Consider the following 144,179-nt stretch of genomic DNA (forward strand, 5'->3'; position numbering starts at 1 on the left):
CCTTTTGCTAACCCTCAATGTGGCCTGTACAGCAACTGTCAGGTAAGATTTATTTATTTTATATATTTTATTTTATAGATGTTGTTGAACACAACAACAAAACAAATCTTAAAAATGCCTTGCTATTGCTTTTGTGTAAGAAAATGGTATTAGGGAATGGTATTAGGCCAGAGAGTAAAATGGATAAAATAGAAATCAATTAGTTATAGGAACAATAGTGATAAAAATGGCGTTGACGAGCAATATATTTGGTAATGTCAGGTTTTAATATATATATAACATAAATATCCTTCATAATGATTATTTTTTATTGTTTAGTTTTATTACTCTAGTGGATCTCAAGATTTTAAGCTGATTTGACTGTAAGACTGAACATTGCTGTTTCATTAAATCAAAGCCAGAATCATTATAATTAACAAAAAGAAATTAACTGAACTTTCGTACTTTATGCGTAGTAGATACCAGTAAAATACATGAAACAAATAGCATCTCATCAGATTATAATTTCATGAGACGCACCTTAAAAACTACTCTAACTCAAATGTTATACTGTAACATAAAAAAAAACAAACCAAAAAAAAACAACTTTCTGTTCATCTGTTCAATGCGGTGCGATTCCCAGAGAAAAAATAAAACCAAACTAAAGCCACATCCCTGGTGTCATTGTGACAGAGCTTCAGAACTACAGCATTACTCTACGTATATTTAATTCCCAAGAAATTTCCAAAGCAAAATTTAAAAAGAATTAATCTACCACTTTGGTAAGTACTCCAGGCAAGTTATCTCATGCACACAGGATAAGAAAAAAAGCTTGTGTGATTTCTGCTTTGACATTAATCTTCTTCATCTACGGCACGCTGTCGTTATGGGCAAGAAACGGCAAGGGCTGAGCCTACACCTGGAAGAAAGCTACAAGTGCCCTGATTAGGATGTCAAACCAGGGTAACGTTTCTCTCTGCGTATAGCTCTAGTCTCTCGTGGCTTTCGGGACCCAAGCCGAGTAAACTGTGTTGGTTAATCTGTAAGGCACTACGAGGGAACGACGATCAACATCTAAAGACTGAGGAGGATCCTGTGGAGATAAACTACACACACACACATGGCTGACAGTAGCAGACACAGACAATCACTTTGTACATGCCTATGTTATTATAACCACTTTGTGCAATCACATTGAAGAGAAAAAAAAGAGAGAAAAACTCTATTGGTATCAAGGGAGTAAAAAAGGAAATAAAAACAGGTGCATACTGCTACATTCTATACACGGGGCCCAGCTAAGACACCTAGATCCAACTGAAGCATCATAAAGGTGGAAAAACCAAAGAAAAAATATCTATAAATACACTAAAAGATTTGTTGTCTTCTGTTGGATAGATTTCCAGGTCCCTCCTCTGCTGGAGAAGGTGGAGTGGGTGGAGTTTCCTCTCTTCGTTTTCTCCCCACACCACAACTGATTTGGAAATACTAAGACAGTTCAAGGCCATCAGTATTGTTTTTTTTTTTCTTTGAAGAGCAGCAGGTTTCCGTATTTCACCTTGTCCCAAATCTTTTGGGTTTTTCAAACTTCCAGTCAATATAACCCCTGTTCATCAGTCACTTCCCACTTATATTAGGCAGGGGGGGGTTTGGGAAACAACAAAAATAAAACAGAAAACCCTTTCCTCGAAAAACACCTGCCGAACGCTTCCCCATTAAACTTACGAGATGTCTCTTTTTCCAAGAAGTAAAGCAAAGAGAAGAAAAGGCAAACAAAAGCTAAAAACTGGCCCTTTTCTGGGGGGAAAAACGTCAAAAGAAGAAAAATTGTAGCCATCTTTCCCTCTAATGACGATATTAGTCATGTTTCTTCCTGTTTCAGTCATTCTTTCTTCAAGTTACCCATGACAGCTTCATAAGGATTGCATGTTCCTCTGTCTCTGTTCATGTCTGAGGTTAAGGAGAGGATGTTGGTGGGATGGAGGAAGCAGCATTGCTGGGTCGGGCCCTCCAGGGTTAGGCCCTTCAGTGTTGGTCCGGCTCGTCTCTAGAGGTAAGGATACTGGTTGACCTTTGTGGGGCTCAGCGGGTATCCAGTGTAGACAGTGGAGGCGGGAGAGGCGCTGATGTAGGCCTGGTGGGCGAACTGGGCCTGGTACTGACTATGGTGCAGGGTGGGTGAGGGAAGTACGCGGTGGCTCACGGTAACAGGGACCTGGTGGACAATGCTGGGAGGGTAGCTCCCGTGCTGCACTGCGTGTCGCGCCGAGCTTTGTGACGCCATCAGGTGGGCCACAGTGCTTGTGGAGCCCAGAGCGGTGGGGGCTGTGTAGGTGTAGAGGTGTGGCTGGCTGGGGAGGTGGGTGGCAGCCAGGTGTGGGTGAACATTGCCAGTGTGGGAGGGGCTGTTGTGATGGAAGGAATATGAGGCTTGGGGCGCGATGTTTGGGGTGATGTAAGCCTGCTGCCGGCGGTGTCCGGCGTTCCGTTCAGCCACCATGTGCTGCTGAGCCTGGAATAAAGTGGGAACCCAGAGATTTCAGATCGAGTCTCAGGGGTTAAAATAATTCTTTAATGCTCATTTTGTATGCATCTAAATCCCTCCTTACCTGGCTAAGATTAAGGGGCTGCTGCTGAAGTGGGTTAGGCCCTGAGCGCTGCTGTCGGTAGGCCACGCCTCCAGCTGCGGCCCCTGGTAGGTTATTATTGCCCAATGTCACTCCATTGGAGGATTTAAACTTGTAGGCAGTATTCTGATGATTCATTAGTTCTGAAATAAATAGTGATAAATGAGTTTACCTGCAAAGAAGACACTTTGATTCTGTTTCCGACTTAGTGTTGCAGGAAGCATCCTTACCTGGCATCAGCCGCTCACAATCATTCGACACCTCACTGTTCTGTGTTTTTAGAGGGGGGATGATGATTGTGCGAGGGTTCCCATTGTTGCAGTTATCCAGGATGGTGTTTTTTGTATCGTAGCTGTTGTTGTTAATGTTGTTGTTGTGGGGTCTTGACTCTAGGTTGTAGGGGCTGTTGTGGCTGGAGCAGTCAGATTCTGGAGAATCATGGACTGTCACACAGCTAATAACATTTTTTCTATGTTTAGAAGATGAGCTGCAGAAAAGAAAGAGAAGACAGCCACTAAGAATACAGCGTATCTGGTTATATGGACATTACTTAGGTCAACAACCTACATCTAGTTCAGATTGGTTAAGCTGCTGTTCACAAATACTCTAAACACTAAAAAACACAATATTGAAGAACTAATCTAATATGAGCCAAAAAATAAAATGATTAATGTCATATGGATCATTTTCAACCAGGCAGTTTGTTCAGACAGAGAACCTACAGAACATGCACAGAAACAGCAGGGGTAACCATATCTATACTGAATTAGTTTTAAAAATATATTTCACAATAAATGGTCATTGTAAACCTTAGAGTAGTAGATTATAGCGCTGAAATTAATAATGAATTTATTCAATCATTTTGTTTAACTAGCATATGTCTACTGGTACAAATAGGAACATTGATTTAAAAAAATAAAACAGCTTCCCCTTTTACTATTTTCCAAAAAGCATTTTAAAAAGAAGGAAAAACAACATCTGATAAGAAAAAAAGGTCATATAAAGGGAAAAAAAATTTAAGTTAATTTAAAAACCCAATGAATTCCTCGATGATTTACAATTGTTTCTTGTTAAATATGCACAAAGAAGCATTTTCGCAGATCCTTCCTTCCAGCAGCTGTTAAACTTTATACCCATCACTGCTCTCAAAGAGCTTAATTAAAGTTTTCACATACATGTTTCTATTGTAGTTTTTTTTAACAAACATCTCTGCTATAATTTGCACAACTCACCTCTGCTGCTGTGGATTTAACTGTCACTTATTTTTAAATAGCCCTTTTATAGATTTTGTAATAGCTGCTCAGTATTTATATGAACAACTTTGGCTGTTACTGTACAGCATTTTTACTCTTTATTCTGTTTTTTATACACTTTTGAGGTTCCATTTTATTGTCAATTATTTAATCTAAAATGCCTTTCACTTTGATGCTGTTGCACAAACATGTCCCCATTGCAGAACAAAAACACATTTCCTTGACTTGTTTTGTATTTTATTCTATTCTATTTTTCCTATTCTATTCATTTTTTCTTAATGTATTCTATTCTCTTATTTTACTATTCTATTCTCTTATTTTACTATTCTATTCAATTTTTTTTAGATTCAACATTTTCTATTGCAATTTAATGCGGAAGCAAAAATCAGAACCGACCCGTTGTTCTGTTTTTGGTCATCCTCCTCGTCTGAGTCGCTGCTGATGGTAATGATGCTGATGGCAGGGCTGGGCGTGTCGGGGATGATGATGGTCTGTCTGGGGCCATGGTGCTGATGGTCACGAGTGGTGCTGGAAGCCTGCTGTGCTTCGTGAGCCCCCCATCCTCCTCCAGCACATCCCTGCGAAGGCAGGTAGTTGGTCCCCGACCCGTTCTGCAGTACGGCGCAGCGAGGGGGCGTGTTCTCTTTCACCCGCTTCGATCGTTGCGGTGACAGTACCACCTGCGAGGATGATACCTCGTAGGTCGACGTGTTCCTGGGAAAAACAGAGCTGGAGGTGAGAGATAAGGACACTAATGCTGAGGATTCAACAGAAATGACTTCATGATGGGGGAGTTTTAAAATCCTTTCTTTTAGAATGAGTACCTGGTCGGCATCTGGTGCTGTTTGGCCTTTTTGGAGGAGGAGTTGTTGTTGGACGATGGCTGCCTCAAGACATGTGCCACGCCTACATTGAGGGTCTGGTTCGATGGGAGTGTGACATGACCAGTCAGCAGGGCTGGCTGCTGCATGATGGGATTATAATGGCTTCCATGGGGATGCGAATTCCTGTAAAATAACAAATTTTAAAAGTTGCCCTCAATTAATTAGAATGTCAATAAAACTCTTCTTTAAAGCTACAGTGTGTAATTTTCAGCGACATCTAACGTCCAGACTGCAGACTGCAGCAACATGAACATCTCCCCCCCACCGCTTCTCCCCCCCAACAGTACGGCGAGCGTTACGGGACAAAATGTCTTCCACGACGTCTGCATCACCTACCTTCTCAAGTGATGAGGTTTGTTTACATAGATAATTTTAATACTGCCATCTATTGTTCAGTACCGTCTCAGTTCATCTCTCTCAACTTGCCGTAGTTACTTTCGAGCGTAATGGGAGATCTCGCAATCGCTAGTTTGTTGGCTCTGCACTGCCGTAGCGCAAAGATGTCTGCCTCCATGGCTGCGAGACCCGCTCCTATGTAATTATAAATAACGAATTCTAAGGCAACGCAAATATTAAGGTTAAGAGGCTGAGCTCGTAGATAATGATAAATAACATAGTTATGTATAATATATTACATTTCTGACTGTATATCCCTGTAATTATTACACACTGTAGCTTTAACAATAGCAAATGATACGTATATTCCAAGTGTTGATTTTTTGTACATTTTATCAGTGTGGTTGGTAGCTAACGAAAACCTAAAATTCTGTTTCCATTCTTAGAAAGTTAACTCATACCAGCATTAAAGGGGTTTTAATCAGTAAATGAACAGCTTACCCATGCATGGCATTGTATTGTACTTGGTCTGGGCTCATTCTACATGAACTAGTGCCTTTTATCGGTGTGACAAGGAGGATATAAGCCTGTGCTTCTGCTGGAGTGTTAAAAAAGCTCCTTTTCAGCTCGTCTGCAGGGTTGGTTCTGGGGTCTCTCCCCTTCCTCAGTACAACATATCATGGTTGCTGACATGGCGGATCAAATTACTAACTGTGGATTCTCCAGTCTAGGCCTTAAGAAAATCGGATTTTGGGACCTTTATTTTTAATATAACAAACAAAAATATACTTTACTCTGAAAAGAGGACTTTGGATCACTATAATATTTTGCTTCTTGTCTCCTTAACTTTGCTTAGATGCCACTGGCCTTGTGTTTGGTTTCCAGTTGGTTCAACACAAGGACTTGTTCAGCTGCAGCCCAGGAACTGGATATATATTTGTTTCTAGACTGGAATTATTTCCCCCTGTTGCTTAAGTACAGTTTTCTGCCATACTTTTCCTTCCACTAAACTTTCTTTAATAAGACTGTTTATAGCATTAGCTATAAGGAGGATATCAATGACTATCTGTTGGAAGGCCTTTCCTATATTCCTGTTAGCTGCTGTATGGATATAATTTGGATGTAATTTTTATTCTGTTTAATAAATTATTTTGTACAGAGTACATGTCAGACTTAATAATACTACTTTAGCGATAGTCAATTTTCTTAAGCTGTACACAATAATAATCAGAATTACCTTAATAAATCCATATTAGTTTGGCATATTTTTAGCAGAATTGCTTTAATTAATAAACTGACAAAATGTGAAATAAGCAAGAAATGGCAGAAGAAGCAGCAGAATCAACATAAAACATTGACAGTGTATAAAGTATTTCACAGTAAACACCAGTAGGTGGTAGCAGTTAGCTTTTCTAAAGAGGCCAAAATGAGAGAAGAGAGTGAGGAGGGAGCAAAAGGGAGGGCAGAGTAGCAGACACCAGCAGCTGCGGAGCGATAGCTCTGCAGAGGAAGTGCGACACTTTCTTGATCTTCTCTCAGAGGACCAAAAAAATGCCACTGGACAGGATGGGAGGGAAACACATGGAGGGGGCTGATGGACAGCCCGGAATTAATCTAAGCATTCATCGCCCCAGCGGCCTTCCATAAATACAGCTATACACCCCCCATGTCCCTGCAGATATCCTGCTTCAATCTATCCTCCTATTCATCAACCTTGCTATGACAGCCTGCAGTCTACATGATGTCTGCATGTGCATACGGTGTACCCTCCATCTCTGAGGTCAGTTTGCTGTTGTTCCAGCACAGGGTCCCATTTGAAGAAATGAATTTGTTGGAGAGGTAAAGTAAGCTGATGCACAATTTTCCACAACCTTTTTCTAAGGTTTTCAATTTCAAAATATTGTGTTGTGTAGAGAAAATACTTTAAAACATGCAAGAAAAAAAGTTTGTACCTCCAGTTAGCGAGAGTCTGCGTGCTGCTCATGGAGTCTGGGATGACGGTGGCATGCTGGACTGAGGTGTGAGTAAGCTGCTGCCACGCTGGAGGCAGCAGGATCTGCTGGGTGCCGCTGGGCCAGGCCTGCTGCAGAGAGAGCACACAGTCGGGCCAAATATATAAAGGTCAGAAAAAGGAGACAGAAACAGAAAAGCTGGCCAAGTAATGTACAGTGTCAGGCAAAAAGTACATGAAATCCATGCAACCCAAAATAGAAATGTATGTTTTTGGGATCTTATGCGATAGACTAAAATAAAACACAAATATTTGGCCTTTATGGAAGAGTGGAACCATCGCAGAAAGAAATTCTTTGAAGTTCTCCTTGCTGTTGGTGCTTTGGTCAGGGAATTAAATCGTTAAAACTTTTTAACCTGCATGTAAAACATATGCGAGATGTAAGACAATCCAATCCACTTTATTTATATAGCACATTTAAACAACTAAATGTTTCCAAAGTGCTGCATACGCAAGCAGGTAAGTATAAAACAATAAATATAAATAAAATTGTTTAAAACAATAAATAGAGTAAAGTTAATAGAAGGCCACAGGGGACCACACAACTTTACACAATGCTAAAAGACAGAGAATAAAAGTGAGTCTTAAGACGAGGTTTAAAACACTCCACGGAGGGATCCGTATACTGAGGGGCAGAGCTTAAGGCCGAAAACTGAGAACGTTCTGTCCCTTCTGGTATTCCGATTTGTCCTAGGAGTCACAAGCTGGAGCTGGCCCTCAGACATCAAAGCGATCAGGGGACGGTAAATTTGGATGAGGTCTGCAATGTACTGAGGTGCCAGTCCATTCAAGGCTTAAAAAAAAAATAAAAAATTTAAATCAATTTTAAACTTAAGAGAGAGCCAGAGCAAAGACGCAAAGATTGGGGTGATGTATTCAGCTATTTTGGCGCCTGTTAAAAGTCGTGCCACAGCGTTCTGGACTAATTGCAAGTCATCAGACAACTTGAAATAAAGCATGCACGACTTGCTCAAAAATATTAAAAGATAAACACGACTTTACTTTGAAAAACACCATTGATCTGTTTATCAAATTTAAAATTGCTGTCTATGATGACGCCAAAGCTGCTGACTTTGGGACACAAATAATTCTGGAGTGATTCCAATATATAACATACACGCCCCCCTAAAATCCCCTCCCCATGTCAAAACACGGTGTGGCAGAATCATGCTATGGGTATCATTCAGCAGAGACAAAATAAAGCTCATCATATTTCAGAAGATAATTGGAGGGAGGTAAAACATTTTAGGAAAAACACTTGCTGGAGGCTCTAGAACCTTAGATATACAGCTACTGTAGAGCTACAGTTTTGCTCAAAGTGAATTGCCCATTCAAAGTCCACATATTTATGCAATAAGAAATATTTGACCGGAGTTTGAAAGTTTCACAGATGCTCCCTTCCAATCTAACTCTAACCTAATTTAAAAAAAGAAGAATGGGTCAATCGAAGGGAGCTGTCCCATTTGAACAGCAACAGGCAAATAACTTCACCATTTTTTTGTTTTTTTGGCATGATATAAATTATCGTTTCTTTTTGAACAGCATTAAACTCAAACCATTGCAGCTGCTTGGCAAATATCCAAAGACGTTTACCAATTTGGAAGAGACATCCATCAACAGAACAGAGTAAGCAAGAGCCTAATAAAGATACCTCAGCTCCTTCCTTCGTATGCTGGTGTACGACCTAGTGAGTGAGAACATGGCAGCTGAGTGTGTGTGATGCCTGCCTGATTATGTGTCTGATTCGTGTCAAATCAACCAGCGCTCTGATTTAATTCCTATTTCTCTTCAGGCCGCTTTGAAAGAGGCTATTATGAATTTTTGATGCTGAACTAGCTGATGAAACCTGCCTCGAGAAGAGCCATGTGTGCCTGAACACGTCTGTGTGCTGCTCTGTGTGTAGCCCTAACAGTTTAATGCAGCTCTATTGATTAGCACTTTAATGTCAGTGCTAATGAATTGTTCCTTTAATACCGTTTATGCATCTATTTACAACACCATCAGTATGAGCTGCAGCACACCAATATTTAAATAGAGAAAACTGCAAAGGAGCACTTCCAATTCTTTACTATGTAGGGATTTCATTGTAATTTATATGCTTCACATCAACATGTTTTTACTGCCAATGATCGCAGTTAACATAAAATGGTTTTATTTATGAAACAAAAACATTGATGTAGAACAACCTGGTTCTGTGTGATACAATTGTTGATTTAGTCAAATCAAGAATAACCTGTTACACTCTAACATTTTTTTTTATCCAAACCCAGAGAATATCACAAAAGAGCCTTTCAGACACCATGAAGTAGGCACCTGTAATTGCACCACAAAATTACTTTGAAAAGCAAAGAACTGCAAGCCTGATGGCAGTGTGATGGTCAGGCGATTAATGAGGATTGATTTTTGAAGGACCCATGTATTTTTCCCTCTGCAGTGTTCAGCTACCAGTTTGTGACCTTAAGCTCACTTGAAGCAGCAGGTCAACGATCTGAAGCAAACCCCATCTGAACAGCTCTGAACAGCCAAAATGAAGTCTCATCAAAACCAGGAGTTCAATCTGATCCAAATGATGAGTTTAAACTGTTTTGTGGGAAAGAGCAGGCAAATATACCTGCACAGCCATGTAAACGACTAATTGTCACTTATCACTGTTCTTAGTGGCAGATGTTGCGGCCAAAGGTGGAACGATCAGATATGAGGTATTTACTCTTTTAAATGGGGCTTTGATACAAATTTTGAGATGGTTTGCAGCCATACATTAATTTATTTACTCACATCATCTGTCTGATGATATAAAACAACAAGGTTGGGCAAAAACCAAACGCAGAAAGACCTGTAGGGTTTTATAGCCTAGAAAGCATTAATGCATCGTTTTTATCTCCACCTTGATCTTTTCTTTTCTTTCTGCATGTGATTGATTGTTTTCAATGTTTTACTTGCACACATTATAACTGTAACAGTATGTGTGCTAACCGGTGGATATGTGTTTGTCTTTGAGGCGGGCTGCAAAGGGCTTAGGGTCATCTGTGCTTTTATATGACTGCTTTGTCTCAGCTATAATGACTGACATCTCTAATGGAACATTCTGGAGCTAGAGACAGTTTTTATATCTCAGACCACATCCAGGTCCTTTTATCAACATGCCATTAAGAGACTCTTATACGTCCAGCATGTCTCCTGCTCGCTCTATCTCCATTTCTGCCTCTTTGCATGCTTTTCTCCCAATGGGTCTGCGTTGTGTAACCAGCCTGTCTGCCCTGAAATGGTAACCCAGTTGAGAGGTTGTTTTCTTTCTTCTTAGTGCCTACCATCACTATCAGCAGCACTCCACCTCCCACCCCGACCCATACTGCCTGGGTGAAAACCCTTTGTCACCTCAGGGGCTTTCAAAGCCCAAGCTCTCACTCCCCAATTGTTTCCACATTTTCTGCATTCCTGCTCCAGATAAAGGTCCCACTGGTTTTCCTGCCTCCCGGCTCGGAGCCTGTCCCCCCCCAGCCAACCTTCGCTGCACCCATTGCTGCACAGCGAGACGCTGGAAACTAACCTTGGCTTGGTCCAAGGTTCAAGGGGAAGAGCAAACAGTATGTGGATGGAGTCACAGGTGGTGAGAACAGAACCAAGCGGCACGTACAGCGTGGCCATGCCTGCAAGACCTCCAACAGTAGAGGAATAAACACACTCACCACACACCCAGTTATTAGGTGTTCTGTTCGCTGGCCTGTAAAAACCATCTGCTTCAGTTAACTACTGCCTGTCTTTGTTTAACATGTATGCACACAGAAGAGACAAGCAACATCCGCAAGGCACAGAGAAAGAGCAAGACTGTCACAAAGTTATTGCAACTTGATATTATTAATTTCTTTGAAAATAGAAAATATTTGGTTTTAATCGGTTGTACACCCAGATCTGAAGATGTTACGATTTTTGTGGTCCGGGAATGCTTAGATGAAGCATTCCCTGACCTCTGGAGATCCTCCCGGGCTTGTAATTTGGAGCGCCTGACTTGGAAGCAGCCATGGAACTAATCATCGTTTGGTATCTGACAGATTAACCCGCCATAGAAACATATGCATGTGCACACACATGCACATGGAGCTTTGCTCCTTGCATGCTTGCCTACTGGATGATTAACTGGAGATAAGGGAACCATTCAAACTCCCAGGATTCTCACAGATATTTAAAGCCTGCATGGAAATTTCCATAGGGAGAGAGATCCAGAGTGGCAATGGAAGTTTTCTACACTTGTGTGTGCAAGAGGGTGTGATGCACAGTCACTTTCAGCAACGTGCAGCCAGAGTATATCAGCAGCTAAAACTCTGGCCCCCGATGAGCTTTCAAGACCTTTCTAGTGTGAGGAGCTGCTGCATCTGAAAGCATCAGAGCGTGGCAGCCTGCATTCAGGATAGCTAGGGCCATGGGGGGTTGTGATGCACAGGGAAGTTGGCCTAAATGCACTCAAGAATAAAACAGCAACCGGCAGGGGCAGTGTCCTCAGCATGGAGTGATTTCCATTCCTCATGCACAGATTCTGCTCTTGTGGAAAAAATAAGGAAACTAGAACTGAATGTGACTGGATGTCATGAAGTTCAAAGTCTGGAGGTATACCTGACCCGCAAAAGTTGTTAACGCTTAAATCTGAATCTGAGTTTTTTCCTACCTGTGTGAGGAGGCCAGGTTGAATCTGCAGAGGCTGGGCACCGGGGGCTTGCGTCACTATAGGAACAGCATTCTCCATCCTCACAGAGTAACTGGTGTGCTTGGAAGGGGATGCCTGCAAACCTGTGCATATGTCAAAGACATTTGAAAAATTATCATTTTGCATAACAGGGAATCAAAGAATACCTTCCTAACATAAATATACAGTATCCCAAAATTCATGATTACAACTCATAGAGTTCATAAAATTAATCAATAAAATAAAAATAAATAGAAGTGTAATTAAAAAATATGTTAATTTACAAGCAGTGTTTAGAGCGCTAATTCTGATCTTGACACAGTTACCTTTGGGAACTATGACTCAGAGCCAATAAAATTCATTCTCATCAAATATTTACTCTGCGTGAACCTCAAAACTCTTGAAGGTGCGTAGCTTTGCAGTCCTCTGCAGGCTGCGGTCATCTGTGTTTCTTCTGAAACCTTTTTCTAACACAATTTTTTCCTCTGCTGAACTTTCCATTAATCTGCTTGGGTTCTGCACTCGGAACTGCCAGTTCATTAATTATGACATTATTCTTCTATTGGATGGTGTCAGTGACTGGTTGATGGATGACTCTCAAATCAGCAGTCTTGCACATGTGTGTGTAGAGATACTGAAAATGTATTGAACTAAATGTTTGAAACACGATGTTGGGAAATGATTTACTTCCTTATATACTTTATTTAATTTTACTCATTTCTTTTTTTTTTACACCTCAATGTTTTAATTAGTATAAAATGCAGTTTTCAAATGATGACTTAATTTTTTGAGGGAAAAATCTGCCTAGTCTAACGTGGGCCCCAAACAAAATAAAAATTTTTTTTTTTATTTTGAGGGATTTTCAGTGATAACTATCACAACTTATAACAACATCTTAATCAGATTTAGGTAAGGCATATGCCTATGCCACTCCAAAATCTGTCCCCAAAAACACCAGATGTCATTTAGACGTTTTTTTTTTAGGCTTAATCTTGTCTGTGTTTGGTTGGTCTGATTGTCCCAGTTTAGTCCAATAAAAGACATTGAAAAGACGTTGCAAATCAACTATCTGAAACTTTTTTCACTTTTCAACCAAATATAAACGTCGTCTAGACGTAAATCATCACTTTTCAACCTATTTTTGCTTGGTGGGATTATAAATATATATATTTTAAATTTATATGTATAAGAGCAGTTTTCCTTAACATCATCGTCCAGCTGCATAATTCAGTAATGCCAGAGTTAACAGACTTATTTGTAATCTATTTTTAATATCTTTAGGTCCAGACAAGAATGATGATGATGAACTAATTTTTCTATTTAAAGGTTTTCTTGATTCTACATGGACTTTAGTTCCCAGTTGTTTATACTGTTTGTAGAGTTCAGTAATTTGTTTTCAAATGATTCAGGCATGGTTTTAATCAGTGTTATATGTTAAACAATCAAATGATATTCCTGGAATTTATGTATTTACTTAGGTTCAAAAAATGTAAGCTTAACAAAAATATATATGTTTACGTTTTTGAAGATCTGAATTAAATATCTTTTAACAGCTTTTCAAACTCTCCTAATCCATCTGTTAGTACTGATAAATATCATTTTTTAGGGCCTTCTTACCTTGGAATCCTGGTGGGCACACTATGAGAGCCTGCTGGAAGGGGTCAGGCCGAGCGGCGCAGAGCTGCGGCGCACCGGGCTGCAGGGGCATGCTCCTTTGGGTCACAGCCGCCATGGACGCAGCAGAAGGCTGGTAGAGTGCAGATTGGTAGTTTAGTATGGAGACATCGGGACTTGCAAAGGAAAGGGTGGCATTGTTGGTGGAGGAGGGAGCCAGGTTGGTGGCCTAAAGGAATGGTGGGACCAAAATAAAAGTCATGAAGGTGGAGGTACTGATGGAGATGACAGGGAGGTGGTTTGGGAGATAATAAAAAAGAAATCCAAAGGAAGAATGTTGGCAGTGGGAGATGAATCTGAATAGTTTCAAAATATGCAAAGTGCTGATTTGGCTAATAAGATGAGGAAAGAAAAAAGAATGGAAATGTAATCAATGTCACAGTTGGATGAATAATAACTCATCGACAATGGGTTATATTACAGTGCATGCAAACATGCTGCTTTTGTTTAAAGATGTAAGTCAAATGATTGTAAAAAGCAAGAACGTGTTGCACATATTGAAATTCTTCTCTTATGGAATTGGAAGAAAACAGAATAGAAAATATTTCATACATCCCCAAAGGGGCGAGCAAAAATATCAACATCAAATTAATCAAATAATGAAAACAAGAACCAAATTATTCACTCAGGATCAAAAACATGCATACTCATCTTTCATGTTGCAGGGAAACTAAGGGCATTTGAGATATCTACAAAATTCTTGGTTACTTCTGTCTCAATGTCTGAACACTGCTTCTATCAGAAGTGGTAGATTTTCTTTGAATAAGTTAAATATGCTTTATTTTTAAGTTTGAGGATTAAGTTAAGATGTTTTTCGTTTGTTATCCATTTAATATAGAAGCACGCTTTTCTAGACTGGATGTACAGCATGCCGGGCGTTATAAACCTCTTAGAGTATCCATTTGTGTCTACATTTCAATCATCCTACTCAAACCATCTTCAAATCAATTAACACATTCAAGAGAAACCAAGAAAAGAGCATGTCTGAAGCTGACACTGTAAGATACAGGAAAGGGAAGCCAATTTAACACCAGAATAAACTAAAGGTTAACATCCCTGAACCCTGACATGGTCAGCTGATTTGCCTCAGTCAAGGTGGGGGCAAAACATGCTACCAGGGATACTTTTGCCCCCAAACTAGGTGACAAAAAACATTTGGATATTCAAGGGAATAAGGGGTGGTGGCCTAGTGGTTAGGGCATAGAGCTTGGAATCCTGAGGTTCAATTGTCCTAAAAGTAGATCTATTTGGGTTTTATAATAGATAAAGCTGGTTTATAATAAACATCTGAAATAGCTTCTCCTCAACCCAATTTGAAATGTGTGTTCATGTCAGAAAACTACTGGATTTAAATAAACTTGACTAATTTTGACAGCAAAAAAGTGTCAAATATGAAGCCAGAATCATTCCAGATGGTTTCTGATTTGGAAGTTTGAAATTTTTTTTACAGCAAATAATTGGGTATAAACATCACTGAAGTTCCATATTGTTTTCTCAATCCACCTGGAAAAAAACATCTGTTGAAACAGGTCATCAGATGAATGCCAAAGTGGAAAAAATATGCTAATAATATGTTTGTGTAAAAGTTTAATCCCTGTTTTATTCACAAACCTCAGGGAAGCAGAATTCCAACTTAAATGTGACCAGGATCTAAAAATGTAGCTTAAGGCTAAGCTATATTTATTCTGCATTTTAAACTATTACACAAGCAGTGTTAAATGGAATTGCACATTTCGTAAATCACATGCAGCATGTTCTCTACGCAGTTCCTAAATCATCCACGTCTGACAGGAAGTCTTTTTTATCCAAGTGATATTGCATAATTATCTAATTTTAGATAACTTCTTCACACCTTATGCATTAGATGTGTGGAGGAATAAGGTTAGGGTAAAAAAGAAAACATGCGTGTTTATTTATTTTTAAGCTAAGATGTGCTACCAAGGGACATATGTTTGCATTAGGTGTGCATAAGAGCAGAATCATAATACATAGACTGTGCTTTCGCTTTACTCTCTTTAGTGAGAGGGATGAAAATTAGGAAGAGGAGTCATAATGGATATCTCTATGTGACATTAAAAACAGGCAGAAGCAGGAAAAAGAGAGAAATGATTTGAGATTAATAAATCGGTAACCATTCTAGTTAACTGCCCAGAGAGCCAGACGCAGAAAAGACAAGCAGGAGGAAATTCATTTAAATCAAAAGCAGGATGACTCCTTTTTTTTTTTTCTTTTTTGGTTGCATGTAATTCCATGCAAGCTCATTCAAGCTGGCGGGGCCGAATCCTGTTTTCTGGTGCGGTGATAGATGGGAGTGAGTAGGATTTGTAACTATGCACAGTGTGGTAAACAGTGTAACAAGACACTCTCTGATTCCTGCACAAGCCAAAAGTCAGCAGTTTGGATTCACAGACTATGTGGAAACAAAGTGGTAAAGCACCACAGGCTCAAGCCAGAGAAACGGGAGGGAAGAAGAGGAGACAGCGGCGAGAGGAAGCCTGGTGAAGGGGCTCTTAAGGCCCTGAAAGCCCAAGGATGCTGGGCAAGCAGGAAGTGGGGCTTGTCATGTGTGTGATCAGCACTTTATCACAATCCCACAGGCCCTGAGCCACAGACACAAATTCTGGGGACAAAGATATCCATGCACCAAAACAGAAAGAGAGGCTATACTAGAAAAATGGCAAACAGGGGGAATAGATTAATAAAAACATAATGAGAGCAGAAACAGCTCATTTCTGGCAGTAAAGTTAACAAACTTCTGACTAAACCAGCTTGTTGCCTTTGATCTGATTTTGTTTTAAATAATTTTGAGTCGCATACAACCACAAACTGCAATGCATTTTATGTGACAGATCAACAAAGAACATGTTTTTACATTCATAACCCTAAGTCCAACTGTGGGCAACTGACTCTCAGTGTAGGGGCTGAATAAATACAGCTGGGCTGGAATGTTTACACACCCTTCCATTAAAGACAGAAAAAATCAGCTGGCAGTAAAAAAAAAATAAATTAACAAAAGAAATAATAATAATAAAAAAAAATGGAAATCATGATATAGATTTGGAATATACAGTATATATGTACACATTAATAAATAAATTACATTAGTAGTGTGAATTTATTATTTCCTTTAATGGTAGGGTCTGTAAACTTTCAAGCACAACCGTATGTACGACAAACTATTCCAATATCTTTCTTGGAAAAATTTTTTAAAAACTTGTTTTGCTTTCCTTTTGCTTCACAAATGTGAAATAACTCTAAGGTGGTAAAATATGGAGAGTAATATCGGGGAAAGATAAGATCTCTCACTTTTGTTTTTCCAAATCCTTTAAAATATGTTTTTTTTTCTCTGCGGATTCATTAAAAATAAATTTCAACTGACAGCCTTTTGCAGGGCGCTGTGCTAATAATGTAAGTAAAACCTTAAAGAGAGAAAAGACAACAAAAGGCAACCATTGAGCACATTTCTACCCATCGATCCGACTCCACAGAGACATAACTTTTCACTCTCACCTGACTGTGCACAGTGTTCAGCTGGTTGTTGAAGGTCATGGTGAGGTTGGTGGAGGTGCTGGGGGCCACATGGGTGATAAAGGGCGTTTTGCTCTGGTTGACTGTATCATACATGTTGACACGACGTTTGCAGATCTCCATGTTTTGGAAGCATGACTTTACACTGCAAAGACGGGAGATGGGAAAACAGTAGTAAACCAATGTGACTTAAACAGCAGAAGTGGTATCAAGAGACATACAAAGGTCTTTGGAGCACATACTGTGTGCTGTGAGGGAAATCAAGGAGATGTGACATGGTAACGAAGGGGTGGTTAAGTGTTTCGATGGGGGTGATCCTCTTGTCAACGTCAATGGTTAGCATCTTGGTCAACAGGTCGATGAACTCCCTCCGGTCAGCCTTTTCTGCCAGCATGTCGCTCCCCTCAAGATCCGATGTCATGTTTACCTGAAAACAGAAAGCAAACACACACTTTATTACCGAGGTTTATTTTATTTAGTCCTTTCAAACCAGGAAGTACAGGCTTTCAAGTTATAATGTACAAGCTTAACATTTACCGTTAGCATTCAAATAAACAAATAAAGCTTTAACATTCACATTAAAATACAAAAATAGAATAGTTGCAACAGACATATTTAGAAAAGGTTCAAACTCACCCAGTGAGACAAAAGAGGAGCACAAATCAGATAAAGTCTTTTTATGTTGTTAAGAACCCACTCAAATGAGAATAATGTTTACCAAGCATAGTTAAAATCCAATGTAAACCAATGCTGTTTCCCCATTAAGCCTAATAATGACCAAGAGACCCAAGTATAAACTACACAGTGATGCATTCAATACAAAAAAAATACAATTAGTTAATAATACCTATAATATAGACAGAAAAGTGCTGAGGCATACAGATAAAAAAGCAAAATCGAGAATGAATAAAAGAGGTAAGAAAGGAAGCCACTGCTAAATATCATCCACCTAAACACCTAAGTATTTGTAGGATTATATGATTGCACTATTTCTGATATGGAAGCAATCTTAAAAAAACAATACTAGCCCACCTCAGAGAAAAATCTGCTTTGTGAACTAAGGCATCATCTGCATAAAGGTGTAGATGATGCCTTTTGATTATATCATTATACCATGTGGATGCTAAGGGGTCATGTCACAGAAACCGCCTTTGGTCTGAACGTTTTTGCTGAGGAATGGAAACTTAATCAGCTTTACTAAGTATGGTTAAGATCTTTAAATTGAACTCAGATTAATCAGAAAATACATCAGAAGCTTCTAGAAAGCAAATGTCAGTTGTTCATTTAGGCTTTAAAGAAGTGTGCATTGACATAACAGGAAGCTTAATGTAGTAAGCAATGGCTACTCTGATTGTTCCTTTTAAAGGGTTACATTTTCTCCTGTCATGGAGCATTTATCAATTGGGAAACATTAATAATCTTTGTAAGACAACATTAAATACTCATAGGTACTAGGCTTAGCTAAAATAACTGCATTGACTATTTAATCATATAATATAAGCTGCTAAAGACACTTAAGAAGCCAACTTTGTATAATTATGTTTCAGTTTAATAACCAAATAAATGTTTAACTGTAGATGTTTGTAACCCCAACTGTGGCCGAAATGCAAATAACGATGACAACAGAGTTACTTTCAGCTAAATTTAGTTAAAGCTGAAGTCTGTAAGTTTTTAAAAATCACTTTTTTGTCATATTGGCTAAAACTGTCCCTATGCCCAGACAGCAGTACATGTGATATGTAACCTGTGAAAAAAACTGCTTCAATTGGTCCCGCCTACTGCCTGTATTGCAATCTGGAAAGAATATTTCGGGACGAGACAAAACAACCAATCACAGCCAGAGGAGCGTCTGATGGAGTGTCAATCACAGCTCACACACGCTGAATCCCGCCCCCTACCTCTCACCGCTGAACCTGCCGCTGCCGCCCGGCTGCTGCAGTCAGGAGGACGCGCGTGGAAGTCATGGCGGAGCGACAGCCACCAGCGAAAGAGAAACTGCCCTTACTGCCCCTGCCGACAACTGCTTACACAGCAAAGACTTCAAAAAAGAAGATGTCAACGGAAGAGCTGCCTCGTAAGCTGCTTGGACGCTTCTGGTCGCATGCGGTAGCCGCGCAGATGCTGTGAGAGGGGTGGAGCTTGGAGGTGGGGCATGAGTGAAGCAGAGAGGGTGGGGGAGTGGCGTGAAACCTGTTTTTCTTCAAATTTTCAGTCGAAGTCTGCTCTCTTCTCAATGTTACAGACTGCAGCTTTAAATAACAGCTTTTTTTAATGTAAAGGTGTAATTAGATGTTGTTCTGTAGAATTTTTTGACTTAGTTGTTGTATAGCTGTGGGTGATAGCATCTTCTATAGAGGTCTGCCTTACTGTACACTGGATCTGGAGGCTTTGTCAGAAGACATTCAGTTGGTGTTTCACAGTCATCTGAAAAGGATGCTCACTGTTGTCCTTCATTTTATGGAGAATTCTTCTTGGTAAAATTAGCTCCAGGCTTTCTAGAGGAGTTTCCAGAAAAGAGCCAGCTCTCTTTATTCGTTAGTTAAACTTCTCAAAGCCATTTGCTCTGATTCTGCTATCCCAACAGATGATGGCTGAAGAGGTGGCACTCCCCACAGATGTACAGAAGCTATTATGCATCTTGCTGAAAACGCAGAAGGACCTTAACTCAGCTCAAAAATTTTATTCTGCTCTACCTTCTCATAAATGCCTTCATATTTATGTCTCTCATGGAGTCTGTTGAACATGTAAAGACTGAGGTATTTATCCTCCTCCACTACCTCAGCTTCTTCTTCCATGATGGTAATAGCATTTTGACATTTTCCTGTTTGTTCTAAAATCTACTATCCTCTCCCTTGTTTTTTTAACATTTAGGATCAGATGACTGTCACCATGTCACAAAACACTTCACCAACTCCCTGTACAACAACTTCAGAGTCATCTGAGTATTTTGCTGATCACAGGATTCTACCTCGTACAGAAAGTTGGAGGTGTGCAGACTACAAAGGAATATTGAGAATACGGTCCCCTGTAGCATGCCTGATTACCTAAAGCTAAGTTAAGGGAATTTTCCTTTTACCTAAAAGGGTTTGAAGCAGATTTTACTCATTTCAAATATATAAAAAAGGCTGAATATCTTGTGATCTTCGACATTACATTTTTAACCGAGCAAAAAAGAACTTGAATCTGTTTTACTAAGGTGTAATGGAGATATCCTTTCAGTTTATTAATGAAGATGGTTTAATATTTAAATACTGTAGGCTAAAACATTTATTTATTTATTTTTACCATCAATAACTCTTGATGTCAGTTCTAAAATGTCAGTATCTGGAGGTCAGCATTTTATAAAATCTGTAAACATAAATTGGCCTCAAAATATCTATTATCTCTAGATTCATACATTTCCTAAATGCATGATTCATGATATCAGAAAGATCTCGACCACATAATTTCCCCAAGAAGGAGTCTAATAATAAACAGAAGGTCTCATAAATTAAGGGTCTCAGAGCTGAGCGATAACCTTGTACTTCAGTGGGATTATAAACATTTGCACTGATATTCATAGCAGCAGATGAAAAAAAATGTCCTGAAACCTCCAATGAGAATATTCTCTCCTCCAAAGATGTAAAAACAAACAAAAAGGAGGAACTCGATAAACACAGCCACTGGCTGTCAGTAAAAAGGCTTTCCACACAGGACATCAGTTTGTGAGCAGCTCTGAAAAAGCTGACACAGCATCTTAATGTAAATTTGTTCTAAGGAAATTCTGGGAAGCTGTCTTGAAACATCAAGCTGCTTCCGCTGTAATAAACACTGTGGCCCAGGCAGCGGGTAAATACTTGGCAAGGCAACCCATTTCTGCTTTAACCAAGACACATAAGCAAAGATTGATTTGGTATTTAAGGCACTAATTCTGATTCTGAAGGCTTTTTTTTAGTGTTGTCGTGTCTGGTGTGGTATGAAGAAAAGGGGACCAAGGTCACGATGCAGCAACTCAGGCGGCCAGGGAGCGAGCAGGCTGTCAGGCAGAGCGAGGACCAGGACTGTGGCAACAGACAGGCAGCCTTGTTTATTGTGACTGCTCTGCCGGTGGAAGCAGCCTTGTTTTTCATAAAGACGCAGCGCTTATCTGTGAGCCTGCTCCAGGGTCTATCAGATGTGCTGCCAGTCAACACGGCAAATCTGATTCAAGCTCCTATCTTCATGCAAGCTATTCAGCTTTAGCACCCATACTTCTTTGTTTGCCTTCTTCCCTAGCTTTGATAGAGAAATAGTCTGTGGAATGAGGTAAGAAATAATCATAATGTATTCTGCAGGAAAATGACTTCGGGGAAATGTGCAAATATACGTCTAAGAAAAATAATAAATGAATAGAGATTAGGAAAGAAAAAATCTTATATGCTGATTTTTTTTTTAAACAGAAAAGCTAGACATTTTACATCTTTAAAAAACTTTCAAAGCACTCAAAACAAGATAAAGTATACTTCAGATAAATCCATCATCTGAACACAGAGAGAGAAAGAAGCAAATGCAAACCAATCAAAACATGGATGTCCACCAGATGCAAACACAAGTGCAACGGGAGAGGAAAATCTGAAATAAGGTTCTTAAGTCAGGCTGAAACTCAACATTTAGGCTATGAATCCTACTATCAATCCACGATGGATGAAATAAAATATGGTGGTGGCAGCATCATGGTGTGGTGACAGTTTTCTCTGGCTAACCCATGACAGCTTTTCAAACACCCCACTACAGCTCTAAGAATCTGTTGACAGAACAACCGTGTCTCCACCAATCTGGTCTTTATTGACGGAAAAAAGCTTTAGTGTGGAGAAATGACACAGATTTGGAAGAAATCTTGAATCCTTTATCCCCATGGTGAAACATAGATAGTATTATTATGTGACAAACGTTGCTCCAGTAGGAAATAAAACCTGTTCAAGTTTGTAAGAGACCTCTAAAGATACATCCAGAGATATAAAAGAATGGCTCAGTCAAAGTCCAGACCTAAATCCAATTGAAGATCTATGGCAAGACTTAAAAATAGATTTTCTCCTTTAGTGAAGTAGATTTGCAGCCAGGCAAAGCTGACGCAGACATAATCATAACGACCCACTGAAGCATAAACCATGGATCAGTTTCCTTCCGCTAGACAAACAGCACCTCATTTGTGTTGATCTATCAAATAAGATCCCAATAAAATAAATTAAAGTTGAATACTTGTGTAAGGTGGAGACCATGAGGCTCCTCCTGTCATGCCTTCAGTCTTATCACTAAAATTATTGATGGAATGCATATCACAGTGGATGTTTACGAGCATTTCCAGCTTTCCTTCACTCTTCACCAGACACCTCGAGCAATCCTGCATTTACTGTAAGCTGGTGTCTTATTTCCCTTCAATTAGATCTACTCGTGACTGAAGCCTCCACACATTTACCACAACTAAAAGGAGGTTCATTATCTCTTCCTGGCACCTCGCCCCTCAGCCTTGGAGGGCCTTCAGCTATATCATCCATTATACACAGAGGCACAGATGTCCACAATGCTGACTTGTTTATGTGGTCAGGGTAGGGAGACGGGGTAAAACAGGCACTGTTCATCTATGTTTTTTTTTGTAGAAACCCGAGCCGTATTGCAAAAAAGAAAGACAAGATGCAGAACTAGAAGCACAAACGACATAGATGACCCTGGGGATATCATGCCTGCACAGGTTGGCTTCATTAAACCGTTTGCCTGGTGTGTGTATGAGCACATTAAATTCAACAATTCCAGGAAGTGATACCATCTTGTCCCAGTTGACCACATGTTACTCCAGACTGGTCTGACAGTGGCCCTGGGCACTGTCGAGCCATCGTAATTGTCTCCATCATTTAAGCAGCAACATGTGTTGGGTATTCGTATGGCTGGTTTTCCAGGGGCCGTTGTTTGGCTGTAATCAAGATGAACATCCACCAGTAGAGGAAATTCACTTGGCCAAACCTTTTCTTGGCATGCGGTTATCAGCAGCTCAATCACAGAGCGTGGTGATGACATTTTAGGAGAGCTGGGATAAAAAGGTACACTATATTGCCAAAAGTATTTGCTCACCCATCCAAATTATTGGAATCAGGTGTTCCAATCACTTCCATGGCCACAGGTGTATAAATTCAAGCACCTAGGCATGCAGACTGTTTTTACAAACATTTGTGAAAGAATGGGTCGCTCTCAGGAGCTCAGTGAATTCCAGCGTGGAACTGTGATAGGATGCCACCTGTGCAACAAATCCAGTCGTGAAATTTCCTCGCTCCTAAATATTCCACAGTCAACTGTCAGCTGTATTATAAGAAAATGGAAGTGTTTGGGAACGACAGCAACTCAGCCACGAAGTGGTAGGCCACGTAAACTGACGGAGCGGGGTCAGCGGATGCTGACGCGCATAGTGCGAAGAGGTCGCCAACTTTCTGCAGAGTCAATCACTACAGACCTCCAAACTTCATGTGGCCTTCAGATTAGCTCAAGAACAGTGCGCAGAGAGCTTCATGGAATGGGTTTCCATGGTCGAGCAGCTGCATCCAAGCCATACATCACCAAGTGCAATGCAAAGCGTCGGATGCGGTGGTGTAAAGCACGCCGCCACTGGACTCTAGAGCAGTGGAGACGCGTTCTCTGTAGTGACGAATCGCGCTTCTCCATCTGGCAATCTGATGGACGGGTCTGGGTTTGGCGGTTGCCAGGAGAACGGTACTTGTCTGACTGCATTGTGCCAAGTGTAAAGTTTGTTGGAGGGGGGATTATGGTGTGGGGTTGTTTTTCAGGAGCTGGGCTTGGCCCCTTAGTTCCAGTGAAAGGAACTCTGAATGCTTCAGCATCCCAAGACATTTTGGACAATTCCATGCTCCCAACTTTGTGGGAACAGTTTGGAGCTGGCCCCTTCCTCTTCCAACATGACTGTGCACCAGTGCACAAAGCAAGGTCCATAAAGACATGGATGACAGAGTCTGGTGTGGATGAACTTGACTGGCCTGCACAGAGTCCTGACCTCAACCCGATAGAACACCTTTGGGATGAATTAGAGCGGAGACTGAGAGCCAGGCCTTCTCGTCCAACATCAGTGTGCAACCTCACAAATGCGCTTCTGGAAGAATGGTCAAAAATTCCCATAAACACACTCCTAAACCTTGTGGACAGCCTTCCCAGAAGAGTTGAAGCTGTTCTAGCTGCAAAGGGTGGACCGACGTCATATTGAACCCTATGGATTAGGAACGGGATGCCACTTAAGCTCATATGTGAGTCAAGGCAGGTGAGCAAATACTTTTGGCAATATAGTGTATTTCAGTCACCACTGAAACCAAAATCTCCTAGTAAAATCAGGCAAAGGGTGATTTATATACAATGTTGAACCAGACTCAGGTCCTGAGCCAGCATGGTAACATGATGGTAAAATCCCCCTAATCCTACAAATCTGCTCACTGACACATCTATTCGAGATCTTTATACATCAAAAATTCAAAACACTCCAGTTTTTTTCCTTCTCCACACCATCTAAAGGCACATCAGAGCTTTTACTGACCTTTACAGCGCAGCTTTTAAAAAAAAAGCATGAAACGGCAATAAAAAGATGTGCATAACGAATTATATTCAGTAAAAAAAAACATCTAAAAAGACCTGACTAAATAACTAGGAAGCACTTGAGAGATCATCATCTTGGACTCTATGCTACAGTATATCGTTCCCTCTCCATTAATTCCTATGGAACTAGTACGATGAGGCAATAAATGCTTGTCTCCTCGAACCAAGCAACCAGTGAAATGTCGAGCTTATGCACATTAATATGCAAACACGGGCTTTTGACGCAACACAATTCCTGTCACCGTCACGTAACACTACAGCCAATCAGTGATGGTTTCATTAACTGAACTGTTAGAGCTAGCTAAAAGCTGCAGTCTGTACCTGCCTCCATGTTGGGGGATGAACCCGTTTTTCTTGTGTCCAACTTTCCTATACTGTATGATTTCAGTCAGTTCAAACAAGAATCATCTGACTCTTCATCCTTGATACTGTGTCCATCACTGAACACTTAAAAAATGTTAAGGTCTCCCCAGTTTAATAGCAAACCATATTTCGAGCTTGGAGACGAGCAACCCAGAGCGCAATTCATCCGGTATGCTGGGTTTCATGGTGGTGGCAATGACATCAGTTTGTTAGTGTTATTTGTCGCTGCCCAAGCGTCAAACCAATTGCAGCTGTAATCTTGGCTATTTTATGGTATGTTATGGGCCATGGGTCATAATTGGCCATTCAGAGGCCATTGGTTGGTCTGCATTAGAATATGAATATTAGCACATTGTTAAATTTAGGTGAATGTGCTGATGTTACTCTGATCTTCATTTTCTATTTTCAAATACATCTTTTGCTAAAACTGTTAGCATTCCTACCTGCTTAGATGTTCATACACTTTTTAAACTCAATACAGCATTGTTCTTCTGCAAGCCTATCTTTGTGTTCTCCATTCCCTAAAGGTAAAACCTTTTAAAGATCTTTAATTGCATGTTTTCTTTAGAGAAGACAGCACATTTAAAATTTTTTACCAAACTCACAGCAACTCCATACCTATGGACTTTGCTTTGTGCATTGGACCAAATGTTTTATAAGTTGGAATTGAACACAGCCTTGCCCAAACTGTTTCAACACAACTTGGACCAAATTATTGTCCAAAATGTCTTGGTTTGCTGCAGCATCAAGACTGTCTTCTACTGAAACTAAGGGACTGAGCTCAACTCTGCAAAATTAAAAGTCCAACAGCATAATACTCCCTCCACCAAACTACATACTTGCTCAATGCAGTGAGGCAAGTGTCTTTCTCCTGGGAACCAAGGGGCCTGATTTATCACCCCAGAAAACACTACTCCACTGTGCTTTTGTCCAGAGACCGCCTTGGATCTGAAAGTGTTCTCTTGCACCTGTGGTCGGTAGCACTAGTAGTATCCCATGATGGTATCATGCATGAATTAATGAGCTCTAAAAACGACCCATAATTTTATGAATGTTGGTGAATCAGTCACATGTGGACAAGACAGCGACTACAGCTACTGAACTCAATGGTTTGGATGGCTGACCCTGTACTTCTGGAAAGAAATGACATATTTTAAAATACTTCTGTGCATCACACTGTCTGTACTTCACAGTAATATATAAACCCATCAGCCAGATGGTGTAAAGTCCTGCAAAAACACAGGCACTGCTCTTAAAAACTAACAGAAAATGTACAGGCTTGCCCCTCATGTGCAAAATGTCTCTGAAAAACCTTAGATTTAGGACATCTACAGCATTTAGTAGCCTCTCCCATTACATGCTTACATGAAATACAGCTGGGAAGGGACCCAGCCACAGCCCTGCACCCAGCTGCATGAATAAGGAAACATGCTGTACGAATCAGGCCTGGTAACCAGTCGCAGTACATTTAGTTTCAATGTCTGTTACTTATTAGGCAGTCGTAGAGCAAAACGAAGAGCTGAGCGGAACTTCCAACAAACAGCTGCCTTCATATAGCTCTGTAAAAATCCAAGCCTAAGCTTAAGTCTGCTGCAACTAGTGATCAGACCTCAGCCGCTTAGTTGAAGTGATTTCACATAATGGGTGTAAAATTCTCAGGACAAAATGGATCAAACTAACTTTGGACCAAAACCTCCTTCTTCAATAAGCATCAACATCAGCGGCAGAGCAAGAGAAAACCAATACTTCTCTGGTTCGACTTGTTGAGTAGAGAAGATTCCTGCTCTGATATGCAGACAGCATACCTGTGCCATGTCATCCAAGCAGTTGAAGATATACTTGCGAGCCTCCTTGGACTTGATCCCCGTCTCAACCTCATGGTCTTCCGGAGTCTGCAAGAGACAAGCAGTAGATGTTTGGTGAAACTATTGTCAAACCTCTCCCTCTGGAAATCTTCCATTTATATTTGGTTCATTACAGTATTTTGTTGTTGATGTGCATAAGACCTCATCCTGCCCTCCCAGTAACCCTGGGGTAGCACACAAATACTCATCAAACAGCAAAGCCAGAGGGTTTGGACTGCTTACTATGCCACACTGTATATCATGCAAATGCTACAACAATATGCAGTCTACACAGCAGATTTACATCAGTGCACCTGGATAGACACAAACCAGACAGGTATAAACATTCAATCAATACAACGGATGCAGATTTACACTCTGCGTCTTTGTGCTGACCAGACTGCAGAAACCTCCTGACTTAACACAAAGTATCTTATTATCTAATTAGTCAGCAATGTAAAACAGCTGGTGTTTGGTGGAAAAACATGGCTAGGGTGAGTTAAAGCTGCGCCGTCACTCATCAAAGACTGAAAAAAGTTTCAAGGACACCCTGATTTCACACAAACCAGATGTAAGACAGCCTTGATGAGTTACAGCGCTACGGTGTCAGGAGGAAGTTACACAAATCCATCTCTGTTCGGCTACATTCCAAACAATGAAGACGATTACTTTAAATAGGAGGCATTCTTCCTGATGTTCACCATAAAGCATTGCTTGTTTCGAAATGTTGCAAATATGGCAAAGAAAGGAGAAAGAAACAAGTAAAAAGTGCAACAAAAAGGCACCAAACATCCATCTGAGTTAAAAGCATTATGTCTCACACCGACTTTTTTGCAGGTCTTAATTGAGCCATTTCAACTATTTTTAATAAAAAAAGTATCCCTCCTGCATGATCCTGCCACCACTAGAGATCAACCAATACAGGTATTTTAATGCTGAGGTTGATACCGATTATTTCATCATAAGTCTAACCCAGGTATCCCTAAAGTCGGTCCTTGAGGGCCGCTGTCCTGCAGGTTTTAGAGGTTTCCCTGCTCCAGCACAGCTGATATACATTGATAGTTGATTAACAGGCTTTTGATGAACTGCAATCATCAGAATCAGCGGTGCTAAAGCAGAGAAACCTCTAAAACCTGCAGGACAGCGGCCCTTGAGGACCGACTTTGGGGATGTCTGGTCTAACCCTATGTCAAACTTATGTCCCATATGGCCACTATCCTGCAACCTTCAGATATCTCCCTGGTCCAGCACATCAGAGTCAAATGGCTTAAGTACCCGGGTCGACCACGTTGAGGACTAAGGCCTCCCCACATTGGTTGTGCGAACTTATAACTGCGCCACCGAAGCACGCCCGTTCTGATGATTTTTTTTAACCAAAATTGCTTTCTTTTCCTCGATTTAAATGGTTAAAAAAAGAAGGGTTTTTCTCTGATTAAATATTTAATCAAGCTCAGGATACATATATTTTTTGCTTTAATCTTCACTATTTCCTCCCATAAGCTCTTTGCACCACACAGGAGGCGGAGCTTACTCTGAGCTGGAGCTAGAGCCAGAGCTTAAAATGGACGCTTTCAATAAACCGGTTCAGTTTTAGATACAAGGAGCCTCATCACTGTGTCGATATGTGCATCAGAAATTTATTCAAACGCAGACTGAAGTCCACCGGAAATAAAAGCAGAAGAAGGCAACCATGAGGCACACAAAGCAACCAAGATGGACGAAGATCTAGCAGAACAGATGCTACAGCTTGATGTATAAGCACTTACGATTGTACAGAAACAAAAATTGTCCCTGTTGCAATTATTCAGCATCTGGCAATGTTGGTGCACACACTTGCAGAGGGGAGCTTCTCATGTGGAGGCTGTAAACTCCATCCCTTCCACCTGACTCACTCGGCGCTAGGCAAGCTGTCGTTTGGCCAAACAAAAAGGGGCTTGAGCTTTCAGCGATGGAAAGTGGAAAATCCAGAGCCTGGATAGCTCCAGTGCCCAGATAGCTCCAGCTCCCTCCTACATTTTGGCGGTATCTTTTGGTCTTAATGATGCGGTTTGTTTCCAGTGTTCTCTGAAGTAAGAACAGCTTCATTTGTACTCAGATTAAATTGCACACATCTGCACTATATTTAGACACTGGCTGTCTTGAAGAGCAGGCTGGTTAGGCTGGATTTTATTTAGGAGTAATAAAAAGGAAGGATTTTTTTTCAGATCCAAAACTAAAGTTTATTCCAAAAATAAAAATCCTCTCACCCAGATATACTCTAGTGTGGTTTGCTCCATTAAAAAAAATCACAATAAAGTATAATCAGGTTTGTAGCTGTAAGGCGACACAATGTGAACACATTAAAGGGGAACATATACATTTGAAAGGCACTGCATGCTTTTCTCACTAAAAGACCATATACTCTGCATTATTCGTATTGTCAGCAGTGGTATGTTTCCAGGATCCATAGAAGCACATGCTCCAAACAGCACATTATAAAAAGCTCATTATGTGCTGCAGTGAAGGATCAGTATCTATTGCTCTTTTTAGTCACAAACTCAATGTGCAAATTTTATCTGCATGGAGGACAAGTTCAGATGAAGCAAACCATTTTATTGAGTGGCCTAAATGGAGCTTATAGTAGAGTGGAGGTTAGAGCACCCTCTTAGCTCCCACATAGATCTGTTTTACCCTTATTACACTCTCAAAATACAACTAAAGAATAAGCTAAATGCCTTACACGTATGGCAGAAACAGCAAAAATATATAAACAAATTCATAAATACATCAAAGCTTTTTTGATAGTAATATTACAGATGTTGTTTGGAACAAATTTCAAAAATGTCTGGTCATTTTCTACCTATCATCCACTTTTACTGCTATATATTAGTCTGATCTTGATTTTTTATGCAATATTTGTATGCATTTTATTTTTATTTTCAAGTATATCCATCAATATAATCAACAGCAATATAAGTCATAGGTAAATTCAAAGTCACACCCCCACCATGTCACATGTTGTTTGTGTACCTTCAGTCTCCAAAGAGGGTAGGTGGTGTCTGGATCTCTGTTGAAGAAGCGGGTGGTCTTTGTCCCTGCACTTAAAAGATATTCTGCAGGAAGACCCTGCGTCTGCGAGATGTACCGGATCTGCAAAACAGAAATGCAAACATTTTTAATTTAACTACCGGTATTTAAATTTAACTTTGAACAGCAAAAACAAACAAAAAAAAGTTTTTTGGTGGTTGAAAGTGTAATTTCTGTCATGGATGATGGTAAAGACTCTTGAAGAGGTATAAAATGTAATGATATAGGCGACATTATCTGACAATCCCACAAGCCATTAAGAGATGGGGGCAGGAGAGAGCAACATGCATCACAGGATTTGTGCTAATTAGACAGTAGGCTCTGCTGCATCTGTTCCTTTAGACAGAAAAACTCAACGACAATCATCGCAGGTTATATGATGAATGTCATAAAGAACCAGGAAAAGCGTATAAACAAGGTTTTATTGCAAAGTGAATGAATAACATCATCATAATCTTCATTATACGGCGTTACCTGATCGTACTCTGAGGCTCCAGGGTACAGGGGCCATCCCAGAAACAGCTCAGCTATTACACAACCCAGCGACCACATGTCGATGGCCTCACAAAACGGAAGGCCGAGGATGATCTCTGGAGCCCTGCGGACACAAGAACACAGACATGGATTAGAGACCTTATGGCTTTATTTTAAACTCTGTGAATTATTCTCATTTGATTTAACTGACTTCCATCCAAACAAACATTTTTGACACTAAGGCACCTTTACATTATAACATTGTCAATAACCCACAGTCAATACTGTTTAATGCAGAGGGAAGCTGTAGTGATGTGGTAAAGTAATGTTTCCAAAGCAATCTTGTGCTGATTAGAAAATCCACATATCTGGAGATGGAGAAGAGTTTGAAACATAAAAATTAGTCAAACTGCAGCGTCAGAAGTTTGTTTGGATTTTCCTAATGCTTATTTTTTACTAAAACCTTGAAAGCTCAACAGAGTTGTTAGCAGGATGTGCCTTGCTAGACACAGATCATTTATAATCTAATAGCTTAAATAAATCCTTTTTATTTGTTTTGGACAAACACTGCTCCTTAGATGTGCTCAGATACAGCAGTACAAAGGCATACGATACCGAGCTCAAAAATACTTCCCTTCATTCTAATTATATATCCTAAAACTTTTATGTAAGACAGAAGAAAAGGTTGCTTTGCACTGCCTGTCAACTGGCTGAAAGAAGGCTGCTGGACCTTTCTGACACATGGCACCAAGATAACAATAACCCAACAACCTAAAATGAGCATGTGAAAACTAAAGGAGTGCAACCAATCCGTTTTATTCAAAACTGTTTTAAAACTACGGTTATCAAGCAGAGAGAGAATGACTGATGTTAAAGCCCGATAGAGTTCTTTAAAAAGTCATAAAACTCAAAATATTCATCATACAACTGCCTTTAAATGTCCTAGGGTTGGCTGTGTGCAGTATTTTAATCTGAGTATTGTTTACACCCAAGAGGTTTAAATAAAATAAATTAACAAATTGAATCATAAAGACCAGAAAAAAAAGGCTTGAGGCAGCATGACATTTTCTTCTTGGAAAGGAATGGGATACAGAGTCTAAGTCTGTACTAGGGCTGAAACAATTAATTGTGATTAATCGATTATTTAAATAATCATCAACTAATGTATTTATCTTTAATCGTTAACTGGAGTATAGAGACTGTAAATCATGCCTTTAACTGATAGAGCTACCCACTTAAAGCAGTAATTATATCAAAATAAAAAGAAAATATAAACATTCTGCCTTTAAGATTAAAACAATTTTTTTCATCTGTCAATATGCTCTATTCAGAACTCCTCAAGTGGAAAAGTTTTAGTTTCACCTGGTTCAATTTCATAAAAAGAACCTCAAGCAACCTTATCTGATTACTCTGAACCTATGCAAAAAATGCAAAATGCTGGAGGCTGAAAACAACAACTTGTTAGAGAAACAACAGAGTGGTTTAAATCAAGAACAGATCTATGGGTTAGAATGGCTTAAACAAAGTCAATATCGACAGCAAATACAAAATAGTTTCCATCCCAATAGACTAAACTTTGTTTTTTTTTATGGTTCTAGAAACAACAGACTCAAGAGGGCTGGATACAAATGTACACCACACTTTTAAGATTAAAAAAAAAAGAATAAGAAAACAAAACAATTAAGAGCTAATTTGTGTCACTCTAGAAAGAACAAAGTATTGTTTTGTGTCATTTGTAGGGTATTTTTTTCATTATTTATTAGGCATCAGAATTAGCACAAGAAAAAATAGATAGATGAAATAATCAGAAATTGTCATTGCTCTTTTGTTTGGAACTAAGATTATTCAGATTGTTTGTCTTCACCAAAGATTTATTGTCTCATATATCTTAGCAGTTCTTTATTTTGGTCTCCACACTATCTGTCTTGTCAGAAGGATGAATACGCTTACATCTTCAATGATGCCTAAAATAACCAGGAGCAACGTGATTCCTCACACAAAAGTACTTTTAAGAGATTCTCAGCCTGTCATCGCCATAGGAGGGACACTCTTAGTCTCACACTTTCTTCCTCTAGGTAAGATGTAGTCTCTTGGCTCCAAAGAAATCTAATCTAGGCTGAATCAACTAAAATCCCTGTTCATTCATTTGTAATATATATTAACAGCAGGACACACGGTTCAAAGGAGCTCAAGACGGATCTTGGAAAGTTTCAAGTTCACAATCCTGATTGCCGTGACCATGGTAACCGGCCCCCCAACTTCTTAGGACACTGCTGGGTTTTGGTCATGGAAAAGAGCATGGCGGGGGCATTCGCCATGGGTCTTTACAGAGATGCGAAAGGGTTGGAGGTAATTGAATAAAAAAACACTGTAAAGACTTAAAAGAACATTTCCAACAGCAGCCCTTTCTGCCCCCTTTTCAGTGCCCAGCAGTGATGGAGAAATAACGACTGGACACATTTTATGGCACCTTGTATGTGGCTGAAACATTGAGGCAGAAGACATTACAAGGACAGGTGATTATGAACTGTAAAAAAAACAGGAAGGGCCAGGATATTATGGTCCAAAGAGGCAGAGGGAAAAAGAAATGCCTTACAAACTAAAGAGCTCCTGACACAGAAGGTGGTTATTGGGGTCTAAAGGGCAGCAATGGAACAAACACCAAAGACGATACTCTGGCAACAGTTTCTCAGGGCACCATTACACACCAATACAGAGTAAACATCATACACAATGAGCTGGAACATCAGTCAAAAGGTTCCCAAAGAAACAGAAGGTGGACTGCCTGGCGGTGATGAGACAAGGAAGAGCAAGATCTGCCAAAGGTAGGGAGGGAAAAAGATGGAGTGAAGGAGACGGGCTGGAGTTTCACTTCATTTATACATGCAAAAGCTGCGTATACGAGAAAATCTAGAATATAAATCTGCTCCAGTCTGCATTTTTTTTTATATCAGAAAAAAATCCATTGTAAACCCGTCCACGAATCCATGTGCAGTTTTGTGGGTGATTTCATTCATAGATATGTTCATCATTGAGCTGTACATGGCAGCGTGATGTCATTAAAACACCATTGATAAATAAAGCAATATTTTCATTATGATCAACACTTTTCAGCATAAACCTTGTCCATCACTAGAGGTATTGACTGTTTTCTGTCTTAAAATAATATCTAAACAAATATTGCCCCCAACCAATCTGATAGTAAAGTATTAACAAAACTAATTACAACTATGCATCATGCCATACACCTGAAAAACACAGACAGCATTAATGAAAGCAAAGTAGGGATATTTTACCAATGTAGGACTCTATGTTTGACCAAAGATGGCTTTTGATCATTTTTATCTGTCACTAAATGCACAGAGAACTGACACGAGAGATCTGCCTGCAGCAGCTAATGCTAAGCAAGTAAACATTTAACCATTCTGTTTTGACTGGTTAAAGTTTGTTGGAGTTCTTGTACTATCACCATTAGTTGTTTGGTCTCGTCAGCAGGGCAGCTGAAATTATTATATCTAGCTTAAGCCAGAAGCAATTTAATGGAGGTTCTGGTCATTTAGTACCTTACTAATTTTGGATGGCTCTTAGCGGATTTCTTTTAGGCATAAAATAAAGCCACTTTCAATAAGGGCTTTTGTATGAACTATTTATGTTTTTAGATGGTCCAAGGCATCATTTATTAAAGGGAGATTTTCTCTTTTACTTAAAAGCACCATATCCCTTCCCAACGCTGCAGCAATACAAGCAATCTTCTTTGGACAAAATCATTTGCATATCTTAAACGAATTTGGACAAAACTAAGATTTCTTTCATTACAATAATGGATATGAGTATGATAATAGTAATGATCTTCATGCGTATGTTGGTATAAACCTACAAACATTACAATGAAAAATAAGACATAAGGTTCTTTTCACTGTCTGCTCTTTCAGTGCTATTTGTTATCAATCCTAAGGCTTTTAAGGGAGAATAAGATCAAAAGGAGACCAACAACTCAATATGCAATATGCTGAGAGTATAAAGATGTTCTTGCATGCTGTACCTGACGAGGATAACCAGTCTTTTGAGCCAAAAAATACAAAATTCATGCCAAGTCCCTGATTTGCAGGGGTAGGAAGTTCCTAAAACCTATCCGATTTTTATTACTCATGCTTAAAAAAACTGATCTGATCAAATTATGCCAACATAAATGCTTCAGTGAAAAAGAGAAATCCCCTTTTATGAATGAATCAGATTATTTTGATAAAAAACTGAAGTCCAGACGAACCTCAATGTAAGTCTTTTCTTACGAATTTTATAAACGCATTTTTAGGTGATGCTGTTTGAACGATCAAATGAGACAGCTGATCTTCAAAACAATAAAGGTGATATTTCAATTTCTCACAGATCTTTAAACTGAATCTCTTGCTGCTGCCTGTGGTGACTTTTTTTGTTGTTAATGCTTGGATCAATAGCAGCCTGCAGCATCTTTGATTTTACACCGGTTTTGTGGTTAAAGGTGGTTTTAATGCCCCTCTTTCTACAGAAACCTTCTCTAAACTAGCAAAACAAAAACAGAGAGGAAGCAAGGTAGAGGGAGTAACCTTGTTGTGCATGATATGAAACCACAAATGCAAACTTAACCCTACCAATGCACCTCTGCCATTGCCTGCAGAGCGTATTGAAGCTGCAGCTAATGCAGGCCTATCACCAGCTTGGATAAGCAATGAAGTGATAAGTGCACACATCTGCTAAGCTTAGAAAAACACTACTACTAATAAGCCCTAACCCTAGTACCTTTCTGTTCTCCCCTTGCATTCTGAAAGAAAAGCACACACTGCATAACCTTTTATGCATTTGGGATTATTTGTGTTGATAAATGCATGCCAAAGGCAGATTAGCTTTTGGAGTTAATTGAATATTTTGTTTTGGAGATACAATTAGGTTTTTAGCTCACAGAAAACATTGGCTTGTGAATGGCTTCTATGTTCTGATGGAGAAAAGAACTAAAAATCAAATCCTACTAATATTGGCTATTTTGTGATAATCTATTCAATTAATTTCAAAACAATTGTGCTTTAACGTTCACTTTGTCCCAGTTTGCCCCTATTCAGCAATGCAAAAAAAAAAGGCTATGAAACAAACCCATCCTTTAGTTTGTGCCACGACAGAATGGTCCAAGATACTATGATGCTAAATGAAGCTTACATTTCTTGCAAGGTAAATTGATACACACATTTACTGTGCTATAGAACAGTGTTTTTCAATCCTGGTCCTCAAGGCACCCTGCTCTGCATGTTTTGAATGTTTCTGAGGTTCGGCGAACCTGATTTAGATGATTGCAGTTCAGCAAAGCCTGATAATGTGCTATCAATTGATAACAGGAGTGTGAAAGCTGGGAAACATCTAAAACATGCAGGGCAGGGTGCCTTGAGGACCAGGGTTGAAAAACACTGCTATAGAACTAATAGCCGACATTAAACAGATCATCCATATTTGGAAATTTCAGAGCAGTGGAGTAAATTTTGGCTAAGGGTAGCAACACAAGCTGCTAACAGCATTTTCATTCACATTTTGTTCATTCACATTTCAGCAACTCATTCATTACAGGATGTTTTGTGCAGCTGTGTGCATGTGGAAAACCAATTGATTGTGATTGAAGTGTTCAGAGGTTCAGGTAAGCACTTTGTATTGGAGTAATGCTTAAGTTTATCTGGAAGGCAGCCATGATGGTTTGATCTGACATGGTGTTGTAAAAAAAAAAAAAGAAATACTGTATATTTGTTAAACTGCATGCAGTGGGCTGTGCCTAAACATCCTGACAAGCAAAGGGTTGTTGGCAACCGTATAGCTTCAGCACGGCAGAAAGGAAGGCTGGGAGATTCCTATGCTAAACTATTTACAAGATCCCTACTCCTCCTACCTCTTTCCTAACTGACAACACAATTTGGACAGTACTTATCATGGCGTCCTCTTCAGCTTGCATGTCCTTGCTGATTTGCACTATTCGGAATTAGCCTATTTTATAAAGTTGTAACTTTGCCCTTCATACAAATAATTACTGAGCACTCATGATAAGAAGGCTTGAACTTGAATGCTGTTCATATATCCTCTTATATTATTGTCAACTGAGATGCATAAATCTGTATAATTGTTCAAGAAATTATAGATTATTTAACTATCGTGTTATTTGTCAAACAAAGTTTGTAAAGCATGGATCTGGACCACACATGTCTCATACAACATAGAGAGCATGTAAACGAAGGCTAGCCAAAAGCTTTCATTGGTTTTGAATGGGGACCTAACAGCATAAGAGGGCTCAGTGTTCGGCTACTGCCACTGACAGCACCAGCTCTCCACAAAGGAAGGGGAGAGGGTGGGACAGGGAGGGTGGGAGAGAGTCTGTATTTTGACATCCTCCCAGCTGGCCTGGTCATTGATGAGTCTCAATTCCCTTGGAAGACAGAGATGGCACGGCTTATGAATGAGGTCTTTCTTCTGCCACCCCAACCCACTACAACACCTCAACCCTTTTGCACAACCCCTCTACCAGCACAGCCGGGCACTCTAGCCCAACCAATCTTACCATCTCATTCAACTTTAACTGCCCTTCTGCAGGCAAGAGCCCCATCAAACCAGGCTGCCAAGGCCAGTGTATTTCTCCCCTCTCCGATGCTTGTCTTCCCTGTGCTAAGCTGAACTTTGGTTGGCTGGTTCAACAGCCTACACAGAGACACACATATGTAAATCCACTCACACAGAAGCATGTACATAGCTGACATCATAGGCCGTGTGCGTGTCAGGATGTATTCGTCAGGCTGACCTTCCCTTTGCCTGGGTCCAGAGGGGAGTCCAATAGATCTCCAGAACTAAGCATTGTCTAAATAGAAATAAATGCACAACATTCAAATGTCATGCTATTGGTTTGATTTTTCTCCTTTCCATAATTAAAACTACATCACTCGGCCTTATACAAACATGATTCATTAAAGAGATGGGGAGCAAAGATCTTTACAGTAAATAACTTAGACTTAGACAACTTGTATTGTCATTTTGTATACATAGAGTGTATACAAAACAAGATTTAGTTTAATACAGCTTTCCAGACAGTAAATAACACGCTTAGAGCTCTGTTATGACAACATGAAAAAAATGGTTTGGCAAAGAGCAAATTTTCTCATCAGCGTAAAATACTCGATTAACTTTTTTTTTCAACATTTTCCCCCTTCTTTCCTTCCATTTTCCTGTCTTTTCTTGGCCTAAACCCTCCTTTCCACACCTTCTCTTGCTTACTCTGAAAGGCTCATATAGGGGCTGTGACTGCCTCCTTCCCTCCCCTTGGATTTTTATCTACATATTAATGTCAAAAAAGACAGCATCTCTGAAGAGGCATTGTATCGAAACACCACTAGATATTTTCAATGAGGGTTGCAAACAGTGAAATCAATATGCAAAGTTGCTTGCACCTGTGGCCCACCAGAACTCAGTCAAACTCAGCACACCTACTCGCAGACATACAAACGTTACACTTCCTCAGATACACCAACAGAACCTATTCATTTTGAAATGGCTATAAAGTACTCAAACCATGCATATTATGATGGGATTGTGTATGCTTAATGCAACTGCTGCAGCAATAGAGCGGAGGCTGTATTTAAATTTAGAGCCTATGTTCCAGGTGGCTGAGAGGTGGAAAGAGGAGAGGTATATGTAGACAGGGAAAGGGTTTTTACAGAGTCCTTGAGAACTGTCTCACTCTGCAAGCAACGGCAAAATTCCTGGTACCCAAGGTCTTGAAAAAGGGTCTCGCTCTCTCTCTCTCTCCCTCCAAGTCTTGCTCTCAGAAGAAGGGACAGAGAAAGCGCTGACAAGGCTGCCACTGTTTCGCCTGTTAAAGTATTAGCATTCCATCAAGGTCTGGCAATACATTACAGCACAAAATTAGGAAAGAAGGAGGAAGGGTTATACTTCTTAAAAAGAAGAGAGACCAACTTCAAAAAACTAAAAGACCTAAACCATAGGGCTTGTTGTAGAGTGAAGAAAATAATGGTTAAATCTATTGAAGAATTTAAACAACTCAAACCCTGATGACCATGACTCAAACAAATCATAGAATGCTAATGTGAAGTATAGAAATGACCTGGTTATATGCTGATTCAACACAATCTGGAGTCTGGTTCAGCCCAGCACCCACAGGGAATCAATTGCAACAGAGAACTAATAAAGATAGCATTTGCACACTCAAATGTCTCTTCTGTCTTCCCCAGCTTTGCTGTCTCACATATTACACCTCCCTTCTCTTTGACGCCTTTTTAGATAATGAAATATTCAGCGGGCAAAGAGCCACCCCTGGCACTGAGGCATACATGGAGCTGTGTTGTCCCTGTATGGCACTCTCAGTATTAGCATGCCACAATCTCTCCCAAAGCAAGACTCTCTGCCATTGAACAATGATTGATTTTAGCTTTAACACTGTTTGCAGTAGTATTTGAAAACATATCCGATTTTTATATTAACTAATGCAGAATACCAACCCTTTGTTATCGCATATTTGCAATTTCTTTGCGTCTATTGAGTCTTCCCACCTTGGAGAGGCAGTTTTTTTTTTTTGTCTTCTTTTCAGGCATCCCGTTTCTTCCCTTAGACATCTATATATTGTTCCATCATTGCCCACTAGTAATTGCCTCTTTCCTGTGGTTATTATTCTTCAGCATGCAGCTGATCCTATCAGTAATGCACTTCATTTCCCCCCTTCAACCCACTGATGGCTCCTGGCCCAGCAATGCCTCTACAGTACACCCCCACCCCTGGTGTTACGGTATAGGGGTCAAAGGGACGAACCTCCTTCCACAAGGTAGAGGGACAGGAAGAAATGACAGAAAATGAGGGACAGTGGGACAAAGCTGGTGAAGTGGGGAGAGGTTATAAAGATAGAAGATAGATGCCTTCTGCATCAACGGCCTCCAATACACCCACTTAAACAGACACACATATACAGGTGCTGGTCATAAAATTAGAATATCATGAAAAAGTAGATTGATTTCAGTAATTCCATTTAAAAAGTGAAACTTGTATATTATATTCATACATTACATACAAACTCATATATTTCAGATGTTTATTTTGTTTAATTTTGATGATTACAAATGACAACAAATGAAAATCTCAAATTCATCATATCAGAAAATTAGAATATTGTGAAAAGGTTCAAAATTGATGGCCCCTGGTGCCACACTCTAATCAGCTAATTAACTCAAACCACCTGCAAAAGCCTTTAAATGGTCTTTCAGTCTAGTTCTATAGGCTACACAATCATGGGGAAGACTGCTGACTTGACAGTTGTCCAAAAGACGACCATCGACACCTTGCACAAGGAGGGCAAGACACAAAAGGTCATCGCTAAAGAGGCTGGCTGTTCACAGAGCTCAGTGTCCAAGCACATTAATAGAGAGGCGAAGGGAAGGAAAAGATGTGGTCGAAAAAAGTGTACAAGCAAGAGAGATAACCGCACCCTGGAGAGGATTGTGAAACAAAACCCATTCAAAAATGTGGGGGAGATTCACAAAGAGTGGACTGCAGCTGGAGTGAGTGCTTCAAGAACCACCACACACAGACGTATGAAAGACATGGGTTTCTGCTGTCGCATTCCTTGTGTCAAGCCACTCTTGAACCACAGACAGCGTCAGAAGCGTCTTGCCTGGGCTAAAGAGAAACAGGACTGGACTGCTGGTGAGTGGTCCAAAGTCATGTTCTCTGATGAATAGGGATGGGAATCGAAAACCGGTTCCTGTTAAGAACCGGTTCCGTATTTTCCGATTCCATGGCATCGTTTGGCAGCTCACTGAACGATTCTTTTTTCGATTCCCGCAGCACCAGAGCCTAGAGCGCCGGCTCTGGGGAGCACGACTTACGTCACGTTTTTTACGTAAGTTACGTAAGTTACGCAAGTTACGCAAGTTAGAAGAACTATTCGAGGAGGAAGACAACGAGCTGCGGTCACTTTGTGAATCAAAGCCCCGTCTTTCCTTAGCCCAGAGGGTAGATCAGGAAATCCAGCTCTATAAAAGCTTGCCCTCCATCCCCTGCAGGGATAGCGCCACACTGTGGTGGTGGAACAAGCAAGATGTGCTGCCCTTGCTATCTGACTGGCTGAAAACTACCTCTGTGTGCAGGCTTCCTCCACCCCATCTGAGAGGGTGTTCTCCACGGCTGGAGACACCATAAGCCCTGAAAGATCCTGTATCCTTCCAGAAAAAGCAGATATGCTCATCTTTCTGCAAAATATCTGTTAATTTTCCCTACTACTGTTTTATAATTAGTATTTTTTGTTATTTAAAATAGGTTATTATCCCATCATTTGTTATTAGACATTGTTGGTTATTAAGTTTGTTCTTGTATATTTATTTTTCATTTAAACACAGATGTTACTCCAGTTTCACATTTCCTGTGGACATCTTGATCTTGTTGAGTTTGTAAGATTGTGCAATAGTTAAGTAAACAAAGTTGATTCTGATAATCAAACTGTTTGTTCTCCTTTTTCCCCCAAATTGGAATCGAAAAAAGAATCGATAAAGAATCGAATCGTTTCATAGAATCGAAAAGGGAATCGGAATCGTGAAAATCTTTTCAATTCCCAACCCTACTGATGAAAGTAAATTTTGCATTTCCTTTGGAAATCAAGGTCCCAGAGTCTGGAGGAAAAGAAGAGAGGCACTTCATCCACGTTGCTTGAAGTCCAGTGTAAAGTTTCCACAGTCAGTGATGGTTTGGGGTGCCATGTCATCTGCTGGTGTTGGTCCATTGTGTTTTCTGAGGTCCAGGGTCAACGCAGCCACATACCAGGAAGTTTTAGAGCACTTCATGCTTCCTGCAGCTGACCAACTTTTTGGAGATGCAGATTTCATTTTCCAACAGGACTTGGCACCTGCACACAGTGCCAAAGCTACCAGTACCTGGTTGAAGGACCATGGTATCCCTGTTCTTAATTGGCCAGCAAACTCTCCTGACCTTAACCCCATAGAAAATCTATGGGGTATTGTGAAGAAGAAGATGCAATACACCAGACCCAACAATTCAGAAGAGCTAAAAGCCACTATTAGAGCAACCTGGGCTATCATAACACCTGAGCAGTGCCACAGACTGATCGACTCCATGCCACGCCGCATTGCTGCAGTAATACAGGCCAAAGGAGGCCCAACTAAATACTGAGTGCTGTACATGCTCATACTTTTCATGTTCATACTTTTCAGTTGGCCAACATTTCTATAAATCCTTTGTTTTTATTGGTCTTCAGTAATATTCTAATTTTCTGATATGATGAATTTGGGATTTTCATTTGTTGTCATTTGTAATCATCAAAATTAAACAAAATAAACATCTGAAATATATGAGTTTGTATGTAATGTATGAATATAATATACAAGTTTCACTTTTTAAATGGAATTACTGAAATCAATCTACTTTTTCATGATATTCTAATTTTATGACCAGCACCTGTATTCTGTCCTCCTGCCCTCTTGTTAAAGGGAAGAGTGCCAAGAAGGATTTGCAATACGTAAATGATGGGTATTTGTCACGCGGTGAAGCTGTCATGTGCCTCAACAGTGAAGGTTTAGGGGATGCCAAAAGGGAGGCTCCTGTCTCCCTAACCCTATTAGGGTAGATGACTGACAGTCAGACGCTAAAAAACTGGCCAAGAAGTCCCCGAACAAGGACCTCAAACTGAGGCATGCAGGAAACTTTATTGCTGTTTTTAAAATTGTTCATATTATTGTTGTTTCCTAACTTTATGTTTAAAAACTTTTCTTTCTTAACACGTGCAGCAATTTGTTGCAGTGGTAGTAGTAGCAGAGATGCTCAGCTCTGACAACTCTCGGTGTTTCATCAAACTGAAAGACCCTATATAAATATATTCAATATACTGTTCGGGTTTTCCAGTCCCTTTCATGTTCACAGATTTATATATGGCTGATGTATTCCAAGTCCAATGAGCTTGTATTTTACATGCTAATGTCATTTTACCCACACTGAACACAAACCTCTTTTCCCAAAATAATAAAGGTCATTGAGGGCGGGAAGCACAGATGAGAAAGAGCTGGAAAAATATATATTATTATTTGCCAACATTGCCTTTGGAAGTGATTCTATTAAATCGTGCTGCCCTACTGCCTGCAGATATAAAGGCTACAGGACTCCGATGTGGGGATTTCAGATTAGCCCAAGAACAGCAGGTAAAAAGCATCAAGAAAGAGGTTTTACCTGCGGAGTAGTTGCATCCAATCCTTACAACACAATATGTCTAAAGTATTTCTTGAAAGCAAACATCCACTGGATGCTTCCCAGGGAAAATGATTGACATGTTTGAGTTTGGCAGCTTCCAGGGGGATGGTACCTACATGAGCTCACTGCCACGTTTTATACTTCGGAGTAATGGGGTATTTGGTTGCTGTTTGTGCTTGGTGTGCTAATCCAGTCAAAGGAATTCTTAATGTTTCATCATTATTAAGATATTTGTAAGAATCCTCAACAAAGTGAGAACAGTTAAGGCCCCATCTTTTTCCAAAGTGGTTCCACAGCAGTGCAGGAATCGAAGTCCTTATGGACAAAGAGGAGAAAGATTGGAGTGAGGAATTGAAGACTGGCTTGGACAAAACCCTGACCTCAGCCAAACAGAGCACCTCTGGTATCAATTAGAGTAGAGCCTGAGGTCCAAAGCATGTCTCACCCAACAAATGCTCTCTTTGAAGACATGTCAAACTTTCTTACAAACCCACTTCTAAACCTTGGGGACAATAAGAACTGAAGCTATTATAGAAGCTCATATTAAAGCATCAAGGTTGGCACGCTTTTAAAGGTATCAGGTGTTTGCCAATGTATGTATCTCAGCACTTTGGCAGTGTGGTGTTTCAACAATGGGTTGATGAGAAAAACACGCTGAAGGGAAGTCAGGAAAAAGGAATTCCATTCGCTTGTGGATGATGAACGTTAAAACCCAAGATGATCACTACAGCCAATCTAATTCCACTAGAGATTTAAGATACCGAATTAAGCAGCATCCTAATTTACTATTTGGCAACAAAAATGTTGATAAAAAAAAAAACAAACAACTGATTTAATTTAGTTACAAAGCAGCAAAGAAGGTGCTTTATAAAATAATATCAGTGTGGTGTGTAGATACTATCAGTTACTGGCAAAGTCATTTCAAACAAAACCTAATCTATTTTCTTGACCATCTCTTTCTGTCACTTGTAATTTTGAGTGTATCTTGTGCCGTCCAACTTTATTGTTTCCTGTGTAATTTCCCCCACAGTTCATTTAGTCCAGCAAAGTTCACACCAAAATCTGGTTGACTGCTGGAGCCACCCATTCAGGAGATGCGATAACACAAGTGGTGACAAAAATCCATTTGAAATGTGGAGCTGGTGAACACATAGCTAGGAAGCTATTATACCAGCATAATGACATGTGTCTCCTTGCAGCAAACAAACCTCCAAACAGGTTGAAACAATACTCTGATTCAATCAGAACTGCTTCTCAGGTTGACAGGTTCCTTATTTTCGGGGCAAACAAAAAGAAAGTAGACATGGGCAGACATTTGCAAGGCTAAATATTTCCTCTTCCACCTCATCTCTAGCATGATGAGCAGCCTTACAGTACAGTATGTTATTTCCCTATTTTCACCTCTCCGAACCCAACCCCATACATCCCTCCCTGTCTGTATCGCTAAGCCCTGTTTGACTACCTTTCTCCTTCCTTCCTTCCACCAGGTCAGGCCGGATTACAATCTCCTGCCTAATCAAATTCTGCTGTGTGTGACAGCAATTCTCTGCGTCCAAGTCATCCCAGATTCAAGACTAGCTAACAGGCTGCAGAGAGCTCTAAAAAAAACTTGCTACCTGGGAAAAAGCAGCCCCATATCTTCTGGTCATGAAAACTTAAAAAAAAAAAGAAGGATTCCCAGGGCTTGGGCCTTCCCTCTGCCATCTTCCATGTTTGACTCAGCCTCTTTTAGTGTTTTTAGGCTTTACTCCCTATATTTTTTTATTTTATTTTTTTTTTGTAGTGTGTGAGCCCTGAAAGAAGCAGGCTCATGGTTAATTATAGAGTTGATGCGACTGGCTGAAAGAATCAGATCCAGATTGTTGAACAAATGTAGTCAAGTAATGACTGACCCTTGGGTGGTTTCGACGAAATTAACATCACACATGCATGGTTGCATTTACATAGCCATGCAAAAGAAACAACAAACAAGCATCTGTGAGTCACAAGCTATCCCTCCTCTATGTATCATCCTTCGATTTATCCCCACCTGCCTATCAATTTTTTGTAGTGACACATTAGGTCACTTTTTATTTTCTATTTTTTTTGGCACTAGTGGCTTTTATTTCAAAAGTGGCTCAACAGGAAATGGATGGGAAAAAGAATTGCAGCAAGTTCCACAGGTCGGGACCTTAACACACAATGACCCTGTCAAGGACTAAGACCTCTGTACACACGCTCCAATGCTGCACCATGGCTGCTCCTGAAAAACAGCTTTTTATTCTAAATTATTCCTAACAAATATTATATCATAAAGGTATGTTTTATGGCTTTATGGAGTAATTTGTCTAAACAATTATGTCTCAAAATTGCACATATTGAAAGTCTACAGGCAGATGTAATAAAGCACCAGCAGAAAACACTATTACTGCTTTCACATTTGGTCATATTACAGATGCAAAATGCATTTTGAACTAATTTGGATATAGTTTTCTTTTTCCAAACCTAAACAAAACACTATAATATCAAATGTACATATTTGAACATGGTAGGTGCATAAGTTCAATGCTTTGTTATGAAACCTAAAATTGAGCATAGGTTCTTGGTTTCTACCAATCGCCATTATACCTCTGAACTAGTTGATGTAAAATGAAGAAACAAACAACCAAACAAAAAACTTTAGTTGTCAACTCACATATGTCATTATAAGACAAGAAACCAAAAGTCAAGTCAATGACTTACACTATATTGCCAAAAGTATTTGCTCACCTGCCTTGACTCACATATGAGCTTAAGTGACATCCCGTTCCTAATCCATAGGGTTCAATATGACGTCGGTCCACCCTTTGCAGCTAGAACAGCTTCAACTCTTCTGGGAAGGCTGTCCACAAGGTTTAGGAGTGTGTTTATGGGAATTTTTGACCATTCTTCCAGAAGCGCATTTGTGAGGTCGCACACTGATGTTGGACGAGAAGGCCTGGCTCTCAGTCTCCGCTCTAATTCATCCCAAAGGTGTTCTATCGGGTTGAGGTCAGGACTCTGTGCAGGCCAGTCAAGTTCATCCACACCAGACTCTGTCATCCATGTCTTTATGGACCTTGCTTTGTGCACTGGTGCACAGTCATGTTGGAAGAGGAAGGGGCCAGCTCCAAACTGTTCCCACAAAGTTGGGAGCATGGAATTGTCCAAAATGTCTTGGTATGCTGAAGCATTCAGAGTTCCTTTCACTGGAACTAAGGGGCCAAGCCCAGCTCCTGAAAAACAACCCCACACCATAATCCCCCCTCCACCAAACTTTACACTTGGCACAATGCAGTCAGACAAGTACCGTTCTCCTGGCAACCGCCAAACCCAGACCCGTCCATCAGATTGCCAGATGGAGAAGCGCGATTCGTCACTCCAGAGAACGCGTCTCCACTGCTCTAGAGTCCAGTGGCGGCGTGCTTTACACCACCGCATCCGACGCTTTGCATTGCACTTGGTGATGTATGGCTTGGATGCAGCTGCTCGACCATGGAAACCCATTCCATGAAGCTCTCTGCGCACTGTTCTTGAGCTAATCTGAAGGCCACATGAAGTTTGGAGGTCTGTAGTGATTGACTCTGCAGAAAGTTGGCGACCTCTTCGCACTATGCGCGTCAGCATCCGCTGACCCCGCTCCGTCAGTTTACGTGGCCTACCACTTCGTGGCTGAGTTGCTGTCGTTCCCAAACACTTCCATTTTCTTATAATACAGCTGACAGTTGACTGTGGAATATTTAGGAGCGAGGAAATTTCACGACTGGATTTGTTGCACAGGTGGCATCCTATCACAGTTCCACGCTGGAATTCACTGAGCTCCTGAGAGCGACCCATTCTTTCACAAATGTTTGTAAAAACAGTCTGCATGCCTAGGTGCTTGAATTTATACACCTGTGGCCATGGAAGTGATTGGAACACCTGATTCCAATAATTTGGATGGGTGAGCAAATACTTTTGGCAATATAGTGTATCTGTACACCTCAACAATGTCAAGACACACATACGGCACTACATACCCCAACAAAGCACAAAGGCCTTTCAAGAATCCAGAGTCCTAAATACCCTCACAGGTTCACCTAGTCTTACCGAACTGACTATTCAAGGAAGAAGAGCCTTAGTCAGAGAAGTGACTGAAGACCTCTCCAGATGGTCAACCACTGATGGGGCCTCCAGGGCAGGGTGGCCAGACAGCAGACTCTCCAGTAAAATGCACATGGCAGCATGTATGAACTTGAGGTTGTCAAGAACAGAAGAAATAAAATACTCTGGTTTAATTGAACCAAACAATGACTTCTACTGCCAAAAGTGATCCCAATGTTAAGCATGAGGGTAGCAGCTTCATGCGGTGTGGATTTTCAATCTATAAAATGTAAAGAGGTCCTTGAGTGTCCCAGCCAGATCCTAGACAAATCTAAATAAATATCACAGATAACAAGGGTAGTGCTTAGGGCATAGAGCTTGGAATATTGAGGTTGTGAGTTTAAAACCCACTCCCACAGACTGGTAAGGGGATTGCTTAAATGCAGAGGTAACTTTCTCCAATGTCAGTTCAATTATTATTAATAACTCAGCAGGTCTGTTTTCAGGTGGAGCCCATCAAGATCGCAAAGATAGAGAGGATCTGGAGAGAAGAATAGGAGGATATCCTTAGAAACAGGGGAGCCTCACACCCGTTTTGGATGTGATCAACCCTTAAATGGTCATAATTAGTGGTTATTAGCGGTTTCACTTTCTATTTACCTACTTTATACTTTTTATCTACTTTATTTACATCCTACCTTCTTAAAAAAACCTAAAGCTTTACTTAAAGTAAATTCCACATATTTTTGTGTGTTTAAAAACAACTGAATTGACAGGATATGAGATTTTTTTTGGGAGGGGTTGTTCAATATCAGCGACATGCTGATCTTTCTTTTTTTTAAATAGATGAAGAAATACTAACACTTTGTTCAGATTACACATAAATACACTAATTAAGACTGCAGATAAAACAGGAATGACCTTAGGGTGAGGATTAGGATTATATTAGTGATTTCAACAGCATATAAGGGTAAAACAATAAACTGCACATTAATAGAAGCTGTTTCCCTTCAATATGGGGTGATGTGTCCAGATGTGTATAAGAAAATCAGCTTTTAAAGAATGTAATAAAATCTAAATAAGTGAGGGGGTCTAGATATTTTTTGGTTTGTAGAGCACAACCTAGCAGTGACAGTAAAAGAGATGACAGTCATTCTTTTACCTTTTCATCCTGAAGCAGTGAACAGTAAAACAAACTGTTTAACGTAAAAACAGAAATAGAAGCACATCATCTTTTGTAACCTGGCTGTAATCACTGGTGTTTGGGTCGTTGAGCAAAAAGCAGCGCACTCTTATCTTACAGAGCAGACAATAATAAGAGCTGTCTTTAAAAACAATGAGTCATGATGACAGGTAATTAATTTAGCAAGGAAACAGTGGCCAGTCATTTGTAAGTATAGTCATACTTAATCACCTTTCAGTGACAACATATACTTCTGCTCGCTGTCATATAGACAGCAATAATTTTCTCTCATCCCTCAACTGTCTGGGACATGAAGCCTTGCACAAAACATCATATGCTATAAATGAATTTTTTTTCCAAGGAAAGCAATTATTGTACAGAAACAATCAATAGCGTGTTGTTTTTTTCACGTAGCAGCGCTTGAGGATTCAATTATTGTGGACTAAACGACATTATTCCTGCTGCCATGGCCTCAGCTGAGGAGACATCAAACAGAACTGATTACGTCTACACAATTGTTTGAAGAAAAATCTAAATTCAATCCTGAATATTGCATGGTTATGTCCAACGTCTAAGCACAGAGGAAGAATATCAGAAGGGTTTGAACCTCAAATGAACAAAGAAAAGATAGAGGGGACTGTCTGAACCAGGCTTTGTCTCTGCTGATGACTCATCGGCTCATATAGAAATATTAGGACACAAATGGCTTTTCACCTTTAACCTGGTTAGATTAGAACATTTTACCCTCTAAATTAATAAAATCCTCTTCTTAAAACTGCTTTTTCGTTTTACTCCAGCTGCCATTGTCAGATTTTACAAAATGTTTGATCGGAAAGATTTAACCAAGGCTAAAAAAACAAACCAGCTAAAAAGCAAATTGTTTTTTTTAAGAGACCTCTATTTTAGCAACAGTAGGAAAAGTTGTTGCTTTATTTACTTAGATGAAACCAGAATGGTGAATGGTGGTAATACCGTGAGACCGAGGTGATCACTGTGAGAAACTCCTCTTAGCCATTTCCTAAGGACAACAACTATGCTTTCATCTTGGATTGTATGGAATAAAGACATTCCACAGCTTTACACATGCCCCCTGACAGCTCCATAACTCATAATCGCCTTCTATAACCAGGTGTTTTCCTTCCTTAGCTCATTTTGCCCAGCGGGAGGAACGTCCTTTCCTTGTGACACAAACACAACAAAGGCATTCTGGCACCCAAGATTTCCTTTTGTTGTGACGTTACAGGCAGCGGCAGAGCAGAAAAAAAGCGGCTGCAGCTTCCCCTCAGGAGCCTGTCATATGGGTGATTTCCAAATATTACAGATTTATGATTATTCAGAGGACAAATTTCATCATAGATGCAGAAATGTTCTTTCCTACAAAAAGGGGAAACTGAAATTTTCCTCTCGTATTTCAGGAAGCTTCTGGAAAATAACCAAAAGGACACAGTGAGAGATAAATGCAGCCCTGACCTTCCAGACACCCCAGTGCAGCCAATCAGATCACTTCTTCTCACACTTAGATGATATAATTGGTCGGTGGGTGGGAGACATCACCAGTGGGAATTCTAGTGGCGGGAAAAAGGGAGGGAGCGAGGAGCAAAGGAAACAAAGGAACGGTGCTGCTCCTCCTCTCTGCACTTTAACCGACCCTTTGCTTGGGACAGGAGAGGAAATTTCCAGAACAAAGGCGGGCTGCCATCCTGACAGACGCTCGTTCAGAGGGAAGCGGATCTCAGCTGACCGACTGAACGCTTGAGGGAGATAGCTTGTTGTAATCCGGCCTTGTCTCCCATTCCAGACGTCTCTGATGAGCGGGACGAAAGAGTCTGACAGGAGCCATCAAACAGGAAACGAGTTTGAACGCTGCTGCGCTCCTTGTGATGAGGCCTCAGCTGTGGCCAGGAGGTCGTAAAGAACACTTTATGTATTAATACGAAACATGCCCATTAGCTTCACAGACATGCAAACGGATCCACAAATTATCTCTGTTTTCTTCCTGGTAACAAGATGAACGTGCATATCCCCCTTTTCCAGAAATTACTGCTCACAGCTGTATGCCCAGAGCCTTTGCTATCTCCAGAAGCAGAAGCACTGAAACCACATTCCACATGCCTCTGAATGCCCCTGGGGGGATGACACAGCTGGGCACTAAGCTCGGATGTTCTGTGCCTCCTTTCAGACTCCTACCCATCACCACTCCTGTCTGCAAAAAGACTATTCCCAGAAACAGGACATTTGTTTCCTTCTTTTCCACAACATTTTGCTTTGGGAGAAATTGTCCGACTGGCTGTCTATGAAAGTGTGCAATCATTAGATAAGGCTACAACACATTTCTAAGCAGAGAGCTTCTTTCAGGTGTGCTGTGCCGACGGGTCTAAAAGGACATGATAGTAAACAGAGCATACCATCTAATAAGATCTGAGACTTAGATGCAATAAATGAATGTATGAGCCAAGTTCGGAGGCTCTGCAAGAAGCAACACCCTGGTGAGATTATGAGACAAGATAGTCAAAACTTCATCTCAAAGGTCTGATGCTTTCGCCCTCCTCATAAACCATAAATCACAGGTGAAAATTGCTTGACGGGTAGTTGAGTCAGGTGGTGTCTGCCTTGACATTTTTTTCATATATATATATATATATATATATATATATATATATATATATATATATATATATATATATATATATATATATATATATATATATATATATATATATATATTTTTTTTTTTTTTTTTTAGTTTTCACAACTCTAGTGGCTCGTTTTTTTGACAGTAGGCTCACAGGAAAGGGGGTATGAGAGAGGGGGGAGACATGCAGCAAAGGACCACAGGTTGGATTCGAAACCGGGTCAGCCGCATCGAGGACTAAGGCGTCCGTACATGGGTCGTGTGCAATAACCACTGCGCCACCTGCATGCCCTGTCTTGACATTTCTATCATTTATTACAGATTTAAAGCAGGTTTTTACAGCTTTAATCAGAAAGGAACATTGCAACTGACAGCATCATTCTATAAATGGATAAATAATCTGCGAACATCTGGCCTTTCTGGTCTTGTGGTTTTTTACTATGCCCAGCAAAGCAAGTCAATTACACAGACCGGCTAAATCCACAGAGTTAAATGCTCTCATATTGCACTACCTCAAACTTAAACATATTTTCTCTCAATACAACCACAACATTTACATTTTGTTTGGTATGCTGAGATGATTTTCAGTCATCCAGGTCAGTCATTCCAAAACAGCTAAAAAAGTTTAAAAAAACAAACCAAACCACTCAACTTTGTTTCGCTTCCCTTCCAGGAAGCTTTTTCAATTCAAAAGGCCTGGATTAGCATTGGGTTCCAACCTTTATAGAGCCAGCCAACAAAGCCTTGTTATGGCTTAGAAATCATGCACATTGAACCCAAAGAACAGGTCCACCCTCTAGTAATGGGGAGTCGTTGACGTCTTTGTTAGCCTGCAATATACAATACTGGCCTATGCCTCTGAAAATGGGAAGTTGTTAGGGTCATTGTTGGCCTGGCCTACCAGGTGAGATGTTTTGGTCCCCTGTACAGCGATGGGATGAGATGATAGTGGGAAGTAATCAACTCTATTGCTGCATTGTTTTGCATTGTAGGTTTTTGATAGCTAGAATCTGAGACCACCTCCTCTGTTTAAGGTTGTTTTTTCTCTCTTAACATAAATGGCTTCCTTCACACCTGTTACAAACCACCTGTCCTCTTTGTCCAAAATATGAAAATGTTGGTCCTCAAATGAATGTCCTTTGTTCTTAAGGTATAGATGGAGAGCCGAGTCTTGTTCAGAGGAGGTAGCCTGTCTGTGTTGAGCCATGCATCTGTCGAGAGGTTGTTTGGTTTTTCCAATAAAAGATCAGAGCATACCTCACTACAAACTCCAACATTTTGCTGAAGTTTTAGTAAAATACAAACACAAGGGGAAGCATACAATTTAAGTTGGGAAGAAAATAAACATGGCTTTAAATCTAAAAACAATGTATGCATTCAGCCACTCAGTCAATGCTTTGTAGTACTTCCGATACAGTCACAAAATTAAAGGATTATGTGATCTGTCTCTAGCAGCTTTGCAAATCTAGAGTAGAACTGTATAATGTTAGGAAAACATGAATTTGCAATATGACTACAAAGTATTACAATGGAGATATCAAGTGTAATGAACCCCTTACCTTATTTTTCTTACAACTTCTTTAATTTACCATCATAACATACTGACCATAAGCTTCTGTGTGTCAGCCATTTAGGTAAACTCCACTGAAATGTTTCAATATTTGATCAGAACCGGGGTGCTATGACCGCAGTGAAGGATTTGGACAGGAGTCACATATCAGCAAAATAAAAATCGGATTTAGGTCACATTTGCCTGCTGTGTTAAGCAAGCCTAAGAGTCCTGTTAACAGATTCCCAGAACTGTGCAGTGGGTCTCTGCAGAAGTCGGTAGTGGATTCATCGTCTCTCCGTGATCTGATGATGGATTAAAGGGAGATGTTCAAAGCTTTAGATACTGCTTTAGAACCTAATTCCGCTTTAAAAGTGCCCACGGCTTCCTCCCTGACCTTCACCTTATGATGCTGTTTATTCTCTTGACTAAAGTAAACACAGTTAACTAATGAGGTGACTTCTTAAAGAAACTGATTGCTTTGTATTTTGTTTATGGATGTCAAAATAACGTGGACTGAATGCATCATTTTAAATTCGTAATAAAACTCAAATAAATTACATTAAGGTTTGTGTGAAATATCTATAAAATGTAAAACTGTTTATAAAGAATGAGAAGGCTTGCATGGCAGAGTGTAAATGTTTCCACATCTCTTAATGTCAGCATGTGTGGGTGCATCCGAGGGGACATTTTCAATCTCTGATGTGTGCATCTGTAAATACTAAAGGCCAGGCTGTGTTTCATAATTTCAGTAAATGCCACGCAGTATATCAGTCTAACTGCCTATGTCCAAGGCTATTTCCATATCTGTAATAGAGAATGGCCAACTCCCGTCAAAGCTGCTCCTCCATAGCGCTCATCGAGCCTAAATAACACATGCTCTTCTGCACAAATGTGCAGCCATTCGTACACACAAACAAACATGGACACACACACACTGTATGCCTGATGAGATGACAGAGAAAACTAGATTTATTAAGAAGGGGGGGGGGGAGTTTGGCGATGGACACAGGTTGCAGAACCAAAAATGAACAAATGCATATTAAGCTGCACATCGACACCCTATCGCCACCCAAACCCTCCTGCACAGACACTCTTCCCGCCATAAAGTGCAACACTCGCCTCCTCCTGATCTGTTTGTCTCAGACCTGTGACACAAAAGCCATAGCGGCTTATCTCTGCACATCCCTTGAAACACAGCGCAGCCCCCAAAGAGCTCCCCAGTACTCCACATGCCACTTTCAATTAGTTCCACAAAGAGAGCCTTCTGCAACCAGGAGAAAGATGGGAGCTCATTACCAAATTCCTATTTGCCCCTAGCTTTGAAATATAGATCAGGAGGCTGTGTTTCACTTCTAGTGTCTTGGATGTGCCAATCCGCGACCATGCCACACCAGTCTGGAGCAGACGAGCACAGAGCTCCGTCTCATGGATTAACCACTCCTCAGGTTTAACTGTCCCTGAAGCTTCCCTTCAATCTCACCCTCGTCTTCTCGTTTGCTTTTCTTTCCTCATTGAATTTTTTTCTCTTTATCTTTTTACATATCCCACCCCACAGCCATTAAGCACGTAAATGGGAAAGTACCGGTTCTAATAATCTGATGAGAGCACACGAGAGATGTGGAGTAGGAAAACGTGGCTATATCATGTCACACAGAGGTAGCATAAAAGGAGGCAGGAGTAGATAAGGCAATGCAAATTCATCTACTTACTCCAGTGTAAAATAAAGCTTAACAAAGAAGCAAAGGAGGGGAATTTTTATGCAAATTAAAGGCTGTACAGGAGTTAATTAAAGTTAGTTTAAGATTAAAAGTCAGAGGATAGAGTACATTTGAAATATTCGCCTTCTGCGACACCTATAAGACAAAAGGTAGCACCTTAGCTCACAGCAGCTCAGCTCTCCCTTAGATGAAACAAGAGGGCTCTAAGGCTTTGCAAAGTATCCACACCCCCATCAGGCTTCTTCACAGTACAAAAGTTTTTATGTTTAATGTATTTCTAGTGCCATAAATTATGGGACAGACAAACATAAAGCAGCACATAAATGTGTAGTGGAAAGAGAATGGCAAATTTTTTTCTTTAACTGATTCTTTATATGTATTTATTTTAAGGTTTCTGAGCCATTTCAACTTCTTATTTAGGGGTTGAAAAAGCAGGTTATTTTGACTTTTATTATTTTATGCCCGATGCACCTAAGGTTCAAACATGGGTTCACATTTACAGAACCTTGGAAATAGCTTGCTACACCATAGGGGGACCTCTGTCGTCTTGTGAGCCTTGTGCATGTTTCTGCTCCGCATTTAGATCCATTAAGCTCATTAGTAATTGAGCCGCTCCCCGTGTTGTTTAAAAAAACGTATTCCCAGAGTATGATGCTGTGACCGCTGTGCTTCACCTTAGGGATGATGTTTGATAATAATAATCATGCTTTTGTGTCTCTGCCACTTTAGCCATAAAGAAATGGAATAGAATACATCATCTGCATTTATCCCATCTTTTGTCCTGTGGTGGGCTGACAATACACAGCGACTGAGAAGCATTCTGGTGCTAAGTGGCATTATGCTGATGAAGATTCTCAGTCATCCAGGTCATAAGTTTAAAAATAATCCAAGTCCAGTGGATTGTTTTTAAACTAAGTGACTAAGTGGCATTCTGTAAGATTCCAACCAGGATCTTTGCAGTTTTCCAAGGATCTAAGTTCCCAGCTCTAACGTAACATGATTTCATGATACCTTTTATCTACTATTCTGTTTCATATATATGAAATGGGCAAAAGCATCCTTAAACATTTGTTTTAATAAAGACAAACATGCCACGATTAACAGGACTGCCTATTTCCATGCCTAGTCCCCAAGCAGGTAATAAAACAGTTAGCAATGGATACACAGAAGAAAAAGAACATACAACTGTAAAAACATACAGTCGCAGTATAATGGTAGATAGCTAAAGAGAAACCTGGTGTGGGAGAAGATTTCACTTTAAATTCCTTATGTATTTGTATCAAATTTACCTTGAATTTACATTGAAAATTGTATTGGACAGCAATAGATTTGAAGATAATTTATATGTGGATATAATAGAGTAGATCTGCTCTTCAGTTATTGTAGTTCTGGGGTTTTAATTTGTTGCACTGGATGCTATTTAGGATAAAAGAGAAAAGGCGTTGAAAACCAAGATCTGCCCTTTTATTTTTTAAGAAAAGGTAAAGCATGATTTTTTTTTATGCTATGATTATACACTACTTTGTCATTCATTGAAGTTTGTGGCACTTACACAAAAAAAAAAAGTGGATTTGAATACTTTTTGCAAATCAGTGTCTCTCTTATCAGGTCAAATGAAGGGATATGGCTATAATAATACTAAATCTCTTGAGACGCCCAACATCCGAGAAGAGAAAAGTGACAAAATTAACATTTTACTTTATTGGCTGATGATCCCATTAGCCACATACAGACGTCCGTGTTTTCAACAGTGACTGTGTAGCCTTACACCTAAACACAGGCGCGTCTGCAGTGCAGACAATACGCTTAGACCTTCATTTAGCATCCTCCATTAGCAGCGTCCTCAGTGGAATGCCACCAGCTACGTAACAAACAGGCAGTTAATTAGGAGCCGCTGGATGAAGTTATAGAGACTGACCATTAGGGATCACGCAAGGAAGAGGCACATGACACTTTTATTTAGCAGGGAAAAAAATCCTCTCTTTGTTAGTCAATATCAGGAGGTATCAACAGATCAGGGTTTAAGTGTCAGCGAGGCCACTGATAGAAATTCAACAAAGAAAGGGGTGCAGACATTGAGGAGAGGTGGAAGGGAAGGGGATGGTCCGGGATAGCTGGCTGTGTGTTAGCAAAAGACGAGGTTGCAGGGTTTTGATAGCGCCTGATTCACTTTCTATGCAAATCACAACAATCACAGGAAATGCCTGGGCTCCGGCTAATTGCAACAGCAATAACATAAGAGGCCTTCCTTTGAGCGGAGAGGCAAATTAAACATTAGTTTAGAGTTTTCTTGGAGGCCAAGGGATGTTGTAATTACCTAGAAACCAACACATCAGCACTTTGCACGCCACACGTCCCACTCCCGCAGCTAGGCGGAGGGAAAAACAAATGCATCTTATATTCTGGTAGAGAGGTGTTTTGGGAAGGGTGGGGGGAGTAATCAGAAAGGAGATTGAGAGGAGGCGGAGGAGGAGAAGGGCAAGGAGAGGGATAAGAGCAGGGGGAAAAAAGGGGTATGGGGGGAGGACAGAGATGGAGAGATACAGGGGAATAATGAGAGAGAAAGAGGCGGAGAATGATGATCCAGATTGCCAAACCGCTCGCTCCATGCAGCTAGTCAGGCATCAAAATGGTCCCTTGTTATTAGCATACTGACCCCACCCTTTTCATCTCTTATGGACACAAAGCACACGATCCAACCAACAAGTATCTGTTAAGCGTTTTTCTAAATTTAACAACAGACCACAACTAATGGAGCACTTTGACAAAATAAATGCAACTAGCTATTTAGCCGTGCATAGAAGAGTTAGGTCTGAAAGCTCTTTATTAATGTGGGTCCGAGCATCAGAGCATGATCCGGAAAAACAAATAAACAAAGCAACACCAAGCTTATATATGCACCCGCAGAAACTTTGAAAGGCGTCCTTGGAGTCTGCCCTCCGGGTGGGAGCGAGTACATGGCCCAGTAGACAAGGGCGACTTCAGGGCTTGAACACAGTGATGTGTCCTGGATGGCTGGTTCTATTCTTTTCTACTGGTTTGATCTATGTCTGAGGGCAGTAGCACAGCACCCAGCCTGTAACCTAAATGCTCATTCAAAAGGTCCGTCTCTCCCTGCAGCTACACCCTGCCCCGTATTCATCTATAGGTCTATTCTTTTTCTTTCTTCTTAGTTTGTTGCCCCATCGATACATGTAAACAATCTTTCTCTGAACCATTCAGACTTTTTTTTATTTTCTCAGTGTAGCAGATCTCGATTGATCTGGATGCAGGACGTCTCCGAGCAGCCGACCATGACCTGGAAATGTAATCAACCAGCGCAGTTGGGTGTTTGTTTGTGCGTTTATACACAGATGTGCATATATCGGCAGCGGCATAAACAAAGGGAGTTCCATTCAGTTGTGATAAGAGGAGTATTTTAGAGACAGCTCTGGTTGCTGTGAGCTCTTGTTGGGATTTATGCTCTGAAAGCAAAGCCTTTGTGTTGTATTAGTCACACCAGGCTGACCTCTGTCTCACACCGGGACATGCACACATATACATATACACAAATCCCTTCATGTCAGCATGCCAGACTCATAAAACATTCACTCACTAATCGGCATAAAGTAATTTAGCCTGTTTCTAAACTTTTCTTTACCCCTATTGTGTTTATGCAACTGGGCTTATTTTCAGACATTTAATATCTCTTTTCCATATAAAGGTAAGACACAGCAGGGATATTAAGCTTTGAAAGCGTTTCTTTCTTTTTTATATATTTATAGTTGGGCATTTACTGTAACTGAAAATTCCCATATGGAGTGACACAAAGAACAAGTATTTATTAATACCTGACGAAAAAAGGGTGCAACAATGTAAAAACCAGGAAAACAGGAAAGTTTGGTTAATGATTGGGAAGCAATTGCCCCCCCTGTGCATGCAGATTAATATCAGCTGGTTTAAACCTAAAAGATGGCAGATAAAAAGGTTTTCCAGTACCAGGCTATTTCACATGAGGGATAAAAGCAAATAACTTTTGTTTGGATTGGAGTCAGACATTTCTAAACTTTACAGGAATGGGACATTTTCCAGAGGTCAGTTCACCGCCATGACCAGGGGCTCCATCAAGACTTTATAACAGAGGAATCAAAAGAACAATCAGAGCAGTTGTCCTAATGCCAAAGACCACTAACTGAGAGCTTCAGAATGATCTGGAAATAGAAACATATAGTTTTCTATCCATAAAAATATAAGTAATGCATTTAACAACAATAATTTAGGTCCGTCCCACACCATGCAAGACAAAACTGCAGAAGAAAGGCTTTAAATCATTTAATGAAACAGAGCATATGGTTTGAGATGATAACTTTTTGAATGCTACTGCACACACTAGTTGGGAGGCATATAATCCGAAAAAAACAAATATGGAGCTTGGAGGTCGTAACATCGTGGTATTGTGCTGTTTTCCAGCATAGGGACTGGGCAGACTTCAGAAAACTGAAGGAAGCATAAATCGAGGACTCAATCAAAATATTCTTAATAGGAATAGGAATGAAACAAGAGTGGATTTGTCATAGATCCTAAAGAGAGAGCATAAGAAACTTAGCAGGTTTTAAAAAAATAAATAAATTAAAGTGCTAGAACTCAGTGTTGACGTGTTCAATGCTTATGTTTCTCCCTGTATGTGAAAAACTAGCATATTAAGAACTTTATTCTAGGTGAAACAGACCAACACTGAAATATCTCTTTGTTGGATGTTCATAAAAGGACATCAGCAAATTCCAAAATATGTGTATCATTCCAGAGATTAGAGACATTTCAGCAGAAGGGAAAACTGAACTGTAGCAGGGACAAAGGAATGCTTCTCCAACCATTCTGGGATGGATTGAATTAAATCACAGAGATGGGTCATATCAAATATTAAACTGCAGAGAAGCTCAAAGGCTTTTTTTTTTTTTACCTGAGTCTAACTTGTGTTCAGAACCAATAACATAACAACCCTTTTCTAGAGATTCAGAAAATATTTCAGGTTTTGCATCATTCTGTACTGTGTTAAATATTTTCTCTGAGTAGAACAAGAAGAGGGACCTACTGTTGAAACAGCAATGGAGGGGGTTTAAGATCCCCACATCCTCATTTTGAGGACTAAAGACTACCCTGAAGAGGCAGAGGAACCCCGGGGGGTGGATCAAAGCATGTGTGATCCAGAGGTTGTTTTATCAATGCCAGCCTGCTCTCCCACTGCAGGGCCGCCTGTTAACATCTCGAGCAACGGGGAGGAGGAGGAGGAATACTGACCGCATCCCATTTTCGGATCCAACTGTTCTAATCCTCTGCTGTGATTTACCGTAGCTCCACCCCTATCCCCCATCCCCGGCTCACCTACATCTGAAACTTTTGCAGAGTCTTTAACATTCCACTTTGCATTGCAAAAATGTCTGTCTGACTGCACTTACATGGTTTTGCAGGCGACATGACAAAGCATGAGCTGCGCACGCCAGCACAAAAAGACACATAATTTAAATTACCACTGGTTGCATTTTTCCAGGAATAGCAGAAACTGTTTAACATTTCTCCAAAAGCTTTATCATTTCTGCATCCTTAAGGTCTTGTTATTTTGCTGAACTTGTCTTAAACACCACCAAAAATGTTTTTTTTTTGTCCAGAATCGCTCCGCCAGTCCCTTCCCTCTCATCTAACAGATGAAGCAAAGAGACAACTTCTATTGGATCTGGTTTTCTTCCCTCAGCGGAAAGGCATCTCAACAGGCCGGCTATTGACCACGCCAACCGAGAGAGGGAGCAGGTCAATGTGACTAAAAGCAGGGGACCATTTTGGACCACTTAACTATAATCAGTAAACGCGCCACGGTTGCAATTAGTGCAGGGCCACCCTGAGAGCGTTCTTTTTCCTCACAGCTCTGTCTGTGTTTCATTCTGCTGCAAAGTAACCTTGTAATGCAAATAGCTCCCTTTACGTGCTGCTAAACTGGGGACCAAAGACATGCAGAACATGCAAATCTAAATTCTTGAGTCACAAAATCAACAATCTCTAGATGGTTTTATCTTCCCTGATCAGCTTTTAACCTTTTTATATTCTGCCATAAATTCTAAAGGGGGATTTTAGTGATTGACCAACACAATAAAGGGAATCTCATGAATTAGAAGTGGTTTTATTCTTAGATAGAATTCAGCAAAGACCATTTATATTGAGGCCTCATTAACTATGTTGACATAGACAAAAATAAACATAGTAAAGTTTCATGTAAACATGTAAAAGTGAAGATTCTAATCCGATTCGGTCCGATCGGAAGGACATTTTATTGCAGAAGAGAGAGGTGATTTAGCTGCCATTGCAGTTGGCCTCATGTAAAAACCCGTCAGGATCTTCAGAGTAAAATAATCTCCATTTTGCATCTGTGCAAAATCAGGGGGATGTTTTTCTCTTTACTCCTAACTCTGATCCTCAGTCTCTTGGTCTTTGGTGGAGCAGGTGGCTGTAAATGTAATGTGTGAATGAACATGCCATCCTGCTCTGTACCTCTGTAGCTAAGGAGAGTTAGAATAAGTTACTGCCGATACAAAAAAGGGATGAAGGTTCATAATGGAAAAAAATTAGATCAACAGACATCACTGAAGCACGGAAGAAAAAGAAATGTGCGTGGCATGGACAAAGAGCAGCTAAAGTCAAGGACGAGTAGTCAAGTACGGGTTTGTTTACAAAACAGGCAGTTTCTTCTTCTAATGCTAAAGCATTTCGGGAACATTAGAAAGTTCTACGCACGTTAAAACTATTTCATCTGATCAAATTTTTGGTACACATACACACACACGTCATGATCGGATCGTTTTATTTTGTATCCATGTGAAGATTTGAATTTCTGATGAACCAAGGTTCAGATCGGGAGAGGGACATTTTTTAAAATATAAACGTAGCTATTGAGCCTAATATTCTTAAAAAGAGGTCCAATGCAACCAATTGCCTTTAGAGGTTAAACGAAAAATTAGAACGTTTTTTGAGGTAACTAGAAAACATTAAATAGAAATTGCGCTGGAAAAAGTTTAACCCTAAGGTTTTGGCCATTATATAAAGTGACACATCATTTTCCTTCTGCCTGACAATTATGTTTAAGTCTATCATGTAATGTGAATTTTTTTATCTGATAAATGTTTTTTTGTTACCACTTTAAAATGATCTGGCAGTTACAGTTAAATTTCAGGTTTAAAATAAACAGAAGATGGGAAAGAAATGCGGCAGGTCACTATTACCCTCTCTCATATACTCTTATAAACTCCTCAGATAAACCCCTTATGATTCATGCTTGTGTACCCCAGCATTTCCCCTGCTCAATAAAAAAAAAAGCCAAACAAACCAGACAGAAGGACACAAACAAACAGGCAGCCTTTTTAAGTGATGCTGGCATTTCTGCTGAACAGGTGCTGTAGCTATGATTGATTTAAGCGGCAGAGTGTATTTGTGATTCAAAGAGAGGAGCTGAGCACAAAGAGGCGTGCACACGAGCTCAAGGAGTCGGTTGAACTCACTCCTCCCGCAGCAATGGTTGTTTTTGACTTATTTAAGAGCAGCAGAGCTAACTCAGTCAGCAGCACGGGTGTTTGCTTTGCGTGTGGCTGCAGATATCTCTGAGTCGCATACACCTGTTTGCAAACCCAAAGCAAGGAACGGTAGAGTTTGACCCCATTTTCCACCTAACCACCTGTTTATGCTCCAAAAGGAAGGAAAACAGATACATATTTGTTATCTACATAAAGCATGGAATGAGGTTTGGTATGTTTATATTTTCTACATAAAGAGCTTAAAATATGTCTCTTTTTATCTTTGAAATTAAATGCGTGTCACAGCCTGAGGGCCTGCTGAGCGTTCTCAAACAGACTCCTGCATAGCGTCAGCTTAAACATCCAAAGGCTGCATGCAGGAATAAGGTACTGTGGCATATATTGATGCTATTTATGCTCACAGCCAGCTGTGATGGATGAGGCTGTGAGAAAGACTTTGGTTTGTAGATGTGATGATTGAAATGCCAGTCAGACCTGCCTGAGGGACAAAGGTCAGGATGGAGGAGAGGGGAGAGCTGAAGGGAGGGAGGGACCTCAGGTTGGGGGACAAATGGAAAGTTTTAAAGAAAAAAAAGGAGCAAAGATGGGAAAAGGGGAGATGGGGAAGTGGTCACTACAATGTAAAATCCCTGCTGTTTTCTCAGCTGTTCTTCTCACAGAGCCCAAAGCTCTGCTCAAACTTAAATCACTATGCTGCTTTAAAAGACTCTGCTTTTAGGGAGCAGGAGGGAATCCCGCCTGGTGACAGCATGGTGACAGTGTAAGGGTTGGTTTGGGATTTGGGATTTCAGGCCCCTGGGGGGCGTCAAGCTTTTTTTGCACCAACATGTGCAGTTGGTCTCATTATAGTGTTGCATTTTGAACCTGCAGGAAAACAAAACCACAAGAGCAAACAGAACCTGCATGGGTTTCCTCCAGGACTCCTGGACATTTTTAACAACCAAATTTTTCCAAACTGCCAGTAGCAGAGGTTTGATCAGTAAACCTTTCTTAAGTACAGACATTTGTTATGATGCAGAAATGGCGGCTCTCAAAGAAGCTACAAAAAGTATAATTTTAAGGATTTAATTTGCTAGACAAACAGAAAATTAGCAATTAACTCAAAAAAATATACATACATTCTTTATTTTATTTTATTTACAAATAAAGAGGTAAATATGAAGGTACTAATTGTCAAAATCTACTTTGATAAACCTAAAAAAAAATCTGCTAACTGGGCTCTAAACTGATAGATAATAGAAATTGAGATGCATTATCCAGTTTTTGCTGATCCAATCCAATAATGATATTTGGGCTGATCGTATCGGCTGACATCTGATATGATCCGATTCAATGGAGCATATATTTTGCCATGTGAGTGAAGGCTTTTAGCCATGACATAAAAATTGTAAAAAAAAAAAAAAAGGAAAAAAATGAACACCAATATAAATGTACTTTACATAATTTAGTTTAACAAATAAGCAGCAAAAAGAAAGAAATAACAGTTCCGTGTGAAGAGCATTGGATTGGATCCCCCATATGTCATATTTTCAAACACTGATATCCGATCCAGCTAAAGATTCAATATTGGAGCCAATATCCAATTAGGTATCAGATCCAGGCATCTATGAACAAAAATCCACGGATGGATGGATGGATGGATGGATGGATGGATGGATGGATGGATGGATGGATGGATGGATGGATGGATGGACCAACCAAGGGATGTTTTTTCAGACTCTTTTTGAAGATCAAATTCTATACTGGTTCATACACAGTAGAGAGGCTAACCTTTAACTATTGAGATAGAAGACTAAAATCCACAGATGGTAAAGACCTAACATCCATCTTTTTTGTGCACCTAACATGCTGGAGATGAAAGCCAATTGGATTTCTTTGTGTAACCAGAAGCTGCAGTTGGACCACAGCTCCCCATGGAACAAAGCTACAGAGGGGCGAGAGAGAGGAAAGGTGAAAGAAAACCAGAGCTGGGGGTTGCGTGGAGGGGGAGGGCTATAGGGTGTCCAGGCCCACCTGGGCAAACAATAGAAGTGAGATGAGAGCGTGGCTCAAGGGCCCTCTGTGTCCCCAAAGTGCACAGCTGTCAGTGAGGGCTGGAAGGAAGATCAAAACAGCCTCCGTCTGGTTCAGGTGTTGGACCTGCTCAGACAAACAGACCATTTTTGGAACAGGAGCCTTGGTTACCATGACAACCAGTCTTTTTAGAACTAAAGGAGTGATGCATGTTAATGTTTTACATTAATGCTAACAAAACAAACAACAAAGGGGAATGGAACTTGATTTGCACTAATAAAATATCCGAGGTCATTTTATTTAAACACACAGAAGAAGCAGCTTTTTTATGTCTTCAAACCAGTATGTGCAGCACTGAGGACTATAGATTTACAAACAGGAGACATTTACTGTTTTTTCTGTTGTTTATAAAGGGTTTCAATTTGTTGGGAACTCCTTCTCTAAGCCTTTTAAATGCATTTTAAAATGTGAAAGTTCCAAAATATAACTCATTTTAAAAGGGGCACCACTTCTAAAGTTAGAGAAGAAGTCAAATGTTAAGTCAGAAAGATGCTAATGGCTTTTTGATGGTCAGTAAAATAATGGGTGTGATAAGACAGAGTGAATTAGCCAAACAATGTTAGGATCCAAAGATTTCTTTAATAAAACAAAACTTTAATCCCATCTATAGAAATCACCAAAGACTGAAGCAGATAGGGTGATGCCTCAGAAACCCTACTAGAGAAAACAAGCAGCGAGGAAGGAGAGGGGAATGACCGGGAGGCCACAACAAGCACTACTGACAAAAGAGTGAGGAGACCAGGGAGCTTAAATGTTAGAATGGTGATTACTGCGCCAATCAACAGGTGGGACTAATCATAGGGTGAGAGCAACAGAGCAGCGAGTGAAAAAAACTAATGAGAGGGAACGGCTGAGTGTCAAACCAAAAGGCGACAAAAAGGCTACGTTCACACTGCAGCCTGAAGTGACCCAATTCCGATTTTTTTGCCCATATGTGACCTGTATCTGATCTTTTTATGACAGTCTGAACGACACAGATCGGATTTTTTCAAATGCGACCCAGGCCACTTGGATATGTGGTCCTGAATCCGATACGTATCTGATCTTTTCAAATGCGACCTGTGTCTGTACGGCCAGGTCGCATTCATCCGACCTACACGTCATTGATACTTGACAAATGTTACTAAACGTTACTAATCTGCGTCCTACTAAGCGGAGGTGGGAAAAACTAACAACCATGGCGGAAGATAACACAGAGAGCAGTCAATAGAGAGCTCAGTGAGAGCTCTGTACGGACGTTGCTATTACTGCCCCACAAAACGCCATTGCAAGAAATCTGGCTCTCTTTCTTTTTGATCTTCTTAAAAAGATTTCATTCGTAATGTGCCTGCTCCTGTTGGAGAAGAACTTAAAGAACGCAATATACGCTGCGGTATTACGAGTCATGTTTACTTCCGCAAACACTGAGGACGCTTGCTACATGTGACGTCATCGCGTCCTCGAGTGCGCATTAGAGGTGGGCGATACCGGGATTTTTTAATCGATCCGATACCAAGTAAATACTGGGTCAGTATCGCCGATATCGATACCGATACCGATACTTTTTACATTTAAGCTGCACTTGCCTGTTGCTTTTTTTCTATAAAGTTCTCAATCGTGGAATAAATAAGAGATTATCTAATGTTAGCTTATTTTAGCTAACAATTTTTAATGGGATAAATGTACTGGGTTTTTTCAAGGTCTTAACTACACTTTCTGAGTAATATATGATGTATAATGAAGTGCTGCAGACGATGACCACTGTTATCTACCTGGATATTCTCTGGAGGACTGAAACGCTTGGGTCAAAGATGTCTGTCTGAGGCTGGAGGCGGGTCTTTGGTCTCTCTCTCCATCCAAGTCTGAGTGAGCACTCACCCAGCAACCGGCAGCGCGGTTGTCTGTGTGACGTAGTGCTGAGTGGGCAGGCCAAGCTAAGCCTGCGCGCTGATTGGCTGGCGCCGCTGAGCCATGTGACTGTAGGAGAGGGGAGGGGGAGCAAAGTGCTGTTACACATATGGGGAAACTGGTGACTCCGCAGCAGTCAGCGCGCGCGAGAGAGGATAAAAAGTATCGATCTTGTTAAACGAATATTGTTCAATATAAATACCAGCGTTGGTATCGATAGTATCGATCCTGGGATCGATCCGCCCACCTCTAGTGCGCATGCGGGACACTTCGGTTGAACGCTTTCAGTTCACACAGTAGATCACATACAAGTCGCATATACTTGGAAGTGTGAACGGACATGCAAAAAAATCCGATTTCACAAAAAAATCGGAATTGAGCATTAAGGCCTGCAGTGTGAACGTATTTTGAGACTCAGACACTTGAGCAAAAAAGAAAACAGGAAGTAGATAAAACACAGAACACAGAGGGCCAGAGAATCAGCACAAACATTTACTAAAGACAGCACCTCAAATTAGGAACTCAACCATAACATGAAATACTTAAAGACAAACAACGGAGTATGAAAAATCCTCAAACTGCACAAAAAAAAAATTTAATAAATAAACGCAGCGTACCAAACGTGTAGCTCAGATACAGCTGATGCTGATACCTAACATTAAAACTCCACTTCACTCTGGACTCTGTGTATTGCTACCTACTTCTTAGGCGTTTACTGTGTAGTAGTGGGGCCCTCTTGGCATCAGGCTACATGTGTTAACATTCTAATCATCTGTTTCTGCTGAAACCTCAGTAATATGATGTATATCAGTTGATCCCACAAGAGCATTAAGCTGTTTAAGAAACATAGAGCAACTGCTGCTTAGCAAGCAAGGACACATCCTTTTACTCAATCAGCCTGTAACATATACAACCGCTCTCGCTAAATTGCCCACTCTGTTGAATAACTGCCATTCCTACTTATATTAATCAGTTTACTCCTAGTTTCTTTCCTTGCCTTTAGCTTTTGCTTCAGTATTTCTTCCTTTCTATTCTTCTTCTTATCTTCAATCTCACTTTTTGATTCTCTTTGGAGTCTAATTTACCATCCTAATGCTCTTATGGTGCCCTGCATCTTGTGCGCTCACTAACCAACTGAAGTCTGCAGACAATCTGACGCGCCTTGCTCATAAAACACAAGGATTAGGCTTTAAAGCTCACTGGCTAACCGCACAGAAAAACATTATTTTCCAGGGTTAGTCTTTATGAAACATAGCCATGTAGTAGCTTGAAAAACACCATAAAGTCAACATTTTATGTGCCAGTCTGTCTGTCTGAGGAAGTTTTGCCAAAGGAAGGTTCTTTCCACATTCCTAATGCTAACCCTTTTAAAGCTACAGTGTGTAATTTTCAGCGACATCTAGCGGTCAGACTGCAGACCGCAGCAACATGAACATCTCCCCCCCACCGCTTCTCCCCCCCAACAGTACGGCGAGCGTTACAGGACAAAATGTCTTCCACGACGTCCACATCACCTACCTTCTGAAGTGATGAGGTTTGTTTACGTAGATAATTTTACAGATAGTATTTCATTAGTCTGTGTAGGGTATAGATTTCATGTAGACTTAAGATAATAAATATACCCGTTATTTTTTCTACATCGTTGTGACGTTTTGGTGAGCTGCTTTGCATGGTGATATAAACAGACGAAGTAATTGTAGTCATTAGTTTAACAGCGAGATTGTGTTCGCTGGAAGAATATATATTCCCCGTTTACAGAGTCCAAGTCTTGTTTGTGGCACGGGGGTTACAAGGCAAGGAAGAGGGAAAGGAAGAGGGCAGAGAGGCCGGGGTGAGCGTGCAGCTGGGGCCAGGCGAGAGAGGGGAGCCAGCGGGGTGAGAGCAGAGGAGGAAAGGCTTGAAGATCTCCAAAGGAGCCGCAGAGAAGTAACCGAGGTATATATCCAGAAAATTATTTTACAGAAAATTACTGAATCATTACCTGTGAAACGTCAGGGACGTTGCTGAATAAGTATACTGGAGAGTAACAGCATCATCACGCAGCATGTTATTGTTTTAGACAGGTCTGAGCATCCTGTACTCCAAAAACTGCAGTGATATTAGACAATTGTGTGTGTAGGATTAATTACCTGTCCAAGAGAAAACTGGCAACTTGAGCGTCACTTTGAAAACCTTTTTCCTCCATCAGTGACTTCCATCGTGTAAATGCCGTGCCAATGTTGATCCGTGTTTTTTGTCGTTTCTTGTCACGCTTGCGTTTATTCTCGTCGTGTTTCCGCTTCTTAGATGACGGGGGTTCGGTGTCCGCCGCTTTTCGTTGTGATACAGAGTAGGCATGATCCTCCATTCGTCTGATGTTTGGCCACACAGTGCCAAACAGTTTGCAAAGTCACTCACGCCTGCCGCCTTGTTCACCTTTCTTGTTACTGAGGCGCAGTATACCTGCTTCTTCTTCTTCTTTGGTTTCAGGCAGACTAAACGCTTCTCAGGCATAATACTGCCATCTACTGTTCAGTACCGTCTCAGTTCATCTCTCTCAACTTGCCGTAGTCATTTTCGAGCGTCATGGGAGATCTCGCAATCGCTAGTTTGTTGCCTCTGCGCTTGCCGTAGCGCAAAGATGTCAGCCTCCATGGCTGCGAGACCCGCTCCTATGTAATTATAAATAACGAATTCTAAGGCAACGCAAATATTATGGTTAAAAGGCTGAGCTCATAGGTGATGATAAATAACATAGTTATGTATAATATATTAAATTTCTGACTTTATATGCCTGTAATTATTACACACTGTAGCTTTAATATTTAACCAGGACCCAATACAGGAGTAATTATTTTTCCAAACAAATTAAGCCTAAGGCTGAAACCACAAGCAATCTGATACACCACTGCGATACATTCTCGATCTGTCACAAGGTGCTATTAGTCATTTTCAATTATTTATCAAGCTTGGGTGAAATAGGATTTTCTTCAGACCTATTTCACGACAAGAGCTCGGCTTCAGAAGAATAAAAACAAGCCATCGTACTCCAGAAAAGCAATATTTATAAAGCTCTTCTGGCTCTTTTTCAGAAACCCCTGAAGATGTCCATATGCGAGGAGACACAGAGTCGATAAAAGAGTGACGCCGCAGACGTAAATTACGTGGAAATGGCTTCTTTTTTTTTTTTTTTTTCTCCATGATCCAAATGGGATTGTGTGACCTCAGAGCAAACAGCTCACTGGTGTTTAGTTAACTGACTACATCATCTTCAATGACCCACATAAACCAAATCATTCCTATAAATGAGGATTTAGTTTATTCTCAGCCTTTCTGTGATTGGGCAACCCTTTTATGTTATATTTGCCATATTGTCCTCCTAAATGAAACATTTTAAAAAGCATCACTTGTATTATCTGGAGGTAAGTGCTTGTCATGCGATAAAAGGACATCTAAGAGTTGCTGCTTTATGACTAAAGGAGTATTTTTCTGAAAATAACCAGAGTGATAAAAATGGAAGCTCGTTTAACTCGTCGTTCGGAAAAACATCAACGTTTTTATAGAGCAACAACTGTCAGCAATTAGCATATATAGGAGCTGCAGTGCACGCAGCAGGGATGCCAATAACTGGGGCTTAACTAGACTTAAATATCTGCTGTCAAATAAGAATACAAAAAAAAAGGGTTGAAAAAGTAACACAGTTTGTCAATCCTGGAAATGATGCAGTATTATTAAAAATAAGGGGGGGGAGCTGCAAAGGGACCCACCAACTTTAGACCCTTTTTCTCCTCCAATGCAGGGGCTCTGGGTGCTTGGCCGAGCAGCAGAGAGCGCTGCCTGCTTGTCTGGACTATTTACCCGGCATATATGCACATTAGCAAATTCCTGCAACTGAGAAAACAAACGCATCTGTTTTGTTCTGTTGAAAACTTCATAGGGTTCTGCATGGGTCTCTGCACACCAGGCATCCTCTGTCACAGTGGCACAAAGTCCAAACAAACACACACACACACAAACTTGTCTTACTATTTTTGTGGGGTGTTTTCATTGACTCCCATTGATTTCTCCAGCCTAACAGTGACCCTTACTCTAAACCTAAAAATTACAGCTTCAAACCATATCCTAAACTCAATTCACGCTACTCAATTCATGCATTAGTCCTAAATGTGATCCCTGACCCTACATGACCCCTGTCCCCACATTGTGCTATTTTTCCAGCTAAAGGGACCCCAAAATTTATTAAAGACAACAAAACACACTCACACAAACGGAGCCATGGTTTTGCTCCCTACCGGCCCCCCAACCGATCCCACTCTCAGTGTCTCCCTTCTCCGCTGTCTGTCCCTCCCTCTGGCTGCTTTCAGCTGTCTCGTTTTGTGATTGTCCATAAAACACTGGTCTCTTTGTTATTAAACTATTTAGATTTTAATTTCCCGACCTGCACCGAATAAAGAAACCTCTTTAAAATGAATTTTTTTTACAGGTCTTTACTGCCCTGGCAGCATACCTTCCATCTTGGTGTGAGCTTTTAAATATTCATGTGAGATGGATGGAGGAGGTGATGGTAGGGGGCTGAGAAAGCAGAGGAAAAGCGAAAAGGATTGGAAGAAATAGAGGCGGCGTGCGTATCGGTGGGGGATGCCCCCTTTCTGAAGCTCCCTGTGGTGGGGTAGCGGGGCATACAGGAATGATGGAGGTAGGGGATCAGCAGGCAGCCTCATGATTTATTTAGACCCAAGGGCACCTGTGCCAGTCAGCCGCTGATCGCAGCCTAGAACCCTGCCAACCAGTTGATACTGAAATCTGACACAAAAGATGCGGATAAATGGAAAATTAATCTACACTACACTGTAAGAGCATCAGCACCTCTCTGACTCTTTTTACAATTTGTGAAGTTAAAACTACAAAATAAAACTTTGTTGGGATTTATATGATGAGGTAACAATAAGTCATGCACAATTATCAAGCTTAAAGAAAGGAATTGAAATGATTGTTCATGTTTGCTGAATGTTTTCAGTCCTCTCTCACCCCACATTTTTTAATAAAATCCCAAACTGTGGAAAACAGTGTTTTAGTGAGGAGAACATGAAACATGGTGGTGGCAGCATCATGCTGTGGTGATGCTTTTTCTTTTTTTACAAAGGGATTTAAAAGCCAGTAAGAATTCCTGGAAGCATCAATGCAGCTAAATAAAGAAAAGTATTTAAAGAAAACCTGCTAGCAGCTGCAAAAGACTGTAGATTAGCATAGAGCAGGTATGCCCAGTCGGTCCTCGAGGGCCGCTGTACTGCAGGCTTTAGAGGTTTTCCTGCTGCAGCACAGCTGATTTTCATTGATAGCATCTCATCAGAATCAGTTGTGTCTAAGCAGAGAAACCCCTTAAACCTCCAGCGACCCTTGAGAACCGACTTTGGGCATGCCTGGCGTAGACGTTCCTTTTTGTAGCCCAAAAGGGCAATGGAAGCAGGTTTTGACACAAGGGGGCTTAGTTACAGAGACTTGTTGCACTTTTCACTTTTTTTTTTCAAAAACTGTAATTTTCCTTAACTTACGAAATTGGGGTGCAGATTTATCTACTTTCAATCAGGTTTAAGAGGTATGAATACTTACTTTTGGCCCAGAACTAATAATGTCCTGCTAATAATTTTCTGACATAAAAAATATATTTAACCTATATTTTAATTATCTACCACACTTTGATTCCACTAAGCAGCATTTTGTAGGAGCTTCAGTCAAACAAGTAACTACTGTGTTCTACCATCATTAACTAAACATCACAAAAAGCTTAGGTGTAAAAAAAAAGAAACTGTTTCAACTAAGCCGATCAATACAGTGTGGAGAGATAGCCGCCTCAGTGAGTCTGAGTGGGCAGCGTGCTGAGTTTTATCGGGGCGGCTTAATTTCCCTCTGCCTAATATCCTGGCTAATGTATGGAAATTGAACTGTGACGGAGAACAAAGACCAGCATCCAGAGTAAAATGCTGTGTTGCAAATCACAGAGCTAAGTCTTGTCTGAGCAGGTCCCACACTAGCAGAGGTACAAGGGCACACACCTGTGCAGCCTGTCAGGGTGCAGTGATAGGTCTATCCGTCTCCTGCATGGCAAGGTTCACATCCATCTTAAATAATTCAATCATTTCCATTCATTCTTTGCCAGAATAAATGTGAGCAGCAGAGAGTTATATATGTTCTGATGCATATGCTTCACTACCAGTTGTTAATTAGCTTTGCAGCTACATGCCTGCTGCTTGCTGACTGCTCTGTGGAGACACAAGGAAGAGCTGCCCAGAGGCAAATCATAAATGAGAAGCAGGTTATTAGGATTCTGTCATGCATACTAAGGTATTATAACTGCCATAAAGAGCGTAACAGTGAATCCACAGAGCTGTAATTATCATTTTAGGGGTCTGCCTCTTATTTGCTCCTTTTTGATAGCAATCTATGGCATTAGGATCTGCAGCGAGCAGCAACCAGACAGCCCCAGTCCTCTCTGGTCACAAGCTGCAAATATAGAAAAACTAATTATAAGAAAAGCAGAAAGTCAGCAGAAAGACTAAGTGTATTCCTGTCAGGCTGAAACTAATGAAAGCTCATCTGCATTTGGAACTATCTGCCACTGCTCGGGGAGAAAAGTGCCCTGTTCCAGGTGACGGTAAGGAATGCAAAACAAAAACCCATCTGCGCATCCACCCCTCCACCCTTCACTCTGCTCTCATTTCCCCTTTTTTCCCTTTCCTGCCGTTCAATCATGAGAATCTTCTAATAAACAACACCTGTGCTATTAGCAGCTAAGCCAACCTGTCTTTCAGTCCTCTAAATTCATCGTTCCTCTTTAGCAACCTGATCCCGCTGTTCTCCTACCTTTTCCTCCCTTTTTCACACACACCCCTACACACACGCTTCAGAGAACAGTAACTAATAGCAACCTGATTCGTTAAAACACCCCTTGATGTATGACAGAGGCAGGGTAAATGTGCTGGAACGCCTGTCCTGTCTGCCTGGTTGGGTGACGCTAACATCAGATAGAGAGATATACAGACAGGTGGAGCAAAGGCTCGTCTTCACCCAAGAAGTTCCCATACAGCTTCCCATAGATCTACATGCCTTATATGATGTCCTGCTCCTGCTTTAACCATTCTTATAAAAACCATAAAGTGTAGAGTTTATGGATTTTTCTTAGGCTTCACTTTGCCTCCCCTTTCTACTCATCATGAGAATAGCTTGGACACTTAGGATTACTAGTGACTCCAGGAAGCTTTTTCTCTCTCAGATGCAGATATCTCATTTTCATCACGCCAGAAATATTGAGAGGGGTCTGGCTGCAGACCTCCACTGTCAGGACCCAGAGCTGCACTATCAGGACCCCGGCTGCAGAGCTGCACTGTGAGGTCTCCTGCGCTGTAAGAATCAGAAGTTTATTTGAAGACTTGCAAAGTAAAAGCTAATTTTATTTGAAGCCTTTCTAAAGTAACAGCTAGCGTAGATAAACTCCCTGTGAAGCTAGCTTCCTTTCACAAATAAGTTTTTTTATGCATCAACATCTGAGAAACAATCATAAAGAGGTACAGTCACTAAAGTTTTTCTCCAACGCTCAGACAACTATGACATACAATAACTTTTTTCAAAGTAGCTTTGGCACCACGGCCAGCAAATAAGACTTTTTAATAATGAAAGTAACTATGTTTAATTATAAAAATTAAACAGAGTCATTACAACCATCTGGGAAAGGAAAAGTTCTCTGGGGCAACTGTTTACCAGTTGGAGTGGCTGCATGAAGACATAGTTCATTAAAGCTAATTAACACTTGATTATCCCTTGGCTTCACATAAGGATATTCAATCAGGACTCTGATATCTTTGATAAACCAACAAGTCTTTTGCCTTCTGGTTCCAAAATGAACCGACTGGGACGAAAAACAGGATCCTGAGGTTGTCATGATCTTGGTGATGAAGGCTGGCTTGATTGCTCATTTCATTCACTTGTATAGTTCTGCCCTGTTTCTCATCAATTCTTATCTAAACCACCTGCTTCTGCTTCTATTTAAACTCCTTGGTCCCAGCCATCAGTGCCAGATTATTGTTGAGCCTTTGGTGTTGAGAGTTCTCTAGTGTTGCTTACGGTTGTCAAAAGTATTGTTACTCAAAAAAGCATCGAAACTAAAACGCTGTATCCGGATATGATACTCATTTTCAAAAGCATCAATACCACTGAAAAGTATTATTTCCTCTCTTGAAGTCGCAGAATGAAGCAGAGAAAAGTAGACCTGCGTCCAAACACCCTCAAACACAGCCGATTCTACCATCCATGTTTGACCTACATCGGACCAGGTTCCTATTTACCTGTGAAAAAACCTGGGTTCTAAAAATGTATTAAGCAGCTAAACCCAAGGTTTGCTCTTTCCTCCCGGAATACAGCATTTATTTTTGTTTGTTAACTGGTTTGGCTAGTGTCATTGTTATGTGTGTGAAGCATAGTCAAGAAAGGAACACTTTTAACACTTTTTTTTTTAATCAAGCTTGCTTGTGCACAGCATACAACCTCAAAATATTGTTCTGTTTTATTGTATTTTTTTTATTGTTTTTTATTTGATTTTTTTATTAATAAAAACATTTCTGTTAAATTTTGGGGACTTTGTTTTTATCCTTGTGGTATTGAAAAAAAAGCATTGAGTATCAAATATTTTCCTGAATATCGGTATCGAGATGAAAATTTTAGTATCGTGACAACCCTAGTGTTGCTATAGTGTTCTGATGGACTGATTTTGTGTATTCGGTCCTTTGAGCATGCCTGTCCCTGTTCTGATCTGTTTGGCTGACCTGTTTTAGGATTCCTGTTGGATTCTTCTGTGGACTGAATCTGGATCTGCTTTTGACTTCACCCTTTGAGTTATCATGCCTTCCTTCATCAGCTCGGATTGGATCTCCTGTCAGTTCTGCAGCCTTCTAGGCTTTCTCAGTCTGCAACTCTCTGGCAGCATCTGCTGCGTCTTGTCCGCTAACCAGCTGGAATCATCTTTGTTCTCTGGGAACAGACTGAACTGTCAAACCAGGTTAGTGACTCACATGTTCATAATCATCCTCCATCATATTATTGTGGTCATGAACCTGTATTTTTTCTCCTATAGATGTTCCTGTTGTAGATACCCTAGCCGCTGCATATCCACCTGTTTTTAAACACTGTCTTGTCTGAATTCTGGGTCTTCTGTCCTGAAACCTTACAGAGGTTAATCTTTATGTCATGTCAGTCTTGTTTATACACTGGAGTAGTGTTCGAAAGCAATCATGATTGTATCTGAAGGTATGTATTGCAACTTAATGTTTTTTTATTTTATCAGGTTATCAAGAAGAGGGATTGGAAAATCTAGACATATTGAAGAAAGAGGATTGGTCAAAAATCGTCCCCATACAGGAGGTATGCCACAAGTGATAATTAGGACAAATAATTCATAAAATACTTTTTTTTGACATAATACGGTCAATAAATGTCAATGCATCCTTAAACTACGAGGCTTTTAGAAAGTTCAGCAGTCATGTAGTGTTTTTTTTTGTTCATTCAATACTCTGCACAATGTGGTTCCGTGTCAGTACCAGCTAACACCAGCTGGACAGCCTCAGGAAACCTCACATAAACTTAAATAACATCTTGTAACATTCCACTAATCTCATGGCCTTACCCCAAGGAGATAAATAGGACAAAAATGTCTATGTGGGACGGGACAATAATTCCTTTATTTGGCATATTAAGCCTAAGCTGCGAGCTTACCTGTTACATAATTAGCCACAAGGAAGGAAGAAGAACAGTAGGAAAGGGCAGGGAACAGGGGATAGAAGGGGGATTAAGGTTAGGTCATATGATGATGTAATCAGGACATAAACAGCACGAAGCATTTAAATATTTCGAAGTACAGGTTGGAAAACTGTAGTGGCTAAAGACCAGTGGAATGGAGTGTTTTACTGATGATAGAGGGGGGCAGCTAGATGACCCTGCAGCTACTAAGCACAAAAAGGCATAAAGTTAAGCTCTAATCTCAAAGCGAGCCAAAGCTGTTTACCTTCAACTCTGCTATTTTATTTGCATGAGTCAACCCTGTGAAAATCTATAACTGGTTTGCAAGTCTGTTAGAGGACATATGATGTCAATGGCAAACAATATCTGTGACATCTGCTGCCATTAATCTCTGCAGTCTGCTCACCTCATTAAAGAGAAAACAGTTATTGTTCATAACAACACAAAAGAAAACAAGTCATTCAACAAGAATCAATACAGAGCAGTGATGTGGTGGTGGTGTTTGTAGTAAATATACAGAGAATAAGAGCACTGGATAAGCACACATGGTTGTAATCTCCAGCATGTCTGTGAACAGGCTAGAGGAAGCAGGCTGCTATCTCCTCATCTGTAATCATCAAAGATGGAGGGATGTTATCCTATAAGCTTCTGACCTCACTGGGAACTCTGCCTACAGCCACAGTTTGTCCAGTTTGTCCACATAGTTAAAGGCACCCTTGGTACTCCTTGACCACAAGTGTAATCTTTAATGTGAATTGTTCATTAGGGAGTACTGAGAAACTGACAAGAAACTCTCTCTCATCTCCAGTGCACCAAAACTCGGGTCACTAAGTCCTGTGGTCTGGTGGCTGACGGATACGGGAAGTCTTTCTTTCCTCGATCTGTTGCCAAGAGGAAATGAAGGGATGATCCTTCCGGCTCCCTCCCCTCCCCGCTCCCACAGAAGAAAAACTAGAACCTGATTGCTGACTTGCAGCAAAGGGGCAGCGACAGGCGACAAGGGGGGGTTATTTTGGTACTACTAAAACAACAGAACACCGACCTGTATGCATGTCTCTAAACATGCATTTCTGAATTCTCTAGCAGAAGAGCGACAGAAAGGGTCATTTTAATTAAGGTAATGCTGTTTTAAAATTACAGTTTGCAAGTCAATCAGTGGCATTGTTGATTAGGTGGAGACTGGACATCTTGGCCTCTTATGTTACTCGTCAAAGAGGAAAGCAAAAGGATCTGCACTTACAAAAAACCACTCAGTTTTTTTATATTTCATAATATAGTTAAGATCTATGCAAAATAATCACAATAACGAATAATTGTTCTGAAGAAATCATTATATTATAACTGTATAGCCACAGGAGGAACAATTGAACAATTACAAATAATTTTTAATTATCTGTTTTAGTTTATTTTACTTTAATTAGATAATTGATTTAAATGCTTTTGTTAGTTCTTAATTCTATTTCAAATAAATTAAATAATAGCATATGTAACCTTTAAGTTCATACAAATTGCTCTGGATTAGTTAACTGATTAAACTGCTACTCTTATCTCTGTTAAGAATGTTTGATCATCATATTTAGTATTAAGGAGTAACTGAATCTAAAAAAATATTGCTCTAAATGCTAAAATATGAATTTCAACTAAGGCTGAAACAATTCTTCGGATTAATCATGATTATTCGATTATTGAAATAATTGTCAACTAATTAAATTATTGATTAATCGTTAACTGGAGTATAGAGACTCTAAAACATGCATTTAGCTGACAGAGCAACCCACTTAGAGCAGTAATTATACCAAAATTGTAAAAAAAAATATGTAAACCTTTTGCATTTAAGAAAAAAAAAAACATTTTCGTCTGGCAAAATGTTCTATCTAGAACTCCTCAAGTGGAAACCTTTTAGATTCCGCTGGTTTAATTCCGTAAAAACAAAAAAATTCTTTAAGGAACCTTTTGCTGTCCGATTATTAATTGATTAATTGAAAAATAATAAATAGTTTAATCCATTAGCATAATAATCGTTAGTTCCAGCCTTAATTTCAACCTAATTAAAGTAAACTGTTAGGGATTGTTTATATCTGCTCAGTAAAAAAAAGAAGACATTTTTTAAATAAATTCTCTTTTATTTTATTTTAGCAAGGACACGGTTCCCAAACTGTAGTTCAAGTACCACTGGTGGTACCTGCTTTAAATATTTGAAACATAAATACCAGCAAATTAATTTTAACCCAGGGCTATTATAAACAGCCAAAACACATGAAGAGCTCTCAATAAGACCTGAAGCTATCCACAGCAAACCAAAAATGCTTCAGTTTCCCAAACTGGACGGAAGGTTCCTCATTGTCTTTGGTATGGGACCAATCTACAGTAACTACCATAACCAACAATGCTTCCAAAAAAATGTGTTACAGGGCTACTACCGTACTGTATTTGTGTGCATTTTGGACTTTCAAACATAGCACCATATTCACCCACAGGAGCAGACAGAGTAGAATTACTGCTTTATATGAATGGCGGACATGTTGGATTTTAAGGTTTGGTGAAGAAGTTTCAAATTTAACAGGTAGAATTCAGATCCCTCTGTATGAAAATGCAACCCATACCTCGACCACATGTTTTGGCTAATCAGATAGTGGCATCAGTAAGAAGAGTTTATTTATTTTTCTTCTTTTTGGTAAGTTAGGTTCTAAGTAAACTTCTAATCTAAAATATGATTACTAACCCAAATTTCTTTTCTGATGGTGATCCCGGTCCCTAGTGATGTGAAGCCATCCCAAAGTCTTTCACAGAAAGCACATAGATTTTCAGTGACAGTAGTCTTTTAAATCAGATTGCTGAGAAAGACTGAAGTTTTGCGACTGCACACCACCTGTCAGCTGGCTTAAAGTAACATGGTTCCACTTTGGACCTTAAATAAAAAGTCATGTTTGAATGTTTGGACAGATCGATGGTCATCAAAAACAGATTGAGTAATAAATTGGTAAACAAATGACCAACAAGCATAGCTCTTAATTAACATTGTTTTAAGACTTTAATTAGCCAGCTACAGGCAACCTATACAAAGCAGATAGCCTGACTAATTAACCAGCTTACATCAGCTCATTACAGTCCTGTTACACCATGACTGGGGGATCTGTAACCTGAAGCTTCGGCTACACGTGGCCCTTTAGAACCTAAACCGTAGCTTTTAATATATTTTGCAAGATGCTGGGGAACTTAGCAATGACTTTAAATGTTAAAGGGTATAGAAAACTACTTGCTTTTGCAGTTCTTCCTCTGCATTTTAATGCATGGCATTTCTTCAAAAGATGACTATTGGTGCAAAGAATATTCATTTTATGTAGTATTATCTTTTTGTTGCACGCCATATCCTTTTTTAAACAGAAGTTTCAATAAAACACGTTAGTCTATGATAGAAATGCATATGTTTTTTCTTTATCTACGTAAGTATAAGAAGCATTTTCTTTATCATAAACCTGCTCTTTAAGCAAACAATAATAAAAAAAAACATTCTCAAACAGATATTAAGGATATAAAGCTTGTTTATTTCAACAATTTTTTGGTTTGTTGAAAATTTTTGGGTTTAATAGGCTTTATAAAACAACTGCTAAATTTAAGGGTTTGCTTAAGTCAAACTTACAAAAAAATAAAGCTACAGACGGCATTTACCTAGCTGTACAAGCAACAATTTCTGTGACAATAGTAATTATTTTACTGAAATGTTTTGCAAAAATAGTAATAATTGTTTCTTCTCCATTTTAAAGAAAACTAATAAAATGATGCTGGAGATTTTTTGTTTAAATTTCAGTGCTGATATCCTGTTAATAAGGTAATTGTTCATAACAAAATTCCTGTTTATGGATAAGATATTTATTATAAGCAAAGTGAAAACCAAATGCACTGAAGTAGCTTTAGCTTTTGGAAGAGACAAATGAAAACATTTAAACCTACCAAAACTCAACTGACCTTCAAATCAACTCTAAATTAATTACATTTTCACCTAATGTAAGAATTACAGTCTATTACAGCTAAATTGATATGGCCATTTTCAAAAAGTTACACTACCCTAGTGGAGCCTTTCCATTGACTTCTATTGTATTCATTTTTATGGCCTAATGTTAACCCTAACCATAACCCTAACCCTTACCCTAAACCTAACCATAACCAACACATACCTAACCCTAACCTAAACCCAATTTGCATATTACTTTCAAACCCCCACACCAAGAAGATAACTTGTAAGTCCCTGAAATGTAGCCTATTTCTGTGAAACAAAAACTTGGCTACATACATGCTGTACACTGCAAGTCAGGAGGCTAGAACAAGGACTAGAAATGATTTTCAGTCATGGAAACGAGAGCCTGTCGTGAACTGAATGTGAACAATGACAGTACCAATCACTACCATTAAGGTAATATACTTGCAAAATGACAATCTGTCAGCTTAAGGCAATGTTTCTATGAAAAAGCAGCCTCTAATTGAACAAATCAAAGCCTAGTAATCTAGTTACTCTGAAAAAGTGGTATTTGAATCTTAAGAGAACCATATAAAAATGTCATGGTGACCCATGCTTACTTCCAGAACATCCAAAACAACTGAAGTGTTCTTTACAGATACTCTGTAAACTTCTTACAGCACATGCCACAAAAAGCTGAGCTCAGGAGCAACACCTGGCATGTATGTTAAAGTATGTCTCTGTGTGTCAGTGTGTGTGTGGGTGCAACAGCTCACACACACCTGCTTTTCCATCAAAAGCCAGAGCCACACCTGAGCCCCACACAAAGCTCCCCTCTATGCTGATAAAGACGGCATACAGTCCCCTAAAATCTGCCTTCACTCAAATCTGAACTCAAAGTTCGCTGTTGATGAAAATATCCATTCTTTTAAAAGCCATGGGAGAGGAAAAACAGGTCTTCCCAGAGCGTCATCTGGTTCTAATGCAGGGTCTGCTGGTGTGGATTACAAGCGCATATAACAGGAGAACTCGGGCTGACCCCTCATCTCTATCCCTGGGGAAATGGGAGCTACTCTGCGATGGGGGGCCGAGTATCTAAGGAGCCGGGGGAGCTGAAGGGTGAATAGATGCATATGGGCAGCTTGCCACCTCACATGATTAGTACCCTCTTCTATGAGGGAGTTTGTCTGAGATCCTTTCAGTGCTCCTCTATTGCAAACAGGAAGCACATTTTTAACCCAAACGTCTCTCTGCAACGAAACAAAGTCTCTGCTTCATAAATTCCCTGTGGTCTTCTGTTTCTTTACGACAGCCCGAGCAAGACGTGAGAAAACTGAGCAGGTCCTCTATAATCATCAAAGTAGCACCAAAACATGCTTGTTTTATCTCATTAGGCACAATAAGCAGCTGGCCACTTTACAAGCCTTTGAGTTTTACTGGCCTGTTTAAGATTAAATAGGGGTTTAACAAATGCAGTAAACACGAGGAAAACACAAAGCTGGAATGCAGAGACAATTTCAGCAGCGGCTCATAAGGTTGGCAAGCAATTCTGGATGTTTATTAACCAGCACAATGGCGAAAACATTCCCATTAAAACAGCCCTGAATTAAACCAGGCAAAGACAGCAAAAATATGAAAATGCAACCAACAGGAAAAAAACATCTATCGTGTTTTGAATCTTCTCTAGATGGATATGATTGATCATTCTTTTAGCACCAAGCAGTGCCCTGCAGGACTAAACACTCCACCTGATCTTTTTCAGATTTTCTAATTTTACAACTACATACTCTCCAAAGTAATACATTAGTGGCCCGAATGCCTATAATCCATTCTCTGGACTTTGGCTAAGCCATGTGCGTTTTCCCAAGTCATTCCATACTGTTTGTTTAGGCTGGTCCTGCTAAAACGTGAAACTCCACAGGTTTTCTTTCTGGAAGTTTTTGGATTTAGCTCCATCCATCTTCCCATCAACACTGATCAGCTTGTCTGTCCCTCCTAATGACAAGAATCCCCACATGATGATACTGCCACTGTTTTATGTTTAACATTGCCTGCAAGCTGAATCTTGGTGGTAAATAAGCATTTACAACTCACAAGAATCCATCTTGTCCCGCTCCTGGTTTAACTATTAAAGACCCAATCATGCTACAGTATTATGGTTTAAGGTGGGACATATGGCTGTGATGGAAGCGAGGGCTGCCAAGCCCACACCTGAAGCAAAATAAACATGGCAGTGCAGGAGGATCTGAGTGTAGCTATTGCTATCATCTGTTTACATGCATTAATTCATACTTTCATTTTTGAAAGAGTAATAGTTGTTGTTTTTTTTAACACGGCATCTGCTGCTGCTTCATTTATTTCTGTAATTTACTAAAAACAAACTTTGGTTTTATCCAAAGGTGGGCACTAGGTGTCAGTTTCCCAAGTCCTCTTGAATGTTCTGTTAAACGTTAGAGGAGTCCTAAATTGATCATGTACAGAACTAAACCCAAGTGTAGCACATTATAAATCTGGCTTTCCAGGTTATTATATTATCAGGGTGTAAAGTTTCTGCAGCATATCTGTTTAATATAGTTTTAAAAATGCATTGGAAAATGTCAAGCACGATTCTCATAGCTTTTATTTTGAAAATTTGAGAATGTTTCTACCCTTACACAAAGATCAGAGCTTTGGACTTTAAGTTATCATGTTAAAGGAGTTTCCTAACTGAGCTGGGGACCTTTGAGGCCTTCACAGATCAGCTTGATTTACACTAAGAAAAATATCACTAATCTGAAGCAATCTTGAAGGAGTTTACTGAGGTTTTTAAGGGGGTATTAAACTAAAGGCCAAATGTAAATGCAATAATTCCTGTTGCACAATGAAAATGTGAATAAAACACATTTAAATGGGAAACAAAATGCAAAAGATTCACTTTTGAAAAAGGCAGCATATCCAGCTCAAACCAGGTCTATTATTTGTGAGTTGATGTTTTTACCTGTAGTATCTGGATTGCAGATAAGTGGAGCACACTGCTTTGGACACATGACTGGCTGAGCCAAAGTCAATGACTTTGACCCTGTAGGGCTGACGAGAAGGATCCACAAGCATGATGTTCTCTGGCTTCAGGTCGGCGTGGATCAGTCCGAGGCTCTTCAGTTTCATTAGCGCCGTTGCCACCTGCTGAAGCACAGGTCTGATGTACTTGAGTGGCAAAGGGCTGAACTTGTTCTGTTTGAGGAAGTCATACAAGTTCTGTTCCAACATCTCAAACACCAGGCACGTGTGGTTCTTGTGCTGGAAGCACTCGTAGGCTCTCACAAAGTTGTAGTCGTCTGCGCTCTCTGTGCTGAGGCGCGCCAGGATGCTGACCTCAATTTGCCCCTGCCGTGCATATGAAGGGTGGTTTTTTAAGATCTTGATGGCCACTATCTCATTTGTTCCCCTTTTCCAACACTTCACCACCTGCCCAAAGGTTCCTCTACCCAAGAACTCCAAGACTTCATAGGTGTTGGTCATGGAGCAGAGCACCTCATGCTGGACTAGTTGGTAATCCCCTTCGTTGTTGGAGCCGCTGTTTTTGGACGTCGCTGTGGAGGTGGCGGTTGCCACCGTGGCCGCCGTCGCTCCACCTGTTCCTCCGTTCTGGATCATGGGTGGGCCGTGTTCCTCAATGATCTGCACACTGCTGTTGTTGTCGAGCTCTTCACTCTTGCGTTTAAGCCCACATCGCTGGTAAGTGTCCAGGAGACTCACCGTGCTGCGGCGCGTCAGGTTGTGAACTCCACCGCCTCCGCCACTGCTGTTGCTGCTGCCTCCACCACTGCTACCCAGCAGAGACCCGACGGCCCCCAAGGTGCTGCTGGCTGAGGCAACCACAATATGACCAGCGCTGGCTGGAAAGATCAGGGCCTGCTCGTAGGGCAGGGTGGAGCTGGCGACCTGCAGGGAGCTGTTGATGCCTAGAGGAGCACCACCGGTGGCAGAAACGTTCTTGCTGCTGTTGTAGCTGTAGACTTTGCTATGTGTGCCGTACCCTGTCATATCCCAGTTACAACTCTGCTCCACCTTGAGTTTTTTTACGCTAAAGAAGGCACTTGACTGGAGAGTTTGAGGGGAGAACACTTGCACTTGCGAGGCCATACCTGTGACAAGGGGTGGGGGTACAGGGGAGGAGCAAAAAAAAAAAATGAAATGAGAAGGTAGGAATCTGAGAGTCTGTAACACGAGCAGTGGTTACAAGCTTTAAATAAAAACAGCTTGTGTCAGAGGGGGTCATTAAAACAGAGAGCATATGGCAGGGCAACTACTAGATTATAGTGACAAGTAAAATCAAAAAAGAAACCCTTTAACACACTGTTACTGTGTTTATCCCCACCCACCCACCCACTACAACCACCACCATCTCCAGATTTCTTCATCAAAGAACCTTGAACTTAAACACTGAATTATACCATTTAAAATTCATAAACAAACAATGAAAGTGTGGCATGTATTTAAATTCAACACCAATGAGTAACTACTCTTTGGTCATTAGGGGGTTTGGCTTTACCTTCATCTATGTTTTTGTTTCCAAAATAGTCCAAGCTTGGTCAGATTTTGTTGACGGCTTTGGAATATCACTTTTCAAACCTTTCTCAGATAACTAATACTATTTAGGTCTGTACTTTGACATTCTAATTTGTTAATGTAGTTTGATCCAAACTTTGCTTTTCCATCAGTAGCTCTATAATCTTTAATCTCCTGCTGGGAGTACCAATCCATCCCAGTCCTCTGCAGCTGCTAACAGGAGTCCTTCCGGGGATGGCAGGAATTCAACTGTTGTTCAGTATTCCCACAGCATGATGCTGCCACCAACATCAACATGTTATGCACAGGATGACGGTTGGCAGCATTAGTTTTCATGTTCACCAGCAACTGCACGCAGGGTTTTTAGTGGTACAATTGACAGATATTCCCAACTGAGCAGTTGAATTTCTGATTGTTCTGCTTGCCTGACCTGATAGTTTATGTAGACTGTCAGTAGAATAAAATAGAATAGGATAGTATTTATTTGTTCAAATTGTTGAAAGCCTTGTGAGAGGTATTACTTATATAATTCTAATAATATTTCTAAGAGAAATAATCAAACATTTGAAATTTCTTCTAATTGCTCAGTAGCTTTAAGACACAGCAAAATGTTCAGCAAAGAGATAAGCAGATTTGGATTACATGCTGCTCAGACAAACCACTGGGTCAGGTCTTTCCCCCTCTTTTCTCAGTCAGAGCACTGTATACAGTCTGTGTGAATAATAACACTTTTAATTGACATCTACAGAAGATCAGCATCACAAAATAACAATAAAAACATATATGACGAATGTACGTTTGAAAGAGTCATGTTTTTCTTATCCTCCTAGATGTAAAACACACAAAAACATACACAGGCAATTACTGTTACACAATTACTCATTAAAGAGAAGGTGGAGGGAGAATGTGTGTTCAAGCAACTATAAAAATGAGAAGAAGGGCACTGAACTCATGCACAAGCACAGATCCTGGAAACAACAAAACAAAAGCAGAAGCAGCAGTGAGGCTGTGCTCCGAACTCCTGGGAAAAAGTTGCCTCAGAATAAGCAAAAGCTTCTCCAAGCAAACAGCTGCCCAAAATAGCCCCTTTCTTTATCTCTCTCTCTGTTTTTTTGCAAACAGACTTCTATGTAACGTTGAAACAATTATTATAGCAGAAAAAAAGATTATCCGAGGCTTGGGCACATAGACCTTAAATTAGATGACTGCTAACAAACAAAGAGTTTCCCTCCGTTCCCACAGACTGATCCACTGATTCACTGGAACAAAGCTCAGGAAATCAGAATTCAAAACTTGTTTTCTGTATGTGAGACTGGGATTTTTAGCAAAAACCTTAGAAGCTGGAAATCTTATGTTTTGTTTTCAAAAGCGATTAAGCATTAAAAGCCTGTCTCCAAATAGAACAAGGATTATACTGCAGGCTCCACTGTGCAGACAGAAGAAATGGCCACTTTGTCATTATTAGCCCTTTCAGTGTTGATGATGATTAATTCAGTAGCAAGCTGGCAGCCTTCCTCTCCTCTTTGATTCAATTGTTTTATTTTATCACTGCTGACCTCTCTTCCTCCTACAATTTCTTTTTTTCATTTTTTTTTTATCTTTCATTTTGGCCTAGTTTGACTTTGTGTGGTTATCTGGTTTTAGCCTGAAAGCAGCACAACTGAAGATGCATTTCATATAACAGAGCTTAAAGCATGCTTAACTGATAATGTCCGGTACCTACTTCAGACCATCCTTTTTACACTGACTGAGTTTACAGAGAAACAGACGATGAATGCATGTCTATGCATGTGTTCTATCATTTCACTTTTACTTTAGAGTCATGCATTAATCTTTTTTCCTCTGATTCTGTGTTGAATAAAAGACAAAATTCACATTTGTGACTGCATTGACAAAAGAAAAGAATCAAATAGTAGTTAATAGTTAATATGTGGTTATCTGTTCTTAGCCGTAATGCAGCAGGATTGAAAGTGAATTAAATTAAAGAGCTTCCTGCACATTTAACTTAGAGTACCCTCAACTTGTTTTCTGTACATTTTTTAAACTCTTCTATGCAATTAACATGTCTGTTTTGTTTCTCCCAATGATTTGCTTGGACTTCTCTAGAAAAGCAACACAGAACGTCCGTGAGGCTATTAGGGCCAAGGCTCTCTGCTAATCACATAAGCCCTGAGGGCCAGATGTCACTCCTTGGATTACCGATTCCTGCGCCTGGACTTTAACGCTAAAAATAATTTTGAATGATGGGTTGCGTCACAGAACAGCGTCAGCCCCGTGTGACTGAGGCACAGGCTGACGGACACTGAGATGGATGGATGGGCACAGATTCAGTCGGTCCCTCTTATGGAAACATATCTGCCAGTGTGATTATGGAGCGCTCTGGTTTTATGAGGACAGGCCAAATCTAACTGCTTCATACATCTGTATCACATAAAATCATAGTTCCCATCACCCATAGAGTCACAGTCTTTTCAACAGGTGGTTTGATATTACTACTGCTTATGAAGATGAGATCATATGTGTCACCTGAAAATGGTGTATGGGTTTGAAATATTGCCAAACAAAACAAAATTAAAGAGCTGCGACTTCAATCGAAACACTTAAAGTTCAGTTTTGATATATTTCATAATTTCCTGCATTTCTGACAATGAGGAAAAGGAAAAGGTGAACAAACGGCAGCAGTTTAAGGGGCCTTGTGCACAAGACAGATAAGTAATTAAATGAGCCAAACACAAGAGGTCAAATGGTTGGAATGTTATCTCATGACTACATTCATAGACAACAATGTGACCAATTATAGTTGGTTGGGAAAAGAGGTCTGCCTCTCATGAATCAGTCTTCAATAAACTCAAACTTTAAACATATTTATGATTTCCAGTCTGAAACACTAAACTCTCAATGAAGGTGAAATCTATGCTTGGATTCCTGAACTCTGCTGCCTATTCCCAAACTGCAAAACTCCATTGTTGTACATTTACAATGTTGGAGTGCCTTCAGTAGCCAAGGCGTTCCATTTAGCATACCTAAAGGAGCATTGTGTGTCCCACAGTCTGCAATTAAGCATACCAGAGAGGCAGTTCAGTCTGGTCAAAAGCAGCATGTTGAAACGATAATAGTCGATGTTTTCAGAGAGATTACTTCTCTGTCAGGGGTTGGTTAATCTTCTTTTTGGGAGGATCAGGGCCATTCTGCATGGAGTTTAAGGGTGAGGGATGGACTGGAAGGGAGGGAGAGAACAGAGATTGAGGAGGGAGGTCATGAGAGGCGCTTGAAGTGTAGCCGTTGATGACTTCTGTTTGCCATCTTTTATTAAACTCTTCTATATCCAGACCCTGACGACACGGCACAGAGGACGGATTTTAGAAGCTACTAAATATGCAAAGCATCTCCTCGTTTGACAAAAATAGCAAAGAAAATGCACAAAGTATCCTTGAGATCTGTGCAATCCAGAGTTTTAAAAGTAGAACAATGTATTTGAAGCATCAGATAAAGTGCTGAAGCTTTCAGCTTTTTCTCCACCACCGGAGGAACTGCTTTATGTTCAATCGACAACAAAATGTCAGGGTGAAAAGATTGAAGGGAGGAACGTCAGCCATCACCTGGGAGACTGTCGACTCCGGTCTGTCTGCTCAGTGTCTCCAGGCTTAGATATATTTGGACAACTTCTTGAGGCTTAATGGCTACTGACACCAGAAGAAATACTCTTGATGACCCAGTGTCTTTTACTGGACATCCAAGCGTCAGCAGGACTTGATGGGGGGCTGGGTCCAGGTTGTTGGTTAATGAAATAAGTTCTGACTGTCTAGACAAAGTATTAGCTCACCCTTTGCTCCTGATTTTATGCTTGAAGCTGCTGCAGCACAAAGACCATTTTGATGTTATCATAATGTACCTATGGAAAATAAACTGGTTACACAGGGATTCAAACTTCTGTAGAATATGCATTTACATACATGTAAATATTTAAAACTAATCAGAGCTCAAAAGTTGTGAACCTTGATGAAAGCAAGTTGAAGGTCACAAAGCAGATAAGATCATCCCTACACACAGACAATGAAAGAGAAAAAAAGTGTAAAAATTTTTTTTTCCCTCATCAAATATGTATAGATGGGATGAAAACAATGAAACAAGTTATCCAAAAGAAAAGACAAAGCTCAGTTTTGTCTGTCAAAAATCAAAAATAAAACATCCACAGAGCTAAAAATGTAAGAAAATAAAATCCGGGCTGATCCACAAGTTCAAGGTCGACATTTTCCACTGAGATAATTTCTGATGAGGATCACAGAGGATGTTATGGAAGAGTGGTATTTCTCCGTAGTTTGTCAAATTTGCTATGGTCAAATAACAGCCACAAGTTGCATGATCTCTTATTCATGTATGCATGAATAAGAGATCATGCAACTTGTTTCACTAACACACCCCTCATGTGTGCATGAGGGGTGCTTAAGAGGTGTGCTTCTGCTCAGCTGGAAGCCATTTCTGCAACCTTTGCAGAGGTTTGGCTTCTTCCTTCTCCAAGAGATGACCTCTAGCCGCCGCTTCCAGTCTAATAGTGCTGGGATAAATCACTTCTTTTACTTAGAAAAAACCCCAACGTATAATACTCGTGCATTTACACCCCAGAACCATGGCACAATCCAAAACTTTGGTGCGGAATGTGAGCTGTATAAAATACTGTAAAGGCTCGACTACCATAAAATCAACAAATAAATAAAAGTACCATCCTTGGTTTCTCTGAGGGACACAGCTGCTTCTTGGTTCACTTTTTTTTTTTTTTTTTACAATGTTGGAATTAACAGGAAGAAAATCTCAAAATCTTTCCCCAAATCTTTTGGGGAAATAAACACACACCAAACTTTACCCTATTTTGACAAGAATATGTGAGGAAGTCTTTTCATATTTTTCAGAAGGCAGAAAACCAGCAAGAAAATGTTGGTAAATGTCCAAGACAAAATTCAAAAACCCTGCATATCTTCCCTTACCCCTATAAAAGTATATGCTTCTCCTGGTGACATTACAGCTTATATATGCAAATAAATGTGTTTTTCTTTACATCCATTTCACTGTGCAAAAATAAAATATCACCAGTCATTAAAAGGGGTGAAAGGAATAAGTAGGATATACTGTTATAACATCCTGCCAAAGCATCAACCTTGTGCTTCTACTTTGTCTTTAAATCTAGTGTCTACCTTTACTAAATAAGGTATGATAGAGTAATAGTTTTACAGACACTGATGGAGTCTCTTGAGTTAAAAGCAACAGTGAAAACACCTCTGAGCATAAAACACTTTGTTCATACTGAGTTGCTTAGTCTTCTGCCTGAGCTGGAGTCAGACTGGCTAATATTGACCATCCTGGATGTTTTTTTTTAGCTCTTTCATCACTTCTTATTTATGGGGCAATGCATCAGACATGCTGGTGAGCAGGCTGCTGCTCTTTGCTCCACTTGGAACCGACTAACCCTTTCTATCCAACTTTTTTGCAGACACAGAAAAAATAGTACGTTTCAAATGTGAGTTTCATTTGACAGATAATCCAGCGTTTCTTCTTTAGTTGTAAAAGTAACACTCCCTTAACTCTCCTCATTCCTGGAAGCAAAAAACCACAGATACAAGCTGCTGTGTTAGCTGTGCGATAACACAATCACTCTGCTGAAATGCACATGCAAACATACATGAGCAAAAACACACAAACTGTGAGTTCATGTGAGAGCGGCGATGTGAGCACAAGGTTACATGCTTTCATGCAAACATGTTAAAATGCAAACGCTACCTTCCTTATGGTTAGCATCAGTCATAATGCTTAGAGCACTAAGGTTTCAAAGCTAACATTTGTATTGCATTAGTGAAAGAAGTGGCTTCCCTCTGACAACTGTCAGTAGATAAGGAGGGCGCTATTCACATCGTAAATGTGGTTATAAAACGGCTGGAGTGAGGAAGAACACTGCCTGTGTTTACGCTGCCAGGTCAGCCTAACCAGCTGCTGAGAGGAGCATCAGATCTGGAGGAGAATGTGGGGGTGGACTCTGCTTGAGAGGGGCTCCTTTTTCACTAAAATCCCAACTGTTTTCAGGTCATCGTGAAGTTCCTGCTAAGAGATTTAAAAAAGGGAGGAAATAAGGAAAAAAACGAGGTTCCCTATGGATCCTGCATCCATCAACTTGCTGAGAACAGTTAGTGATGGGGATCTTAAACGGAAGGCTGACACACACGTTGTTTCATGACAAATTTTAAAAAGTTGCACAAAATTACTGAATCTTGAATGTTCTCTAGTAACTCCAGTCAGTCCAGAAACTCAAGGAAGCCCTGTATTTGTAAGGTGTGTAATATACACATCTCAATGAAAATGCAGAATTTTACTAGACCATCTCAATATATAAAATTGGATCAACTGTAAGTTATGTTCATGTATTGAACAGTGTCTGCAGTTTATCTGGCTTCCTTTTGCATGAAATGTTGTATTAATCAGCTTTGCATGGAGGAGATGGTCCTGTGGTTCTGCTGAGGTGTCAGGAAGACCAGCCCCCTATATTAGTAACCTTCAGCTCCTTCTTGTTGATGGTTCTGGTTCCTGATCACAGTGCTAAGATTCTCTGTGGGGTTTGCATCAAAGCAGTTTGCTTGCCAATCAAACACAATTATCCCATGCTAAAAAAAACATATGGTGGTACCTCTGGCAGAATGGACCTGTACCAGGTCATGGAGGAACATGAATGATGCACAGCTGCTCTGACTTTAGACAATGAAATAAAGTCGACAAACACCAGCAACCGATAACATTCCTTAAATAAACACTAAAAATATGGATGAATGAATGGATAAAGTAGTCTGGTTCACTGAGTAAAAGGACATTCTTTTTTCTTTGCTCAGATTGAATGCTTCTGATGCTGGAAAAGGAATGGCCAAGTTGTAATTTGTGTCCTCAATAGGTCTCTGTGAGTGGTGTCTCTTAAGGCTTGACTTCAAATGGCTCAGGGCTGTAAGTATCCCTGCTGCATGTTCACCTTTTTCCTTATCTCACTTTTTCTTTCCACTTTAGCTTTCAATGATATTATTTATTTATCTAAAAAGGGACAATGTTAGGCTCCATTATAACTTTGTTGCACTGTACCAGATTATATTGCAAACTAGTTTGCATATGGCTGGTGGATAGTTACAGAGCTAAAATCCTGTGTAACTCCCAAATGGCGGAGACCTATAGGGCTGGGCAATTATTTGCATTTACAATATAATTATAACAATTTAGAAAATTGCAATTTCCGAATCGCAAAGGCAATAAGTTTTAGTCACATTACATTTAACAAGAGTAAGACGCTTAATTTCTCCCTCCAGTCCTTTAGGTGGCGGTATCAAGGTCATGAAAAAACTGGGACCCTGGTTTAAAAACATCAACACGCTTTTGCTTAGTGCAAAAGAAAATTGCAATAAAATCGCAATTGTAATATTGGTTGAAAATAATCCCAATCTTGATTTTTAGCTAAAACAAAGCCCTAGTGGCTGACCTACCGCATGTTGTGTTCATCGATAGACAGCAGAGGACAGCCTTAGTGAAGGATGTGGCTGTCCCAAGTGATGCAAACAAAAGTAAAAAAAGAACACAAGAAACTATAAAAATACTAAAGGCTCAGGAAATAACTAGAAAGAGCCTTGAAGGCTGGTAAGAGAGTAGTTTATCAAATATATTCTTTGATAAAGCAGTTCTCTTTAGTGGGTACCTCTGCTTGTTGTGGGAGTCAGTAACTATTGGACACCTGTCATGTCAGCAATCTTCCTACGATTGTTAAATAGAAATTATTTTTGAGCAGATGAAAAGTAGATTAGTATTAACTGTGAGCCATAATCATCATTCAGATTAAGATAAATAGATACAATGAATCGCTCTGCATGTAATTAATCTATATTAGATATTTTATTTACTATTTAAGTACAATTTAACCTAAAATGCTTTTGAGTAGGATTGGAATGGTTAATACCCCATTTCCCATGTGTGGTGAAGCCCAACCTTAAAGCACCGGTTAAACTCCACTCTACCTCCTGCATGCATAAAGCTGGGCTGCTTTGACTATATATACACTGCAAACAGACCCAACCATACATGCACACAAACTTGCATTAAGCAGCCAGACTGCTTATCATTTACATGCAGAGAGAGAAACACCCTACTTCGCCCAAATTCCTCCTACGCCATTAGAACCCACAATGATGGCTGGAAACACTGCATTGAACACGGCACATTAGAACCACAAATAAGAAACAATAACCTACAGCACAAAAAAATGAGAGAATACAAAAAGAGGGAAGCAACGGCAAATTGATGTAAGCAGAGCTGTATGGATTTGGTTGGGTGAGGAGCTGTAATTTATCCATTGTACCCTTTTTTTAGAGTTATTGTGAACCATGGCTTCATTTGGTGGTATTTTGTGCTGAGCTTTTCACAAATAATGGCACTTCACTATGCAAATACAAAAGGAGATTAAATTAAGCCGATGTTAAGGTAAGGCTACAGACGGCTGTTTGCTTACGAGAATCCATGGGGGCTGGGAAAAAGGAAGGAGATAGACGAAGGTTTAAATAGAGTACTATGCTCTCATCAATTACCCATATTATGGGGGGGAGAGATATGAAAAATAACTGTGCCAATGTTGATAGAATTACTTCCAAGTTTAAGTGCTGTGAAAACATATTTGAGCTGTTAATTTTTTCTCCTGTTGCAGCTTTTTCTTTTTCTCCTTACATGTTTAGGATAAGGGAACTTTAATATTAATATCAGACGGATATAATCGGAGTAAATACAAAAAAGTGTTTTCAGACGACAAATGAATTCCATATGGGACAAGAGGCTTAATGTCATCCATCCTGGTTTCACCCTATTTTAAAGCCAGGCAAGTATATTTATAAAGCACATTTCGGCAGCACAACAATTAAATAAGGTGTACATGAGAAGAAAAAGGAAAATACACTGCAGTGGCATAAAGGAAATACAAAAAAATGTATATTTAAAATAAGATTATAAAAAAAAATGATGGATGAATAAAAATAAAAGGACTGAACGTTTAAATCATCAATCACACTTGACCACGTAAGGCCTGAATAGTGCCTAAAAAATGAATTAAGTAAGTTAAAACACCTAAAAATCCCTAAATGATGCCCCGGTCTCAAGAAACTCTTGAACGGATGAGAAACCAAGTCACTGACACCTATCAGCCTGCAGAGGGTTATAAAGCTTTGCGACAGAGAAGCGCAATTATCAGCAAATGAAAAAGACATGGAACAGCAGCGAACTGTCCCTGGAGAGTCTAGCCTTCACACTGAGGACTTATCCAGGAGGTCACACAAAACCCTGAACTACATCTTAATGGGCTCGACACACGCAAGGCGACATCGCTCTCCCTCATATAGAATTTATGTATGAGGGTTTTCCCATTTTTGTCACAGTATCTTTTAAAAACATAATTTCAGTTGTGTCCAACTAAAAACTAAGAAACTAAATACTATATTATTTAGCGCTTCATGCAAGGATTATCAGGATACACAATAAAAGGCTGCTGGATGGGAACTTAATGGCATCAAGTTTATTTTCTTTTGCAGAGTAAATATAACACCAAGATTTCGGTTAACATCTTACTGACTCTTGTCTGTCATTGAATGCTTTAGAAATGTAAAAATCCTCCTGATTTTAAAACCAAATGTCTTGGAGATGATTGGCCCAAATGCAGGATTTGCTACGCCTCCATCGATATTGCGTCCTGCGTGTTTGGTTTCACAGTAGTGGAGGCGACTGCCACCTGTTGCTGCCCGTGTGTTGAGCCCATTAATACTACAGGTCTCACTTTTCCATTGATAGGACTAACTGACCATTGAGTAAACATATCACAAAACTAGACCCTCACTAGACCCCAGAGACTAATGGGAAATTATTGTATGTACAGAAAACCAAATAGGAACTTTCTGGTGGGTGAGTGCTCCATCATACATCTACTGTAACCCTAACCTGACATTTCAGGGGAAAAAGGATCACACGTACAGTCAAGAAAAGGAAAAGATTACAGACATGAGTAAATCAAATGAAAAATGGCACATTTCAAAAGTTAAACTGAAAAGAAAAACAAATCTAAAGGAAACATGCTGTTGAGTTTGGCACCACATGCAGGGCAATCAATGTGAGCAGAAAGATGTGCATAACATCTCTACCAGTGGCAGCTGCTGCTCTCTGAAATGGGAGAGGATCAGTGGTGTTAATTAAACCAGAATGTAATGTTTTGCATTTAACAAATGTTGAAACATAAAGCACATTACTACAATGGGTGAGCATAGCTGTTGTGAAACGCTCCGAAAAAGCAAAATCCAAAAACCAAGGCAAGAGTTCAGCACAAGATGACGGTTCTGACTGAATTATCACATTTTCCTCTCGTCTGAGTCTCATGAGGAAAAACTCTCTCTCTCTCTCAGCCAATCTAAGTCCAATCTTTTAGCATGTTCTGCCAATCAGCATCAGGTAGCCAACTTCAAAACTTGCCCCTGCTCCATAGACCCCATAGGAGGTTTAGCCTCACTGGAAGATTTAGTATATTATCCAATCAGGGCCCTACTTTCTCGCTGGTTGCTTCCATACGCAGAGGCTCAAGCCTCAACAGGGATTTCCCATAGAGACTGACATGCACTGTCCTGCTGCTCCAGAGCAGAGGGGAGATTGCATCCGAATGTGGAATAAACAGCTGATTAATGTGCATTTTAGCACACATTTAATTATTACATTAGTTTCAAAATGGATATTTGAGTAAATATTTTACAAAAATTACAGGGGTGGTTTAGCCTCCAAAGTATTGAATGAGAAATCACCACAGATCTCTGTTTTTTCATGTAGATTTTGCTAATCTTGATAACAAGATTTATGGTTACACCTGTTTCTGATGACTCCCAGAAATATCTGAAATAAAAAACAAAGAAATATTCTGCAATTTGTGAAAAGCAGAAAGAGGTTTTCAGCCCATAGTCACTATGCATCATATTAAGAAGGATCAGTGGTGGGGGGTCAGGGCCTTTAAGGCCTTCAGTGCTGGCCTAAAATCATTCAAAGTACTAACCTACATTCATAAACTTTTATTTTCTTCTTTCCAGCTGTATTAATTTATTACAAATAATGCGGTCTCTTAATTTTGAATTGTGTCTATTGGCTAAACTGCTTCCATTATATTTATGTTGTTTCTATATTTTTTGTACAATAAGATTCCAGCTTTAGTACATTGCGATGTCAATTCAAACTGTCCAGGGCCTTTAGAATCAGCAGTGCTGTCTGATGTTACCTTAACAATATTCATGAGGAATGTTTTTTTCAACCAATCAGATTTCAGATTTGGCCCACTGGGCCAGCTAATGGGTCCATGCGAACTTTTAGATTTGCTTTTGTTAAAAGATTTTTTGGCCTCAATGGCTGATACTAAATGGAGACTTCCTGCACAAAGACAGAAGGATGGATTTTGTTTATAAATAATCAGCATCTCTGGTGAATTTGATATATTATATTTTCATGCTTTATGCGCTATTCTATCTGCTAATTAGACGCATATTGAATCTGAATGTCTGCTGATGTTGTAAATATTTCAGAGCTTTGGTTATAGAGTATAAGTTTGCCGTTGTCTCAACAGGGTTTCTTGGTTAATTGATCTCTGTATTCAACCTCACGGTTATAGCTATGCTTGATACATTTCATATTTGAAAATTATTGATGCTTTCTTTTATGAAAATGTGAAAGTGGTGTTATATGGAATTATATTGAATATGGAATTATGCAACAAAGCCTTTGTATAACCAGGATAGCATGTGCATTCCTTTAGTGCCAGTTATTATACGTTCAGTGAACAGTAACCTTTGGCTAGCTATTGTTTCCGTTACATCTGGCCAACAACAGCACACACATTTGAATGTCAAGGGTTTAAGAAGTAGTTTAAGTTTAAGGGTGCCCACTGAAGGCCTAGGTTCTATATGCACTGCCCGCCACTGAGAGGGATGATCTAGATGCACCATCTATACCAAACCTAGCAATGAACCCCAAAAACAGCAGAACCAGTTAAAGGAGATCAGGCAGCAGGAGATCAGTCACGCACGGCAGATTCCTCACTTCCTGTGTTACCAAAACACAGCTGCATTCAGGCTTCAATAGCGTTATCCGTCTGCTTTTATAAATGAACTATATATATGTGTTATGACGATATTATATTCTATTTGGTCTTCACATGGAAGTTTAAAAAGCCCTGACTTTTATATGGAATGACTGTGATAGACTAAGCCTAAATATTTCTTACGATTGTGTGAATTTGGATCTCACGGCCCATGAAGGCGATAGGTCAAACTCATCTAGACCTTCTCTCCCACCTGCGTTGCCTCAACGGTTTTTTGTGCCTTCCTGCTGCAGGTGACTCATCAATCTGTTTAACAAAGTGTTTTAATCTGCCTTCATCTTTCCTCTTGTAGCATCTCCTGTTTTTTGTCTGTAGTTTTTCCAACAAAGAGAGACCCAGGAAAATTACCAATGCACACAAGCACTTGATAGTTTTGCAAGGCATATGTGTCCTCAGTCCAGCTGACTGTGTCATAAACACGGCTGATGAGCCCCTTTGGCCGCAGCGCTGACATAATAAATAAGTCTGGCAAACTCAGCCTCTTCTATCTGAATCAGCATGAAAACCATGGATTTAGCTGATTATATTTACACTGTCCTCTGTCACCAACAGCAGCACAAACAGGGAGGAGGACAGTTGCACAAACCATCTGCCACAGACACATAGTCCACATCTGAATTTGTTTGTATAAGAAACAATTGTAGAAACAACTGTATAATGAGAGCTTTGTATGATAATTATGTACATACTGAGAACTTTTTCTTTGTGAATTACTCAGGCGAAGATTCATTTGAGAATTTCCCAATTTAGATCTGTTGCTAAGATCTGAGATGTTTCTTAAGACCCAGTCTTATGGGAACTGAGAAGTGTAGAAATACATCAGATGGAAAAGAGATGCATGGGCAAGTAAGTAATACAAGTCTTTAAAGGGAGAGTTCAGAGTTTCTGAAGTGAGGTTCTGTTAACACATTATAAGCAGCTAAGTTGAAATTAACAATAGTTTAAGATTTTTACAGTTTTATGTTTCTCTTTAGGACAGTCTCTCCAATTGGGTTCCAAACAAAAGATGATTAGTGACCCAACAACTCCCTTTATTTAATTTGTAAATAATCATCAGCTTCTCAGTTAATGACCATCCAGTGCAAACGAGACGGACATATAAGATCCATGAAATGGTTCATCAGCTTCAGCAGGATCTATACTAACTGAAGATGCCAATAAAGTTCCAACTGAATGTAAAACTAAACGCTAAACCATTTTATAGAAATTGACTTTAAATTACTCAGAACTGAAGATGTTTTACAGTTACTGAAGTCAGTAATGCTGCAGGTGTGTTATCCTGCGGGGATATTTAATCACCGCATTCAAAACTGCCCAACTGAAAGAAAGACGGACACCAAATAATGCCGAAACATTCAAGACATTCGTTCCCAAATGTCTTTTAAAACAAACACCCACCTTCTCTCTGTTACTCACTGAAGGCCAGTTAAGTAAACACCACTGATCATGTCTCCACTGTTTTGGAGCTAAAAGTGACATTCTAGATCTTTTCTTATCCAGCTTATCTAAAAACGCTGGAGCGGTACAGACAGGTTTGTGTGCATTAGCAGCTGCTGGGTGCTGCTGGGGCAGAAAGGAGAACTCGTGCTGCAACAGCACCCACCTCAGATGTAAGGAGGCTGCATGTTACTCAAGAAACTGTAAGAGACCCTCAACCCCCCAACTAACTCTGCCAACACCATGACAACCGCCTCCAAACTCCCTCTACCCCCCCTACACACCCATCTAAACGAACCTCCATTCCCTCCCCCCCTACTCATACCCCCTGACCTCTGACTGCGCCGCTGAGGCTAATGGGCCCCCAGATGAAGGTATTCATCTCTCGACCCTGGATCCAATACCTCCCTTCTTCTATTTCGGCCCTACTTTATCCAGCTTTGTCAGTCCCCATCTCACTGCCATTTTCCCTCTCCGTCTCTGTCTGTCAGGCTGAATGCTGGGGTCAGTTCAAAAGGCTTTGAGGCAGAGCTGCCGACCAGTCGCAGCGAGCATGTGGCTTTGAAGTGAGGAATAAATCCAAAGGTGCACAGCCTGTTTTTTTTTTTATAAACCTTAACAAACTCTAAACGAGTAATTCTAAATGGTTGCTCAGCTATGTCTGCTTCACTATAAATGTTAGTATGTGAAATAAAAAAATCTTTAATATCGAATTTTGGATCAAGTTTCAACATCCTATAAGGAAGTAGGATTTTAACCTAAAGGTATTTATTCATCTTTGGTTATGAATGAATATTTTCTGAGAAGGGCAAAATACAGAAAGTCGGAAACCAGTTTGAATTTGTGGAGGAAGCTGAAGGTGAAAAGGCTTTTCAAGCTAAAAGACATGGAGCTTGTAGAGAAACAAGCAGCGAAAACATGAAAAAATCTCAACAAATTTTTACTTTCATTTAAATTATTATGATTAACATATTATTCATATTATAAATTACCTTTCCTAGTGGATTATGAAAGTATCCTTGAATAATTGGAATGTAAAAAATCTGCAACTGTAATTGTTTGCAATATGCAGCTAAAAAGAGAACTTTATCATTCTGTTTTTTTTGTTTTTTTTTTCAAACAGAATCATGTTATAACAGCTTCCAAAAATTGCTTTTCAGTTTCAAACCTTTAACAAAAAAAACTTCCGTTTTTAGCTGGAAAGCTTGGAATGGATTTCATTTTCAACATCACAACATCAACAAAACAAAACAGAAGCATCTGGAAAAAATAAAAGTGTTAAAATCCTCAAGCAGGAGTCAGAGAAAAAACTAGAATCAGAGGAATCAGGTAGAGGCTGGCGACAAGAGATGTCCTCACAATAAGAAAGATTAGGAGGCATTTTACACAGAAGTGTGAAGCAGAAACAGTCGTTTCTAAAAAAGTCACAAATTTTACAAAAAGCAGCCAGGATCTTCCCTCTATCCATTGAAGACAATTGATGAATACATGAAAATGTTTTTTTTTTTTATGATTTTCACTACAAATTAATAATCATTGAACTGATATCTACATTTTACCTGCTCAAATTAAATAGCAGAGATCTTTTCGATTTAATATAATAAGAGAAAAGTATAAGTTCAGTTCTGTAATACATGCAGGTTCTTTCTATAAAACACATAAAGTGGTCTTTTTATTAAAAAAAATACACAAAATTTACTAACAGCTCAGTGTATTAGAAATTCTATTAAATCTTTTCAGAGATGGAGAAACATTCATTGTGTTGCCGTGGTTCCTCCCTTTTCAAGACCTGGACTGTTTTTAGAGGTGGAATGAGAATGACGGCAGTAACAAAATTGAGTTTTTCTGTCCAAAAGGTGAATTTAAAGCAGATGCAGGGAACATTTTCTTTGAAAAATATATTATATTAATGCATTTCTACATAATGACCTTTTAAAGGTAAAATTTCTATTTAAAGAGGAAATGTTTATCTGAACAAACTTAAGAGAAAACAAATTAATTAAAAATCCAACCAAGGGCAATGTCAATGACTGAAAATGTATAATAATTTATCTTGTTTACAGCTTGTTTACGTGTTTTAAAGGGAAAAAGTAAGAGGCTGGCAGATTGGCGACAGTATTTGATAGAGAGAACGTAGAGCAGTCTTGTGTTTAAGAGAAACACATAAGCAAATTTAGCAATTGTGCTTGTGTTGTCTTTTTTAACATTGTTGAAAGAGCCGAGAAATATATGATACTTTGTAAATAAAGTATAATCAAGCTAGATATAAATAATTGACCAGCAATACAAATACAAGTTATATCAGTCCAAAATCTTATACTGTGAAGCCATTAACTTAATAGAAGATAAGACAATAATGACCAATAGGCGAGGACAGAAATCAAGTACGACTCGACAGAAAAAGAGGGACAAAAAACACAAGCAGATGAAAAAGACTCAAGCTGCTCAATCCCATGGATGTTGACTTGACTTCTCAGGTTCTCGTCATTTGCTGCCTCCTTTCTATTCTGTGCCTTTTCACCTCCTGGGTCTGGACTGAAATGAGCTTGAGCACTTGTCTGAGCTTTGAAGTCCTTTGGTTGTCAGCCAAGCATGGCGCGATACCTGCAGCCATCTGTGAAGGGGCCCATCAGCAGCCAACCATCGCTCTACCTCTCTTCCATGACGGGTAAGGGGCTGGAACCATTGGCAGCGACAGCTCTGGCAGGGGTTACTTGATCTGGCTGAACATGGTAAAGTTCTGACTTTGTTCTTGTGTTTTTTGTTTTGTTTTGTTTGCATCAAATCAAAGATTAAACTTTAGAAACACCAACTTCTAATCCAGTAATCCCACCACCACCTTTGTTCATTTCAATATTTCCCTGCAATAATCTTATAGACACAGACATATTTTGTTCCATCAACAGAGGAGTATAAATTGCAGAAGTTATGAAAGTATTGATCAAAAACTGCAAACCGCTCATTCAGATTATGCTATATCACAAGATGGTTAGTTCAAACAGCTATCGTCTCTTTCATGCACAGTTCTGCATTTCTTCACATTTTGTCACGTAACCACATCAAACTTTAATCTTTTTACTGGAATTTATGAGCTGCACAGAGTGTCACATACCTTTTGACAGATAAAAATCCTAAGAATGTGGTCGTTTTTTTTTTTGGACTGATAAATACTCCTAAAATAATAATCCAAAGCTACCATCTACGATGAGAACCAAACTAATTATTTATTCATGCTTTATCTATTCAAGCTTTAAATGTTATAGCATTTTTAAATATGGGACTAAATGTCCCCATGCAAATAAACAATGAGGAATAATTGCCCTGATGTTTTATTTTTGCATTTTCTACAAATAATAGCCTGAGAAGTGTGGCAGGCTTGTATATTGCCCAAAACAAGGACCTTAAACTATTAGAAGCATCTTTGCTTCAGCATAATTCAGTATTATTTGATTGGACATTGAGAAGATTATCCAGTCCTTTAGTTTAGGTCTGTTAGACTAGAGACAAAGTAAAAGGAGGACAAACGAGGACTGGAGATTAATACGCTGCTTTAATGTGTTTGTTGGAGAGGATTAGTGAATAAACAGAATTATGAGGACATCCTAAATCTATCATCAATAAAACTAAATCCAACTGAGAATCTGTGACATATGGAAATTGCTGCATATAGACACCATCAGCTTGATGTTTAACGAGTAAATGAGAGTAAATGAGAAAAAAAACGTTATTTTTATATGAACATAGAGCAAGATACGTCTTTAAAGACTTCCAAATAACCAATCCTAAAATGACTCTACGGGACAAAAATTTGAAATGCACACCACATTTTTCAAATTTTTAGAGAATAAAAACTTTGAAACCAAGTATTGTTTCCTTTAACCTTCACAGTTAGCCACAATCTCATCTTAAGGTTTAAAGATTGTGGTTCTAACATAAAAAGAAAACTGCACAAAGATCTAATATGTGTTTGTAACCTGTGTGGTGCTGAAAGGCTAAATGTGCCAATGATAATAACTTGGCTCTGGGAGCTCTGTACCACAGACAGCAATGTCAAATGGACTAGTGTGAGGGGACATCGTCACAAACAATAGGATTACGTGCTGGGACGATGTGCACTAAAAGCAGGTTGGTTTAGTTTAGGTGGGGTGAGGAGTAGAGATGGGACGAGGCTGTATATGACCATCCAGTAAAGCCTGGAAGGATCTAGGGGGTTTATGGGGGTGTTGTGATTAGGAAGAACAATAAAGCTACAGAAGTCAGACCTCATCTTAGAGCTGTTCCCTCACACACTGACATACACACACCCGAACATCCAAAGGGGCTCTCATTCTGGCCATGGGGCTGCTACTGGAGTTTCACATGGTCTGTATGCTGGTTAATTGCCTCAGCTTATCAACAAACAGAGCAGGATGGGAGGCAGGATAAGGAATAGATATGGGGGTGGGGTGAAAAAATATGGGGTGGGAACTCTGGTGTGGGGGGGTCATTGGCAAACTGAGGATGCAGTGTATAGTGTGTGAGCAAAATGCAGATCAATCCTCCCGGTGCAATATTATTCACATACACGAAAAATGATCCTCAATGTATGAAGTGGTGGATACGCAGGTGGAATCCCTGCGTAATTACTGCCTACCAGGGACAAGGTAACAAAGGGCCTTATTCAGTCTGTGCCGTGTGGAGAAGTGGTAAAATGTGAACCTTTGTTTGAACCGTCGCTCTCATCCTACATCAAAGCAAAGGATCTGTCATAAGGTACAGAGACTCTCTGCGTGCCTTTCTAATAAACAATAAGTGCTATCTGCCCTGATTATAGAGGCTGCAAACGTCTAAATTATTTTTTAGACATTGCTGTATATCCATATTTAAGGCTTTAAGACGTCAGTTTTATTTCCAACAACATATACTTTTCTCTCTGCGTCAGCGAGTTTCAGAAGCAGATAGGTTGTCGCTGCAGCTTGAAGTGAAATCGAGACGCCAGCGCCACTCGTTTCCTCTGGATTCGCTACACTGCCAGTCGGAGTCAGAAGCAGCTGTTCTGTACAAGCGGACACGGCAAACAATGTGGAACAAAACTGCAATGGGAAGCAAAGGACCGTCACACGTGCTTGACAACTGACGAGGAAATGCTTGGTCTAAGCAGTTGACAGGGATTGAGGTTCCATCTCGGGCAATCTGTCTCCTCCTTACTTTGATTAAAAACAAACTAATGTCACCAGCTGATGTGCTCTTCTGACTCAAGGACCTCAGAGACGAGCTGATGGAGATGCCTCTGTGTTAGGGCTCCAACATATGGCTCGGCCACATAAAAAAAGATAAGAACTTCTTGAACTTGAAATGCATCTAAATTGCGTCTTGTCCTTTTGAATAAATATCTTAGAGAAGTAGTTGGTCTCCAAAGCCCATCTGGCCCCCAAACCTGAGCCATCTGAAACAGCTAAAAAGTTTCTGCTTATACATGCTGGACTGGCCTTTAATAACCTGTCATTTCAGATCTGTCTCACCCACTCTGCTTTAACCCCCAACTAACACCACCTGTTTCCAAAATCCTCCACTCACACCTGTGAGCTATTTCCGTGCAGGGCTGATAAACACAATCCGCCTTCGCCTGTTATGATGATTTAACTGTGATTAACCACATTCTTGTGGTTTCAGTTTTTAGCGAACAACACTAAGGCCTCATTGATGTCTAAACTAAACCTTAAATGGATTCTGTCTGACACATAAGTTAGAAAATAACATCCTGTCCCTACCTAAAGAAAGTCAGCAACATAGGAGAAACAGTTATAAACAGAGAAAATGTGGAGCAGTGGTGAACTTTTTCCGCAATCGCTCCAAAAGGTCATCCAGGAGGTCATCCAGGAGGTCAGAGAATGACCAAAAATAACACCTAAAGCCCCTAAAACTTTTTTTTTGATAGATTTTTTCCTTCAAAACAGGTTTATTCTAATATTTACTTAGATTATCTTTGATTTTCCTAGAACTTTTCCTTTATCCATCTCTCCATTTAAAACAGAACATTCTGAATCCGTCCTTCTTTTAAATGAGTCGATGAATTGACAAAAGTTCTCTGAACGCCAGATTTTCTTGACTTCCACTAAGAAACCTTTAACAGAGAAATACAATACTCACAAAGGAAACTGAAACACTTTACCGAATACCTCATAGGCAAATGCAAACACATCTTAGCATAATCCAAAAATGAAAATGATCACAGAGCAAGAAAAAGATAAACATTCCCTTTGCACCTACAAGGTATACACCAGCAATAGTTTCCTGCCTTGTATATATGTCAGCTCATCTTGTAGTAACAGTTTGGCTATCCTCCCCCATATCTGTGCAATTCCTTACTGTGGACGCTGAGGAGCTAAACACACCATCCTGCTTGTCATAACAATCAGGAAGAGAGACCCTCCAATGGCTTCCCTGCCCCTGCCTCAGGGTGTGGCCTTGCCATGGCCCCAGAAGCCCCCCGGGGTTTTTTCCTGCAATTCTAATCAAAGTTAAAAAGGCTGCAACCTTGGAGCCAAGGCCTGGGCCACAGTCAGCAAGGAAGATATCAATCATGCTGTTAAAAACAAGCATGAAGGAAAGAGGGTGGGAGAGAGCTGAGAGCCCTTTCTGGGAAAAAGTTGCGGCTTCGGCTCGTCCCTCTGCTTTTCAGAGCGGGACACATTCTCTATTCTCGGAAACCACGGGGGTAACTCGGAGTTGCATTAACACATAATGGCTGTGTGAATGGATAAATCATTAATCCGCATGTGATGCTGCATGGCCTGTCACCACCATCAGCAGCATCAGCTCCTGACTCATACTCTGCCTGTTTTTTCCAGGTGGGATTCAGTGAATCCACTCTGGAGTCATACATGGGCCAGAGCGAGCCAGATCTGCAAATTCTGCCTCTTCTGCCTTACGCCTAGTTCTGCAGCTGTCTAATCCTCCTGCTTGTATAGGGACTCACAGACAGATAGAGACATATGCCCATGCATGCATGAGCACACAACAACTCTCATATCTAGCCAAGCAAGCAGGGCGAGCGGGTGGGAAGACAGGGGTTTGGCTGTGTCTGAATATTAGCTTTTCCACAGCTGGGGGCTGCTGGACCTGCTCCATTCATCAGACATCCATCAAGGTGTCAGTTTGGGTTATGAGACCAGGTTCCCAGGGTGATTGCACCTCTACCCTCCCTGCCAGCAGGTGTGTCTGATGTCCTTCTGTTTGAGCCAGGGTGGACAAAAGGCAAACAAGTCAAGAAAAAGTAGAGCCAACGTGAAGAGAGTACAAAATGAAGCGAGTAAAACACCAACTACTGGCTTGAAACTTTTCTTTAGAGTTAGAAACATTAGCATGAGCCGTGAAAAAGTATAAGTAATCCTGTAATGTTCTGTAACTCACTGTAATGTTGAGCTGGGTAAGGAGAGCGTTTATGGAGGAAGCAGTGAGGAGGCCCATGGCAAGTTTAGAGGAGCTGCAGAGAATTACGGCTCAGGTGGATCTCTAAACACCCTGATGGTGGCAGCATCAGGCTGAAGGGATGCGAATCTTCAGTGGTGAGAACTAGCTCAAGTAGATCCCAAACACATGCCATTATATTATACCTTTTTTCTGATGAAAAACTGAGATAAATATAAATCTTTACCTTACACTTTTCCCAAATTTCCATTTTCCCTCCTAAAGGTTGATCTTTCATAAACTGTCTCCAGAAATCAAACAATAACTAATATGTTCCAACAAAGTGTGAAAAATATTGTAGTGCATAAATAATTTAGTAAGTGTTTTTAAGCATCTTTAAACAATCAGAGTAAGCAGTTAATCATATAGATGTAAATTAGCCAAGGGTGAGTAAGTTCCATTCAATGTAAACTCACCCCCTCTCCTAAACCTATTTTCCACCGGAGACTTTGGTCATTTCCATGACTGCTCTACATAACAGCCCTCTCTAATGCCGAGGAGGACAGGCAAGGTAATTAATTCCCCCTGCTGCCTCTTTCTCTTCCTTTCTCCTCCTCTCCATGGTGAAGGGAGAAATCAGGGAATGTAATTTACACTAATTACCTTTTTGCATAGGAGTCTCATTTCAACTTTCCTTTTCATGTTGAAGCAGCAGCCGGGCTGTGCCTCTAAGCTTCAACACCCCTGATGAAAAATCACTACAAAATTTCCACAGGGAGAGAACTCTAAAGATAGAGCATAAGCTTAAGGATCCTTTGTTTCATACAGATTCGTTTCATATAGCATAAAGAACCCACTTTTAGTCATGATTTTTGTATAATCTGTTGGGACATTTGAATTTGTATTGGATAACTACTGCTGAGTTCCTCTCTTTCACTGACAGTGTTCATGAAAAGGGGAAGCAGGGCTTCCCTTTGACACCAGCAGAGGGACTATAGAGTAAACACAAATTAAACAGGAGGCTGCTCCAAAATAAATATGGGAAACATCAAGCCTCATCATTTTCATGCGCTCTTCAATCTTCATCAGCATGCATACCTCAATTGCATGAAAGGATGCCTATTATTTAAGATCCAAAGTCAAATTCTGGGTAGGGAGCATTAACAAAAACTACTACAAGACTACTTAACAGAAAACTATATAAAACATCATAAACATTTAATTATGTGAACATTTTTTTGTTGTAATGCAGTTTATTATTTCTACAATTCAAACCCAGATTTATCTCCACTGCATTGTTTTAATTATCACCCACTTTGCAGATGCATTATTCATAACAGATGTATATGTGAGAATCTGTCCATAGAGAATGACAGCTTGACAGCATCTGATTAAACGAAGCGTGCATTCACTAAAACGCATTAGTTTTCAGCCACAATGCTGCAGCCATATCGACACCTTCCATTTAAAATCGACTCCAAACAAACAGAGACATAAACCCATGCAACCCTGCAGCGGAGAGCCGGGAAAGTCCTGCGGATTGTGCATTTGTTGCGATCTAATTTGATGTAGGAGGAACGATGAGACTGATCCGGGACCGATCGGTCTCCGACCCCTCTTTCATCCCCCCTCCAGGAAGCTAAATGATCGTTTCCACATGTCGGATCCGATAGTTTGATGTATTTTCTGCTTGTTCTGGGCGATCTGGTGCCTTATCAGCGCATATTTTAACGGACAGCAGTCAGTCTCCTTTTAACTGCAGCTCCAATGCACTAAACTGTTGGGCTTTCTTTAACCTATTTAGATCAGGTAAAACATATGATAATTCTATAAATAACATGCCGCTTTATTAAAATAAATCTGTTTTTGTTCCTCCATGTGAGATGCAGTTTAATTGTGTGAGAACTGTAGGCGCCCGGAATGAAAACAGCGCATTTCCAGCGGAGAGTAGAGGAGAGGAGCCCTTACCTTGGTATACAGGGGCCATCGGTGCAAGGATTCCTGTTATTCATGGCAAAGAATAAAGCCAGCTTTCTGTTCAAAACTCAATAAATATCTGCCATCTTGAAAAAATGATGAGAGGGTAGCCTCGGTCTCCTGCATTACTGGCTTGGTTCATTAGTGGAGAAAATGCATGTAATTTTTATCCAGGCTATTTAATAATAATAATAAAAAAAGGTGGAAAAAGCTGGGGTCCGATGCAAGGCTGAGCGTCTGCAGATCCTCACCTGCTGGTTATTTATTCATTTGTTTTTTTCTTGCGTTGGCCCAAAAGATGAGCCGCGATGACAGGTTTACTTCAGCTAATGCGCGACATGTCTGTGGAGTGAGGAGTCTCTGCAAAAGTTGCAGCAGTGATCGGAGCGCAGCGAGTTTGGTTTGCAGGGAGAGAGTCGAATGACGAGCGAGTCGATGCAGGCGGAGGAGAGGGAGGGAGTAGGTTAAATAAATTCATTGATAAAGACTCTGATTGGGAAAGTTCAAGTTACAGAAACATTTCTTTACTATTATTATTATTATTATTATTATTATTATTATTATTATTATTATTATTATTATTATTATTATTATTATTATTATTATTATAATTATTATTATATATCAATACATTTATTATAATTCATGCAGGGAGTATTATTAGTTATATGGACACTGCAATTTAAATAGAACAGGAAAGGAAAAACAGAAAAAAAGAAGAAAAGATTAAAGAAAAAGGAGATAAAAGGGAGATAATGGCAAATGTATTTGTATAGCACAATTCAGTACAAAGACAATGCAAAGTGCTTTACATGATAAAAATATAGGGGAAAAAACAGAATCAAAGCAAGTTGGGGAAAAAAAATAAAATAAAAAAATGCAGAAACAAAAAAGAATATTAAAAACAGTTGGACTAAAGAAAATAAAAAAGTTGAACTAATGATGTTTCAGTTGAACTGTTTAACTAGAACAGTTGAAGGCAATCCTAAAGAAATTTAGACTTGATTTAAAGGAACTCAGGCTTTCCGTACTTTTACGGTTTTCTGGAAGTTTGTCCCAGATAAGTGGAGCATAGGAACTAAATGCTGCTTCTCCATGTTTAGTTCTGGTTCTAGGTATGCAGAGCAGATTGGAGCCTGAAGACCTGAGTGGTCTGGAGGGTTGATACACTGATAGCAAGTCTGTGATATATTTAGGTGCTAAGCCATTTAGGGATTTATAGACTAACAGAAGTATTTTAAAGTCTATTCTCTGAGATACAGGGAGCCAGTGTAAGGACTTTAGAACTGGGGATCATGTGCTGTACGTTTTTTAGTCTTAGTGAGGACAAGGGCAGCAGCGTTCTGGATCAGCTGCAGCTGTCTGATCCACTTTTTAGGCAGACCTGTGAAAACACCGTTGCAGTAATCAATTGGACTAAAAATAAACGCATGGATTAGTTTTTCCAGATCATGCTGAGACATTAGTCCTTTAATCGTGGAAATGTTCTTCAGGTGATAGAAAGCCAACCTTGTAATTGTCTTTAAATGCTTTTGGAGGTTTAAGTCTGAATCCAGCACTACACCTAGATTTAAGGTAACTTATAGGTTAAATGTATTTACAGACCACTTCTTTACAACGAATTTTCTAAAAAAAAAAAAAAAAAAAAACCCTACAATATAAAATTCAATTAAGACAATTAATCAAACCAATACTACAGGAAAAGAAAAATCTAATTCTATTAAATACAATTTTTTTCTCTCCAATATATTTTATTGAATTGTCTCTTTTTTGATACACCAAAACGTACAGACAACAAACTTTTAACATCTACTTATACACACTTACATTCAGTCATGCATTCACCATTTAAACCTTCATTTCTCCAGTTCCAAAAAGATACAAAGCCCTTTAGCCACGATAATTGTGATAAGTGCAGGAATATGCAGTGACCCTTTTCTGAAAAAGTGTAAACAGTAAATAGGATTTTCATATGAATATAATAGTGTCCCTGTTGCTACTGTAAAGTAGGTATGCAGAGACAGAGTATTGTTGACTATATTGAGTAATTGACTTTGTAGCAATCCCTCCTCCAGAGCAAGCATGAGAGAATAGTTAATTGCTGATGGCACCAAACATGAAATGTCTCCTGAGTTAAAGGTATAGGGGAGGATGTTCTTTTTCTGGGTGGATCATCAAAATAAGTGGTCCTCCTAATTGTGAATCATTCCTGTGAAACGTTTACGCGAGGCGTAAACTCTAACAGGGGAGAAAGTTCAGCAAAAAAAAAAAAAAAAAAAACTTTAAAAATTGCACAGAAAACGAAGTATTCATTATTATCTACGTTATTTAAAAGTAAAATTTGATCACTGAGGTACATTATTATATCAGATGATAGAAAAAAAATGACTCAGGGTTTAAAAGTGCCATGCCCAGCTGAAAGGATCATATATATTAATATAATATCATTAATATCATATATATATTCTTTATATTTATATTTAAGTACATTTTTACACAACACGATGTATAAATGGACGAGCTATTGCTTCAATTTATTTTTATAGTGTTACATGTTTTACATTTCTATAATACAGTGTCAGTGGCGTTCAACGTGCTTCTGTGTTTGATGACTCTGTGTTTGTTTGGTCGCGCCTGTGCAGAGGCTGGAGCGCTCCTACTTTATGACGACACGAGATTTGCACAGAATGGACTGGAATCGGATTACATCGGCTCACACAAATGTGAGTAATCTGTCATTTACCAGCCATCCTGCAGATCGCAGCATTATGTGCAATAAGCTCTAAATTAAACATGTCAGTTCAGCCTGCGCGTTAACAACACAGTGGTGCACAGTGAGTTCAGCCAACACAGATAATAAACTAGGCGACACATTTAAATGCATACTATACAGTTTGTTTCATCCAAGGTGAACCAAAGCATATAGTAAAAAAATATTGTGTTGCACGCAAAAATAAAGATGAAAAAAAAAAAAGTAAAATCCTTATTTCATTTCATTCAGATCCTTGCAGCATAAAACCGTAAGAGACAACATCTGAACACATTTAAAGACCAGATAAGAATCTTTATGCATATAATCTCGTTTCGTTTGTATAGACGTCAAAAAGATGAATAACAAAGATTCAAGTCAAAATTAATGAAAGAGAGCAGAACATATGAAAAGCAAAATGTTACTTTTCCAATGAATTCATGATCACAGCTTTAATTTGTTTTCAACACTTTTTCTTCTTTTAAAACTAGTTTCATAGGTTATTTTTAACTCGAATGATAATAAAACGTTCAAGAAATTCCTATGCTATAAAATATGTAACATTTGCTCCATCTACATTTTGCATAATAACCATTTTTGGCTCAACAATAAAATATTATTTGAGGGAATAAACACAAGAAACAGTTCAGTATCTCAATGAACATTTTCTCCCAAAGCTAATTACAAAATGTACATGTAGGTGATTACTGTAAACAACTGTAGGTTAACTAATGAAACCTTTTCAGTAGATAAATGATAAGGTGGATCCATATTTCAGGTTCTGTGTTCTGTTTGTTTAAGATCTGATTGTGAAACCCAGGCTACAAAGGATTTAGTTCTGAAAACGCTTTGATTTAATATATCTCAATTATTTTATGAAGCAGATCCCATTTAACTAGTGATGCAACTGTGTGACAGGCATAAAAATCTCCTTGGTGTCCAGCCTATATTTGCTGGGCACCAAAACAATGCTGTGGGCTGGTGTCCAATCAGAAACGCTTTGTTTATTCATGATACTTCATGTCAAAAAATCCTCTACAGAGCTCCAAAGAAGTGCGTATGTGAATTATATACATGTAAAGACATATTGCTTAAGAATAACAAAATAAAAAAGATTGATTACCAGGTATGAAATATAAACATTGGGTAAAATGAATATTGAATGCAAGAGCATCTCAGATGAGATATTTGCTGGTTGACAAAAAGAATCACACCAATTGTTGGTAACCCATTAAAAGTCAAAGCACATTAGTGCAAGAATGAAGTCAATTTAAAAAAAAAAATTGAATATATGCAAAATAGTGTAGCAGCAGCAATAGAGTTTAGTCTGGGCTTTCCTGAATGATTGTTAAATTGTTTATTTATTTATGTTTACATTTATATCAGACACCTTTAAAAAATATGCATTAGCTGTGTCTATACTCTATGCAACTGGTGCCAAAGAAATTAATTTGAAATACTGGGGAGGGTTCTTCTATTTTATCTTAATATTTTTCTGCTTGCATAATTAACTCACACACCATGGTTAATGAAACAACCAAAGTAGTCCAATTCTGTTGGATAAAAAAATATATTTCCGTCATTGTGAATTCATTATTTAAAGATTTTGCTGGGTTTTCTGCTTAAAAAAAACACAGCAAACATAAAGTTTTGTGTCTTTTCAGCAACATCTTCATGCCCCACCATAGCTTTCTTAAAGGAGCTCATACTGTACAAGCGTTTTCTTTATCAAAGTCACTGGATGTTTGTTGCCTATTGGCAATTAGATAAGCTAAAATCAAAAATATGACTAGCAATAGTTTTGAATATTGTTTAGCACCCTCCATTTTCCAGTACATGAAGGTTGTCAAGTAATTTGACAAGCATAAGACTTTTTCTATTTCCTGTTTTGACAATAACTTCTTATTTCTGGCATTTTTTTAATGGTTGTAGTAAACAAACATACTGTAGTGATGTGAAATTCAGGTCCTTGTCCTCGATGATACCTTTGTTTCCTGCATTGTTTGGGTACCTGTCCTCTTTATGTCTAGCTGAGTGCTGGTATGTATTTTTACATTTCTTTGTTAAGAAACAGCAATTCTTCTTTTGGGGCTATAAACCAGAGGAAGTACAGCCCTGCTCATGCTAGACGCACTGACTCATGACTATAAGTGATTGTGGTCATATAGTCCACTTAAGCTGCGGATGAAAAAGGTTTACATGAAAAAGGTCAATGACATTCAGGAGGAAGCAGAATATCACAAACAGTTTATTATGTCTTCTCAAAACCACTTCTTTACAAATATGAAATCAAGTGTGATGATGCTTTCGTAGACAGTAACTGTATTGTGAAACTCTGAAAATGCACATAATGTCTAAGTTGAAGCCGGCTATAACCCTGCACATTACACTTCCTGGCAGGCTAATGGTGCATTCTCATCTTTCAGTTCCTGATGTGTGCTTTATGTGAAACTGGTAACTTCTGGAAAAGTATCTGTGACTCCCAGCCTCCAAACCAGAAATGAACAGGCTGACATGAAGGGCACCGAACAGCCCAACCCAGCCATGCTGGCATTTCTGGCTGCAGAGCTGGAGCTCAGGCGCAGTGCCGATGTAATTCCCCTACAGCAAAACCAAGAAAGATAAAAGACATTATCAGAGCCAGCGACAAGTCAGAAAGTCACCAGCCTGCCATTGTGGTTATGACTTAAAAAGACCAAGGGAGTGAAGGAAAATTCCCACCCAAACCAAGGAGCTTGCCACAGGGAGGTCAAGAGGAAAGAATGCCCACCAGAACCCAGTTGCTGTCAACACAGTGTGGAGAACCATAGTCCATTCAAAAATACATCAAAATAAAGAGGGCAGATCTATCTTTATCCATCCCAGTTGTTACATATATTTACATGTATCAACATATAATACCAATTTTAATTAAACCAAGAAATATGATTAGCATAAACAATACAAGTAATGAGGAATAGCTCATCTGACAGTTGCTTATCTGCAGAAGGTTAATCTGGACTAGTGAATTCATCATCTGTTCTCCTATATCTCTCTAACTTAAACTAAATCTCATAGAAACTGTTTCCCGATTGACCCCTCTCACACCGCCCTTTTGACTACGGTGCGGTGCGGCTCTGCGGCTCCGGCAACAGGTCCGGAGATTTAACTCGCGATAACAGAAGTTCACTTGAGTTCACGCAACTTCCCGTGATAACACGGCCCAAATAAGGATATTTGCGAGAGCTTGTTGCGGAGGGCTCCGGCACGCCGCAAGGATAGCTTTCTTGCGGAATTTTCTGCAGCACCGGAGTGTCTCGGTAACCGCAGCCGGACAGCTCAGCAGCCGCTGAGAGAGGTTTACGTCTCTTCAGTGACTTGGAATCACTGCGGCGCCACACCCACCGCACCGCAACGGTAAGACCGGAGTCTGTGTGAGCCGGGGGTAAGTCAGTTTACCACCTTAGTAAACTATCCAGTGCAGTTATTTAAAGACTGCTGGGATATGAACCATTATCCTAATGCTGGTCAGGGCTCTCTGAGATGGGGTTTATGGTTAGAGAGCTCCAGAGGGTGGACAGGCAGGTGAGTGTTCGAGGATGGATCCAGGAGGACTGAGTTGAGAACCGGCTTGGAGACAGCAAAGCTGCTAGGCGAGAAGGAGGACAGGAAGGTAAGCTTGAGTCTTTAAGCACAGAGTTAGGTTTAGATGGAGCCTGCAGGTAGGTTACCACTATGTGGAATTTTAACCGACTGGCGTCCGTCCCAGAGAATCCACTCCTCTAAATACTGCTCCCTGATTGCGTCCAATTGGAACAAGCTGGAGGCTTGCCTGGGCTTAAATCTCTGAGGAGGAAACGGTAAGAAAAAACCCTAACGCAGCTCAGTTAACAATCCTGTGGACCCAACAAAAATATTGTCAGGAGCTCAGAACAAAGGAACCAGAATTCAGGCAAGTCAGACAGTGATTACTTAAAGGCGTTTATTAAGCTGACAGACTGGAGCTGTGGATTTGCAGCGACTCGAGTAGGGCGGGGCATCGCCAATCATTGGAGACTCTGGTGTAGAAAAACTCAGGCTCAGTGGTTGAGAGGCAGAACAAGATAGGAAATTAGTAACACTCCGGTACTCTAAAAACTTGCTCTCTCCACTGAGCCAAGACAGGAACAGGCACACTCATTGGAAAAGAGACAGAAAATGACCAGAGAATGAGGAACACTATGATACACTTAAAAACTCTCTCACCAGTGGCCTCATAGAATAACAACATGAACTATGGCATCACCAATGACATCCAACTCAATGATCTGGCCCTGATAGCTGGGAATAAGCTGTTTATAAAGAAGCAGGAGCAGGTGGCTTAGATGATTGGTAATTGGAAACCTGGTTAGGCAGGGGAATGAAATGAGCAATTAGGCCAGCTAACAGAGCCATGATCATGACAAATATAATTTTCATCTCTTGAATATTGCAAAAATTAGAGTGACACTGTCCAGTCCATGCATTTTTTATTTCAAGACTGGACTATTGTGATTCTTTACTATGGTCAGGAATTCAACAAACGGTTCCCACTTATTAAGCCCTAAATAACTGAGCTTCATATTCTATCATAGATCTGATTATTCCCTATGTTCCCAACAGAACACTTTACTCCCAGTATGTACTGTAGTGGTTCCTAGATTTTCTAAAAGTTGAATGGCAGGCAGATCTTTTATCTATCAGGCTTCTCTCCTGTGTAACCAACTACCAGTTTTAATCTGTAGGGTAGACACTCTATCTACTTTTAATTCCAGGTTTAAAACTTTCCTTTTTGATAAAGCTTATAGTTAGGTTATCCTGAGCTATCTCTATATTTATGCTGCTGTAGGCTTAGACTAATGGAGGACATAGGGTCTACTTTTAATCATTCTGCCTCATTCTGTCTCTATTCTCCAATTCAGCAGTATTTTTGTTTGTTCAACCCCTAACTTTATGCTTCCTCTGCTTTTTTTCATCATGGTAACTTCATCAGGCCGTATCTTGTTTGGCTGTGACATAATCCTGGAAGAAAATATTAGCTAGGCTTCTGCCATCATCACTGTGATTATTGATTATAGAGTTGGGCCTGTTTTTCAGTGTTTAGTTCTGTATTTCTCTTAGACACAGGTATGGGCTGAGCCTTTTCTGTAACTCACTGAAAGTGCTCTCTTTTATCCCAAATAGCCTGAAAACTGGCTCGGAGTTCATATGCTCAACAGATTCTTTCCTAGACAGAGATATAGAGCGAGTTTACTGTTACCATACTACTAACATACACTCACCAGCCACTTTATTAGGTACCCCATGCTAGTAATGGGTTGGACCCCATTTTGCCTTCAGAACTGCCTCAATTCTTTGTGGCATAGATTCAACAAGGTGTTTGAAGCATTCCTCAGGGAGTTTGGTCCATATTGACATGATGGCATCATACAGTTGCCGCAGGTTTGTCGGCTGCACATACATTATGCGAATCTCCCGTTCCACCACATCCCAAAGATGCTCTATTGGATTGAGATCTGGTGACTGTGGAGGCCATTTGAGTACAGTGAACTCATTGTCATGTTCAAGAAACCAGTCTGAGATGATTCCAGCTTTATGACATGGCGCATTATCCTGCTGAAAGTAGCCATCAGAAGTTGGGTACATTGTGGTCATAAAGGGATGGAAATGGTCAGCAACAATACTCAGGTAGGCTGTGGCGTTGTAACAATGCTCAATTGGTACCAAGGGGCCCAAAGAGTGCCAAGAAAATATTCCCCACACCATGACACCACCACCACCAGCCTGAACCGTTGATACAAGGCAGGATGGATCCATGCTTTCATGTTGTAGACGCCAAATTCTGACCCTGCCATCCGAATGTCGCAGCAGAAATCGAGACTCATCAGACCAGGCAACGTTTTTCCAATCTTCTATTGTCCAATTTCGATGAGCTTGTGCAAATTGTAGCCTCAGTTTCCTGTTCTTAGCTGAAAGGAGTGGCACCCGGTGTGGTCTTCTGCTGCTGTAGCCCATCTGCCTCAAAGTTCGACGTACTGTGCGTTCAGAGATGCTCTTCTGCCCACCTTGGTTGTAACGGGTGGTTAGTTGAGTCACTGTTGCCCTTCTATCAGCTTGTACCAGTCTGGCCATTCTCCCCTGATTTCTGGCATCAACAAGGCATTTCCGTCCTCAGAACTGCCGCTCACTGGATGTTTTTTCTTTTTCGGACCATTCTCTGTAAACCCTAGAGATGGTTGTGCGTGAAAATCCCAGTAGATCAGCAGTTTCTGAAATACTCAGACCAGCCCTTCTGCCACGTTCAAAGTCACTCAAATCACCTTTCTTCCCCATACTGATGCTCGGTTTGAACTGCAGGAGATTGTCTTGACCATGTCTACATGCCTAAATGCACTGAGTTGCCGCCATCTGATTAGCTACTTAGAAAGTAAGTGTTAACGAGCAGTTGGACAGGTGTACCTAATAAAGTGGCCGGTGAGTGTATTTCATTCATATTTATGAATCAGTGCTTGTATCTTTGGTATGTCGTCTCCTGCATCCTTGAAACCTCAGTTGGCCTTGACAAAAGGCTGCTCACACTGAGCCTGGTTCTGCTGGAGGTATATTCCAGTCAAAAGAGTTTTACCTCTCTGCTGTCACTGTCCAGCGAATGCCTACTGTTGCCACACGCTTATCCAGGAAGAGGGTAAACTAAAAAGTCAGTGATTAAATGCAGTCAGCTGAGTTTCCTTTCATAGAGACTTTCTACCAATAAAGTTGATTCACAGAAACAGAAAAAATGTAAGCATAATAATCTGAGCAAGAACAACATGGAATAATTTGTGATAAGCTTCTCCACATCTATAGCTCCTGATGATTGTTACTGTTTTTTTTTTTTGTTAACTGCACCATCAATAGTGTTGAAAGTGAACATAATTAAGTAATAGTAAGAGAACCACATCAAGCAAGTGTTTACTTGGCCTACTAATTTCACACTTCTAAATGCAAATAAGTATTTGTGAGATATTTGGCCTGATACATGAAGCCATAACCTTGTACTTTCGAAGGCTTAAGGATCTAATTATTTGGTGCCAAATAACAGAGCTTGGTCTTCAGGAGTTCATTTTTCAGCAGCACAGTGCCCTGTAAGCGAATAGAAGAAGGACTAACCCACTGTTACAAAGGTAGATGTGCTCTTCCTTCTTTGTACAACCAAGCATGTCTTATTTTTTTTTACTTCCACAATCACATTACAATGTTGAATGGCAACGAGGACCTTGGGTTTGCTGGTGCTTAATGAGGCATGATGGAGTTTTATAATGATACTGCCAGCTGTGGCCAAAGCATAAAACTGCAGCACTCTTCTGCTTGTTATTGTAGTGCATGTTTGTACTGTAGTTGATCAGAGTTTTTCTTTAGTTTTCTCACCTTATGTGGAATGATGATTATTGTCTGAGTTGATCTGGATGCCAGTCGTCTCTGATTGTCCTCATAATCCATCTGGAATATAATGCTTCGATTAGTGCTGAAACAATTAATCAGATCAATCGTTGTTATTCGATTATTGAAATAATCGTCAACTGATTTAGTTATCGATTACTAACAGTATGGAACAGACTGTAAAACAGGCCTTTAGCTGACAGAACGACCCAAATAAAGAATATAACATTTATTTCCTTTATGGACTCATGTAAATTTCTGAATGATACAGACATACTTTTATTGTGAAAGTTTTTGTGAACAGTATTATTGAGCTTTTGTGTCTGTTCAGATGTTGCTTTTGGAGAGATAATCACTGCTGAGAATGTAGACACAATTACTGGCAATGAACCAAATCCTCTGTGTTCTCTTGTTTATCTCTGAAAACTTGCTAAATTTAAAAATTACATTTCTTATATTTTAGAATGATTTAAAAAAAATTGAGAAGTCTGGAGAACTCAATATATGAATCAGATAAAATGTACATGGTCAGGAATGTGATCAATGGTTTTGATTTTAAGAATTTCCTTTAAAGCCGTTTTCTTTGATCACTGTTTTAATATCTAACTGTTGAATTCAAACCAATTTTTTGACATATTTATTGTATATTGTTTCCATAAACCTAAAAAATTGTAGAAATCAAACAAAGTATTATAAGTATACTGGGGATGCAATGAAGGCCATGGGGCTGAGGGGGCACTTTAGGGACGTGGCCTGGTGGGTGCCCAGGCCACGTCCCAGAGTGTAGACCTCACAGACGGCCAATAACTCAGTCCTTTTCTCCCTCTCTCTGCCCCTATGGCCTAAAGGCTGCAGCTCCTGTTCCTCGGTTGCGACCTACTTCTGTGCTGGGCGTATGGCTGCCCTGGGGTGATACTTTTCTGTATGTCTGGCTGTCTAGGACTGGTGTAGCCCTTTTCTGCTCTTAGGTGCTGTTGAGTGCTGGTTTTCTACTGTTCTCACTTACAAATGCACACCCCCAGGTGACAAAGTGGGACTCACATACAACCACACGGACACACAAACTCCAATTGGTTAACACAGGTTAATATATTATTAATGTGGCCTGCCTATTTTGGTACTGGATTGAATCTACAATCAATACAGTCAATCACACAATTAGGATATTGTCTAGAGGTGTTCTTTTTTTTAAGCAGAACAGGGCAGGAACATGTAGGAAACCATCTGTTATAGACAGTATGTCTACACGAATGCAACAATAAATAAAAAAGGTAAATAATTTATCAGTGCGGTTCTGTCATGATCATGGTGCTGCTGAATGCCATTTCTATTCACCTGCCTAGCTCCACCCAGTTTCTCATTACCGCTTTTCTGTGTCACTTGTTCTAGTCTCTATTTTAACTGCCTTCTTCCAGGCATCAGTGCCAGATTATTCGAGCCCTTGCTAAGTTTTTTCTAGGGGATGTTATGTTTTCTGATTGCCTGATCCTGAACCGTTCTACCTTTGGACCTTTGAGCCTGCCTGTTCCGATTCTAATCTGTTCGCATGTTCTGCCTTTGGATTGTGCCTGTTTACTGAACCTGGAACTGCTTCCTGAAACTGACCTGATTTTCCTTCGGTACCTCTTCGGATCTCTGATCTTCTGGCCCGGACTGCTGTCCGGCTTTGACCTTCTGCTTGTCTGACCATGATTACCTGGATTGTCCCAGCTATTGTGCTCTGGTCCAACCCCTGTCTGGTAGTCCTGGTAGAAACCCCAAATAAACCCACCAAGCTTTGGCAACTGCTCAGTGCTAATGTCAATCTGTCCCTGAAGCATGACAGAAAAACATGTACATATTTAATCAGCCTCAAGAGCTTTTAGTTTGAAAGTAAAAGCACTCAGTGGGATAAGTTGATTTAATTTGAAAGTTTTCTAAACCAAGGTCCAGAAGGAGGGAGCTGAGTAAACAAAGGCTTTCATACCCAAATCAGTTTGAGCAAAGAGGGACAGAAAGAAGCAGCGTAATGTGTGAGCAAAAGGTACACAAGTTGACATTTCTCTGTAACTACAGAAGAGATGTAGCTTGGAAATATTCCAAGTAATACCTGATGGATAAAAGTTAACGAATTAGAATATCTTCAAGGGGCCAATCCATCCCATCCGTGAATATTACCATTTTCATTGATATAACAGTGCTGTATGCATTCTGTACCCATGTGTCTCAAACAGACAGGGCTGTACTGGATATCTTATAGTACGGATATGTGTACTCTTATACCCCTATGTCTTTGGGATAAAGGTTATTATATTATGGCAATTACTAACCCCATGTATTGCCCCTAGAACAGAAATCAAAATCTGCAAGTCAAACTAGAAATCAGTGTAAGCAAGTCCAACCTTGATCAGTCCATGTCTAAATGGGTTATGAAATACCAAATTACAAACAATAAAGCTTTAAATTCAGCATTTCTAATATATCACAGTGTGATACTTAAACACAGTTGGTTAACTGCAGTTTTAGCAACATTTGATAAATCCTATAATGAGAGTTTGACTTTATGATTTATTCCAACCTTAATTCAACCATCACATTATCACATAAATCTCGTAAGAGCACCAGAGCAGAAATGAAAACAGTATAAATGAAAGATGCCTATTTGAGCTGTTATATGAATGACGGTTGTTCCAGTTATTGTACAGAAGCAGTGCTGTGGTTTTTGTTCATTCGAGTGAGCGTGATGTTTTCCTGCCTGTGAGAACTGGTGGTTTAGCAGGCGTTTCAGCAGAGTAAACAGAATTCAGATCCGCACAACGACAATTCTGGCACTGAGTACCTTTTTGATTGAGCTACAGAATTTCTTCAACAACAAACAAGGCAGCCTAAATTACAACCCGAAGCTGTAAATGATTTTCCTGTATGCTTCGCACACACCAGTGAGTGCAGTTAGTGTTCTGCAGCTGAACAATTTGTCATGCCTTATAAAATGAACTGCACCACATTCTCAATGTTTCAGGGTTTTTTTTCTTGATTGTGAGGCAATGTATTTATCAGAGTGTTCCTTCTGTGTTGCAACGTCCTGTTTTCTGCCTCTCTGTAAGTTTTAGTGCTGCTTGTTCCTGCCGGAGCTCAGCCTGCTGCAGTTTCTGGGTGTTCTTGGTGGGTTTATCATTGATATGATGTTATTGAGGACTGCACTGCCTTCGTCACAGTTGAAGGGGTCAGCATTGTCTGTACCAGTTGCCTTTATTTTCAGGATTTCAAGATAGAGAGAGGAAAACATAGTTGAAAGCTTGTCTTGCTGTGACCAATTAATTTGCTTTGTAGTAGCTAAATCTTTAGATGTTGTCTGCACATCTATCATATTGCATCTATCCATTTATCAATGCGTTTATCAAAATGTTGACACATCACATGTAAACAGGTCTTTCTGTTCCCCCAATCATATAATTTTAAACTTTTTTTCATCACATACATTTGTTTTGCTTTCACCCAGATGCCAGCAGCCGTGTATAATCTTCAATCTGGCAGATGTGAGTGATTTGTTAATTTTTTGTCAAAACCAATAGTTTTGTCTGCTTTAGAGGCTTCCTCTTTTTTGTGCTCTTTGTGCACAAATGTTTTGGGAAGAAACTGGTTAAAGTGGTCTTAGCCAGAGCTTGTCCTCTGTCTTGGTTACGGGTGTTTGGATTATAGAGACTTAGATTAACGTAAGTGTTGACAAGTGTCAGGATTCTATGTTCTGTGCTCTGCTGATTCTTTTCCACAGTGGGCTGTTGTTGACGGGTGGGCGTGGCCCCGCACCTGCGGATTGTTGGGGCTGCTCTGCTGGAGCTTAAAAGGAGTTTTCAGTCAGCTGAAGGATGCCAGAGTGTTATGCCGGTTGTGGTACGCCTAGACCACCCACCAGTCAACAGTTTTTTGTTCCTGTGAGTTAAACGTTTCGTTTCCTAGTTCTAACTCTATTCTCCTGTCTCTCTCAGTTCATCGTGCTCTGGATTTCTCCCCCCTCCGTGCGCTGAGGACTGGTTCCTGAATCCTAGATGCCCAGATTCTGCTCTGGCATTCCCCTCAAGCCCCCTTGATGTTACTGAGCCAGACAAGAGACCCCCCCCAGCCAGGCAACCCGTCTTGTCACAGTCATCAAAATCTAATTGAGAAGGCCTCAGTTTAATGTACAATTTCGGGAAATAAACTGTAATCGAATCTCCCCCTGATTTAAATATACAAGCGTCACCTTTCTCTCGCTCCCTGAACTGCGGAGCAACTTCGTAGCACATTTAATAACCCCAAAGAGAGGTAGGAAATGGGTTTATTTCCAGAAATGGCATATTATTTACTAGGAACCACATTAAACACAGCCAGTGATATAAAACTAGCCTCTTACCGCTAGAGTTGCCTTCCATGCTGGTCGTAACTTTAGCTTCTGTCCGGAAGCATCAAAAGCACAGCATTCGTTAAAATGTATGCCATGTTGTGTGCACAGGTGTTTCTGCATGTTCGATGTATTTCCTTCCACGGATGTAATTGTGACAATCGTAACATAAGTTGTGCCGCCCAGCGCTAGGCTTTGGTGCTGCCTGGAACCGTTAAGAGAATGATCAGGCGAGCTGCCAAACGGTGCCATGGAATTGGAGCACACATAACCAGTTCTGAACAGGTATCGGTTTTCGATTCCCATCCCTACTCCTAACTCTGATTTTCCGAACCTCGCCTGCAGCTCACGTAGTTCTCTGCTTCTTGTTCTCTGACTGTGTCTGCATGTGGGCCAAACACCTTAAAACCATGACAAGGACCAGTTTATTCAGCTCTTAAGCATGATCATCCTTTGTAATATAGTGCACATTTCAAAACATGACTAATGTCATGGCTATGATGAAAATGCAGCACAGTGACATAGCCTAAGCTCTGGGCCTGCAATCAAATGCAACTCTTTGTCTTAGATCCACAAAAACAAGTTGGCAAAGAAGCGAGCTTGGTCTCTTACTGGGAGGTCGGACAACTTTTAAATGGTTAGAACATAAGAAATAAACAAGATGGCCTGAGAATTTAGCTCTGTTAAAGGGATAGTTCGGTATTTTTGACATGAATCTGTATGGCATCCCCATCACCAGTGGCATGCAATCACACTGACTTACCCCTGGCAGCGTCCTGTGAGCAGAGTTATCGTCCAGTTTTGGTCAAGCCGAAAGTAGTCCGGCAGGTTTTTAGAGACAGCGAAATAAAACGTTTCTCTTCCCAAAACATTATGTGTTCAAAAGAGCGATATTTTTGCATCCCAAAAACATTGTAGTGGAAAAAGTCACACGTCGTTATCAATTGGTCCTATTTTCTCTCTCTCTCCCTCCACCCAGCTAGGAGCTAGGCGGAGGGAGACATGCATCTGGCTGTTGTTGAGCTCGCTGTCTGAATGACGGCGCGCACTGATACGAACAGAGAGAAAATAGGACCAATTGATAACGACGTGTGACTTTTTCCACTACAATGTTTTTGGGATGCAAAAATATCGCTCTTTTGAACACATAATGTTTTGGGAAGAGAAACGTTTTATTTCGCTGGCTCTAAAAACCTGCCGGACTACTTTCGGCTTGACCAAAACTGGACGATAACTCTGCTCACAGGACGCTGCCAGGGGTAAGTCAGTGTGATTGCATGCCACTGGTGATGGGGATGCCATACAGATTCATGTCAAAAATACCGAACTATCCCTTTAAGAAAAGGAAGCCCACAGTTTGGGTAATGCACCTTTTAAACCATCCTTGCTTGTTATGATGTGTGCAACATGTATTACTTATAGTGCATTCAATTGTTGTTGGAGTTTAGAACCTGTTAACTCCCTATTAAAAGACAAATAGATTTTATAGCTATTCTCTGATCACTGATTATGTAGAGTTCCGATACTGTATCTATTTTAGCCAGTTTTAATTTCATTATTATTGATAACAACAAATAGATATTTTCCTTCTCGGTGAACAAGTTGAAATATCTCTGATAAAATCACTCAATTATTTCTTGAAAGCAGCACATCTCTAAAATTCCTTAGGCTTTGGGACGGAGGTATCTGTACAAATAAAAATCAACTTAAAGGAATTATAGTATATCTTGTCTTTTTTTTTATTTTGCACACCTTCAAATGTCAAAGTTTGGCATCATAAGATTCTAAACCTTTAAAAAATAAATAACACTATTTGAAATATTTTGATCAGAAAAAGGACCCTAACTGTTTTTATTTGTATTGGAAAATAAATAATTTATTGGTTTTATAAAAATTCTTAAGAAGCCTTTTCGCAATGGTGTATCATTAATTATTTAGAAACAGAGGGGATGTCACACTGTGTGAGATAAGATCAGTTCTACATTTGCAGTATGGGAAGCTTCATACACCCTTTATATTTCCTTTGCCTTTATTTTCAAACATCTTACTAATTTAAAAACAGCTGAGTCTTCCTCTCTTAATAACAGCTTTTCATGTCACAGAGTGTTATTGTCAGCATTAATTACTGGAAACTGACTTTTGGTATTCGGTGAAAATGAGTTTTCTTGCTGGTCTTCTGCTGTAGAAATAGTGAAGTTGCAGAAAGTTTTGCACCTCATAAAATCATTGGCAGATATGAGCACTGTCCCTAGCCTTTTAGGGTAAAAAGAAATGTTATTTGCTTGTATTGTAAATAGTATCAATGCAAACTATTTAGTCTGATTCAGAAATTTTGATGGTGTTGTTACTCACATGATTCTTCAAAATGTTGTAGATGCCAATGGGTGCAGGCGGGAAGGGTCTCCTGTAGCGGCCTTTTTTGATAGCAGATCTGAAGAAGCCTCTGGTTGAAGACACTGTGCAAAATTATACATTATCTATGTACCACCAGAATCTCAATGGTGCCCCAACTTAAAACTAGATAAGACCCATACAAGAACAACATCATCCCCACACTCTAATAAAACACAACATCATCATGAAAAAAATGACAACAGACATATGGGTTTGTAGAAATCCTACTGGTTCTTTTGGGAGGTGAATATTATGGAAGGAGGCCTAAATGTTTGACAAAAATGACACAATTTTCATTCTTTTAATGGGTGTGGTCTGGGTGTGAGGTTCCTCTTCCCAAACAATCCGATGGGGGGGGGGGGGGGGCGGGGGGGTGGCCGAGCTGTGGCAGGTTGCACACCTGTCTTTATTTGCTGGGGGATTTTAACAGCAGCAACTAATCATTATTTGCCTTTTTTTTATCAACCTATATGAGCCACTCAGAGGATTCTCAGCCTTTATATAGTTTAGTTTCTTGTAGAGATAACAATTCCTCATGATTAACCTTGTGTCTCCGGGTTCATTCATGTTTTTTAATAAATAGAATGTTTTGTTAATCCTACTTGACCTGAAACAGGAAAAAAGAACACTGCAATATAAATAATTGACACTGGGTTACTGTGAGATTACTGCTAGTTTTAAATTTTTGTATTGCAGGAATCCCTAAATCTAATATAGAAAATATTTGATTATTTGCTGCCAGATAGTAGTTGAAAGACCTACAGTTAAAATTCTGTTTCCATAAAGTATGGCTCTTGTATAAATGGCTTATTAAAGTAGAACATGGGGTCCGAGTCTGATGTTTCTAATCAAGTACAGTCGAGTCTGTACAAAAAGAGCAAAACTTGCATCAATGCTTCTTTTAGGTTCTGAATTAGGTTAATGTAATAAGGCATTAAAAATCAGCTATTTTTTTCTCTTGTTTTCTTTCTTTCTTTGAACTAATTTTGAAGTACTAAGGGAAGCCTTATTTGTGAATGCTTTCCTTGCTGTTTATTGTGCACCTTCAAGAGAAACACCAGGTTTCAGCTCCTTTATTGTGGGATGAGCATTAACCACCTTAGAAGAAGCACTTTTCCTCTGCTAGCTAGAAGCTGCACATTCTATGAGGGCTTTTAATCCAACTTGCTCCACTGTTAAAAGTGGTGTTATTATTCCCCTTTAGCAGAGTTGCTCTGCGTGCACACATGCATGTGGAGAGACATGAAAAAAAAAAATCTGTGTCCAGAACATGTAAATTCTTGTCTGTTTGTGAAGTTGCTGCAGAGGTTATGTAACTGGCTATCAACATAAATGGAGATTAGTGTGCTGTATGCATTATGTCTGTGTGAATAAATTATTACACTACGTGTTGCCATCATTTGTAAAAGCAGGCTGTCCCCTTAAGATTAAACATGGCACGGTTCAGGGAAGTTGAGGTCCGAAGACAAAAAGCAAATTACGCCCACACTTTCAACTCCAATCCGCAGCAAAACAAAATAAAGGTTGTGTCCTTGGAACGCTGTGTCGGTGGTTTGTCAAGTGCTTCAAGGCTTATGCACCACTTTCCTGTCTAACTTTGTGTACAGCACAAACTGTGCATGCCCTGGGAAATCAAAAACCACCTCTTGTTTTCACAGAAAGAAGGCCTCCCCTCTTCCACGTACTTGACGATGAATGCCCTTGCAGTCTCCCATGCTGAAGCAGTCAAACAGCCTTACAGATTGTTATCTTGGAGAAAAAAAATGTCTAAATGCTTGGGTAGGAAGATAAACAGAATAATTTTTTTAGCAATGAGGGAAAACATTTCTTGTCCCTGAGAGGGGCTGTGAGACCGGGTTTCACACTCGTCTGCTATGCAGGGTGACCCTCTGATGAACTCTTGAGCAGTAAAAGCCGGGTAGTGGCTGAACAAGTGAAGAACTGACCCCTCCTCTCACTGTTGCACACTGACCTGTGCCAGGTTTGGTGTATTTATTTCTGCCACACTAATGTATGTGCTCAAGATTACAGGTTAGAGTGACACCTGCTGGATTGAGGTCCAATGAGGATTTAATTTGAATTTCTAACAGCTTTTTTATTACCCTCTAATGAGTTAGATAATAATTATGAGTAAAATTGAAAGTATCTTTTTAAGTAACTAGCTTTTCAAACAGGGACCTTTTAGCGAAAGTTAAACAAAGCTCATATATTGACTATTTTAAGAAGACGGAGGCATTTGGGGATCTGGAAATAGATTGAGAGGTAAGCAGTTAAAACTCAGGGCAGCAGATGCCCTGGCCAGCATGGCACATCTTTCCATACTGAGTCCTTGTAAGAACAAACTGATAGCATGATGGATGTTGTCTGAAACACAATGCCTCATAACTCAGACTACCAGCATGGCCCTCATCTCTCCGTTCCTGTCCTCTTAGGTAATTGGGAGACCTTGCAGCACCTGTGGCTCAGCAGCAGTGCGCTTGCTTTCCCTTTTTACCTCTCAGAGTTGTGAATAGGCTGATTGTGGACAGAACTCAGAAGGCTGAATTTTAATTTGGAATCCAAAGACAGCTGAGCTCAGCTTTGTAGATGCTGGTCCGACCCCGAGTGTCTCCGACAGGTTAGCTTAAAAGGCAATACCTTCTGCAGGTGCCTCACATAAGCAAATATATGTGTTTTACTAGGTATTTATGTCATAGACAAACAGAGTCACGCATAATAAGAAAGTTAAAATAAAAATGTGTTTTTAGAATGTTTTACCTTAACTGTATCCAAGAACTCTAATCCATCATCTGCTCTTTATGTGGTCTATTCACTCTTAGCCTTGTTCTGCAGAGGTTTCTTCCTTATAGGAAAATTTACTTTATCAAATCTTTCTGGATAATTTGATTGAAATGACTTTTGTTTTAAAATGACAGGTTTAGAATTAGCACTGTATAAATAAACCGGTTTTATTTTAATTAAATGTTCACATAAGCTGATAGGCTCAACAAGAGAGACACTTATCCAAGGAGAAGTAGCCGAGAGACTGATGATGAAGATGGAGAGATCCAAAGCTCAGGTTGGAGAATTTGTAGACAGAAAAAAAATAGTATAAGAGTTCCTCACAATCTCTTATCCTATGAAACAATAGCTTTTAAACCAGTAACTTAATCTGGCCTTTTTGAAAGAAAAAAACACTGTTAAAACTGTTAACTTTTGTTGCTACATGTATTATGTGGAGAAGAACTAAAATTGAATAACATTTGGAAAGCAGTGGACCATGTGGAAATGCAGAGAAATGGTAGAAAAGGACAATTCTTGAAAAGATTGTTAGAGCATGATATCATGCCACTTCTGGTAAGCCTTTGTGGTGGTTGCTGGTGCCTATCTCCAGCTCTCAATGGGTGAGAAGACAGGAAACACCCTGGACAGGTTGCCAGTGTATTTCAGGGCAACACAGAAACAAACAGGACAAACCACCATTCAGGTAAACACTCACACCTAAGTAGGATTTAGAGAAGCCAGTTAGCCTAACAGTCATGTTTTTGGACTGTGGGAGGAAGCTGGAATACCCAGAGAGAACCCACGTAGGCACAGGGAGAATCTGCAAACTCCGTGCATAAAAGACCCCATAAAAAAAAACCTCTGCGACACTGTGCAGCCCCCAATAGACAATTTTTTGTATATAACAGTCACCATTGTGCAGATTATCATCTAAAAGAGTATCATCATCTCATCTTCAATCTGATTTGATGATGCCTCACTGGTCGTTTATTGGAGAAAGTGGTGTTGTTTATTAAGCAGGTCTAGTGCATACACGTTATGTGGCTCCCGGAGTGGGTGGGTAGGTGCTGCTCTATATAAAGCACTAATGACCAGTTATTGGTGGTAGTGGTGGCTCAAAATGTTTAATATTATATTATATCAGCCCTTTAAAATCTAATTGTAGTCACCCATTATAATCACCCAGTCAAAATCCGGTGCTGAAGCTGCTGAGAATCTGTGACAAGACTTTGCAATCAATTATTATAGATAGCCTTTTCAATCTGAGTGTCAGTTGTTTACCATAAAAGGATAATGAAATATGTCACTTCCTTAACTTACCCTAGAAAGTTGATTGAGGCAAACCCCAACAGACTTGCTGCTGCCATATCAATGACAAGCACAGGTGGTTTTACAAATTACTGATGCAGGGGGTAAAATAGCAGTCAATGCTACAAAAAAACCAAAAATAAATTGGTGGTCCATTACTTGATATCCCAGTGAAACTTAACTGACTGTTAGAGTCAAGTTAGAGTAGAGCAAATAAATGTTTGTAGATGTGGAGCATGTGTTAAAGAATGTGACTACAGTTTCACTCTGAGCAGAGTCTACACACCATTTTTAAATTATGGCCTTAGATTATGTTGTATCCATTTAGGGACGGATGCCAATATCTTGTTTACAATAACTCATGAGAGGGTGGATTTATGTTTCTGAAAACATGTTTGTGCCGTGGACATACGGTGAAATGACAGAGGCTTCATGGAAATTTTGAGCATCTGCTCTCTCAACAACTCAACAACTAATATTATTTTTCTTTGGTCTTTTTTGTATTTCGATCGAGCCGACTTTCAGCCTGATCATGCGTTGTGCATTGTGTAGTGAAAAGGGGTAACAAGGGGCGATCAGCCACTCATGGCCACCTCCCGATCAGGAATCGTGAGGTCAGGAGAAAATCAAATGCGCAAACAAGGATTCTTCTTCTTCCTCTCAGATGGAAACACAGAACAATGACAGGGGTGTGAATGAAATGGAGTTATTTCTGGGAAATTGACAAACTGCAGTAGTCACATTTTCTTGGCCATGTCTTTGTCCAAATATGCTGTTGCCTTTTCTTTTGAGGGCTTTAAGCATACAAAATTGCACAAATTGCTAAGGCAGCACGTTTCTCTCTAGTGTTCTTCATATTCTTCTTCTACTTGTTTGGCTTCCGGATAGACGAGTCCGGGTAGCTCCATCTCACTGCTGAGTTGAGTCCGACGTGGTTTTTAGACATACAGTGTGAGCAGGTAGATCGCATCATAGTATCAGGTCACATGATGTGAAAACATACATTGTGAGCTGTGAACTTTTAAACTGCTGTTTCGTCATACAGTGTGAGCTGCAGCTGCTGGCAATGATTGAAAATATCTTACAGTGTATGCCTGGCTTTAAAGAGGTTGTTTTTCTAAATATAATTTAGGGTTCTTTTTGCCACTCTCACACCTGTCAATTTTTTCTTTTTTATCATCTCATTTTTATGTTATTACATGTTTTTTTTTCTCCTGTACTACTCAAATGAATTGCCCCTGGTGGGATGAATAAAGTGGTATAAGTCTTATTTCTCACCCATTCTATTCTATTCTATTCTATTCTATTCTATTCTATTCTATTCTATTCTATTCTATTCTATTCTATTCTATTCTATTCTATTCTATTCTATTCTATTCTATTCTATTCTATGCAGACTTCAGCTTTGAGGTTTTAGTGTGATGATCTTTCCCAGAGAGGGCCCACATTAAAAGCTTAATGAGAAAAGTACAAATCTAGATAGTTTAGATATCAGCCTCGATTATGTTACCGTACATAAAATGGATTTCTGGCTGAAATATCTATTTGGTCTTTTACTGTTTCCTCTAGAACGGTTAAAATGCATAACCTGCTGGAAACAAACAACTGGGCGCTTAAGCAGCCTAACTGCTGAGTCCTTGGTGGTGATAAAATGCTCAATGTCCTGTCCAGATTGCTGAGGAATGTTGGAAAGGAGCTCAGTGATCCATATGTTCTTTTTCCACATGGCACGGCTCTCTGGACTCTCTAGTTCCCATCTAAATCGGTGTGTTTCATTAGGCTTGGCTGTACACAGAGCCTGTGGGGAATCAAGTCTATAAATCACAGCTGAGTTGAGTATTGAAATTAGCAGCAGGCTTTAGCTGAGATATTCCCCTGCAAATCTGAATCGACTGACTGCAGGCGTGCTGCTGCACAGTTATATTGTCCTTTCTGTGCAGGAATGATTCAATGAGAGGAACAGCAGTCTTCAAGGGAACACTCTTTTCCTTAAGTATGATGCATAGAGCAGAGATAAGGGCTTTAGATTATGTTGTGCTGTTATAATAGGGTAAGAAAGGGGAGCTTATTCAGGACATCGTTATTCTACTGTTAGCTAAGCAAGGTCAAAAAGTCTAAACCCAAAAAGTTACAAATTTCCTGCCTTATAATAGCCGCCCACAATATGTACACTGTCTGTCAATACATTTGAAAGGTTTATATCATTCAGTAAACAAAAGGAAATAAATACATATCTGAATCGTTACCCTTTATCTTACCAAACATTATAAAAAGTAAGCTTTAAAGGAATAGTACACCCAAAACATGATTAGCCTTCATTTTCTACTCACCCCCATGCTGAACAACACTCTGGAGTACTTTTTTGATATCTCAAATGCATCTGGAGATCTGGGAGGCTTCTTGCTGTCTGCTGACATTCAAATAATGGAGGTCTATGGTGCCCGAGGCAGAAAGGTCCATAAAAGTCCACAAAAAACGTGTCAATATTCCTCCATACTGCTCGTCCAATGTATTCCAAGTGTCCTGAGTGGGTAGCATCCAGAATTTACTCGAAACGAAGTCATTTAGAGTGTTTTTAGAGCATAAACAGTAGTGTATAGGATTTCCTGAAAGCGCGCGCCTGCGAGTTCATGACGCTACGGAAACCGCGGCAGACCAAACCAGATGAAAGTGCGCATTCAGCTCGGCAAAGAACTCATGCTCTTCCTCAACACTGAAGTCCTCAGACATTTTTCTTTCGTTGTTTCTTTCTTTGCACAGGTAAACAGCACATTTCTTCTTCTACGCTTGCATTATTGGCAGAGCAGACGCTGAATGCGCACTTTCATCTGGTTTGGTCTGCCGGCTTCCGTAGCGTCGTGAACGCACAGGTGCGCGCTTTCAGGAAATCCTATACACTACTGTTTATGCTCTAAAAACATTCTAAATGACTTTTTTTCGAGTAAATTCTGGATGCTACCCACTCAGGACACTTGGAATACATTGGACGAGCAGTATGGAGGAATATTGACACGTTTTTTGTGGATTTTTATGGACCTTTCTGTCTCGGTCACCATAGACCTCCATTATTTGAATGTTAGCAGACAGCAAGAAGCCTCCCAGATCTCCAGATGCATTTGAGATATCAAAAAAGTACTCCAGAGTGTTGTTGAGCATGGGGGTGAGTAGAAAATGAAGGCTAATCATGTTTTGGGTGTACTATTCCTTTAAATTTAAGTTGTAAAAGTCAAACATTGGTTAAAACAACATGTAAAGTTTAAAAGTCTTATAACATAAACAGGCTAAAATAGGGTGACCATATTTTCATTTGGGAAAACCAGGACACCTTGGAGGGGGGCGGGGGGGTGATTGAAAGAACAAATGTCTCATCATCGGGATTTGCTCCGTGATCAGAGGAAATGTTACTTGGCGCAGAACAGTGGTTTAATATAATCCAGTCAGTGAATAGTTCCGTCTGAAATGAATGAAAATAGTTGTTTTAATGGTTATAGAGTCAGATATGTGGCGGTAATGTTTGGTTTATCTAAAGGTTTTAATCTGTTACTGTGTAAATGAGTTTGGCTGTAATTTAAGGACAGATTCTAATATATCTGCAGAGTGGGAACTATAAATGTGATAGGATTTTAATTTTTTTATTGTTGTTTTGCACAATATGCTTAACTACGTATTTTTTGTTGTTGAATATTAGAGATTTTGCAGATATATTTTGTAGATACATTGTTTAGATTTACTTATATCTTTCTACCCCTTTTATAGAATAGAAAATCCCTTTATTGTCCCACAATGGGCAAATTTACAGCAGCAGAAATATTATTGAAAATGGTCACACAAATGAGGACCTTAGAAAAATGTCTAAGAATAACATAATAGGGAAGAGTTAAAATATAAACAATGAAATACTGTAAAGTGTTTTAACAATATAAAACTGTAGAATTAATAACCAATATGCAGCTATGGACATTTTTACAGTAATGGATATTTGAAAATAGCAGCAACATCAGAGATGTGCAGAATGACAGCAGCAGGTTATTTAACTGACTAAGGTTTCTATCATTACATTTGATTTGATTTGTTCCTGCTCCAGGTGGTTGGAACCTTTATTCCACTCTGGATTCTTGTGAGTGTCTTTGTTCACTTTAACTTTTTTAAAAATAAATAAATAATCAAACAGTTTTGAAAACCTCGGTTTTCATTCTTTTCCTGCTTTGTGTGTCAACTTTCACGGTTGCTAAGCAACAGAGCACACGGCGGTAAAACCCGCCGAAGGGTGGACCTGTTCGAATTCACAGCCTAAACTCTTCCGGCCTCCTTATTTTCAAGGACTTCGAAGGATCCAGTCTAGGTAGACCGCGTCCTTGGAGGATGCAGCCCAGGATTTGGAACAGAGCCTCTGATTGAGAGCAGGGCTGCCCGCACTGACGCGGCTCAGGGATTACGTCACACGCAGCGTCATGCGCAGTGAAATCAGGACATTTCCTCACTTTCTAAAAAAAACCCGGGGCGCCCGGGACAGGACGTGAAATACGGATATGTCCCGGGAAATACGGACGTTTGGTCACCCTAGGCTAAAAGACCTCAAAAAGCAAAATATTAGGTGTTGATTTGAAGAAATTTAAGAAAAGATGCGAAACATAAAAAACCTGAACAGTGAAGGACCTCCCCTATAGTGGCTGACATGATAAACCCTTCAATGAAGCTCAGTTTAAGCCATCCTGGAGAGCAAAATGAGTTGAAAACGATGATGTTTTATCATCATATCATTGGTTATATAGTCTCAAACATTGAATACAGGAACAAACCTAGATTGGACATAAACACCAACTTTCTGCCAGCACTATTAAGTGAAATCCAACTTTACCTAACAATAAGAAAACTTTACCTCAAAATATGACAACCTTCATCATGTTTTCAATCAGATTACTCTGTGAGTTACAGAAAGGATTCAGTACAATTTAGTTTATATATAAAGTGCCAATTCACAACACATCATCTCAAGGCACTTAACAGAGACAATTGAACCAGCTCATACAGTCAGACTGGTTCAAAGTTATGCTTCTATAGAAAACAGCTGATTGCATTGACTGATTGACTCTTCAGCAATCCTTCTCAAACCAAGCATGCATGCAACAACAGTGGAGAGGAAAACGTCCTTTTAACTGAATGAACCTCCAGCAGCACAAGGCTCAGTGTGATCGGCCATCTGCCAAGGCTAACTGAGCTTCTCTCATGTCAGAGAATGAAAGGGAGAACATACAGTTAGTCACAGTCAGCGAAACATGACTACACTTAAAAACAGTGTAGTTCTACAACATATATAAACAAAGGGGGTGATGGCAGCATTGATCACTGCTGCACTTTATGGACTGGAAATGTTCATTTACTGTCTTGCAAGCTGTACTATAAGAAATGTATCTCAGTCAGCAGTTAAGATGATATTTCTCTCCAGGATGGTGTCGGAGCCACACGGGAACAGACCAGATGAAGCTACCATCGCGAAAAAAGCAGAGAGAGCATCCTCAAAGTTTGAGATTAAATTCTGCAGAGTGGGAGAACCGAGATATAATCAGAAGCAGAATGATGAAAAGTGGTCCCTATGTCCTCCAGCAGTCTAAGCCTATAGCAGCTTAACTATAGAGGTAGCTCAGGATAGCTGTCTGCTTTGTCAAAAAAAGAACAGTGTTAAGCCTAGCCTTAAAAGTAGACAGGGTGTCTGCATCACAGTCTAAAACTGCTCTAATTGTTGAGCTCAGCTGTTTTTATTCAGAGATTGAACTTCTAACTTCTGGACACTTTATATTAAATGTCTATTGAAGTGTTTTTCCTCCTGGTGTAGGATGGACTGCTTGCTTTATAAGACAACATTTGTAGACAATGAAATGTTTATTATTTCTAACTGGGCCACATTAGTCTCATACAGCTGAGCTAGGGTTGCACTGCCAGCTGCTTTCCAGACAGCTGGAAGCAGTCTCTTTATCTCTGCAAGTTGTTGCCGTCAGTTTCGGCGCCTCTGTGTGAAATGTTAGTATTTGTAAGTGTTCCAGAGCCTCTATGTGAAATGTTTGGGTTCTCCTGAAAAGAAGAATTAAGAATGTGCTTACACTGTCTAAATGGAGGACTCCTTTTGTGTGTCAGTTTATTCAGATGTCCTTTGATATAATTCATCACACTTTCCCATTTTTAGTTAATAACTTGTATAGAGAAAGTTTTTAATTAAAAGTCAAACACCTCATGTACCTCTGGATTATATTTCTGACCACAGGCCTATTTCTCTGAGCTACTCTTCAAAATGAGAAGGAGAGGAGCACATATTGTTAACAGTTATTCACAGATACTTTCGTAAATTTTTGAGATCAAAAATTCTCAAAACTACTCATTAGATTTCCACATATTTATGTCACCTTTACACATCAGGAAAGCAGTTTCTGATTTATCTAAACAAGTCTGAAAATCTTGATATGCCCATGTAAATATTACCGGTATATGCTATTAGCTGCTGTTTCCTAAAATATAAATTGATACTATCATGTTGATCAAAATGTATCATTATTAGATTTACCCACCCCAACATGTAGGCTTTGTTTTTGGCAGGCAAAAATGTTGAGGAAGTTGCTATAATATCTCAAGCTTATTTCTATATATTTCCATTAGACTTTTAATTTTCTAAATCTGTCTTGAGCTAGTAAATTACTCCAAGGTGAGATTTGACTTTCTTTAACAAAGGGAAATGTGTGAAGCAGGTCAAAGGTGAGGAAGCATGGGTGCTGCTGACTCTGAGAAAGGTGTAGTAACACGTATTCATTCGCCTTATTGAGCTTTACAATAGAGACTGTTAATAACCCTTTCAGACACTCTCTACAGGATCTTGCTAAGATTTGTGATATTTTGGGACGATGTCAGGTCCCATCTCTAGACATCGTCATTGGGCACTGGTTTACAATCGACAGCAAGGTTCTAAAGTAGTTCCTCCCACACTACTTCATATTCCTAAAGTCTGTTGTGGAATTTTCCTTAGCATGAAAATTGAAACTATTAAAGCCAACCAGAAGTACAGATGACCCTCCAGGCTGCAGGACATGTCTTTACAGAAGATTTTTGGAGAGGTTGAAAAAGACCCTCTGAATGTCATTTTCCAAGTTGCATCACAAGAGAAGATATAGATTATGGTGTGTATGTTTGAGCCAGCAGATATGAACATCAGGAGGTGTATGAAAACTGCACTGCACAGTTTCTCTTAAGGAGATTTTCCTGTGTTCAAATTTCTTTTTTGGTTTGTTTCTTTTGCTTTCATTGTGCTATACAGTGCTGTCCCTTTCAATCTGTATCTCACTGACATGCTCTGTCAATGAACTGCAGTACAAAAAGTTTAAACCTAAATATGAATATTTTCCGGTCTGTGGAAATCAGTCTCCAACATAACTTATGAATTACATTAACTGTTCTTAAAACTTTAGCCATAATTAACATAAGAACAGAACAGAGTACACAGTTATATTATTATAGATTAACTAAATATTCAGAAAAAGGCTGGCTTATGCAGGTCGTCCATCGAGATAGATAGATAGATAGATAGATAGATAGATAGATAGATAGATAGATAGATAGATAACTTAAAATAGATAACTATATCTATATATCTATAGCATCTATATACACTATATTGCAGTGTGGCCTAAACCATGTAGATTGTTATCCAATATAAGCTAAACAAATGAGCAGCTCCTGGTATAATGAGACAACAGTGAAACCTGTGAGAAAACACCCTATTATTAGTTCCTTATTTTTCTCTCTTTGTTCATCCGTTAGTATAAATATTTCCCTTATTCTACTTACAGCCAAACATCAAAGGCTGAGACACCCATAGCCGTATAGCAACAGGAGGATGGTCTGCCCCCCTCAGAGAGCCCCTGCTAATTTTCAGCCTTGTCTCTGCTTTTTTATGACCACCCTGACGTCAAAGGCCACACTTCACTCATTGTTTCTTCAGGATTGACTTGCCTCAGACGGAGGTTTTCACACCAGAATTGTGCTTCCTGTAAGGATCTATAATAGCTGTCCTTTCACACTGCCTGCCCACGATCGTTGAAGTCACCTACGGTTCTGTGTGTTGTGGAGGGAGCTGCCTTCGTGACAAGAAACCTGGCCTCCTGGGGGCAAGGCTGTAAATATCGCTGTTGTTCTTGGGGTGGATGATGTGCTCTGTAGGGAGGGGATGCACAGTGTTGTCCCTGCATATGTGTGTGTGTGTGTTGTGGGAAAGATCACCACACAGGTAGGGGGGTGGGTGTGCAGATGGATCCATGTGAGTCTCAGATAGGAGAGAGGTTATGGATTAGAACCAGTGTCACATTCATCCTTTGTCTTACTACAGGAAGGCAGACAGGCCCGTTTTTCTGTTTTCACAGAGCCCCAGGCTGATGACGCACACACTTCCTGAGTGTTTATGTTTAATTTATGATTTAATAAATCATAAGCAAAAACTTATTCTTTCATTTCCCCAGTTTGCTTCCACCCTCTATTGTCTTTTTCTTCTTCTCCCTCACCTCAGTGCTCTGTCATCCATGCTCTTTCTTTCAGAAAGAAAGACATTTCCTATTTTCTCCCACCTTAGTGGTTCATTTCTGGCTTGTGTTGTTTGTGGAGGCTCAATGGAGCGTCACTTACCGTCCCCTCGACAGATTCCAGACTATGCACTGCAGCTGTGACTATAGAATAGATTTTAGGTTTGGTTCTGCTTCGCTCCAAATTACCCGCATTGCTTTCAGTGTTTAAATAATGATCTTAGTGCAAAGTTAATGGTACTAGCAGGAGGCCAACAAGATGAGCACATCTTGCTCTGCTCCAACTAACATGCACCCAGAAAGGCCTGGGTTAATAGGGACAAGAGACTAATATGTATCCTTAATGGAAATGAAGGCTGCTTGAGGGAGGACATTACTGCGATTCTTTCATGTGTGATGTTTTGAAGGAGCGAATGTGGTCATTATTTCCTTCCATTGGTTTCTCTTGTTACCTCTTTGGGGGATGGGAATAAGAGTCAGTCAGTGCCCTTTCGTTAATGGTGTTAGCTTATATGCAAATTGAAAAAAGGCAGCGCACAAATCAATGAGAGCTTTCATTAGTTTTGCATCTGCCAAATGTTTCCTTCTCTTTGTCTGTGCCTTGTGTTTAAATATACAGGACAATCAAAAGCTTTTTTCCACTTACAGACTTCTACTTAAAGATTTATAATTAATAAAACAATTGCTGATTTCATTTATTAAGGGATACAGAAGGGCACAGATGCGCATGTATTTCCTGCAGAGGATGAGAAGAGCCCACCTGCCTACATCCATCCTCATAACCTTTTACAGAAGCACCATAGAGAGCGCTCTGACCAGCTGTCTCACTAAGTGGTGTGGAGGCTGCAGTGCCTCAGACTGGAAGAAGGTATGGAGAGTAGTGAGAATTGCAGAGAAGATCATCGGGGCTCCTCTTCCCTCCATAAAAGACATTTCATCCCAGCTCTGTGTGTCCTGAGCCCGTGACATTATAAATAACCCCTCACACCCCCAGCATGGACTGTTCTGCTGCCTTCTGGGAAGAGGCTTCGAAGCATCCACTGCCATTAGACTGCTAAATTTTGAATAAAATGGGTTTTTTATAAAAAAGCACTGAATGTGGAAACTATAAATCATATACCAGTCTTAGGTTTACATTTGATCACCATGTTTACATTTTATCACTGCTGCACTTTAAAGAAACGGAAATGTCTTGAGACCTGTACTGAAGGAAATTTCTTTTTGTATACTCTCTGTGTGTACTAAATGACAATAAAGTCTGTCGAAGTCTAAATCTAAAAGCTATCCACACCACTCTACTGGTAGGTTTGTGTTAAAAAGTAGTTGCTGTCCAATCCTAATGGCTAGTTTGTGATCAAAACTGGAATCAAGCATTGACAATAACTTCATCAGGTCTACAAACACATTTTTTGGTTCAAAATGCCACATTAAAGGGTTTTCTTCATGAACAGCCTATATAAGTTGGTGTCACAGCTACTTTCTCAGATTTAAGTTCAGACTTTGACATGGCCATTTTAAAGCCATTGTTGTTTTTTCACTATTTTGTGGTGGATATGCTGGTATGCTCTGGATCATTGTCTTGCATAATAATCCCAGTGTACTACAGTGGTAGCCATTCAAAATGGCCCTTCCCAATCAAACACCAGCCGAGTGGGAGCACACTTCACTGGGACTCCCAGCAAAATCCCCTCCAACTTCCAGGCACTGACTCGACCCCCTCCTTCTCCTGGGCTTGCATATTTGTTTACTCTGACTCCACCCATTCACTGAATTACAGGGTCTGACCAGAAAAAGGCACTTCTATTTAGATCTTACTATCCACAAAACATGACAGAATATTTTAGTACAAAGATTGATGTTTAAAAAGGAATTGTAGGGGACCAACCAAGAGCCCATCAAGGAAGGTGGGGAACATTTGAATGGCTACTACTGTATAGATGAAAGTCAAAAATGGATAGCTGGACATCCTACTTAGATGTATCAGGGTTCACGTCTTCCAAAAGTCCAATTTTAGTTTCAGACCAGCCAAATGCTGTGTATGATGGGCCTTAATATTTTATTTGGTCAGCAGTGTTATTTTTTTATTTGATTTTATTTGTTAATCCTATAAGGATGAAGTCTTTTTCTTGTTGTTGCTGCATCATGACAGTGTGGTTGAGTTTCTCTTTGAGCACCTGGATGAGTTGGTGATCGTCTCTTAGACTAATTAGACGGTATCTCACCTGTTGTCATTTTTTACCGGGTCATGATGTGAATTATTATTATTATTATTATTATTTTTTTTTTTTTTAGATCTTTTAGCCTAGAGAGATTCTGTTTAGCTGATTTCTTGGTTCTATGTTCAAGCTTGGGTGAAATGTAATTCAAGCTTTCAGTTATACCCAGTTAATTAAATGGATAATGTGTCCCACCCAATGATGCAGCAAAGCTATTAAAATAGTGTTGTTGACAAGACCACACCAACCGAGACCAACGACTACCGAGACAAGGCCAAGACATTTAGAGGACGAGACCAAGATCATAAAAGATCTTGATCTTGTGTTGGTCTCTGCCTAAATGTCTAGGCCTGGTTTCGGCCTCGGTACTCCTTGGTCTCGGTTGGTCTGATCTTGATAACAACATTACATTAGTGTAGAGCTGATTAAAAGACAAACTGTTATATCTTGTTGTAAGTGCAATGCAAATAAGTCACTTTTCATGTTTACTTTGTGTAAAACATGCAAATATTCGACTTAATTTAATTCAGTTTATCTATATAGTGCCAAATCACAACGCACATCAACTAAGGGATTTTACAGAGACAATTCTATCCGATCAGTCAGACTCTTAAAAGGTTTTCTATTCAAGGAAACCTAGCTGACTGCATGAAGTAATCGACTTTGCAGGACACATTCCTCCTGGATGAACATGTGGTGACATTACATATTCGCCTGTATTAAGCTGCCAACTCAACAGCAATCCCTCACACCGAGCGTGCATGCATGTGTTAAAAGTCCCTTTTAACAGAAAGGAACCTCCAGCAGATCACTCGAGCAGCCTTCTTACGAGTGCAGATGGGGTTCAAGGAGATAGACACAGACATACAATAACATAGAAGCATTGATATATAAATACTTTCAATGTTAGAAAAGCTAATGGTAAACTAGCACCAGAGGTGGCTCTGTATACGGAAGAAACAGTTAAACAGATAAGCTCTGAGCCAGTTCTCAATGTCAAAAGGATGAAAGAGAGGAAATACAGTTAGTCACATGCTTCCATGTTCACATCTTCATATATTTTGCTATTTGCTACATTTGTCTACCTTTAATTTTTTTGTAATTCTTTTTTGAAAAGCTGTAGTCCAAAAATGACAAGAATCATCTACCGGTAAGTTTTTCCATCGTTTAATGAGGCCTGCAATGGTTGTGCAGATTCAGTACAGAAGTCCAGAGTTTCTTCCATATTAATGATATTGTTCTTTATGTTGAGGCCACAAAAACTGAAGGAGCTGGAGCTACATTTTGCTGTATTCAGGATGAGGGTTTATAATCTTTGCTGCTCCCAACAGGCCCAATAAGCGTTTATAATCATGTGATTGACTCCGCAGGTTCTTGAACTGGAATTATTGGTTGTTTCTTTATTATAAGTTCTTAAAGACTACACACATCTTCGACTAGAGTTGTTAAGGACAATAAGGAGGGTTGTTTATTTTGTTTGTTCTTACCTACTCTGGATGTCTTTATGTTTAACAATTACGCTTTTTGAACAGTTTTTAAAATCATTTTGTCAACTGACTTTTGTTTTTTTTCTTTTTCTTCTTTCTAACTCTAACTGAGAAAAAAATAAAGTTATTCCAGCTATAGTAGTAAGCTTTTTCAGTTTTTCTTCTCTCAGTCACAAAATGTGATAAGATTTAGTTTCATTAAGTGAATATTCATGGAGGGGGAGTGCAGGCGTCATTATTGATGAGGTTCATTTTTTTTTTTTCGTGAGCCACAAAGGATTCACTTGATTGATCGGACTAGATGGCCGATGAAACGACACAGAGCAACAGACATGTAGAACTATGAGTAATAGTCAGAGATAAACCCCCACTGAGTGCTCATGCATAGGCTCCTGCACAAGAATGTAGAGTAAAAAGGTTGTCTCCATAATGAAGACAGCTCTGTGACGGTAATGAACAACTTCTAGGAGATTTGGCTCTTGAACAGATGAGACAATTAATATTCATGCTTGGCTGGAAATTAAATAAATAGCTGGGATTCATAGTAGCTTTTGATGATAAAAGAGAAAATCTATCCAAATGGTTTGCTAATTAAATTTGGCTTGATTAGACTCACCTACACCAGGGTTGAGGTTATGTTTAGTCGCTGTTGCCTGGATTTAGGGCAGTATGTATCATGCAGTAAGGAAATACTTTTCCTCCAGCTGATGTGTAAGGATTTGAGTGGGTAGGATTAGTGCCAGATGTGGTGAATAAATGAATGGATCAGGACCTTTTATGCTGTCATGTCACTATGAACCAAAATCTGACAGGGAGTTTTCAGACACATTGCTGAATTGGGAAATGAGGTGATCATCACTGTGTGATGTGTCGCAAAATGTTCTGCTAGGAAACATTAGACCCTCCCATCCATGTGGATATTACTGTGACACCCACCTAAAGCATTGCTGCCTGCAAACAAACATCTTCTTTTAGAGAGTGTTTAACCAAGAGGTTGTTGCCTCTTTCAGCACTACTTTTAGTTGTGGCTGTCCTGCAATTTTTTTAACAACAATAAGGGATTTTCACCTGGCTTCAAAATTTTCAAGACTTGAATCCAATTCCACATCATTGGGATGTTCTGGGCAAACAATGGAGGTCCATGGATCCCCCCAACTTTAAGGATTTGCTGCTAACAAACTGGTGCCAAATATCACAGGACATTGTCAGGAGTCTAGTGGAGCCCATGTCTCATCTGGTCAGGGCTGCTTTGGCAGCAAAAAAGGTGTGTGTGTGTGTGTGTGTGTGTGTGTGTGTGTGTGTGTGTGTGTGTGTGTGTGTGTGTGTGTGTGTGTGTGTGTGGGTGTGTGTGTGTGTGTGTGTGTGTGTGTGGTGGGGAGGGGGCATTATCAGCCAAATAGCCATATTGTTCTGTGTAGTTCTTCTTCATTCTTTGGAAGGATTGCAGTCTGGAACTTTACCAGAATTTGGGAGAGCAGATACGTTTGGCTTGTGACTTTGAAGTATCACTGCTTATTAATCAGAAAATGTTTCTGCTGCCTTTGATAAGCCTGTTTTGAAGGTCTGTGTGTGTGTGCATGTTGATGGCACAACTTCGCAACCAACAGCCAGGATGTGAAAACTGGGGCTGAGCACACACAGACAATGCTCCATACTCGTGCATACTCACATTTGCTTTTTTTTGGGCAGTTTTAAAGTCAGTGGCATGGAGCAGCATGCAGGCTCGCCTCTCTTCCATACCTCTGACACCCTCCACCCTCCTTTTCCAGGCTATCTCTCCCCCTCCTGTCTTGCCCATCTGGACACATCCATTTATTCATGGTTGTGTCCCAGTAGGCCAGCGTGGGGGTATCAGGCAGATCTGATGCTGGCATCCTCTTATCCATGTGACTGCCTCTGCACGCGCTTTCTCCTCTCTACCCCATCCTGGAGCATGTGGATGTGTGTGTGTTCATAGACCTATGTATCAGGCATGTTCACCATCTGGGGGAGCTCACTGACCCGTGAGCAAATCAATGGTCATGTATCGATGTGCTGTTTTATGTGGCACTTAACAATAAAAAAACAATAAGCTATGACAAAGATAATCCGATAGGGCATCATAGGCTTTATAAAGCAGCTATAACAGCTCTGCCCCTGCCTTCCTGATTTACAGATGCCCTCATTTGCAAAGCTCTCTGGTAATCATAACATTTTAGACAAATGAAAACAGAAACATTCGCCTTACTCATCATGCTCTACCTTATTTTGACTTCCAGGATTTTTAGCTGATATTGTGCTGAAGCGACATCACTAGTAAATGGAGTGACTTTGCTTCTCCCCAGAGGCTGAAGTGTTACACTTTGCTGCTGCGAGTGTAGGTGTTTTTATACTATCACAAATCACTCTTCACAGTCCACCAAAGCACACACTGACTCCACTTGGTGCTCACAACTAATATCATGAAACCCTGTTATTGCAGGACTGCATGTGGGTTGATAATATTGTTTGTGGATTTGCCCACAGCTTGCCCACCTGCAGATTAGAATGCAGGATTATTTATGGAGCAAAGCAGAAGAGAATTACTGTCAGCTGACTGTAATTATACAGGACCTTAAACTGGCCCTGTGTGGGTGACTTAGGTATACAGCTTACATGGCAACACGACGGAAAAACAACAGCTCTCCTTGTTTTGTTGAAACTTTTGTGTGCAGGATGCTTTGCAGCTTGCTGCAGCTCCTTGCTTAAACAATTTATTTTACAAGTTCACTCACATGCCACATGCCATTGTCTGGCTCTCAATGTGTGTCACAGATGGTGTGAGGAACGCATTTCTGAGACAAGCTTGGAACAATATGTCAGTGGTCTTTGACACTGTTCACGTTCAATTTTGTCAAATAATGAAATGATTTTACAGGAATAAAACCAGGAAAGGAAGACACAGTTGAAAACATGCTTCTGCCAGCAGTTTTATTTCCATCTAAATGTCTTTAGCTAAGTCGCTATAAAGTCACTTTGCAAACATGTGTCCTGAAGCCTGTGTATAAGATTCACAAATAAATATATCTTTCCCCCTCTCTTATTGCCTTTGTCCAGCTCTTTACTAATGTGTGCTCAAAATGCTCTGTTTGAAAATTATGCCCTTTATGATGTCATAAGGGGAAATAAACTGTGCAGCAGTCTATCTGTCAAACTACGGCCTTCTTCTAATGTAGTGTTCCACACTCCTAGGCCATCTTTGAGAACAATGACTGGCTGTCACAGTTGTGGTTTATAGGGGCACGGCCTTCAGGGGGACCGGGGTGTGGAAAGCAAAACAGCTCATCCAGAGAAGGCCTCTCAGATGCCTGTCGGAAGAATGTTCTTGTGGCCTAATCGTTAATATTTTTTATTTTCAAATTTAACATAATATGGGACCTCCAAAGTTAAATGGGATAAAATACACAAAACACAATTTGACAACAGAATTAGTCAAACCAAACGAGGCACTGAGATGATATCGCACACAGGCAAGACTCTATTTTCTAATAAGGTGACTTTTGAGGGTAATTTGTAGCACCTATTTTAGTGTGTGTTAGTTTTGTTTTGGCTTTTCAAATAAAATCACAATAAATCTCATAAACAATTGAGGCTGCTATGTGTAATGCAGAATTTTACAATACAGTATGTATACCTTTCATCAGGTGAAGTATTACAACTCAAAATAGTTCATTTTACAGATAAAAAGCTCACTGTACTGTTGACTTTATCTAGCCTAAGAAAGTAATCAGTTAAATCTAGAGGCTGTTTTGATTCTACGGCTCAAAACAGCAAGATCTTTAAGGCTGCATCGTTTAAGATGTTTGTATCTTTGCATTATAAATGTAATCAAACAGATACAAGCTCTGTATTCCATAAACAGTAGAGACTTGAAATTCTGATTTGCTGATTTACTTGAGGCCCATTTAACAAAGCAAGTTTAAGAAACTCAGATCCTGAACTCTGAATTTATCCAGCCTGAGGTTGAAACTTTGAGTTTTCATAGAAGTTGCTGTCAGTTAGTTTAAACAACTTGGAGTAGGTTCACTCAGAGTTAAGCACTTGCGTAATAACTATGAAAAGCCATTATCAGCGGAGCCCCAAGCCCAAGTGTCTCCAGATGACAGACAACAACTAGTGCATATTTCACCCAACTGGAACAAGAGATTTTAATGTAGAAAAAAAAAAAAAAAAAAGCAAATCGGAGAAAGTGTTTAAAAGACAGAACAACAGTACTACAGCTCCAAAGGGGAGGGAGATGGTGTAGTAGAAGACTGCTGTTCAAGTCAATGCATAGTTTTGTAAGAGGTCGTCTGTGGCAGGTCCTTTTGACATTTATTAAAAGAGCTCTTCTCTTTGTTGTTCCATTAGCAGATCACTAAAATAATATTCTTCCAGCTCAAAATTGCACTGTCAGTCAGAATTGT

At 39.9% G+C, this 144,179-nt stretch overlaps 1 protein-coding gene across 5 annotated transcripts; it reads right to left on the reverse strand.

Annotated features, from left to right (window-relative positions):
• Nucleotides 1–1,617: 1,617 nt before the first annotated feature.
• hipk2 (homeodomain interacting protein kinase 2) lies at nucleotides 1,618–106,894 on the reverse strand. 5 transcript variants are annotated; one of them, XM_038290969.1, is made up of 15 exons: nucleotides 106,499–106,894; nucleotides 81,956–83,102; nucleotides 30,320–30,443; nucleotides 29,789–29,908; nucleotides 26,741–26,827; nucleotides 17,210–17,394; nucleotides 16,950–17,112; nucleotides 13,383–13,512; nucleotides 11,748–11,869; nucleotides 7,029–7,159; nucleotides 4,681–4,863; nucleotides 4,253–4,570; nucleotides 2,834–3,090; nucleotides 2,586–2,746; nucleotides 1,618–2,488 (listed from the first exon to the last, which is right to left on the reverse strand). In XM_038290969.1, exons 1-15 carry the CDS (start codon nucleotides 106,515–106,517, stop codon nucleotides 2,024–2,026), a joined length of 3,612 nt encoding a protein of 1,203 aa, XP_038146897.1. In that variant the 5' UTR covers nucleotides 106,518–106,894; the 3' UTR covers nucleotides 1,618–2,023. The 5 variants fall into 5 exon arrangements, with proteins under 5 accessions (XP_038146897.1, XP_038146896.1, XP_038146894.1 ...); XM_038290968.1 differs by having other exon boundaries at nucleotides 4,253–4,585; XM_038290966.1 differs by having other exon boundaries at nucleotides 4,253–4,585; nucleotides 7,029–7,156; nucleotides 13,383–13,608.
• Nucleotides 106,895–144,179: the final 37,285 nt, after the last annotated feature.

Source organism: Cyprinodon tularosa, unplaced genomic scaffold (assembly GCF_016077235.1).
Source record: "Cyprinodon tularosa strain WSP-4 unplaced genomic scaffold, ASM1607723v1 ctg290, whole genome shotgun sequence".
Classification (NCBI taxonomy): Eukaryota; Metazoa; Chordata; class Actinopteri; order Cyprinodontiformes; family Cyprinodontidae; genus Cyprinodon; species Cyprinodon tularosa.

What these genes read in the sequence shown, in the direction of transcription:
- hipk2 (XM_038290965.1), bottom strand. An exon ending in CAGCACCAGATGCCGACCAG is followed by an intron (nt 4,586 to 4,680) that starts GTACTCATTCTA and finishes TCTCACCTCCAG; the next exon opens with CTCTGTTTTTCCCAGGAACA. An exon ending in AGCCCCTTAATCTTAGCCAG is followed by an intron (nt 2,489 to 2,585) that starts GTAAGGAGGGAT and finishes ACTTTATTCCAG; the next exon opens with GCTCAGCAGCACATGGTGGC.